The sequence below is a fragment of the Papilio machaon genome, chromosome 22, assembly GCF_912999745.1.
Source record: "Papilio machaon chromosome 22, ilPapMach1.1, whole genome shotgun sequence".
Classification (NCBI taxonomy): Eukaryota; Metazoa; Arthropoda; class Insecta; order Lepidoptera; family Papilionidae; genus Papilio; species Papilio machaon.
This window is the reverse complement of record NC_060007.1, coordinates 3624011-3768189: the sequence shown is the minus strand read 5'-3', so window position 1 is coordinate 3768189 and position 144179 is coordinate 3624011. Positions and strand designations below refer to the sequence as shown.

Genomic DNA, 144179 nt, shown 5'->3' with positions numbered 1-144179 from the left:
TCTTAATTTCGTATTTTACGATAACATAAACTTTTCATTCTTATAGCTTCAGAATTACGTTTAAAGTTTAATGTGTAATCGATATATAGATGTCGTCAATGTGACTGTACGAATATTTCGCAAGCTTTGCTCCGGCAACAGCTGCACTCGGAGTGCATTATGCAAACACGCGCCGACACGAATTCAATTTCCTTCATGCTCTACTTTATCTAAAAGAAAACATCCATAGCTTTTACATGTTTTACTTTTCTATATTCATAAAACACATATTGATATAAGTATACAAATCAGAAGTGGATAAATTAGAGATTTTTTTAGGGGTTTTCAATCAAACAAAATTGAATTTTTAAAAATTCAATATTCCCGAAGTATTCTCTATTGTAGTACTTGTATGGTTATACACTTGACAGTGATGACAGCTTGTCATTTAAACAATTTATTAATTCATCATTATCTCCCTGGCCTTTTCCCATCCACGTGGGGACGACACACAATGTTTTATAAACCTTAATGGCTTCATTTTTACGGCCAGCCTAGCTGTCACCAACGCTACTTGGGAAGAATAAATTAAACTTTAAAATTTTGTTAAATAAATTAAAAAAATGTTTTCTAAAATTACAATTTTTTTTAACAATGTCGAATATGACAGAGCCTAAAGTCTGTCATCATCATCATTAACCTGCCCTTATCCCTATGGAGGGTGAAGCCTGTCATACCAACTTAAATTACAGTTCAAATTCAAAACTAAAATATTTGCAATGAAAATGAGAATGGAAAGGATGTCGATCTCTCTTTATTCAAGCTTTATAACAGAAACACACACATCCTTGACTTAAATATGTGTATAAAATATGCAACAAGGCTGCAGGAAAATGTAATTACGTCGCTATTAATCACGTCTGGTCGGAGTTTAATCAAAGAATACGCGCTTGCATGTAATATGTGGCGATACATGTTTAATTTCCTTGCCATTTATCAAAGGGGACGTTATGCTTTAAAATTATAAGATAAAATATGGTAGAAATTATTCTATTTAAATATAAAATAGGTTTTTCTTTTCCATTTTAGACGACTAAAAAATAACGTACGGTATTTTTATAAGGTGGCAAAAAAGAAAGGGGCCACCTGAAGTCGCCAAAGTAGCGAAGCGACCACTGCCCATAGACATCCGCAATTGGAGGTGCGTTACTTGCCCTTAATAAAAAGAGGAAGGGACGCACAGGAAGAGAATATTACCCCTTTATTTGTATTTCATCAAATTCAGCGAAGTGACCACTGCCCATAGACATCCGCAATTGGAGGTGCGTTACTTGCCCTTAATAAAAAGAGGAAGGGACGCACAGGAAGAGAATATTACCCCTTTGTTTGTATTTCATCAAATTCACATCTCTTTTCCATCCCAGCTTCATAAGAAAACAGTGGGAAGGGAATGAGGACTAAAATTTGGCCTCATAGCACATACACTCATCACCCGTAACGCGGACTTATTTCCAGTTGACGTCTGTCTTTTGTGAGGTTGTGGTTTTGCAGCGGGTGAGCAGGGACATTCGGTGTAACAGATGTTGTTGTTACTGGCGTCTACTACTGTTAATTATACTCATTGATATAACATAGTTAAAACTGCTTGTCTTTGGCTAGAAACTGCTAAAAGCAAGATTTAGGTTTGCGATTATATTATTTCCAAGAATCATCTCCTATAAAATAAAATAAAAACGGAGGAAGTATGTAACATTTGCCTACGGCCCAGTCCGCGCGGAATTAAGAAAAAACTTATTCAGTTACTTATGTGTTCTTCCATACTGTATTCTATATCCATGTCAAACAGCGAGATCCGTTACGTCGTTATGAAGATACCTACTAACAAACATCCATTCATCCACACATCTAATCTTTCGCATTTATAATATTACTAGCTGTCGCCCGCGACTCCGTCCGCGCGCGGTTAAAAAATGGGGGGGGGGTTATGAAAAATAGATGTTGGCCGATTCTCAGACCTACTGAATATGCTCACAAAATTTCATGAGAATCGGTAAAGCCGTTTCGGAGGAGTACGGGAACGAAAACTGTGACTCGAGAATTTTATGTATATAGATTATGACGAGTGTGTAAGTGTCAATTTATTATTGGTAAGTAAATCTAATTGTAACTTTCATTTTTTTCATCACCTTAATCTCGTTTTATACAAAGGTGTTTGTACCGATCACCGTGGAACAAATAGTTTCTCTTAACGACCAGTACATAAATTTCACTAAAGCTCTGAACTAAGCGGAATTCATCGTTTGCACGCCTTGTATACATGGTCTTATATTAATTAGGAAAGTAAAAATACGTGTTGGTCAATTTCATACGAAAGAGATTGGAAATTATAATAAAAATTAGTAATAATTTGTTTAAAAACATACAGAACAACTAATTAAAACACACTGTGTGTAGAAAAGAATCTAATTGTTAAATAAATACATACATATACAGATAAATAAATACTTATGTAGATAAACAAATAAAACTTTAAAGTGCTTCCAGCTAAGACAGTAACGGTGCTCTCAAAAAAGTTTCACCTTTGAAGATGTTTGAGAAAGCGAACAGTGAAATTCAATTCGAAAAAGCAACAAGAAGAAACTTGCTAAGAATTCTGAAAATTTGTTATAAATATATATTTCAAAGAGACAAAAACGTTTACTACTTAATTTAATTTCTAATTTTACAATTTTACATTCTAAAGTAAGTATACATTTTACTGTAATATGTTTTTTAATCAAAATAATTATACATTTTCTAAATTTCTAAAATGTTGACTTTATAATCATTTCACTGTGCGGCGAATTAAGTTAATGTGGTCAATTAGATAGGTTAAGCGGCGACCCATGCGGTGATTTACGAGTATGGGTCGTTTAAGTGCTTATTATGTAACAACATGATTTTTAACACTTAAGCTATCGTACATTTATAAGATATATCTTTAACATTTTAAAACATAATATTATTTTTCTTTTACAAACATATAAAGTAACTCATCTCAAGTAAAACGGATGAACATAAAATTATTCCATATTCTAGTAAAGTATTGCACGAAAAGTCAAAAGTATGCGGTAAGTTGGAAACATTTACTCTCTGAACTTAAAGCGTTTTAAAATTTCATCCGTCTTGACTCTAGGACACTGGGTCAGCTGTTAACAAACACTGTTTAAAATAATATATTTTAATATATTATTTTTCTACTATTTTAATGTAGCCACTTACTTTATGAGTAAATGCATAAATTGTTACGTAATTTATTCAGTCCTAAAAAATAAAGCATTAGGTCGTCAACCCTCAATATATTTTTATATTACCGTTTATAAGTGTTTTATGTTTTCTTTTATACTCACTTATCTTTACAGCCGTTGTTATTTTTATTAAGCAATACATTATATATTTCATTTATCTAGAGCAGTTATTTAAACTTTGATTTAAGCAAATATAAGAAAAGTAAACAGTTATATTTGCTATAGCTACAACAATACCAACAAACTAATTTGTATTTATATTACTTTGCCATAGTCCTGTACCGAAGAAAGTCAGTTAGAGGCTTAATTTTTCAATGTAACATACTATTCCAATCGTTCGTTCTATTCCTTAACCTGTTTAAATAATTTTGAATTTAGTTTTTGTTTCAAATAGCACTTTTTTAAAATGACAAAAGAAACTAGAAAACATAATAAAACCTTCATGATAATTTTTGCTAATAAAGTTAAATGCTTTTGGACAGACGGACACATTTCACTGGACTAAATACGAATGCTAAATAGTAATAAAGTTAAAAGCTTTGAGAGCTACCAAACTGTGTGTACATTCTGGAAAACTAAAACTATTGTGGTTTTATTTTACTTTAGTAACATGATGGTAAAGTTTATAATTATACTAAAGTTAAGTATAAGTCTACAATACATTATATCCAACTAAAGCAAGACAATAATGCAAGAAAATAATTTATACATTGAAAAAACTTTCAGAAAAGCGAATTTTATTTTTAATTTCATTGACTCTCCTCTACATTGAATAGAAACAGTCAAGAACATCGCATACTATCTTGTCATATAAAGAAAAACAAAGTTCTTATTAGCTAAAGTAAAAGTTTCTTAGTCAATGTACGTAATAATAGTAAATTTATTAAACTTGGAAACATTTACAAACTTTTACTTTGAATGTCCAACCTTAATAAACAATTATGTTACTAACTTCTACGTAGTAAAACAAAGTTTTATATTAAGAATTTTTATAAAACTATACCTGTGTACTCACATTTTTTACAGTGAGGCTCTTAATGAAAAGAGAGAAGTACATACAACTTTATTAAGTTTAACTTAAAATTTAATAGATGCGTAACATGTTGGTTTGATTTTTGAAAGGATTGTTTTTCTTTAAAATCACACATTACACTTTAACATATTTATCTGTCGTTTTATTATTTTTTCAAAGATATTTTATGAACGTTGCAACGTTATATAAAAATTAATATAAACGGAAGACATTTCTCGTGAACAAGGTAACGGAGACAACGTAGAAATTGAACATTTTTTTTCTCAAAGTCTGGTTTTTTCCTTTTATTTCTACTGCATTTTAATTACTGAACACAGATTACATTCATTTAAACGTATTTTGCATTTAAAAATTCTTATTAGAAGGCAATACAAGATACAAGACGATAGAATTACAACTTTTTTTTTGAAAAACTTTATAAATAAAAGTCACAATTTTCATTAATTGATGGAATTTTATAGATATACTTTCCAATACCTAGATAGATATGATGTTAAAGCAATCACATTTTTCTCTACTAGACAAGTCCATTAATGCTCCGACATACAGAACTATTGGTGCGTGCTCATGCATAATTTCGGACATTTTTATAAAGCACACTGAAATGTACACAAATATCATTGTTAATATCGACACAAACATCATTTTGACCTTAATATACTCTATTTGGGGTCAACATAACAAGTTTTTGTCTTCCAAATCAATTTCTCATTTATCATTTCAGTTGCCTATCATTTCTCATGTAGGTCAAACTTTACATTATTAGCCTACTTATATTGCTATATCGCCTCTATGTTCATATCTAACACTACAACACGAAATTGTCTATAATTCCTAAAACTGCTAGTTGTTTTTGATAATTATAGTAATAATTAGTCAAGAACACAACGGTGTAACTATGTGTTAACCAAATCGCGACAAATGAATGAAAATACAGCATTTCGAGGCAAGCCCTCGCGTAACATGCGAAGGTGCGGCGCTGTAACTAATCGACTTAATTACGTTTGGTGTTTTAAGTTTCTGAGAAATCGTAACTAATTTTGGAACGAAGCGATAACATTGTTTTGTTTTTACACGAATTTCAATTTACGTTTTTCATTTATTAGTAGTCCTCTACTGGTAGGATGAAGGGTCGCGGGAATGTACGAGTATATTTATAATGGGTCAATGTCTATTCAGTTACGATCTCCTGGAGCCCCAATAGCTTCACCGATTTCGTCAAGCGAGGAGTCATTTTGATTCTTATTTTTATACCCATTTGACGCTATAAGGCAATCAAAAATATATAAGAAATACTAGCTGTCGCCCGCGACTCTGTCCGCGCGCAGTTAAAAAAAAATGGGGGGGCTATGAAAAATAGATGTTGGCCGATTCTCAGACCTACTGAATATGCTCACAAAATTTCATGAGAATCGGTCAAGCCGTTTCGGAGGAGTACGGTGACGAAAACTGTGACACGAGAATTTTATATATTAGATTTTATGTTTTCCTTCTATTCCTTCAAATTTTCGTGACGCACTAATTAAAGATCACGGTTTTACTCACATGTATTTGGGTCTAGGTATCGACTAAATTCAAACCCGTCCTTATTCCTTCGGGATGATTGAATTAATAGCCTATTATTTTAACAATGGCAGAGCCAGCAAAAACAACATCGAAGTCGAAACAATAACCACGAATGGGTCAGCTAACCCGGTGTAATACTACGACCACATAGAGAACAGGCGTGAAGGAAACTTACCTAGGTATAGAAAATGCCATAAAAGAAAATGAAAAAAACACAAACGACGAAAAATTTTTGAAACTTTTTGAAATTGATTGGGTTGGCTCTAGTAAGCTGTCATAATTTAGTTTGACATATGCCCACGAGGTTTGATATACTTGTTGATCTATATTAAACGATGTAACTTTTTTATGCATTTATAAGTAAGTAATATGTCGTGAATGATATTCCATATGTATTTACATCTTACTAATATTATAAATGTGAATGTTTGGATGGATGGTTGTTACAAAGTATCTCCAAGTCGGCGTCATGGATCTGGATGAAATTTGGCATAGATGTAGAACACAGTCTGGAAAAATACTTAGGCTACTAATTAAACTTTTTTTTAATTCCGCGCGGTCGGAGTTGCGGGCGACAGTTAGTATGTAAATACATATGGAGTATAACTCACATTACGTGACATTTTTATCGTTGTTACATTTTGTGTATAATGTATTTTTACGATATAATAAAAACAGTTACGTCCCTCACCGGAGGTGCAAAGTGTCACCCACTGTGACGTAACTTGATATTTTATGACCCGCTAAGAACACTCTAAGGAGATGGAAAGAGAAAAATTTTAGTTATTATACTCTTTTTTATTTTAAAAACAATATAATTAATATGCTATGCTATAATTAATAATAATTTATATGCTAGTAATACTTGAATGTAATACGAACTAATACATCAACTGTTTCACTTTGCATCTTAATATTTTTATATTTTTTCCAACTTTTTTAATAGAAAATATATTATATACTATCATAAATATATTGACATTGACGTTCTTCAAACATTAATTTTTAACAATTAATATGATGATGTCCTAATAAGAACCTATAAAGAAGGGATAAACAGAAATATCGAGAACTGACCGCCAACCTTCGCTAGTCAGAGAGGCACCTCAAGAAGAAGAATAAGAACCTACGCAAATGAGATAGTCATAGTCTATTTCTATGTACCCTAAATAATTGCTCTTCTTGTTATTCAAATGTAACTTGGAAGTATTAAATATCCGCTTAGATTGAACTTAAAGCTGTCGAATGCACCTTGTAGCTTTATATAAACAAAAGCAATACGCTCGATGCATTATGCAAACACGGAGCTGGAGACTCAATTACGTACTTGTCCGAATATAAACAAGACGTTTTGTTACTACAATTATTTTCGTATAATTGTCTGTTTACAGAGGTGACAGCATCTTTCAGTTTCAACCAAATATCGTCGTGAACACAATATCGTTGGAAGCAACTATAACTCTTCTATAATTTCCACGTACCCCATTGGGAAAATGTCGTAAGTGTTTTTTTAGAAATAAAATTTAATGAATCATTCGTTACCTGTTGTCTAATAGCAAGTTTTGACTAAAGACTTTTTATAAATTATCTATGTAGTTATGGTCCTTCGAGTCAGATATTAATAAGTAAACGATTTTCCCTCAATGTAGTCTAGTCTTCATCCTTAAACGAAATTAACGAAGCCGAAATATACTTACAAATTCACAGCGCCTTATCCTTTATAGACCAGTGTAGAAGCTATTTAAAATAATAAAAAGTGAAAAAAAATCATAGTAGGATGAAACCCATTGGAAATGGAGGGGGATATTATAAACATTATGTTTTTGCGGTAAGATTTAAAAGTAAAAAAAATAAACGAGGTTACGCGGTGTAGAAAATTATGAATAAAAAAATTATTTTCGAGCAGACCAGGTGGTACTGTTAGTGAAGGCTCAAAATAAATATCTGCTATAGTCCCAAACATAACCCTTCCAGGTAAATTTATTCACCGCATCTCACAATTTCGTTCGGGTTTCAGACCGGACTCATCTCGTAACGACCGTTGTACATTGAATATTTTAAACAACGCTTATGTTCCGAGGAGAAGTAATTTTGAAAGTGTGAAAGAATTTATGCGATACAAAGGATAGCAAATTTGTGTTATTAGTTGATACTAGCTGTCGCCCGCGACTCCGTCCGCGCAGATTTCAAAAAAGTGTAGCCTATGTTTTCTTCCAGACTATGTTCTGTATCTGTGCCAAATTTCATCAAGATCCGTTGAGTCGTTCAGGAGATACCTTCAAACAAACATCCATCTAAACATTGGTATTTATAATATTAGATAGACTACTTTCATGTTATCGTAAAAGTGTAATAGAATGCTTTCAAATCTATACAATTTAAAATTTTATTTTCTGGATGTAATATCGAATAAAATAATAATTGACATTTCGCGAACATGATGTATAAGCGTTGCTTATAACAATAATGCATTTTTTATTTTTGTCCATCTGTCTGTCCGCACATCCGCGTTTGATCGTAGTAATCTAACCAGACCGATTTTAACAGGACTTTCAATGCAACGTAGCTTTTGTTTCCGGGAGTAACGTCGACTACTTTTTTATTAAATTTCACGCTGACGAAGTGTCCTGATAATTGCTTCTACTTGATGCCTATCTTCTCTATGGTCGTGGTCTTGCACTGTCGGTCCGGCCCCTTCGTGCAACCCACAAATATTGTTGTTGCGAATCTACCACTGTTAATTATTTAACTCGTATCGATTACTTCACAACGCGATGTGTAAACTTAATATCTTTTGTCGGATTACTAATTGAAAAGCGTTAATTATTTTCGATAAAAACCCTTGGAAATCTTGTATTTTTTAAAGATAAGAAAGTAAAACAAGTTACCCTTCAGAAAGATCGGGATTACCAATTAAATTGAGAACCTCCTCCTTTTGCAATTGGTTAAAATAAAGAAAAATAAATTAGGGATGTCATAGATATTATTTTTGGCATAAGATAAGTATCTTTGGTGCTCAATTAACGTTAAAAAATATTGCTATTGTTGAAAGGTATAAGAATAAAACTACATCTTAATTTGTTTACATCAGACACGAAAAGATAAGAAATTTTTTGATTGAGAACGTAATAAAGTTTATTTGGTTAGCATAAATTGGATGGATCAAGTTTTATTGTAAAAGTCTAGAAATAATAAGAAAACTTTCGAGGTTAATTAGGGAACGGATAAATCTATATGAGATAGATTCGCATATAAAGATTATATTAAGATTAGAGTTGTTTTTGACTCTATCACTGATGTAACAAACATGTTTTAATTTTGTAAGTAGAAAAATAAATTATAAATTAACAAAAATAAACTCAGCGTTTGTCTTTTGTCTTCTTTTCTTTGATACATTACAGAATGTCTTATCTCACTAATTATAAAAACTTAAGTTTAGATTAATATATGGATGTGTGATTGAAGGAATTTTGCACATATATAGAACATCGCCTGGAAGAACACATAGGTTACTTATAAAGTTTTTTTTTAATTCCACGCGGACGATGTCGCGTGCAAAAACTAGTCTGATATATTCTTGATATTAATAATGGAAATAGACTTAACGCAACGCAGCTTATTCGATTTAATTAAATTAGGGCAATCAATTCGTCATGGACATATTCAATGTATTAATATTCATTCATGTTAATGTGTGGAATAATTAATTCCTGAACAGATTGATGCTACGCGTAGACATTGTACATTGAATGACCTACATATCTCTACATGTCACCAACAGATATTAAAGTTCGTCATCTTATTATCGGACTAGATAATTATTTGTAAGCAAAATTATGAAAAGTATCAATCACAATTAGAAGTATTGTATCAAAAGTAGCAAAAATATATATTTTTTTTTTCAAAAAGTATAACATAAATCTAACACGGACGTATAGGTAGAATTAGTTTCGGGATCACGACAAACGAAAGTGATTACCTCTGTTTAGCCTTTTAAGATTATAGATACGCTTATTTTTTAAGATCGTTTCATTAGAAGTACACATAAAGAAATATAAAACAAGGTCTCTAATCTAATTAAAGATAACTGAGGGAAATAATTCCAGCCTAATTATGTGGACTTTACATTAAGCCGCTACACATTTTAAATGCGAATGAACGCTGAACTGGGTTCGGACGTAATCTCTTCTTATTTAATTTCCAACATTAAAAGTGCCCATTTTTGTAATATAATGGGCAAACGAAAAATGGTGCAATAAAAAAAATAATCACTATAGACATAAAAATATTCAGATAGGCTTAACGTGACTTTAAAAATTGAAATAGAATTGCTTCTATATTATTTTTTGGTATAACGGCAGAAAGATTTCATCCCTGCCTTCAATTTTATAAACTAAGCCTAGTATATTAAATAAGTAACAATAAATTCCTCTCAATTAAACCAGGCTATAAAATCTAAATAGAATATGCCCGAGAACAAATGGTTATTACGTTTCAGTCTTTTGTTTTTTACTTCTTAAAGTCGTACCAATTTATTATTTTTACTTTTAATATCTATGAGTCACTAATACAATAGGTCACATTTGACATATATCAGTTTTAGCTTCATAATGAGCTGCTTAAAAACATGTATTAAAGCGAATGAATTGATATGAAGTTTTCGTCCGATTTTGTCTTTAAGTGTGGCATCAAACAGTTTCTTGACGTTAAATAATTTAACGGCCAAGGAATAATTAGTCTTGGTCAATGTTATACTTACTTATAAATATTTATGATAATATAATATATATAATAATAAAAATATAAATATAATGTAAAATTTTCATAACACATTTCATTTCATATAAAATCATTTACCCTTTCACACTTTTCATTATCCTGTCAGGCTGTAAGCTCCAAGTGTTTTATGACGTCATAAAAATAAATCGTGTGTGAGAAAAGAAAAAAGGACAATTCCGATTACGATTAGCCAGTACTGAATTCTAAATTTGAATAAGATAATACATTTAAAAGAAAATATTTTATAAACATTATCTTATTACGCTTAGAATATAATTCGAAATTCGAAAAGAAAAAGGTAAAAACATTAAAGGTCGTAGCACATTTAAACGTCTCTGCTCCAACACCGCTCCCACCCAACACCGCCCTAAACTACTGCTCACAGTCCACGCGGTGACAGCTAGCAGGCACCCAGCAGTCCACGCGGCGACAGCTTGCAGACGGCCAGCTATCCACCCGCCGACCGCTCTCGCTTGGACTTTGGATACTGACCGACTGAGCGGCGACGACGCCGACGGCACGGCGCTGCTTGCTGTGAGCGCGCCACCACACCACACCGGCCGCTCATCTACGACGTGCGGCCAGCGAGGCGTCAACTACCGAGCAGTCTGACGGCGGTAAGCTCGCTGACAGCGAGCTGTCTGCTAATTTATGATGCTAATGTAAAATATATCTAAAGAGCAATATTTAAAGCCCATATTTAAATTATACTCTTTTTTCCGGGTGGGAGCAGAGTCGTGTAAGTGTGCTACGACCTTAACTGCTACATTCATAGTTTTATAATAGTCGCTCAGGCAATCTTACTAATATTATAAATGCAAATGTTAAGATGGATGGATGGATTGATGGATGAATGAATGAATGGATGGATGTTTGTTTGATGGTATCTCTGGAACAGCTCCATGGATCTTGATTAGATTTAGCATAGATGTAGAACATAATCTGGAAGAACACATAGGCTACTTATTATGTTCTTTTTTAGTTCCGCACGAACAGAGTCGCGGGCGACAACTCGTAATATTAGTCACTTAGTATTAAATTTTTAAGAAAAATCTATACTTAGTATCTGCTTAATTGAACGGGTCTGAGTGTGACAGTAAATTAAACCAAAATTTAAAACAGTTTGTTCACTTTAAATTACCATAAAAAGCACAAACATTTGAAGCAAATTTGGACATAAATTCCAGTCAGTTACATAATATATTAGCATAATGCAAGCTCATTATGCGAATTGCAGCTGTTGTGTGGAACAACTTGGAGAATGTACGAAATTTAACGGAAACAAGTTCCTGCCATTAACTTCGTATAAATGAAACTTAAATGTCATTTTAATGTAATGAAACAGCATTTATTACTATATTATTATACTACCTGTCACCTTAACTTATAACTTAATGAGCACATGTGTTTTTCCAAACTATGTTCTACATCTGTGGCAAATTTCATCAAGATCCGTTAAGTCGTTACGGAGATACCTTATAACAAGCGTCCATCCATTCATTCATCTAAACATTCGAATTTATAATATTACTAGCTTTTGCCCGCGATACCGTCCGCATGGAATTTAAAAAAAAACTTAATAAGTAGCCTCTGTGTTCTTCCAGACTGTGTTTTACATCTATACCAAATTTCATCGAGACCCATGCAGCCGTTCTGGTGATACCTTGTTAAAAACATCCCTGAAAAATGAAAAAAATTTATAACAATCCAAAAAATTAAGTTTAAGTTTACATTGTACAGTTAAGCTAAAAAACTTTATGGATCCGAAAGGGTTGCTTATAAAACTGTTGATCAGGCCCTCGCACTAGGCGTAGCCTGTATCGCGAGGATCCTGCTCTTATGTTTAATCAAAGATTTGTTAGACGGCTACAATAAACTAAATAAAACACAATCGACCACCATCCATTTAAATTTTCACATTTATAATATTAATAAGAATTAGTAAGATTCACCAGAATAAAAAAAATACAATGACTCAAAAAAGTTGACGAACTATGTGTTCGGACATCACTGGACAATCTGTCGGTGACACTATCAAAAAGTATGAGAGAACAATCAATTGCTAAATATCAGTACGGAAATTGAAATATAAATATAGTATTAATAATTTAAAATATAGCGAACGTTCAGTAAAATGTTAAAAGGATATTAAAGATCTTTAGCGCGATATGAACGGAAATATGCAATGATAGAATCTTTTACAGGAAACATGATCCACCGTTTGTAATAAAATTTACATTCTATGAAATAAACTATATCGATACTTGATTAAAATAATATTACAGTATAAAAGTCATCATCATCAGCTCCCTGGCCTTTTCCCACTCACGTGGAGTGGGCACACAAGGCTTTAAAAACCTTAAAGTTTATACTTAATTTTTTACCTCCGGCCACCTGCCTGTCACTAATCCTACTTGGGTGGAGGTAAAAATCATCATCAAAGTACATTATTAGTGATTTTTTTTATACAGAAAATCTTAAAAGGCCTAAACCATCAACGATAATATTTGGATAGAGACTAATGTCTTTGAAAATATGGCGAAACATTTAAATTCACAACTCCACAAATGGCAGTTAAAGTGGAATATAAAACGTAAAATACTTTAATTACAAGATGTGATGTAAGATTATATATTCAATTTAGATTAATTATATATGAATAGCAGTCACCCGCGACTCTGTCCCCGCGGCATTTAAAAAACTTAATAAGTAGCCTATGTGTTCTTACAGACTATGTTTTACATCTGTGCCAAATTTCATCAAGATCCATTGAGCCGTTCCGGAGATATCTTCAAACAAACATCTATTCATCCAAACATTCGCATTTATGATATTTGTAAGATAATATTACACATATTATTTACGTTTATACTTAGGTAATGTAATATATCAAAGAGGGGTAATAACGAGATGGATAATGGCAACCACTTGTAACTATCCACACGTTATATAAATGGTTTGTATACCTATTTATTATATTTGTCTACAATATATAGCTCGGTGAGTATGTATAATGTGTAAGTATATAATGATATACTACAGTTATAAATATAAATTGGAAAAAATAGCGATATCTAGATGTTACATTAGGAGTAAAACATTAAATTTTGCACTACATAATGTTGTTTTATTCCTATCATGAAATTATTTTCTTTGAATATATGCTATAAGAAGATTTTGAGTGAAACAGCCTAAAATCATTGAAGCCAATTAAATCCCATTGTTCCAAAGTCAAAGGACATCGCAAGACACAAAGTTTGTGAGACAACAAAGGCTGCAGTGACTCCAAAGCTAAGTTCGTTAATTAACATTCTGGATTCTGAAAACGAAAGCATATTGTTTGAAAACTGAACAGCTTTTATTAAAAAAAACAAATCCAAATCCATGAATACAGAGTGTAATTATTTTTTGATAGGATTTATGATAGGGAAGTACGATCATAGCCTGAAAAAAAACTGTGAATTTAAATAACCAATTCCCTTTCCTTATTATTGCACTTCCTGCAAAAATGTCACCTACTAAGTTTAATGGCATGAAAATATATAGCCTAAAGCTTGTCGTAAGTGTAGGGCTTTCTATTACTAAAGAATTATTCAAAAACTAGCTGTCGCCCGCGACTCCGTCCGCGCGGAAATAAAAAAATCTTCATAAGTAGCATATATGTGTTCTTGCAGACTATGTTCTACATCTGTGCGAAATTTCATCAAGATGCGTTGAGCCGTTCCGGAGATACCTTCAAACAGACATCCATCCAAACATTCGCATTTATAATAATAATAAGATAAAAAATATATACCATGAAATGTGTGTTTATGCTTTATTATATTAATATAGATTTAACTCGAGGCGCGAGCAAAAACCACTATTTATTAATAATTTAAAAAACATTTTGCATTCATTTCCCTTTTATAACGTAGACGATCTTATTAACCACCTCGTAAACATTCCTTGAATGAGAAACATTACGGTTTACGTTTACGACCACGTGGAAGATTTATGAGACCTATTTGCGAAATTATATTTTTTATAATTTAAAATTTTATGTTTCATCATCACTACTGCAGCACTGAAATAAAACATACTATCAAACTAATATTATAAATGCGAATGTTTAGATAGATGGATGGATGGATGTTTGTTTGAAGGTATCGCCAGAACGGCTGAACGAATTTTGATGACATTTGGCATACGCTTAGAACATGGTCTGGTCACATAGGCTATTTAAAGTTTTTTTTAATTCCACCAGTTCCATTGAGCCTTACTTGAGATATCTTTTTACGTGCACCAATCCTAAAATCTCAAATTTCGCATTCATCATATTAGATGTTAACAAATGGATAAAGATATACCTTAAAGTACTGCAGAGGTACTGACGAAGTTAAATTATAGCCGCAAGCTGAAACAAGAAGTACCACAGAGTAAGTTATCTCGTTATGTAATCGTTAATTAAGACTTGCCTCTTTAATTATAATAAGAAATGAGATCAAATGTTTATATTATTTAAGAGTTGTTTCGATTTGTACTCCATGTATATCAGGACTGAGTCGTTTCAAAAATTATAACAAAAAATGTTGAAATCCTACTTTGTTATGATTACTTGATGCCTTCTTTTTATCTGTGAGAGCTTACTCATTAATGTAATTATATTATTTGGTTTCACATACACCTCCCTAATTTATCGAAAAACATTTGTTTTATTAAAAAAAAATAAGTATTAAATTCAATTGATTTTTTTTAAGATGAATTAAAGCCGGACACTTTTTAATTGTCTGCATAAATAATCTAAATTCGTTGAAGAAAACAAACTTCGCTTATACTAACATACAGCTTAGTAAATGAAAAAGAGGAAATTTTACGAGAAAAATTAACAAACAAAAGAAAAAATTAAAACATTTTCCTCATCGAGATTGCTCAATTAACACGATCCATTTATGAGTATATCAAACAAAGAACGAGATAAAAACTGTTCATTTTGTATATTTTTAATTAAAATTGAAAATGTATTCTTGCTTTTGTTTTTACAAAAAAAAAATGCTTCATACAATGCAAAATTTAAACATCCGTCAACCTGCCAGATGAAAGTTGTGGTTTTTAATTCTGTACAGTTCTGAGTTCTGACAGTGGTAAATATCAAAATGGAATGTTGATTGCTTTGAAGGAGATTTTTTGAACGAAGTTCCTTATCGCGCGTTGTGAAAGGGGGCTAGACGGAAAAAAATTCTTACGAAAAGTTGTCACGACACTTTTTGCTATAGACGAATGAGCGCTACTTCACCATGGCAACGACGCGACGTGACAATATATAACGAAAATTCATAGAAATAAAATGTACTTCTTGCGAAGACTTAAGTTTTTTATTCATAGAATAAACATTGGTTCCTTCACTAATTAATTGAAAGGAACTTCGTTCCATCCGGGTGTCCCAACACACCTCTCAAGTTTTTTTTTGTTATTATAAAGAAACTGAACTAGAGTTAACTAATGTTTAATGATGACATAAATACTTAGCAACTCTCTCCTTGAGGGCGTAGTTTCATTAGTTGCCGCATGCGTGTTGCAAGAGATTTCCTGTTCACGCATGCAATAGCGCGCGCATGCGAGAACCGTTTTGGTTAGTTGTAAGGGACCGCATGCGTTGTGTGATTGTTGTTACTTTTCCTTATAGCGCATTATACTCATCAACTGAGTCTCTGTATGCCGCTTGCATTATATAAAACGATCACTTTCATCAGTCGTTAGTCCGTATGCGGGTACTTCCCGATTGCTGTCTAACGACCGAGTTATTGACTAATAAAATTGCGCCCTAATTAATAGGAAAACAACAAAATACTATACCTATCAAACAAGTTTTAAATAACAACATAAAATAGTTGAAACACTATACATGAATTTATAAGCTTCATTGATAAAAGCATTAAAACGTTGCATGATATTAAAATGAGCTATTTCCAGAAACAATTGGACATTTTCAAGCCGATTAATTTTCACACCGGCAATGGTCGCGTGTTCCTAGTCATGAATTATATAACATAGTTCAATTAATTACTTAAGTGTATTTCAGTATTATAGATGTTATTTTGAATTAAAATAATTTAAAGTTTGTATTCATAAAATTAACACATTTGTTTCGAAGCTTTAATAAGGTTTCAAAGCGTTCTTTCTTAACTCAGATTCCTTTTTAACATAAGACATAATTTCTTTTTTCTCTACTTATATATGTAAATAATAGGATAAAAGGATTTTACTTAAGCTACCGAATCATTAATGAAGATAGAGTAATTGTAGTCACCTAGGTAACTCGTGTTTAATAACATTTCAGGACACTCCTACACAACTTCGTCTCCCAAAAGTGTAATTAGTGTTCCAAGAGTGTTGAAAACTATGACGTGTTTAATATTCTGCACTTCTATTCTATTTTCATTCCCTAAAAGTAATGCCACACGGGTGTTGCGATAGCGTTACGTGTTAGCATACTGTAGTTTAACCTTTTTTATCTACCACCTTTTTTTACTATACCTTTTCATCTCTATTTTTCCATTATTACAGAAGCAGTAAGCGACATTGATACAGGCGTAGTCGCATATCGACTTGTGACTCTACATTAGCGTATACTTCGGTAACACTTCCTTCTGCGCCAGTTTAATGCTCGTCTGACATAGTACTAACGCTCAATAATTTCTCACGTTCACATGTTCAAGGATCCATTCGTTTGAGACGTGACTAGACATTAGCACGCTTCGGTATGAACGCACTCGATACGTGACACTTGGATTATTGGATATCCAATGATATATTGACTAATGAAAGGGATATATGGTATAGATAGGATATCTAAATTCAAACACACACAATCCAAACACCCACATCTTGACGAGACTTGAAAAAGAATATCAAACAAAATAAAAGAGAAGTTGTATGAATTAGAACCCAGGATGGAGACCGTCCGGGTTTCTGAACTGAAAAAAATGCTAGATTCACATTATAGACATATAAGTCTAGAAATGATAGCTTTTATTAATCAGTAAAACACTATCTCTTAATGTGTAAGACAGTGTCATGTGAAAATACAAACTCTACTTACATACCTCTTACATTTTGGATGGACGTTTGTTAGAAGAATTTAGAATAAATGTTGAACATAGTCTAATAGAATACTAAGGCTACTAATAAAGGTTTATTTTTATTACGTGCAGACGGAGTCACGGGCGACAGCTAGTTTTAACGTAATAAAATTTCATTTAACATAAAAAAATATTTCATTTAACATCAAAACATTTGGTAGTGAAAATACGTTGAAAGCTTACAAACTTGTAAAATAAAAAAATAAAATTTTTCGCTGAAAGTCAACATCGCCCAAACAAATTTATTTTGAGAGATTTTTTAAAGCCTCTCAAATGAAGAGTTATCCATACATTTGATTGGATTTACGCCGGAGGTGGAAATTTTTGTAAATCAAATTTACTTTATACGTCGAAATATTTTCGACTGAGCAATTACGACACTGAACTTTTTATTTAAAAAGGCCAGATTGAAAACATAATCAATTCTAATATGGAATTCAAAAGTCAACATTATATAGGAGCTTAAACTCCCTTCTTCTAAATAAAAATTAATTAAAGTTAGATTTCAAAACGTATTTGCTTTCATGTTTTTCGTCATAGTATATCAACTCCTTTTTCCAAGAAAAACGATCCGGCCTAGCACGAAAATTTGTGGTAATCGCCTTCGTATCAACATCGCCAATTATAACAAAATTAGTATCAGATTTTTGGTGTACTTTACGCATTTAACAAATTTTACTACAAATCTTGTCGATGACGATACATTAGCAATTGTCGCAAATATTCGTACTAGGCCCACAGTTAATTTCAAGTTTACGAAAGTAGGATAAGAAGAGGGCTCCTTTTTGCGGTTAATACTTCAAATGCCTTCGCTCTTCGCAATGCTCGTATCAAATATCAATCCATTAAATCTCTCCTTCCACCTACATTCTTTAAGTTTCTGATAAATTGGTTCGGAATCCTTCTAAATTGCGAGCATTTTAAGCGGTAATGGATGTAAGATAAATATAATGCTGTTACATAAACGATATCTTTAAAGTAGACTTTAAAACAAAATATTTTTTATATTTAAATATTCTTTATAAAAAATAGATTTTTTCTTCATTTTAATTTTACATTTTCAAATTAAATTTTATCGATTGAATCACTCGTTTAAATATATAATTTTCAACTATCTCATTCTCTTTTGAAAAACATAGACGGCTATTTGAATTAATACAAGTGGTGTTGAAGGTGGAATTTCTGGATAATTATTTTAAAATACGGTAGCATTCAAATGGTTAATTGATATAGAAGACTATATGCAAATGTTAATTGTTATTTAATTAACTTCTATTATAAATTAAAATTATATATTCTATTGCCTTACTATGTAAAGTACGTCAAGCGATAGACTTCAATTATTAGTAATTGATGTTATTAAAACTTGAACCTTAATGCTTCAACTACTTTAACTTGTTAGTCTTAAGCAAACAACTGCGGTCTTTCGCAACTTAAGAAGCTTAAGAACGCTTTAACGTTCCATTTAACTATAGTTTCCATTATATTCAGATTATATTAATATTTGTATGCATAAATATAAAGTTTTAGTTTACTTATTCAGAAAAAAATAAGGTTTTACTTTTTACTTATATCGACACAGCATGACATTTATTCTGAGAAAAAGAGTATAGACTCTTAGCTCACTTGTATAGACTTGACAATTTTTATCTTCTTTATCAGCTGACCTAGATATTTGACAAAAAAAACAGTAACTATGGGTTTGTACTGTCCAAACATAGAACATCACATTTTCATCCCTTTACTTTGTTTGAAAAAAGTAATACTCGTACAACACTTTCAATTCATATAAAAAATTACTGTTCATTGTTGTCATCGTTAAAAAATATAGTAAAAAAACTATATAATTTTATTTAGATTGCGAGAAAACTTCAGCAATTCATATAATATCTCATTTGGATTTGTTGATTGTTTGGTATATATCGTACAATAATACCCGGAATTTCATTAAGATTTCCGAGAACGGCCCCTTTTATAGGAAACAAGAAAACTTAATTCAGATCTTTATAATTCAAATGCGAAAAGGTAGAATTGTTTTCAATTAAACGGTAACTTTATTATTATTAGTAAAAGATTTGTATGTATTGTCTTATTTATATAAGTAAAAGTTTATAAATTACATTACATACATTACAGTAACTTTGAACCAAATCATCATTTAACATTAAGTGAGATCGTGGTCATGCGCTCAATCTATACGTCATATAAATAAAATTGGAGTGTCTGTGTGTAATATAGATTAAAAAAAACATATTTTTCATATAAAATAAGGAGAGAAAAGAACAAGGAGGAGGTGATCATCGACGCCCATGGACATCTACAACACCAGAGGATCTGCAGTTGCGTTGCCGGCCTTCGAGAAGGTGCTACGGTCGCTTCTTGAAGCATCCCAGGTCGTAGCGGTTTGTCTGGAAATACCTTCTTGTTCCGGGTAATCTCGAAAATGGTGAGTTAATTTTGACGGGACTTTAACGGGAAGGAAGCTGATGCATGCGAGCATATTATAGGCTTTTTTTCTACGTTGACAAAGTTCCGGGGACTTTCCTTGACAGTAGTTGTTGTTGCTATCATTTGTAAGTCATACAGCCTTTCCTAATTTATACCTCGGATAAGCGCATTTAAAAACTCTTTCTCTCATTTATACTCGTAATTATGCGTTTTTACTAGCTGTGAGTTATAAAACAAGTATAATTTTAAGAAGACTGCTTTAGTTTGTAATTCTGTCGACGGCTATAATTCAACATCCGCTCTAGCATACTTAGTTATCCTTAAGCAGTCATCAGCAATCGGGTCACGCGGCGAGATACTTTCCCATTCAGGGACCATCGTCTAGCCTTAAATGACTTAAATGAAATATATCATTACTACTGTTCAAATGTTCACTAACGATATAAAAAAGTAATTTATTTAAATTCAGTTAAATGGGATATAAATAGTAAAAATATTTTCCGACCTATAAAATATTTGCAAGTCTCATATCTATTCTCAAAGAATGAATGAATGGCGCATTCATTGCAGTTGCTGTAAACTTAAGTCATATAATAAGCAGATACAGAACTTTTTTAAACTTAATTATGCTGGTCAGAAGAGGAGACGAGAAAGACATGGAAAAGAAGTTAATACTTTTTGAAGTACCCTTTTTAGTTTTCCGTATCGAAATAACCTGTGTAAAAATATATTATTAAGTAAGAAATTATTTTAATAATCACTAATCATTTCTATCTCTACATTACTCTTCAAATTCAACAGACATTCATAAGGTAAAGTTGGATCGGTTGCATAGTTAAAGGATTTCTAACATTCCTCAAGTCTGTTGCGGTTCTCAACCTAGTTCGAGTACGAACTTAACTGAATTCAATGGTTAGCTTGTTCCAATATTACTTGCCAAGATAATTGGTTGAGTACAGAAAATAATGGTAGAGTCAATGTTTTTACAGACTACAAATTTTAAGATCGGATTAAAGTATTAAAACTAATGTTATCAAAGCATACTTGTTTGGTTTAGCAAAAGTTCTTACTCACTTGCATGTTAACACACAAAAATAATTATGATGTCAACAAAAAATGTATTTTTTCAATCATAACATCTAAGTAAATTGATGGTAACATTATGGATAATTATATAGCTAATGAACTAAAGTAGTAAACGATAAATAATTTAAATATCCATGCGTATAATAAAAAATTAAGTGGTTGATATCAGGGCAGAAATATATGAGGGAAACAATAGAATTTTTGTCTGTTTATCAGTTAAATAGTATTGATTTAAAACAACGAAAATAGAATGTTTTATGAGTTTTAAACCATTTACTAATTTGTAAAAAACTTATTTGTTTTCATGTCAAAGTTAAAAATTCTTAACGTAATGACGTTGTCTTAAAATTTTCCATTCAGCACTTTAACTTATTCAAAATTGATAAGTTTTACACTTAACTTGGTGTCAAATGAAAATTTTCATTCATAATTAACAAGTTATATTGACTTTACAACAAAACAATCAAACTATTGCATTTTAAATACAAATAAGTAGAAAAAAAAATTAACCCATATTTATTTCCTCACGTAGTCAAGGGAGCTTCAGATACTCTTGGCGATTTTGTAAATTAAATAAAAAATATGTAAAATTTTACATATTTATTTATAAAAAATACTAAGAAATTACATCATAGTTCATAAATTTTCAACATTATTTATGAACAGTATTAAAATACATAATAAATTAAACATGAATAAATATGTTTAAGCTGATGAAATGTAGGTAAATCTAAGTAAACGTCTATTTCGAGTTGTTTAAAACAACATAAGTAATAACACCGCTCAGTATGGTCTTGTTTCGAAAAGAAAGTTTTTGTTTTTTACTCCAAAACACGCAACACGCATTATTAGTGCTTGTTAAAAAAATTTATACCAGTAAAAAAAAAAACAGTGAAATCTTTAAATTTGGAACGTGACTTAAATGAAAATAAGTGAGTTTTAAAAATAAATCGACACCGACATAGTCGTTTTGCTCAATAGTAACTGTCCAATTAAGAAACTAATTCGATCAACTGGAACTTTTGCTCGAGTTGCTTCGCTTAGCGTATAATGAAAAACACATACATTTAAGTCTTTAGAAGGAAAACTGTGCGATGATCGTTCTTTGTTTTCTTTAGAAAAAGTTTTCAGGTCATCTCGAACAAAAGAGAGTTTAAAAAAACAAAACATATTTTTTTAACGTTAGTAAATGGAATTAAAATGTGAGAAGTAATATAGTGGTCACTTACCCGTGGTGACCCTTAGTGTATGTAGATTTTGTATTACACACCCACTTACTAATCAAATGTTTGTGTGTTTATCAAGTGTATTTTCCCTTTAGTTATATTTCGTTCAATTAAATTATCCAGTACATATAAAAGACAGAAGAACGATTTTCTTCTCCAATCGGTATATCTTTATAAAGCTCTTTCACGAGCAAAAAAACAAATTGAAGCCCAATTACATTTTAACGATTGTCTCCGCAAACAAAATTATTTGGTGATAAAATATTCAAGAGATGAATTCGCCAGTAAGGGAAATAATTCTTCTAAAAAGTAATGTCTGTTTTATACTACGTTATAAACCATCGAATTAAGTTGTCAGTCAATTTATTGCTAGGACATAATCCTGTCTAGACATTTTCTAACATTTCCGTCTCTTACTACGAAAAAACTCGTTGAGCTTAAAGTTAATCTTTCTACTTAGATCAAATCTTTTTTTTTTATAAAAGGGAAAAGCAAGTTAACTGTTCCGTTAACTAATGTTTTAATTACGAACCAAGTGGCCCGAAAGATGTCTAAGTAAATTTTACCTAACATCTTTAGATGATTATTATCATTTAACATCTGATAAGATTTTGATGAACTTGATAAAAAATTTACTATGAATGGAAGATTGCAATTAAAGATTTCTAATGATGACTTAGCATTCTACCATCAAGTTTAAGATAATCTTTCAAACCTGTAAGTTAAGTCTAAAGGTAAATAGACCTTTATGTTGATAATTAACACTCGAGCGTCAAATGACACGGCCATCTGATGTAATGAATCCCTCAGGGCACTTTTCACAGTAACGAGTTTCAGTAGCGCAACGCCTTTATTTATCCAAGCTTGCAAGAACTATTTACGGACTTATAACTTGCTCCTAGTTTCTTGAGTGTATTTTATCGAGTTAACGAGATATCAAAGGATATTTAGGACAAAAAACAATTGGTTATGTAAAGAAAGACTTGAAAAATGTCGCCGATAATTTAGAACAAGGTATTAAAATTAATTTTAAAAATGTCGATATGCTCTTTTAATTTGTCTGAATAAACTGGAAACACTTTTTAGTTAAATTTGTAGCGCTTTAATTTTTATAAAAAAGTCACGTGCACAAGTTCGTTGTAAGTTCAGTCTGCAACAGATGTGAAGCTATCATTAGACCAGAATACTAATAGCGCCAGAACTTCATTTGTAGTTCTAAATAATACTCGTAGAGTACTTAATAAAAAAGTGTCCTACTTTTTTTTAATGTTATCGACTATATTCTAAAATCTACTAATGTGTAGAGTTATAATGTGTAAAATATGTAAAGTTGTTATTCACTCCGAATTTATAATTTTTACACAAATAACTAGCTGTCGCCCGCGACTCCATCCGAGCGCAGTTAAATAACTTAGTAGGAGTATGAAAAAAAAGTAGCCGATTCCCAGACCTACTGAATATGAATATAAATTTTCATAAAAATCGGTCAAGATAACAGTATATAGAAAGCTAAATTCATTTTACAAATAGAATTCGGAAGTTTTCGTATCTATTAAACCGATACATGTCCAAATTTAAGTAACGAATAAATAACGAATTTGAGAATCAAAAAGATCTGTTTTTTCAAAATTTATCTTTTTTTGAAAAAGCGCATAAAACAAGAAAATATAGCTTTTTTTTAAAGCTTTCGCTTTAAAATTATAATAAATAATAATTACAACCAATTTCGGAATTGTTTACTTATGTTAATAAAGTTTAATGTGTTTTCTGTTTACTTTTAAAACAATATGAAGTATCCAGTTAAATGGACGTTTCAACGCTGTAATAACTATTCGTGTTTAAATATAGTTTCAATATTAAAACCAACGTAAAAGGCTCTTTCATTGCTCAAATATGGGCCATTATTACTAAAATTATACGTTTAACATGACTATTTCTTTTTGTGTTCATATAACGCTCAGTCAAAATCTTAAATTGTCTTCCTTTAAATAATCATTCATTCTAGGATATAATTTTGTTCAGCTTGTGACAGTTTGACAAATTAAAGAAAGAAGGGACTTAATACTAAGATTGTTCAACACTAGATATGTTTAGATTATTATGCTTATAGTAAAGTACTTGGTACATCTTATTATGCAATTCACTTGTGTTATAACATTATATTAGTTATTGAAATATAAAAACAACTAATCAAACTACAAATACGAGTTAATTATTTGATACAGATTTATGTTACCTGTAAATTGGATCACGTATCCGATATCCGTAACGAGAAATGCAGGTGTCAATTTACGTTTGAAATAAATGGAAATACTGAACATATGGAAGGTTTCTCGACACCATTAATTAATTTTTAATCCATTGTTCATTTTTGTGAAACATGTTTAATAAATTTTATGCGGAGAACGAAATTTATTTATTAATGTGCACGTTATTGTAAGGACAAAAATTTTTTGGAACCCATGAAGATGGAAATGCTCTGTTAATTTTGGTTACTACAACAATAAAACCCGACCTTTATAAAATATGCAAATTATAATTTAAAAGTTTTTATAGCATTCTGAAAAATAAAGTTACAGTAGAAGTACTCGTATAAGCCATTAAAAATTACATCCACACTTTGTACCTGCGGACTAAACTTTTAATACACTTTCAGTTTATTCCCACTCGTTATTTGTTACTACAGCATGTAATTTTGTTTGTAAATAACAAATCTAGGTGTTGAAAAGTTTTTAATGAATCAACGAGTAAAGCTGTTCTATCCGTTTTATTTTTAATAACACATGCATCATGTTGTCCAGATGATTGTTACGATGAGCAGATTTCGTAACCCCTGAAGTACCAAAAATTGCCATACCCTTTAAAAATATAAAGTAGTTAGGACAGTTAATATTCTTCATAAACAACCTAAGCCCTAAGCCTTTGTACAATTTTTATAACCTTTCTGTAATAGACGGACTATCAAAATGATCAAAGTCATGCCCTTGGCCAGTTAGTTACAAAGAGAAGTAAGGAATAAGTAACGATTCATTCAGTTTGAATAACTTAAAATGTACAACATGTTATACAAACCTTTCCTCCGCATCGAAAAGAATATGTAGGCTTTCTTTTTTTAATCATGCTCCGGCTCTAAGGTTATGTAGGTCTGTTTTTGTTTCGTAGTTACTATACGCGTGTTTTATTCTCTTTTCGAATTTTGCAAGATATTTATAAACATAACGAAGCATAAAAAGAGAATATTTTACTAAAATGTAAAGTGTTCTTCAGTAAAATGACTGCACAAATTTCCATTATACGAGTATGGGTAAGTAGTGAAAATTCATTTTAATGTTTACATTCAATATTATCGCTATATATGTGTATACTTGCACCGCTTAATATACATGTTAATATGCTGAATTGATCAAATTCTGTATTAGGAAAGCAAACACAATATCCTATGGTAATGATGAAATGCTACGCCGTAGCATTAGTAGTACGCGTAGCATTTAACATTTAACATAACGGCGTAGCTGGTTTGAGATTACCCAAACGAAGAAGCCAGCACATTTATTTTAAAGACCAGTTGATTATTATTGCCATCTTTGAAATAATAGCAAATAGAATCTTTAAATGATACATATATTAAAAGAGGTTTAACGATTATATGTATCTTTGAAGAACTTCATTAAATAATAAATATAAGACCCTATTAATTAATACACGTACGTATTTTCTAAAAGATCTGAGAAAATTCAACAACATAATGTTGAATTTTACTTTGAAATGTAGGTTTGTTAACTCACAATATCGTCTGGCAAGTATCTTGACAGTATACCGAGAATAGAATTATAAAATACAAAATACGTTTTTCTAAGTATTCAACCTACTTACTAAGTAACTAAGTATTTAAGTTATATTTCATAACGAGCAATTTCTTTAGAATTTTTTTTAATAGAATAATATTTTAGGTTTACAGTGTATTTTTAGGAATAGTCGCATAGGCTATTCCTAAAAATCAAAAATGTCAAGGGAGTTGGCCTTTATTTATGAATTTTATGTAGATTTCTATGTGTAACATTCCTTTAAGACTGCATGTAGTTTGACGTAACTTCAAAGGTGTCATTTTGTCATGCCAGTAGTTTTCTTTCCTAGAATACTGTCGTCGTGATTTTTGGTATTTTAATTCGTTATTTTGTTAAGAAACTGCTTACTTACTTATCAGACGGGTTCATGCATGTGTTAAGCAAAAATTACTTTCTTAACATAATAATTTTATTCAATATTACAACTTCATATGTTATTGTTATATGTTTAAAGACAATTACTTCGTGACTTATGAACACTTCCTTTGTAAAAGTTAGCACGTAGGCAAGTAAACATTTCTACAATGTTAAACCATATTTAAACTTCATAATTACACGGTAGCTTTGTGAAATGAAATAGAAAATTATGTTTCTACTTAAAGTGTTACTTTGTAATAAAAGTTTACATTTATAATTTGTTTCTGTTGTATTTTAAGTTATTCTAGAAAGCTCTAACTTTGAACTTATTTACTGCGATGTTGAATTCGTGTCATATTACTGGAAATAAAAAAAATATATTATACTGCCCAGAACTTAAACATTCTTGTATTGTCATTTTGATAAATACAAATTAAAAATTATATGATATTAAATATAAAATAGCTAGAAAAGTATAGGAATAACCACACACAAAATACGCTCTAGTCATGGGCCTTCAAAAGACTAAGCATCTAAAAGTATTAAACAGATTCTTAAAAAACAATTGCATGTAGAATTTCAATTTACATTCAAAAGGTATCATTGGTAGCCAGTGTGGACTGGGGGTATGCAGATAACGCTTCGAGCTCAGCCATGCGTTTAATACAATTGCACGCCGCTGTTTAATCACAAATAAAGTTATTCACAGGACTTTGCATGCATTCTTGGACACCTCTCACTAAACTGTCCAAATATCAAAGTGAAAATTTGTTGGAGATTATGCAAGATATGTGAATATACTGCTAGAAAATTTGTTTTCATATAAAATAACATTTTAGAAAATTTGTTTTAATGCTCAAGCACGTAAACATAAGAGAAAATTATAAAAAATTAACAACGCAAATTAATTATAACATATGTAACAACAAACAGGCAAAACTATTAGGCCTCAGACTTGAAAATTTGTATAAATTTTTTGTGAGATTTTTTTTTCATAATTCATCCCTTAAAAGTCTCAATTGGATGATTTTTTTTTTTATGGTAAAACATAATGAGTAATCATTTTGAAATAAAAAATACACCCAAGAATAACTCTGTTTCAAAAAACAGAGGTTGTTTGAATTTAACAACACCCGTTTAATCCGATTAAGGAGAAGCGAAAAAATATTTTCTACCTAATTATACAGACCTTGCTCTAATCCCCTACAGTGTTAAACGTGGAGTAAAATTGTAAGGGAATTTATTGAAATAATTAAATTGTAATTCAGCAAATGTAAAGAACAAAACAATTACATAAAAATAAGCATTAAATTAAAGCATCGTTTTAATAGAAGTATCGTGCCGGAGGCCTAATTTAAGTCTCCCATTTTCTCGTAAAGAAAGGCTGGGAAGGGGAAGTGGGCTTGATGGAGGAGGGAGGAAGGAAGACGCATAGGAAGGGGAAATATCTTCTTTCTGTGTGCCTCTCCCCCGTCAATTAGAGAAAGGCAATGCATCTGCAATTGCTGATGTCTGTAGGCAGCTGTCGCTTCGCTATTTCAGCGAATTCAGGGGCCGCTCACTTATTTACCACCTTCTAAAATTAAATAGACCATATTTTACTACATTTCAGAATTAATAAATTACTTTATGAACGTGATATTCCTAGTTATGAGATAGAATTAATAACAAAAGCTAGTTTTGCCCCTGACTTCGTTTGCAAGAAACTAAAAAAAAATCTTGTAATAAGTTTACCTAAAATTCATTGTGTAATAATGTAGCTATCTAATGGCATATGAATTTTCGAAATCGTTCCATAGTTTTTGAGTTTATTAGTTAAATACAAAAATATAAATCTTTTCTCTTTATAACATTAGAACAGATTTCAACTGCGGTATAGTGTGCAATAATGTGAAATAATGCAACGATACATAGTACTCACAAATAGATTATTTCAACATCTTTCAAAATAAATTATTACAAAACGGGTTATATACATTTGCTAGAATAAACTGTCATTAAGGTTATAACAGTCGTTGCTTATTTTAAATTAAAATAACGCTAGAAATGTTTGAAATAATAAAACATTACCGTGTGTCTTCACAAAGATAATTGTCCCCATAACAAAGCAAATAAGGAAACAAAGAAGCGACTAGTTGTTAAACAATAAAATGCTACATGTCAGAGATAGTTTCTAGGACAGTAATTAACATAAAGTGCAAAATGCGAACATATTAGTTCAGAAACGTAGAGTCTATAATTTTGTAGAGTTTTGGAGAATCTTCCTTCCGTTTTCTCTACAGAGGGTCACCAGAGTATGAAATAGTCTACATCTCTATCGGCCGTCATAGATTCACTCGCTCCACACATGTCATCTTTCTTAAAATCTGTCCACTCTACTCTACTTGATAAGCAAAATTATATTTAGCTTCCACAAACGAAATACTTAGGGCGCGGGCACGAAATTAGCGATGTAATCAAAATGATCCGCCGTCGCGTCGCCCCGCTCCTCGCTAATTTCGTACCAGCAGCTTTACTGTCTCACAGAGTGCATATTATGACATACGCGTAACTAATTTTACGGTCAGAAAATATCTTATATTTAAGCGTGATTTTACCACGACGACCTTGCAATATTATCCAACTACATTGCCTTTGCGGATGATAGGGCATTAATATAGAGTGATACTACGAAGGGTCGTTGTGATGAATATTTGAGTGCGACTTCGTGTAATTGAACTATATCTGGTTAAACTAGAATTGTTTAATCTAAGCATCTAAGTTTATTTATCATTTACCGAAATATATAGATACATTATATCGTACTTTAAATTCATAAATCGATAGTCTATAGATAAGAAGTTAAGACATTATAAAATATTTGTAGTGTTTATTTTACAAAGCAATTTTTTATTATATTGGAACTTTCTATATTTATATACATATTATATATTTGTTATGTAATAATATTATTGTATTATACACTTTATACATCAAAAATTTAGCTGTCTTGTAAGCAATAAGAAACAAGCAAGTAACAACTAAATAAATGAAACAACTTTGTGGGACATGTTACTCAACAAACATCGACAGCTCGACATGCTTTAGCTTTCACCCAGTACCCAAACTTTGGGACTCTACGAAGAATCGATTTAAGTTATTATTGAATTTAATAATTAATATCAGAGTTTACTTGTACATTAATTTAAAGTTGAATTGAAACTTTGTATAATAAAATAAAATATCTGTTTATTCTAATTTTTATTTAATTAAGTATTTAGTTTTTGTTACTAAATATTTTTTATTAAATAAGACTGTTTCATTTTTAGGTAATCATGATGTCTTATTTTCTCAAAATTTATTATTAACATCTTACTTCGGAAAAGTTAAAGCAAATAAACAATTTCATTTTAAAAGTTAGTAATTTGATAAAATCTAAATTCGATCAAAATCTTGTGAAACTTGAAAAGACATAAATTCAGAGTATTGGAGTCATGAAAATAAACTTTAGGAAGTTATTATACTCGGCTACAGGAATAAATAAGCTTTGTTTGAGGCCACTTCGATATTTACGATTGTTACCTTTACCCCTTTCAAGTTTACGACAGTTTTATGATACAGTATTAGTTCTTTTGTTGATTAAATTTTGCTACATCTACATATTTCAATGAATCGATATAAAACAAAACAGTGGAAATTTTTATTCGTTTAGGTACTTTTTAATACTGATACGGAAGCATACTCTTGCCTACATAATATCTTTAATCATTACCGTCATATTTAGTCTGTATTTAATTAGTATAAAAAATTTAAAGAAAAAAAGAAAGCCGATTTCATAAAAAAACAATCTCAAACAAAATGTACTAAAAAGTTACAAAATAATGTCATGAAAACCTTCAAAAGTAAGAAAGTTCTCCTCTTTCTTGTAACATGTCTATATTGTATAATTATTGTTATTTCGCAGTCGGTGTCGGCCGAAGTAAATAAGTGACATTTTATATGTGAGATGTCTTAGACATATGTAGTTACGTTTATGTCCCTACTTAGTGTTCTAGTTATTTTAAATAATAACCAAAAAAAATGGGACCCATTTGCAAACACTACCTTTCGATTAAAATATTTTTATCAAAATCGGAGCACTAGGGGCGGAGCTTCGCGGTAACACACATAAAAAAATACAGTCGAATTGATAACCTCCTTTCTTTTTGAAGTCGGCTAAAAAGCAATAAATACTTACCCAAAAGAAGTCTCGTACAATGTCTCCCATGGACTTACCTGTACAAAATTAAATATATATATATATATATATTTAATTTTATATATATATATATATATATATATATATATATATAACAAACTAGCTGTTGCCCGCGACTCCGTCCGCGCGCAGGAAAAAAAAATTAATAGCGGTATGAATTTTTTCTCGCCTTTTAAATCTTCCCTAGACCTCCACGAACATTTCAAGACTAAGATAAGATAAATCCATTCAGCCGTTCTCGAATTTTAGTGAGACTAACGAACAGCAATTCATTTTTATATATATAGATAAAAAGAAAATATTCGAAAAAACTTTGTGTTTATATTTAACAATTTATTAAGAATTATTTATTATAAGTTAATCAGAATAATTACAAAAGTCGGAGGCGCTTTCAAGCATAATTTTCCTTTATTTGCAAAAAATAAGATCACTATTTTCGTTTAAAAAAATTTTAAAAGTTATTTTAGACGACAAATTGTTTAAACGCAGATGGCTTTATTATATGAAATTGTTGTATAATTTACTTTATAAATAGACGTAATAAAGTTATTGCTATTTGTAAAACTCATGCATTTAAATTTAGAAATTTTAAAATGATATTTGCAGTCCATGTGCTATAATAATTCTAGATTACTTCTCTTCAACAGAACAGATATTATGTTATTATAAAAAAAGAAATTATAGTGAGAAATATATTATATATTTTGAATAGTAGCATGAAAAAAAGAGTTAGGAGTAATTTTTTCTAAACACAATGTTAATTTAAAATAAATATTCTCAAAATAGATTTTATTAGATTCTTAATTTTCATTTCTTATCATTTCTCTACGTTTATTTTGTGTACGGTATAAACACTGAACAATACATGTTTTCCCATCGTCAGCTATTTAGTACATTTTATAACACGCGTCACCATTCACACAAACCAGTTCACGTTCGGTCACCATACATACCGCGTGTGCTCATTACCATTAAAAAAACATTTAGCCATAGTTTTAGAGAATAAACCAAATTATCTCCCTAAACTCGGCATTATTAGTTGTATGTATGTACCAACCCGTACAGTTTGTCTCCGGTTCGCTTAAAAAAAGAAAGCTTGAGTGTTAACCAACTTTTGTATAAAATGTTTGATTAAATTAATTTAAAAGTTCACCGCTAGATGTCATACTTCATAACTCGTAATCTCAACATTGTAATGGCTATTTCTAAGTTGGTTAACGACGTTTAATTAAAAGTTTGTTCTTTGCCACGGTTTATACCCGTATTCATTCTAAAATAGCTCTTCGTGTTCACGTCTTTATAAATATGCACATTTTTCAAGAAGCTTTTTAATACAATTGTAAAAATAGTTCAAAATAGTTAATGAAAGAATCAAAAATGTACTAAATGTTAAACATGCAAGATATCAAACAAAGCGACACCTACCGGATGATAATATAAAACGATAAAAGCCAACCAAGTCACACATTTTATTGTAATTAATGGGCTCAGCTTTCTCGAAACAGTTGAAACATATACAGACAGATAGAAAAAAATAAAAGAAAATAACTGTATCTTCGTTAAAACTTTTCAAAAACAAGACGCCGAGGAAATAATCTAATATCTAATCTTAAAGATAGTTTCGATGTTATGAGTTTGCTCCAACTCCAATACAACTCGAAGACACCGCTCTCAACAATATACTTCCGAACAAAATCTATTTGAAGTTTATAAGATTATCTCTGACGAGTTGAACATTGCTTATCTTTGTTGTGTAAAAGAAAATAAACATTATTTTTAAAATCGCTTTTTAGAATTAATAATAAATATACAAAGACTATATACAATAGAATCGTGTGAGTGGATAAAAAAAACAACAAGAAATACGCACAGAGCATTATTTTTCTACCCATTTCGGTGAAATGTAAGTTCAATTGACTTAGTTATTGTTCGCAAAGCAATTAGGTCAAAAACTAATCTTATCAACATTAATTCCTAATAAATTATAGCTCTTATGTTGTCAGTTTGTTTTACGAAATTCGATCCGAAGTGGGAAGCGAATTTAATTCGTTGACTGCACAACTTATAACGAATCATTAATCAGTAGTTTGTGCATTCAGTCGTGAAGTTTGACTTCTGGGTGAAAGCCAAAGCATGTCCGACTGTCACGGCCGTTGGCAAACATATCCGGTCGACACATATACGAGAAATTTATTCGTTCAGAAATACATAGCTTGGGAAAAATGAAAAAATTATATATTTCCAGAGGTTTAATTTTAGTCCCCTTTCCCTTACCTTTTAATATAAAGAAAGGTGGCAGTATAAATGATTTCATGCACGTAAAGGGGAAATATTCTCTTTCGGGGCTTCCCCACCTTCGTCGATTAAAGGTAGGCAACGCATCTGCTATTGAGGATGTCTATGGGCAGCGGTTGCTTCGCTATTTCAGCTGGCCTCTGGCTCGCTTGCCACTTTATGATATTATAAAGATTTCTATATTACAATGCTGTAAATCACTAGAATGAAATTTGTTGTTAGGAGCCCCTCAAGGAGGTTTGGCATTTACTCCGACTCCAGGTCCGCCCTAGAGTCGTTGCGTAGTATCGACTCCCTCCACCCCCTCGTAGGGGAAATAAGGAGAATGGTGAAAGGTTGTGTGGAAGCGGGGAAGGAAGTAAGGTTGAATTGGATAAAAGCGCACGTGGGGGTGGAGGGAAACGAGAGGGCGGACCAACTCGCAAAACAAGCGGCAGTCGGAGTAAAAACCAAACCTCATTACGACAAAGTCCCTGTTTCATTCGTCAAGCGACAACTCCGATTGGACTCGCTTGACGAATGGAACAGGCGCTACAAAGAGGGAGTCACGGCCTCGACAACGAGAGTCTTCTTCCCTGACGCCGTCAGCGCCTACCCAGTGCTCCGCAAGTTAGAGTTGGACCCCGTGCTGGTACAAGTTTTAACAGGTCACGGGGGGTTCGCAGAATACTTACACAGGTTCAAGTGTAAGACGAGCCCCTCGTGCATCTGCGATCCGGCACGGGGCGAATCCGTGCTGCATGCCATAGTAGAGTGTCCGGTGTTTGGTAGGAAGAGAGTAGAATTTGAAACTGCAACAAAAGAGAAAATATCATTAGAAAACATAAACAATTTAATAAGAAACAAGGAGAGTAGAACAAAATTTATAGAATATTGTAAGGAAATAGCAAATAAGATAATAGATAGAAATAGAACACAATAGGAATGCTGTCGACATAAGAAGATAAGTAAGCTAGTTGCCAAAATGTGATATTTATTCTAATTTTACCTTTTACATTTTTAACCTCGACATAAGTTTTAGTAAAGTTTTTAAATTGTAAATCATTTTATTATTGTAATTCTAGCAAATTTATATGTATTCTAAATGAAAATTTTATATGTATATAGATAGTCATTTTATAATGTTAAATTATATGACATAGTATTAAGTTTTAAAGTAGTATTAAGAAATAATGTAATATAAATTAGTAACTAGCTTAAGAAATTTATGATTAATAAATAAAGATAAATAACGTCTCTGGCCCAAAATACGCCAGGGGTAGAACGAGAAGGCGGCAAAGCGCCGCCCAAAAAAAAAAAAAAAAAAAAAAAAAAAAAAAAAAAAAAAAAAAAAAAAAAAAAAATCACTAGAATGGTTATAATAGTAATGGTAATAATAAAAAAATAGAACACGCAATACAAAGTGTGAAATTAATCAAATTTCAAAATTGAAAATTTTATTTTAAAATATGGCAAAATTATAAATTTAATTTGGTGAGAACATTTATTTAACAATTTTAAATATCAACTACATTTAGACGACGTAAATTATATGTAAAATATGAAATAGAGTTTGGTAAATTTATATGCAGAGCGCGGGACGCACGGCGGCAGTTGTAGCCTGAAAAGGCTGTATTATGCAAATTCCAAGCTGAAACGAATCTTCTTCCTTGTTTTACTGGTATATTATAGTTTTGTTCCCATGCACATATGAGAGTCGTTTTGTGGTATTATGTTTAATATTATAAATACGAACGTTAAGATGGATGGATGTTTGTTAAGGTAAATCTGGGACGTTGCAACGGATCGTAATGAAATTTGGCACAGATGTAGAACATATACTAGAAGAACACATACTCATTACGTTTTTTTTTTTTAATTTCGCGCGTACGGAGTTGCAGGCGACAGCTTTTTAACATACATAGAAGCATTTATCATCTATAAATCTTTTGTTTATATTGTCGGAATGAGAAAAGGCTTCACAGAAAAAATTACTACCTCCAAAATGCATTACCCTTCTGTCAGTTTATTACACTATCATAGTGATTAAATAATAAAATAGAATCATAGTTATAATACAGTTAAAAAATAAAGCTGTAAAAAAAGTAATTTATGAATACCTAATTATCATGATTCGCTGCAGCATTTTTCCTTCTTTAATATTCTAGGAAATTAAAACAAGCTCGTATAATTAGACGGAAATTCTCTTTTAGCGTTTCACTTTTATCTAATTATGTGGAAGTTTCATAATTTTTATATCGTTTACTAAAACCTAGGATTATTACTAAAAACATAATATTAAATTTCATTTACTCTAATAACATATAGGTATATAAAACTAGTTTTAAAATAGATGAGATTAAGAATTAAATTTAAATGTTTAAAAATAAATTGAAGTGTTTTTACTTTATTTAGTATTCCAAGAAGAGGTCTAATTGCCCAGTACTTTGTATATATTTCTCGTAAACTCTCGTAAAGTTCTCTACACTAAGGGTCTCGCTCAATGACCGTTAAAACACTGTATGCGGCAGTAAAACATGTATAGCAAAAACCGTAATTTTGTACACTCATAAAGTACTAACAAAGTTAACCACATAAATATACAGCAGGCAGAAACCTCCGAAGTGTGTAGTAATATGAAACGTTGCAATTGAGATGTTTCTAACTCTAATTATTGACTCACACATGTAAAAGAGAATATTAATAAATGCCGTATAAAATAAAAATAAATATATGCATATAAATACTGTTAAGAAAGTAATCGAGTACATACATTGTTGAACCTATGTAAAACAAAAAAAAAATCAAAATTAACTATTTCTCTAAATTTTATAAATGACTACCAATCTCATTTGAATTAGAACTATAGTTTCCTCGACTTAAGTAATAATTAAATAATGTGGTATATTTTAATATCTCTCTTATAGTGTATTTATTTATAAAATAATTTATTACCCAACTTTGTTATTCATCGTAAAGTTTTCTAGTAACACATGAGCGTATCTCGAAGTAGTTAAGGTAAGCAAATAAAGTTTCTGACGTTCAATCAAATATCTCCAATAATTAAGTTATGATTTGACGTCTTAACTAGTTTATCGAGATGGAGTGCTTGTATTAATATATTAAATAAGCTATCGCCCGCGACTACGTCCACACGGCATGTGCAAAAAAACCTTAAGTAATTAGTGGATTATGTATTCTTCCAGATTATGTTCTACATCTATTCCAAATTTAAGCAAGATCCGTTAAACCGTTTTGGAGATACCTTAAAACAAACATCCATCCATCCATCCATCCATCGAAGGATGTGAAGAGGAAGTGGATTTGAGGGATGGTGGTACGCATGAGAAGGGTAAATATTCTAATCCTGTGCGTCCTCTCTTCCGTCGATTAATTGCAGGCAATGCGTTTGCAATTGAAGAGACCGCTATCTTAGACATATGTTTCGCGCTTGTAGCGAATTCAGGTTGGCTGCTTGTTTGTAATATTTAAAAAAATCTGCCGAAGGTAGACATAAGTAAAATATAATGTAACACTACAAATAGACGTGAATATTACTATTTCATTTTGTTAAAATGTTATGTTGAAGTAAAACATAGTTTTACGCTGTGAAAGAGTAAAGAAATTCTTCGGTAAAAGTTAACTACCCTAACATTAGTCATGTTGCAATGTGCCTACTATTACATTGAATATGAATATATTATCTTTGCTCCATTTTAGGTTACCTTCCAAGTTAAAAAAATTAAGCACATAATAATAACAAATGGTTACCGGTAACCTTCGCCAATTCATGGTAGCCAAGGAAAGCGGCGTGACTCATTTGTCCATTGCTACAATATCCTAATACATCCTCCTAAACATAATAATAATTTAATCTAGTCACGAATTAAGCAAAGTATCATCAATCCGAAAGGATTTCCAAAAGCTACAGGTGAAGTTTTTTTTATTTCAGCAAAAACAAACCTTACATCTACACAAAACATTTTATTCAAATTAGAATCTTAATATGTACTAAGAAATCAATTAATATGTATGATAACGATCAAAATATTAGTGTACATTCATGCTTGAGAGTTTGCAAATACATTGCATGAGACATCTCTGATAAAGTTTACTTATTTAGTTTTTTCACCACTTCTTTAGTTAAATTCAACTTTTCACGTATAAGGTCCTACTTGAACGAAATTATTAGATTTTTTCATGCGTAGAGCAAATTAGATCAAGTTGCCAGCGTCAGTGTTACTGTCAAAATATGACGTTGTGGGCCTTTAATAGTGTAATAGGGTGAATAGAACTACTTCGTACGATCTTTCAAACAAATCACCACTAAATAAGATTAAAATTTGACCGTTATTAAAAGCAGAATATTGAGATTAACAGTTTCAGTTTACGTTATATTTGGTTATTATATATAGCAGTATTTTTCTCATTTGCAAAAGTACACTTTATTGCACTCACAGGCAGTTCAATTTCACAAGTGGAACTGATCTCACGTTTCCGAGTTGATGAGAATTAAAAAAAAAAGCAATTACTTTTTAAGCGCATTGAATAAATTAATTGCATGCGATGAAAAAGAATTTAAATTTTAGTCTTAATTTATGAGAGAACTTCATTTTCATTTCTAGGACGGTTAAATATTGTATATTATATATATTAGATTAAATATAATACATAAAAACTAAAATATATCATTAAAAGGTGTCCCTTTAGGCAACGTTCCGAAGATACTGGCAGCGTTCCCCCTTTGAATGGCAAGACTTATTCTTTGTCCGAGGTAGCTGCCAGCTCTTCGGTCTCCTGTGATGTCGACTAACCTTTTTGCTGTTTCCTTAAAAAGACTTTTAGCGCTAGGACCCCACGGACCAAGGGTCTCGACACCGAATGGGACAAATTCATATTCGGAGCCGAGACCCCTGTATTTGTTAGCCTTAGCCTTTTCAGCCGCTTCACAAGCCGCACCAGCTCTGTTGTTGGTTCCATGAAGATGGGATGGGGCCAGCGTGTCTGAACAGGTAGCATCCCATACCAGCACCCGACCCATCTTCCATGGAATCAAACTCATACCGTCCGGCCTCTTGCCATCGTCTCTTGCAATACCAGTTGGTTCTAGTAGACTTGGTACGTTGACGGTGGCAAGAGACCGGCGTATGATATCGTTGAGTGCTGCATGTCTTGAGAAGCGGCCTGCACTTTTTTGGCATGACAGTCCGTGATGTCCTAGAATGTCGACATCACTGCCACAGGGACATTTATGAGAAATGCAGACCGGAACCCCGAGCCGTAGACAGGTTGCGATTCGGAGCGTGTCAGGGTCAAGAAATGTTCCTGTATTTGTTGACGGGTACGCGTGAAGCCAGTAGCCGGCCTCATGCGTACCCACAGCCAAAAGCCTTGTCGGTATTGTTTATAAGGGTAGTTATAAATAAAGTATAAATAAATCAGTACGCATCTGAAAGTCGCAGCTTTATTACGTCTCCCTTGTCGTCATGGCGCAGCCGGTAGGATTATCGATTTAAAGTTTAAAAGTAAAAGTGGACAAAATATTGTGCAGTTATAGTGAGAAATTAGCGACAAATAAAATAAAGGAACATTAAATAACAATCGTGTAACAAAAAAATGGAAGCCGTACTCCCTCCACCGTCGCCATTTTGTTATACTAATAATTTGGACAATTTAACATCAGGAAACTTATCGGAAGAGTGGAAAAAATGGAAAAGTGCATTCCTTATTTATTACGAAGCCTGTGAATTAGCGAAGAAGAGTGAAAAAGTTCAAATTAACATATTTTTGCATTTGGTTGGCGAACAGTGTAGGGAAGTGTACAACCAATTTAACGAGTCTTTTTCAAATTTAGGGAGACTAATAGAAAAATTTGATAACTTTTTCAAGGCCAAAAAGAATATTACAGTGCTCAGACATCAATTTTTTACCCAAGAACAACAAGATAATGAGTCTGTCGAACAATATGCTTTTCAACTAAAGAAAATGGCGGCAAATTGTGAGTTTGCGAACTTGTGCGACGACCTCATAAGGGACCGTATAATTTGTGGGATTACAGATAATTCATTAAGAGAACGTTTGTTAAGAGAACCGGATTTAACTCTTCAAAAAACATTAGATATATGTAATCTTGCCCAAATATCAAAAGTGCAAGCTGGAACAATTAAATGTAAAACCGAAGAAAATAATGCATACGGAGTAAACAAACGTAATGAAAATAAAGACATCTGTTATGAAAACTACGAGTGTGACGCAATGTGGAGATTTCAGCGTGCAGGCGCAGCGGAAGCAGGGCGGGCGCGCGGGCGCGGTGTTCGCGGCGTGCCATGGCGCGGCGGTACATCGCGGCGTTGCCAGCCCGCACGCCTCGGCGGCGCTTCCGGCATGCATTCTGCGTCAAACAATTTTCGTACTACGTCTTCGACGTTTAATAACGAAAATGTAAATTCGAACAATAAGTATGTGAGACGTGATAACAGTTCAAAGTGCATGAAGTGCGGCATAACTCATGGTTATAATCAGTGTCCAGCGTACGGAAGGAGATGCCTTAATTGTAACAATTTAAATCATTTTTCGCGAGTATGCAACAATGTGTACGAGGTGCAGTCGGAGTTCCCACAGGCTGACCAGTCCCCTGACCAGGTAATTTATTATTTTCATGAACCCAATAGTAAATGGTGTGTAGATTTATTAATAAACGGGAATAAAATTCAATTTAAATTAGACACAGGGGCTGATGTGAATGTGCTGCCTAGAAGATATTTACAAAAGATAGGTTTGACAAGTGACAGTCTAATGAAAAGTGCAGTTAAATTACGCGGATATTCCGGCGGGGACATTAAAGTTGTAGGTCGGTGTAACATAAAAGTCAAGTACAAGGATGTTAATTACATCTTAGATTTTATTATAGCCGATGTAGATTCGCCACCAATTTTAGGTTGTCAATCCTGTCAGGAATTAAATTTAATAAAACTGACATTAGCAATAAGTAAACAAAGTAATGATAATTTTAAGGAGAAAATTCTGCACGAATATAAAGACGTATTTGAAGGTTTAGGATGTATGCCAGGTGAATACAAAATAGCTATAGATAAATCCGTCCGTCCGGTTGTTCACGCACCGCGAAAGTTGCCTGTGGCCATTAAAGAAAAGGTAAAAAATAAATTAAATGAGATGGAAATGCAAAAAATTATAAGTAAAGTAGAAGGGCCGAGTAATTGGGTGAGTAGCATGACTGTCGTACGGAAACCAAACGGTGATTTACGTATTTGCTTAGATCCTAAGGATCTTAACAAAGCAATTAAAAGGGAACACTTTCACTTACCCACGCTAGACGAAATCACGACAAATTTGGCAGGTTCAAAATTTTACAGCACATTAGACGCCAAAAATGGGTTCTGGCAATTAAAATTAAATGAAAAAAGCGCTGATTTATGCACGTTCAATACAGCTTTTGGTAGATATAAATTTTTACGTTTACCGTACGGGATTTCGTCAGCGTCAGAAGTATTTCATAAAAAGATGTATGAAAATTTTGATGACATTGAAGGTGTGTGTTTGTTTGTCGATGATTTATTAATATATGGTAAAACCCAGTATGAACACGATGAACGGTTAAAGCGAGTGCTAGATAGATGTAGATTAATTAATTTGAAGTTGAACAAAGAAAAATGTAAATTTGCATTAACGGAAATTAAGTATTTAGGTCATAGAATCACTCAAAATGGGATTCATCCCGACGAGTCACATACTTCCGCGATAAAAAAAATGATGGTTCCAAAAAATAAAAAAGATGTCGAAAGGTTTCTTGGTTTGGTTAATTACGTCGGTAGCTTTATTGCAAACTTGTCAGATAAAACACATTTACTACGACAGTTGTTAAAAAAGGATATAGAATGGCACTGGACGCCAGATCATGCCAGGTCATTTAATGTTCTAAAAGAGTGTCTTACCAAACCACCTGTGTTACAATATTACGATGTCAATAAGCCAGTAGTGTTATCGGTGGACGCGAGTAAAAACGGTCTGGGTGCTTGTTTATTACAAAATAATTTACCGGTTAGTTATGCATCTCGTACGCTTACTAAAGCCGAACAAAATTATGCTCAAATTGAAAAAGAATTGTTAGCCTGTGTGTTTGCATGTGAAAAGTTTTATTCTTACATTTTTGGTAAATGTGACGTTACGATTGAGACAGATCACAAGCCCTTAGTGCACATTATAGTGAAACCCATAGCTGAGGCACCCCCCAGGCTACAAAGAATGTTGTTGCGTCTTCAACGATACACATTTACATTAAAATATAAGCCCGGTAAATATTTGTTCATAGCCGATGCATTGTCGCGCGACGCGGAGCCGGTGAGTCATGCGCAATTGAGTAATTACTTGGACACCGAAGCGCACGTCTCTGCGGTCATAGCTTCGAATCCACTCACAGATTCTCATTTTGTAAAATTACAGTATTGCACACAAAACGATAATGAATTGCAGACATTAATAGAACTTATTAAAAATGGTTGGCCCGAGCATAAACAAAAATTAAATAATATTGTTTCTCCTTACTGGTGTTATAGGGATGAGTTATCAACTGCACACGGTTTAGTTTGGAAAGGCGACAGAGTCGTCATACCAAAAGTCATGAGAGATGAGATGCTAAAAAAAATACACACAGGGCATTTAGGTTTAGAAAAATGTAAATTAATAATGAGAGAGAGCATGTTTTGGCCGAACATAAATAGTCAATTAGAAGATTACATAAGTAAATGTCAAGCGTGTCTTACTTTTAAAAACGAAAATCAAAAAGAAACTTTAATACCGCATGAGGTACCAAATAGGGCTTGGCTGAAGATAGGGGTGGACTCGTTTCATTTTCAGGGCGAAAAATATTTAATCGTCGTTGATTATTATAGTAAATTTGTTGAGGTAGTTCAAGTGGAATCGCTCAGAAGTGATGTTATAGTAAATCATTTAAAAAATATATTTTCTAGGTTTGGAATTCCTGAAACAGTAATGTCAGACAATGGCCCTGAATTCAATTCTAAAGAATTTCGACTTTTCGCACGCGAATGGAACTTTAAGCATATAACATCATCCCCTCGATATCCACAATCGAATGGGCAAGTTGAAAGAACAATTCAAACTATAAAAAACATTATGAAAAAGACCCGTTTAGATAAGACTGATTTTAGACTTGCGTTACTACATTATATAAATACACCTATAAGTACAACATTACCATCTCCGTCTGAGCTTTTATTCAGTAGGAAGTTAAGAACAACAATTCCTTACCAGCCTCGTCTACTTCGCCCTGTCATCTACAGGAACGTAAGAAATAATTTAGTCGATAGACAATTAAAACAAAAATATTATTACGATAAAAGAGCTAAGGACATGTGTGACCTAGTTGTAGGTCAAAAGGTTAAAGTGCGTTTCAATAAGCAATGGGTAAGCGGGGTCGTACAGGCAATCTTAAGTAAGAGGTCTTATCTCATAAAATTGAACAATGGTACGACATTAATTCGCAACCGTAGACATTTAAATCTTAATACAAGTTTAAAAAATTATGAATCATTAAACGACTCAAATAGCGACACTTACGACGACATAACAGTTAACAATAGTTGTCAGCCGGCATATTCACATCAGCCTAACCAAATCACAACTCGTTCTGGCAGGACCGTGAGGCAGCCTGAGCGGTGGGGATACTCCGCGCCCGGCACAGCATCAATGTAATTGGAATATACTCGTACATAAAAATTATTTTGTATTAACTTTATATTATTGTAATTGAAGCCGATATAATAGTTTAATATGGCTAAGAAGGCATATTCACAGTATATAGCTTCTCTGTAGATTATGTATAATTGTTCTCGTTTTCTTTTTCCATTTATTATAATTTTACATCATTAAAGTTTTATAGTTAACTGTTAACAGCTTAAAAACGTAAATTTTTATTTTAATATATATAATTTTTGTAAGTATTAGTTAGTTACTATTAGTGTTATTAGTTAGTTAGTAAGTATTAGATAGTTTATTTCATATTATATCGAAAGTAGTAAAATAAATAATGTTATAACAAAATATTCAATGGAAGTAATGAACAAATAAATAATATACATATAAATGTAAAGAATAGTAGTGTGCACTTTAATACAGTTAAAGTCTAACCGAAACTGCTATTGATTACCTATATAATTTACATGTTACAAACAAAATATTTCTTTGAAAAACAAAGAGGTTTTCATTGTTTTAATTCATACCCCAAGAGTATTGTTACAAAAATTACCTACAATGTTTTATAAGGCATGTGTTAGTCTAATTTAAATAATATATAATGTTTTTTTTTTTTTCCTGTTTTTCTATATTGTTGTACTTTTTTTTTTGTTTTTGTTTAAAAGGGGGTTGTCGGTATTGTTTATAAGGGTAGTTATAAATAAAGTATAAATAAATCAGTACGCATCTGAAAGTCGCAGCTTTATTACGTCTCCCTTGTCGTCAGCCTAGCACGCGCCGAATCTGTACTACAGCTCAAAAGATTGTCGTAAGTCAGTTTGCAGTTTAAGTCGTCCCAGCTCCTCTGTGACTTTGGAGAAACTGGAAAATTTTGACCTGGGCATGCAATTAAAAAAGCGTTTCTAGCTTCTTCCAAGCCAGCAATCTCAAAGTTTGAAGGGGGTGCCCTTAAAATTTTACTTATGAGATTTGCTGAACTATGGACAGAAGATAGAAAGGCTGGTAAAGCGACACTGGAAATTTTGCGAATCCCTAAACCACCAAAACGGATGGGTAGGGATGCTTGGGTCCAAGATTGCTCGTTCAGCTGCATATTAAGGATTGATTCTATACTAATTTTGATTAAGTCGTCTAAATGTGTCAAAAGATCTGGGTGATTCCAAAAAGAGCAGCAACGGAGCACATAAGTAAGTTTCGGCACGAAAAGGCAGAATTTTAAGATGCAAAGTGCATAATGTGGACTAATTTCAAGGAGACGGTCAGCGGCTGTTTTAAATTTGGCAATTGAATTATTAATATATTCAGAAAAAGAATCATCAAAAATTGGAGAACCTAAAAGGTAAAGGGAATCACTGTTAACTATTTTAATATTTGGAGCCAAAATATTAAATTTTTGTTTTACGTCATTTAAATTTAAGTTGGAGTTATTTATAAAAAGTTCGCATTTGCTAAAATTTAGCTCCAAACCAATGGCTTCAAAATTATTTTTGATTAAAAAAATGTCCGAAAACACAGTATCCACATCACCTCCTAGGGTTCCGTCGTCCAAATACCAAACGTTGAATTTAGAATTTAATTTTTTGATTATCGGATTTATAGCCAAACTAAAAATTGCAGGCCCAAGGGGATCACCCTGTTGACAACCTACTTCCGAAGACAGTTCATTAGAACGATATAGCAATTTTGTTGGGTTCGCGTAACTGAGAAGAAGATAATTGTATATTTCCGGTAAATGATGTTTTATTTCCGTCAACAAGGTATCCCTATTTACCGAATTGAAAGCATTTTTGACATCAATTTTGAGCAACACGTCAGGCTGTCCATAAGTTAAGAAAGAGCGTAACGCATGGACGGCTGCCTCACACCCTCCTTTTACACCAAAGCCTAACTGTACAGGCTCAAATTCCGAATTTAATTTTGGTAAAATATGTCGAACAGCAATTTTGGAGGCCAGACGTCGTAGTGTTGATCCAACAGCAATTGGTCTCACCCCTCCGTCCTTTTTGGTGAGGGCAATGAGGTTCGCGCCGAAAAGAATGGGAATATATATTATGTATATATACTAGCTGTCGCACGCGACTCCGTACGCGAGGAATTACAAAAAAAAAAAACTTAATAATTAGCCTTTGTGTAATTCCAGATGACGTTCTACATCTATGCCAAAATTCGTTAAGCTGTTTCGAACACACCTTCTAACATTCATCCATCCATTTAAATTTTCGCATTTTTAATATTAGTAATATACGAGTAATCATGTTGTTAAGCGTTATTTGTTTGACCGCAGTATCACATTTTTTTTATATCGAATAAGCTACCGCTTGACCACGATCCCACCTAATGAAGTGATGATGTGGTCTAAAGATGGTACTTAGCTTACGTACGTACGTACGTACATACTTTGTAAATTTAATGGTAAATCTTCATTTATTTAAATTGGTAGAGCTGAACTGTGAAATTCTTCTCCCGAAATTCATTGCTGTCTCTAGTTTTATTCAAACCTAATGAAAGATTTGATAACACTATTTTATACAAGTTTTTCATTTGTGGAAACCATTAGTAATATTCAACTTAAACAGGTACTAAGGTAGTTAGTCTTCTTGTATATAACACATGTAGTACGAACGTAGAACCTTGTAAACTTAGGCAATAAACTATGCCAAGAATATAACGCGTTTTCGCTATAAATTTTACTCAGGTATTCCGGAGATTTAGTCTTTATTATAGTTTTCGGCCAATACAAATTGTACATACTATGTATTATAACAATTTATGTTATTTGTTATAATATTTATCAAACAACTACGAAATAACGTAGCTCATAAATTTTTAGTGAAATTATATGTATAAAGCTGATTATCATATTTATCCTTACATGGAAAAGGCTTTAACGTACATCACGGCTTATGCTCACAACTTATCCCGATAGTCCCCGAATGAATAATTCAATAGCGATTTTGAAAGGTTAAAGATATCGTATTAATATTAGGATTTAGACATAATATTGTGATTTGTTTTTCTTTCATAATCAAAGAAATGGAAGGATTTATGAGAGACGAATATAAACCATTTGTAATTTAATACGACTATGGATTTTTAATAAATTAATTGATGTCTAATACTTTATCTAATAAAAGATCAATAATCTATAATAACGCGGTATACGGGTGCAATAAGTACCATGACCACACAGAAGAGAGGCGTCAAGTGGAAGCAATTCCGCGTTTCGTCTGACGAGTTTGTGTACCGGAGGCCAAATTTTGGTGCTCTTTCCCTGTCCATCCTCTACTTATAAATTAAGGATGGGAAGGGGAAGTGAAGGGGAAGCATGGGAATGGGAACTATCGTCTTTCTGTGCGTTCACACCTCCGTTGATGGAAGGTAGGCAACGCATATGTAATAGCGGATCTCTATGGGAAGCCGCTGAGTTCGGCTTCCCATAGAGATCCTCACTCTATACAAGTATATCTCTATAAACTGTCATATCAAAATTCACTCCCTATTTTCACATACTATTTTTCACCCACTGTTAATACTTTCTACGTTTTATTTTTTCACCTTTGTTACCACCCAAGTATTATTTCATTTTTTCAATAGCTAAGTATAGAAATATATGTTTAATTTTGGAACGAAGTTCTTTATCACGCGTTGTGAAAGGGGGCTAGACGGAAAAAATTCTTACGAAAAGTTGTCACGATACTTTTTGCTATAGTAACCATGGCAACGACGTGACAATATATAACGAAAATTCATAGAAATAAAATGTAGTTCTTGTGAAGACTTAAGTTTTTTATTCATAGAATAAACATTGGTTCCTTCACTAATTAATTGAAAGGAACTTCGTTCCATCCGGGTGTCCCAACACACCTCTCAAGTATTTTATTAAGAACTAAACAGGTAGTTTACAATTTACGTATTATCTTAAAGACATAATATTTATGGAATTCTCCCTTTAATATACGGCTTCAATGTCGACATCCTTTGAATTGCCGTAGGTTAAATGTAAATTACTGGCAGAAAATAAATTAATGTGAATACAAAGTAGAACGGTGCTCGTATTTTATAATTCTATTCGCGGAAAGCGACAAACATAATTGTTGGCAGCCCTACCTACTACGGCTGTGAAACCGACTGTTAATTTACATTAATACAGAAAGTATACAACAAATAAATAAAGTGTCTTAAATTAAAAATAGTCGAACACATACAGTCGAAACTAGATAAGCTAGAGTCCGAGGGACCGCAATGTTTATCACGCCTTTAGAGGTTCCTCTTTAACCCGAGTGTTGTCTCACTCATGGAGGTCGTCCATCGGGACCGGACAATGACTATCACTTGGAGACGTTTCTCATTAATCCAAGTTTGGTTCTAAATTATTTTTTTACAATTAATGCTTTCGTACCTTTCTATGAAGAAGAAGAAGAATCCCAAATATCCTAAGAAGCCCAATAAGTACACAATGTGTTAAAAAGACTATTCGTCTTTTTTTCTGTAAACTAAGCCAGTGAAATTTGTCAGTACGCCTTTGAAATGAAAATGAGCTCCGTTCAAAAGTTTTGTTGTGATAACTTGAAAAGCCTTTCAAGCGCTTTGTTGACATTAAAATGATTTTCTTTTCACTTAATGTCTTGCTTACTTTCTTAATATAAAAGTTAAAATTATTTTCACACAATCTAAAGTTGGTTTTTCGTCTATGTTGTCACGTATCAGTCTCCATTACTGATTTTACGGCAATGTAACTTCATAGTACAGTCCCACCCTGGTGAAGGCCCGTGATGGGTTTTCATCTAGTCGATGCCGTCATCAGACAAATACGTGAGAATCGCCGTTTATAAATTATAGAGTCCTTCTATCTTATACCGGAACACCATTTTACTCCGAAGCAACAACAATTACTATACAAACTGTACCAATCGTACATTGATATAAAGTTATTAATGGGTCACGTCTGAGCGAGTAATAACCAATGCAGATGTTGAGTCACGTCTCAAATAAATTGACCCTTCAACAAATACACGTGAGACTGCAGTGATGTGAAAATTAAATTATTTGGAATTAAACTCGTTGAATTTGATCTTGTTATCCGAAAAAAAATGGAAATTATTAGAAATCAGATCAACGCTATTAAAATAACATGATGAAAAAAAAAACATTTTATTTATATCGTAACATTATGAAATTAGGATTTTTTTTAAGTAAGGAGATTGAATGTGGATGGGCTACAAAGGTAGAGGAAGATCGAAGAATGTATGGATGGATTGTGTGAAAGAGGGAATGAATATCAATATGACGGCAGATAAAGATGTATGGCAGCGTAGTACATACTGTGCCAATTTGTACAAATTGTATTTCAAATAAATTAAAAGTGTATTGATTTTCCAATCGGCTTTGTTTTCAATATTGTTTTATTCGATGACTGATTGTGATTGTCACAAAACAATTACTGAAATTTGCGGTTTGATAAAGTATTTTCGTAATGAAATAACATTAAATGTTTCAAACTGATAATATAATTGCTAATATACAATTATCTTTTAACATCGAAACATGTATATTAAAATACACACAATTTTAAACATTAAGAAAGGAAATACATATTCTCTTATGTCATTGAACAATATTGTCATTAATCAATATTTTCCAAGTCTTCATAGACCTATCCCGAACTACATACCCACATATATTCCCCGGAAGTAAGTTGACACGTAGAGCAGCACGGAACTCCTTTTCGCAACGTGCCAACTCAAACGCCGGGTACTTTACGAAATTCATTTTTAATATTCTAATTGTTTAATGACAAAAAATTACATTTAAAAAATATAAAAAAATGTCAATATTTTTAAGTAAACATGAAAATATCTTGATAAGTATGACTAAACTTAAATTAACAACAAGTTATAAGTTGGCTGCTAAGGACTTACATGTTAAAGCTGTTTGAATATCGTGGTTCAAGTTTTAATTAATTCATGAGCTGTTAATTGAATTTCGTTGGGTTTTGAAAGCATCCTACAAATGTATATAAAACTCCACTAAACATTTACACGTGCCTATATTGTTTGAACAACTAACCGTTTGTTTCTGAGACCACAGTCACAGTCTATGCATACAATACATCGTCATATCTGTCAATATCTTTGACAAAACAGACATAACTATATGTTTTAAACTCAGAGGTTACTAACTCAGGCATTATGGTCTCAGAAACCGCCGGTAAGCCATATTTCTATGTCTGATGGAAAAATATCCATGATTTATTACCGTATTATTATTTCTACATGTTTCTATAACAACAATAATCTTGTAAAATTATTCCACGAATGCACTTTTTTTATTTGTGCCAGTATTTGAAGAACTTGTGTAACGACGTTTCTTGATGAAAATCTAAAAGACATTGACACAAAAAAAATTATATGCAAAATATAAAAATACTAGAAATACCGTAGTGATAAAAAGGCTAAGAGCTTTTAGCATAAAAAAACATATACTGGAACTTTGTCAGAACAAAGTCATAGGTCGGTAGCTAGCAATGCGCCCTAGTAAATAGAGTTTATAAAATGAAATTGAAAATTCCGCCAGCATTTTTCATTTCAAATTGAAAAAGCGCATGATATACGACGTCATGTTGTGTCCGTTTTTTCCGGTTTTGTCTGATTTAAGTTAAAAAAAAAAACAGAAAGCATACAAATGACGGAAATGTATAACTTGACAGTTGGAAAGTTTTGTTATTGTAGCTTTTTTATATTAAAATGTTAAAATATTGTATACATTTTGTTAATCTGACAGTTTGCAAACAGTATTATTTTACGTTATAATGTTAATTGAAAGTTGTTTTCATTGAAATGATGAATGAAAAGAGATTAAAAAAGGAAATTTATGGCGTGAAAGTGAGCGGCAGTGTCGGTCGGGACCGTTCCAGACGGACTTATACCGTTCAGATTCATGAAATACTCATGAAGAGAGGTATTAAGAGTGTCCGAAATCGACTTACATGTATGCATAGATCTATGAATGTAGAAGACGTGTTAGGACCGTGCCAAACGGAGATATGAGGTCTCTACCTATCCCACTGGTAACAGACGTGACCTATGTGATTGAGTAACATGTTCTACTGTTTTAGAAAAAAAAATTATCAAACCTAATTATGCATACAAAGTATTTGACCAATCCCTATAAAATAAGGGAGAGCTAATTGTAATTACTTGATACTCAAAATTAAAAAAAAAATACATCAAATGTGAACCTATGACCTTATATTTTATAGGTTATTATTTCATATTTTCATGTAAAATCAGATCATCTTTTTGAAATAAAACTCTCATACAATTTGAAAGAACCATTAAACGCTTGTTTTTAGAATTCATTTTAATCTAAAAGCGCTGGGAAACTGTTTTATACGACTTCCAGGTTGTTATTAAGTTCGCATAACTTTTATGACTGAAATAATCTAGTTTCCGCTGGAAGTCACAAGTTATAGCAATACTGTTTCCTATAATTTTAGAATATCTATTTTGTCTGCAATCACTAAACAAATTTTATGATTTTTTACACAACTGAACCCAAGGGATGGCAATATATCCATTCTCTCTTTCTACCCAATTTGATGTAGTCATGTCTCTATCTATCAAACATTATAACCAAAAAAAAATTAATTTGATATTCTATCAATTATCTCTCACCAAAAATTATGATTATTGAAATATGGTTGCATCGGCTTCTAAAATGCGATATTTTCAAATAAATAACTGTTATCGGAAGCAGTTTTGGTTATATACATTTGAAGGTATTACATACTCTTTTATAAGGACGCGACGTTTACGTTGGTAATATTAATCGCTTAGTATCAAAGTGTTGCATCACTACAAAACACGTGTCAGACGCATGTTTTTTATAACTGTATTTTTGGAGTAATGCAGACAGTATAATTAGGCAGTATTTTGGAAAGAGTAACCGTTCGCTTTTCAGATCCGTGATGTCAAGGGTGCAAGTTGCCTTTATTATCGCCGACCTTCGAATGAAGATGGAACTATAAGAAGAAGCACGAATATAGAAATGTGAAAATCACCCTGGCATCATAATCGTCAAAGATGTCAAAATTAATATGACATTTTTGGTATAATTTACGCCCGACAGGCCGCTGCCAAATTTTGATATTAATTTTGTCGATGAAAAAACGATGGCGATAGTCACAAATATTTTTGCTAGGTACAGATGTTGGTATTTGTCTGTAAATTCATTCGCGTTAATCACGGAAACAGTTCAACCGTATTTGATACAGTTTTCATTATTGCAAGGGGTAAGTTTCACTTAGCATTTAGTGTTTATTTTATCTTTATTAGTGAATAAATAAAAAATAATAATCAAACTCTTTTCACTTCACGTGACATAATAAACCCATAATCAGGTATAACTTGTTGTTTATTAATAATGCGAACAATAAATCAAATTAGACCACCGTTACAAAACAGTTTACCAACAAAGTGCGCGATTTGCACGATTTGATTAGTTAATTTAAATGCATGAGATTTGCACAAAGAAGCACAAATATTCGGTTTGTTTTATGAACTCTATTTTGTTATCCTACATTGGTTCATGATTTATTAAGTTGAGAGTTCCTCTAGGAGTTAATAGAAGAGAACGATGTTTTTCTATTCGTTTTTAAATAAAAAAAAAATATATCAAGCCTATTTATTTAAACCACATCTACACATACGAGCAAAATAAAATCTGATTGTAACAATTGGACATAAAACAATAAGAATACTTATAATACCACAAAACTAAGTCAGTGCTAAAATATCATGCATATTGTTTAAAATAGATACAAAACTATCCATCCACAAATCTCCTTACGATACAAGACAGTCAGATGTTAAAATTGTACATGAGGACAGCAAATAGGTTACCCTTTGGACACACCAAGCAACAAGATCCGATTTCTCATGAAAAAAGTCGAATCACCAAAGTAATTGTAGAGATTGTGGTTTGGTAGTGGGCATTCAACGTGTTGTATTGGAGTGTGTCCGCAGCGAACGTTTTAGGCTTAATTAAAAATAGGCTTGTGGGTGTAAAGTCGATCAGATAAACACTATCCTATCCGTCTTCGGACGAGGTCAGGATGGTGTTAGAATTGGTTGACATTTGTCTTAAGAAATAATTAAAATAGTTAGATGTATTATTAACTAGCTGTCGCAGCAATTCCGTCCGCGCGGAATTAAAAAAAACTTAATTAGTAGCCTATGTGTTATTCCAGACTTTGTTCTACATCGATGCTAAATTTCATGCAGCCGTTCTGGAGATCTAGAGATACTTTGTCCAGATAACAAACATCCATCCATCCATCCAAACATTTGAATTTATAATATTAGTAAGATTGACGTAAGGAGCAGTTCGGTTACATTGCGTAAAAGCTCATTTAAAAAATAAATGAAGAACATTTAATTTCATAAAACAAAAGGTACACGAAAATTGTTTGAATTTCGAACACTTAGTAAAAGGTAGAACATACTTACACATATTATTACTTATAATTACGTAAACTGTAATAGTCTACTTTAAAAAAATTATAACCTTAAAAAAGTCTTCTTGTAATCCATGTTTTATGAAGTCTTCAACAGATGATTACATTTCAGAACACGTAATTTCTTTATAGCCCACAATCACAGACCAATTCCAACTCTTGAATGTTTATCGCAAAATTATACTTTCTACGGAGATAATATTTTACGTAATTGTAATAAAGATCGTCTTTCGGTTCATGATTGTCCCTTTTTACAAAACTCTTGGACAAAAGACAAGACATTAAAAATGTTTTTCATGAAATATAAAAAAAGACTAAGAATTAAGTACTTGCGTAGTTTTGTAAGATACTTACCTACAAGTCATTACGCCGACTATTTATCTTAACTACACTTTAAAACACATTTTTTTATAAAACACATAAAGTTGTACACAAACACTATTACACATAAATCTTTTCACTACATAACTAAAACATTGTTATACATAACATCAATTACGTAACGTCTATACCCGCAATTAGCAACTGACAGTTTTAATTTTCTTTTTTTAAAAGTGCATTCATGCAGGTGGCCAGTTCGTTCTTTTTTTAATCGAATCTCTTTGATTACCACCAAAGAGGTTAATATGACAAACTAATTAACAAAAATGATCTCATTAAAAAAATTAAAATTACATAAAATATGTAAATAAAAAGAAATAAGTTTATTTTAAGTTATGAAAAATGTAGTCAGGTAAGTTTTATCTTTTATTAGAAAATATATGAAAGTAAAAATGACAGTTCTTATAAAGTTTGTCGTCTTTTATATCTTGTAATACTATGATATTAAAGATAAAATTGTCGTACAACAAAAATAATATTTTACGTTGGGAATGTCGATGAACGGCAGGCGAGCAATAATTCTTCATGTTACATGGATATTGAACACATTCTGAGGAAGAAACATTTTGCGTATGCTATAAGTCGAATAAAACAGTATGAATATATCCTGTTTTCTTTATTCGAACATTCTGGAATTATTATTAAAAAATAAAACGTAAAACTTACTTATCATATCACATTTCAGTACCGAATTCGCCATGTTCAATTGTAAAATGGAAAACAAAAATCAACTAAGTACGAGATTACTACTGGACAAATTATAAACTGTCGAAGCTTCATCGTTAAATTTTGATATTTTACCTGCCTTACATAAGGTAGAAATTAGAATGGAAGATATTTATAGGTTAGGTACGACTTGACAGTCACATAATGTAAAACTAAAGTACATACGTACTTATATTATGTATTAAAACGGAATACTTATGAATAGTTACGACATCATTAGTTTAAAATGTCATCTGTTTTTATTTCAAAACAGTGTTGTAAACACTGTAGAAAAGGCAAACATTTTTGCTAATGGCAACATAGATTCAGCAGCAAAGTGTAATGTGGTCCCTTATTTAATGTGGTCTGACTTCTGTAGATATTAAACAGGAAGTGGGGAAATGCGGGTCGTTCTGAATTGCGCGTCGTAACAGTTTTTCTTAGCATTCATTGTGGGACATGGGAAAACACTCACGTTTATTAAAGTACCAAAAAACATTCTATCTATACAATAGTATACTTATTCTTACTTCAATTGTTTAATTTCATTATTACATAGTTTAATTTATTATTATTAATTGATTTATGTAAAGGGATTCATTTAATGTTTTATTAAAAACTAGCGACCCGCCCCGGCTTCGCACGGGTGCAATGCAAAATATACCTACTACAGAATAAATGCACAATTTATTTAAGGTACTTAAATGGATAAGGATTAATGCTGTATTGTTTAAAATCACTTCGTAAAAGAATAAAAATGGTTATGCTGGGTTATCCCTAAGAGATAGACATATACCATCGCGGACTTTTTTGTTGAACTTTTTAAGGTGAACAATACTGTACTACATTATTTTGGTCTATCTCGTAGGGTTCAGCCAGCGTTTGCAATATAAGCGCAAAAAAACGTGCTTATTTACGACATCACATTAGAAAACTTTAAATTTATCAGTGTTTCTCTACTATATTATGCATTTATATATATATATATACATACAAACCTTCCTTAAGAATCACTCTATCTATTAAAAAAAACCGCGTCAAAATCCGTTGCGTAGTTTTAAAGATCTAAGCATACATACGGACATACAGCGAAAGCGACTTTGTTTTATACTATGTATTGATGATGTATTAGTTCAAGATGCAAACTAAAATATAATCTTATACATTTTTTTATTTATCCTTATTCCGTCTGTAAATTGTTTACCTCAAAAAGACTACGACATAAATTGCGACATAAACATCTGACGTTATGTCTCTACTGTCTACACTTGTATATACGTATTTTTAAGCAGCAACTGACTCGACACTAATTATAGTGTGGCAATAAATTTTGCAACCAGAGACACTCGTGTTCATACAGAGACATTCAATGTATACACTGAGTGTACCGTGTACAGTATCGAAGTCTATCATTACCTTTAGAATATATTGAAGATAAGTAAAACATAACCATAAAAAACATGGCATATTAAATTTTTAACCTTATAATCTAGTACATGTGTATATCTAAGTAAATACATGTACTAAAAGGCCGCAGTAAAGTGAAACCATTCAACGGATGCAGATATAACTTTATACGTTGGTGCGGAGCCAACTCAATGCAAAAGTTATGTCACATCCGTAAAGTTTACACATAGACAAACTTATATAACAATGATATAGAAATTGAAAATACTAAGGTCTTTACCATAAAAATATAAAATCTCGTTACCTAGCTACCAGAAATTCATGTTAAGATGACCTAGTTATCCGTGTTTAAAGACACGTAAAAATTATAAAAATGTAAACTCTCTATTAGTTTTGCTTCTGTTTGAGTACACTATAATTTAAATAATAAGTAGACAATTTCAATAATCAATAATGTCAAAATCAAATCGCTGGATAACTTACTCTTTAAAATCTGCCAAACCGAAGGTCGTAGTTAGTAGTTCCGTCGTTAGCCGTAGCTAATATCTTGACCTTACAAAAATACTTGAAAGCTGTAGAAATAAAACTGTGAACATAACTTACTAAGCGTGTAACAACCACCGGATAGGTAATGAACGCAGTCACAAACAAACCTCCTAACTGAACTAATGTCTCTCAATTACGTTTACTTATAATGTAATATTGCAATATTAATATAACTTTCGTACTATGATTTCAAAGCTAAAATTTTATTCGTTAATGTTTGTTCGTATCAACGACCATGGCTAGAGCAGAGCCTGCCCATAGTAACGGAAGATTCCACAGCAACGATAAAAATATGTAGAGCATACGTGATATGTAGCAGGAAGTTTAAAAGATTGGGGCGCACGTAACACACACACACACCTATGAAGATCGTGTAAATGCTCATGCTTGGTCAGGCATCTAAGAACGTATATAAGGCGAAATACACATCAAATAAATCTCTTCCGTTACCAGCATTAGGTGGTTTTATTTTCCCCGTGCTCCGCATTGGGGGTGCACCGTCGATTACTGCCGGTGCACCTCCCGTGCGAGTTGTTATGTATATCCGCAGTCATTCCCCTATCCGGGGCCGATTTAGGATGTACAATGTTTAAAAATAAAATTTAGATGTAGAGAAAAACTTTGAATTTTTAATGTTACTAAACAGTTTGATATTTTATATTTTTGATATTTTTATAGAATAGTTTGATATTTCGACTTAAAAAAAATTGAAAACTGTAACAGTAACCTTTCTTGAAGGGACTTGATCGAAATTTATTGCCTCAGTTGGAAACTAAGAAATTCTGCGACGTGTACAAAACTGTCTAAAGAGAAAACTGTTCCTCAATTTTATTACACAGCCCCGACCTTTACGGTCGACATTAACGTTTGTACCAATATTTTATATTGTATTCCAAACACATGAAGAAAAAAAGTAGCATGTACAATATAGAAATTAGTACTTCAAATTTAATAATAATAATAAATCATAAACTTGTTAATATTATGTTTGTATGATGTAAAATTATACTGTAACATTCATACATTATTTTATTTAATTATGTATTATGCTCGAATTTCAACAGACGGGCGAATGGTAATGGTAAATAGTATAGTGCTGTTTCCCCAATGTAAGGTAAGGTATAATTGAATTTCATTAAAATCTACGTTGCCTTTTAATTGATCATTAAAAAATATTTTATTCTTATCTCGAGCATATTTTAAATGCAAATGAAATTCCTAATTAAATTCCGAGTAGGCGGGACAGTCAATAGGATGGTGATAAATTAAATTCCAGAAAACTTGCCTCACCTAAAGGTAGGCCTTTCAAATCTGAACAAATGGGATAGACAATGTAGCATTAATATTCATTTGAGTGGTTTGGAAGCGAAGTAAACTAAAATGAATTCTTTCATTTGTTTTTGCTGACTTCTTTACCAAGTTTATTTAACTCATAGAGTACTTCGATGGATTCGATTTTCAAGATAAGTTTTGTTGTTTGAAAAATTTTTTTTTAGCAACCCTTTATTGTTTTTAGAGATGTCAACTCTACACAAGTTAATCTGTGAAATATGACGTTTGGGTCTTTTTCGAACGGTAAACATTTATTGTAGTGATGCAACGGAAGTGTCTTACCGGAACCAGAAACGGAAACAGATGTCAAAAATAAATTTTAGCAGAAACGGAAACGGAAACGGATGCGGAAACAGAAGTGTAGATAATAATAAAAACATATTTACAAAAATATTTTTTTCGGTAAAAACAGTTTGTATTCGTTTTTAATTTATTAAGGCATTGGATATCGGTGTCCTTTATCCTTCAATGTATGTATTTTTACTGCGCTGCAATAAGTTAAAATACGCGTTTTTTTTAATTTATTTTCCAAACAACTTGTGTTGACAAACGACAAATATATTTCTAACTATATAATGATGATGATATATTACATGGTTATCACTTATTCAAAAGTACATTTAATAACTCGTAAGTATAAAATAGTCACATTTTGCCAGTTGTCAAATTTTATATGGACAACAACTAGACAGTTTACTCCAGCAAGAGAAACTGATTGTTTCAAACAGCAGCAGAAAATATTACGCGCTTAAATTCACAAAATAGTACGTAAACAAACAAATGCGACAAGTGCCGAAAGGCCGCGCACGGACTGCGCGTCTCTCGCCGCGCATTTGGATCTCTCAGTCGTCGTAAAGTTCCGTTTTATTTCCGTTATAAAAGTTGCGGAAATAGAAGCAGAAACGGATGTTGAAAAGCACGTGGAACTTCCGCACTTGCGGAAACGGAAACAGGCATCCGTTGCATCACTAATTTATTGTTGACATTGTAAAGTAAAAGATAAATAAAAAAAACACTACATTCTTATTTTTTACTTTAAAATGTTATTTTTTGTGTGCAATATGATCTACATTTTAAAATAAAATAAGTAACGCGGCTTCTACATTTAGTCTGAAATGACAAGCATTCCGCGACCTCCTTAGACCTCCGTCTAATCCTCTTTGTTACATTTGTTATATTGATATTTATTACATGATCTTGCAATCTTTCTATACTTACATTTCTGTACTTCGTACCGAGTAATATACGATATTATTATTAGTCGGTTCGTATATCCACAGTAAAAACAAACGGTGCGGCTTATTGTCGTAAAATTAAATGAGAATTGAGATCGTTAGCTTCGTTACGTTCGTTAGCATATTTATTGTAACTGCCAAAATGTAACTATATGCTTTTAATTAATTTCTGTTCAGGATTCCAGCAATATAAAACTTCCTACTCTGAGGATAGGTATTTATGCAATGGTTTCCTTCCGAGAGTAGATTTCTTATGAGAAATCTGTAATGACCTGCTTTTTTTAATGGTAACTTAAATAATAAGTATTTAGAGTGTGATTGCGACAGATTAAATGTGTTGGAATCAAAGAGTATAGTAAGTATAGTCTATGGTTGGAAACACCACCATAAACCCAAAGAAGGGCAGACTTGGAATGGATATTTATTTAATAATGCATTTTTTTTACAATTTGTATCTCGGTATATATGTTTTGTGAGGTAAAACTTCAACTTAAGATATTAAAAACATTAATCGTTGGTTTCTAAGACCAAAATCCCTGTATGAAACATTTCGTCATCACTCTGATTATATCTTTGTACAAAAAAGAGGGATTTTGGTATCAGAAACAAACTATAAATACCGCATTAATCATTGAAATTATTTAAACGCTAGGTCATTGTTGTTAAACACACAAACTGAACGTCGACAAATATTTACTGTAGTTGGAAAACTCATTACATACAGCAATATGAGTGAACTTAATTTGTTTAATTGGGTTGTTCCGATCATACATATTGCATTAACAGTATGACTTCGTCAAATATGACATAGTTTTGTAAAGTAAAAAATATTGTAACAACACGCCAATAGATGTCGCCAGTTGTAAGCCTACGTCATCCTCCCACCGCCAATGACACCTGCCATGCCTGGAAGGAGAAGCGTAGCCAGCCTATATAAGCCAATGCGCAGCTCATTTAGATTCACTCCGCTACAGACTGTTGAGGCGAACGGACGTGTTCGCTCGCCGCACATCTGTCGCTCCGCCCGACATTACGTTGAGCAATCCGCACCTGCGCGCGCTATATATATATTGTTCCGCTAAGGAACTATTATTGCTCTGCCATCTGGCAAGCTATCTGGTTTCTTGGGATAGCGACGTCATTGTTTCCGACTTCGGGAACTGCGTGCCGCCCCCCCGAAAGACCGAAGGCCAAACTGCGGGCCCCAAAGACCGCGGCGGTCACTCTCACTCTCGCTCCGGGAGCAGAGGAGAGCGGCGCTACGTATGCCACGGTCTTAGCCGAGGCGAAGAGCCGCATAAACCTCGCGGAACTCGGCATCGCCGCCGTCAAGTTCCGCAGGGCGGCCACGGGCGCCCGAATATTGGAGGTGGGGGGCGAAGCAGCCCCGGAAAAGGCCGACTCTCTGGCCGCTAAGCTCAGGGAGGTACTCGGCCCGGAGAAGGTCAGGATCGGCCGGCCGGTGAAATGCGCTGAAGTGCGCATCACTGGCCTCGACGACTCTGTCACCGCGGCCGAGGTCGTGGAGTCGGTGGCCAGAGAGGGTGGCTGCGCGGCCGAAGCTATAAGGTCGGGCAAGCTCGCCTTCGGCCCGAGGGGGGATGGCTCCCTATGGCTGAGCGTGCCAGTGGCGGCCGCCAAAATGGTGACCGACGCCGGTCGCGTGAGGGTCGGCTGGACCTCAGCCAGAGTGGTGCTGCTCGCCCCGCGGCCGACGCGGTGCTTCCGCTGCCTCGAGACGGGGGCACATGGGTGCCAAGTGCCAGTGTGAGGTCGACCGCAGCAAGCTGTGCTTCCGCTGCGGAAAGCCAGATCACCGGGCACGGGACTGTTTGGCAGACCCGAACTGCCCCGTCTGTGAGGCGGCGGGCAAACCAGCGGGCCACACGATCGGCGGCGACGGCTGCGTCACCGCCGGGCAGAAGCCGGCGAAGAGAAAAGAGAGAGGTGCGCCTAAGCGATGGCCTCGGCGCAAGGCCAAGAAGGCCGGAGTGGAGCGGATGGACACCAGTTCGTAAATGGACACCATCCGAATCCTACAATGTAACATCAACCACTGCGCCCGAGCACAGGACCTGCTGGCCCAAACCATGGCGCAGTGGTTGATAAATGTAGTGGTGGTTGCCGACCCGTACGTCATCCCCCCTCGGGACGACTGGGCGGGTGATGTTGGCAACCTGGTGGCCATCTCCGCTCCGGCCCGCGACGGTTCCCCCCTCTCCGAAAGGTAGCGAGAGGCACGGGAAGCGTGCTCGTGGTCGTCGGGGGAGTGGCCATAGTGGGGGTGTATTTCCCACCCAGCTGGCCCCTCGCCGACTTCGAGCACGCCCTCGCAGAGGTGCAGGCGCTCACGGCGCGGGTCTCCCACCTCCCCGTGATCGTCGCGGGGGACTTCAACGCCAAATCAACGGCTTGGGGATCCCCCGCGACGAGCCCGAGGGGGGAAGAGCTGGAGGACTGGGCGGCCGCGTCGGGGCTGATGCTCCCCAACCGAGGAAGGGAGCTGACCTGCGTGCGCCAACAGGGGTCCATCGTGGACCTCTCCTTTGCGTCCTCGGTCTTGGTGCCCAAAATCTGTGGATGGAAGGTCGAGGTGGATGTGGAGACTTTGTCGGATCATCGTTATATTCGATTCGACCTCTCCACTTCCGCCTCGGTCACGACGAACTCGCCACGCACCACGGCCGGGGACGGCCCGCGCTGGGTGCTGGGGCGCCTGGATCGAGAGATGGCAAAGGAGGCGGCCATAGTCGCAAGCTGGACAGCCGACTCTGATCTCGTCGATTCCGCCGAGAACGTGGACGCGGAAGCGGACCGGCTGGGCGAGTTGCTGGCCAACGTCTGCGACTCGTCTATGCCGAGGGCCCAACCGTTCCGTCCGCGCCGGCGAGTGTACTGGTGGCGCCCAGAGCTGCGCGAGTTACAACGGGCGTGTGTGGCGTCGCGCCGTCGGTACACTCGCTGCCGAAGGCGTCGAGTCCGGGATCAGAGTATGGAGGAGGAGGTGTACCAGGCGTACAGAGCCGACTGCCTCGCTCTCCAGGTCGCCATTGCAAAGGCCAAGCAGGGAGCGTGGGAGGAGTGGCTCCAAACGCTGGAGGAGGACCCGTGGGGCAGACCGTACCGAGCGGTGCGGAAGAAGCTTCGACCCTGGGCTCCACCCATAACAACTACTATGGAGCCACAGTTGGCGGAGGAAGTGGTCGGGGCTCTCTTCCCGCACCGGGTAGGGTCTGCCTTGCCGGCGGAGGAGGAAGGAGAGGCGGTCAACGATGAGGTGGAGCCGGTGTCCGAGCAGGAGGTGATGGACGCCGCTGTAAAGCTCCGCCTCAAGAAGACCGCCCCCGGGATGGACGGTGTGCCTGGCCGGGTACTATACCTGGCGCTTCCCGAGCTCGGGGGGCGGATTAGGGCCCTTTTCACCAGATTCCTGGAGAAGGGCCGGTTCCCCAGCTCGTGGAAAGAAGGTAGGCTCGTAGAAGGACGACCGCCCGCCCGACCAGGCATCGGCATATCGGCCGATTGTGTTGCTCGGCGAGCCGAGTAAACTCTTCGAGCGCGTGCTCGTTGCTCGTCTCGCCGAGCACATAAATCTGAGCGACGCGCAATTCGGATTCCGCTGTGGCCGGTCGACCATCGACGCGGTGTCCCGACTCAAGGGCCTAGCCGAGGAGGTAGTCGCACAGGGCGGCGTGTTGGTGGCTGTGTCGTTGGATATTTCAAACGCCTTCAACACGCTGCCCTGGACGGCGGTGATGGAGGCACTGCAGCACTTCCGTGTTCCGGGCCACCTGCAAAGGCTGATCCGGGACTATTTTATCGGAAGGGCTGTGGTGTACCCTACGAGAGACGGCTGGGCCCGACGGGCCATGTCGTGCGGTGTTCCACAGGGATCGGTCTTAGGACCGTTCCTGTGGAACATCGGTTACGACTGGGTGCTGCGCGGTGACATGTTGCAGGGGGTCGGCCTGATATGCTATGCCGACGACACCCTCGTGACTGCCCGTGGCAGCACACACCGCGAGGCGATGGTTCTCGCCACAGCGGGGGTCGCCCAGGTGGTCCACCGAATTCGGAGGCTGGGGCTCGAGGTGGCGCTCAACAAGTCTGAGGCCCTGGCATTCCATGGGCATCGACGTGGGCCGCCTCGAGGCTCCCAAATAACGGTGGCCGGGACACCCATCATCATCGCAGGTACCATGAAGTACCTAGGACTCATCCTCGATGGTCGATGGGCCTTCCGGGAGCACTTCCGTATCTGTGTGGGGTGGTGAAAAGGGAGCCCACCGCGGACTGCCACCACTGCAGCACCGGAGAGGTGGACACGGCGCAACACTAGCGCGAGGCATGCCCAGCGTGGGCGGAGCAGCGCGTCGCCGTGTCCTCGGTCCTTGGGACGGACCTCTCCCTGCCTGTAATGGCAGCTGCTATGGCAGACAGGGAAGAGGTATGGAAGGCGGTCTCCTCTTTCAGCGTCGAGGTTATGACGCTGAAAGAAGCGGCGGAGCGGGCGCGGGAAGACGCCGTCGACTCGCTCCCGATCCGCCGCAGGAGACCGGGGCGGCGCCGTCGGGCGCACCTTGTGGCGCTAGACAGGGCGCCGCCGTGAGGGACCCGCGGGGGTCCCGTGCTGTAGGACTCCCCACGTGTTCCGGGGAGTCCTCGGCGAAGGTCGACGGCGCCTTCTGATGAAGGCGTCGTCGCGGAAGCAGGGCTCGCCGCATCTCCACGTGGCGGGCAATCCGCAGACGGGGCCGTGGTGGTGTGCTATTGCGTTCCCACGGCCCCATCACAAGCGCAGAAGGTGGAACACCGTTGGGTTTTGGTGAGTATACCCGGCGCCCCTATTGGCGCCGGGGGAGCCTCACATAACCGCCCGCCCCCCCGAAGGGCGGGCGGTATGCTTAACACATTTCCCAACGAAAAAAAAAAAAAAGGTTTATCTTATGGCAAACTCATCTAAGCATTTGCTTAAAGTTATCTCAGATTCGAATTTATAGTCGTTCTGGGCTGAGATTTTGTCAGTGTTGCCCATTTAGCATATTTTATGCAAAATTTGGCAGAATTTTAGGACATTTAGCACATTTTTCTTCATTTAGCATATATCATTATTTTTATTACCATATTAACTTATATAGATATAATTGAAATTTAAAAATGAACATGATGCATTTTAGACGTATTCAAGAAATCACGAGGTAATCATTATATATTTTTTAATATAATTTAGTTCGGCATTCATAACAACGAGTATAGCAGATCGACTTTAATAGGCCACATTTAATACTTGGAGGACTTTCTAAAAAGATAGTATATTTAGACATATTATAACAGGTCTTTAAGCACATTTTGAAGAAGCCGAGGTGGCAACAGTGATTTTGCTAAGCAAGGGAGTTTTACAAAAGTTTCTGGAAGCTTCCCAAGTCACTTAAAGGCGACACGTACTCAACGATGCCGCCATTGTCGCCCCCAAATACAACACCAGCTATGCTGGACGAAGAGAAAGCCGAATGTCTTGCAAACAGCCTCGAGGCCCAGTGCTCCCCCAGTAGCCTACCGGTCGACCCTGACCACTTACGGAGGGTGGACAGCGAGGTCGACCGAAGGAAAAACAAACCCCTTCTCGACTCAATTCCTCCGGTTACTAGCGACGAAGTCGAGAAACTAATTAAAAATCTACATCCACGCAAAGCTCCCGGCTCAGATGGCATCACCAATAGGGTGGCGAAATTATTTCCAGTTGCCATTATACAACTTCTCGTAGCCATTTATAATGCGGCAATGACCAAAGGCGTCTTTCCCAGCGAGTGGAAGGACGCTGAAGTCATAGGGTTCCTCAAACCCTCAAAGCCACCTACCAATCCCACGTCTTATCGCCCCATAAGCCTTCTCAAAACCCTTGGGAAGATTTATGAACGATTAATATTAGCACGCCTTCGCACCTTTATGGACACAAAAGGCATGCCTATTGCAACAGTTTGGCTTTCGCGCCAAACATTCATGCACCAATCAAGTGCACCGCATCACGGAGCACATACTTGTCAAACGCCAACGTGGCCTTAGCACCGGAGCTATCTTCCTCGACGTAGCGAAAGCGTTCGATAAAGTATGGCACAACGGGCTTATTATATACAAGCTATATGAGTACGGGGTACCCGACCGTCTCGTATGCATAATACGAGACTTCCTAAGTAATCGCACGTTCCGCTACCGCGTCGAGGGAGAGTGCTCACAATTGCACCCCGTTCGAGCCGGGGTGCCCCAAGGTTCGGTGTTAGGGCCTGTTCTATTTACTTTATACACAAACGACATTCCCCGCGTACACGGCGTAGAGCTTGCTCTATTCGCCGATGACACCTGCGTATACACATCTGGTCGTTCACACGAAGCTATATGTCGACGTCTCCAAACCGCTGCCAACACGTTAGGTGCCTGGTTTCGGAAATGGAGGATCGAAATTAATCCTAGCAAAAGCACGGCGCTCTACTTTTCACGCCAGAAAGGGGCTGCTCTTCCGTCCATTAAACTCATGGACAGCCCAATACCTTGGGAAGACCAAGTGAAATACTTAGGTGTCATATTAGACTCTAAACTTAACTTCTCCGCTCATGTGACCCGGGTCAGGAACCGCGCGGCTTTCATCCTAGGTCGTCTTTCCGCGTTGATTAATAGAAAGAGTAAAATGTCTCTTCGGAACAAGGTGACACTCTATAAATCAGTAGTTCGTCCCGTCATGACATATACTAGTGCGGTATTCGCGCACATCGCCCCGAAACATATACATCGACTTCAGGTGATTCAGAATAGATTCTTGCGTAGAGCCACGGGAGCCCCGTGGTACATGCGCAACAGCGATCTCCATATAGACTTGGACTTGCCCACCATTGCCCAACACCTGAAGTTGGCGTCGCGTCGTTATTTTGACTCTGCCGTCGGTCATCCTAATCCGCTAGTTGTAGGTGCCGCCACCTACAATCCAATCGCGCTCGGTAAGTTTCGTCGGGATTATCGTAGACCTAGCCACGTTCTTGACTTTCAAGACGATGCAATTACTATCGCCCAGGCTAAACTCAAAAATCACACACAGATTACACGCCGCAGTCGATGTCGGCTGCGGCAATCATTCTCGCGATACGGCCTCATAGCAGGCAGGTTTTCTCCTATTAATAGTAGAAGCGTTGCTGGAGCTTCTTCCGCCACTTCTTCTCCCAGCGCTAACGCTTTCCGAAGTGGTAGTAATGTTAGCTGTATTAATAATAGCAATCAGATAATAGCAACCGATCAAGCCGAGGTTCGGCCTTCTCGGGCACCCTTGAATCGGAATGCTAAACGCGTAATGAGTGACAGCCCAAGCCGAGGTCCCCTCTCGGGGGCCCTTGCGCCCAGTCACTCCATGGAGCGTCCACCGAAGCGACCTAAGAGCTCGGTGACCTCCCAATCCGGTAATAATAACGAAGTAACAGCCCGAGCCGAGGTCCTGAGGGAGCCCTCGAGCCTAGTTACTCTTAAACGAGGTTTAGGCTAAGCGCCATCTGCGCCCGGCCACCTCAAGCCCGGTGAAACTGTAAATGCCTCCTCAAGGCAAACAGTGATTAATCATTTAGATTACGTTTACTGTAAAATTAATTAAGGCGAATTACTGCCCGATTACACGCATAAAGTTACTTTCAGCGTTTTATTTCTCAATTACTGTTTTATAATATATTTTTTTTAGTACATATAAGTTTCGCTAAAATAGCAAAGTGAACAATTCAGAATAATTAAATAGTCACTTAACTTCTTCTCCCTACCGAAACTTATCCCATCATCTTGAACCTACTTCAAACTTAGCATTATTTTCCCAAGTCCAAATACTGTGAAAAAATTCCTTACTAGCCAAAAACCCATACTTTATACAAACTGTTCCCATTGATAGAAACGTTATTCAAATGAACGATCCCTTGGATTTATTCGTGCGTATATAATGGTCACACTTTTTGGAAATTATAGGCTCCGAGTTCGCTGTTTGACGATAGATTTATTAAATTCTTTGACATTTTCGACTTGTTAGCCGCTTTGTTCAGAAATGACTACATTATCTTACTTCTTACTAATATTATAAATGAGAATGTTTAGATGGATGGATGTTTGTTTGAAGGTATCTTCAAAACGACTCAACGGATCTCAATGTAGTTTCGCATAGATGTAGAGCATAATTATGTTTTTTTAAATCCACGTGGATGGAGTCGCGGGCGACAGCTAGTATTCTTATATAACTAATTTATCCTCTAGAAGTCTAAAGAGCAGTACAAGTGTATATATTTTAACAACGGTAAATGAATTCTTCGGAATTTGACATAAACACGAGTCTATACAATTCAATTTTGGGTTAACTAGAAAACACTGAAGAAGTCATAAGTATTATATTTCAAAATTATCAAATGAGTACTAATGTGTATATGTGAACTTTTGGCATGTAGTAGAGAACAGCCGATTGGCCACAAGCTTCGTCGGGATCCTAGTCATATTCCCAAGGAGGCCCTGGAGTGGATCCCGCTAGGAACAAGAAGACGTGGTCGTCCTAAACAAACTTGGCGGTGCTCAGTGGCAGCCGACATAAAGACAATCGGGCTGACATGGTTCGAGACCAAACGCAGAGCCCAAGATAGAGCGAGCTGTAGCACACTGTGGACGCCCTCTGCCCCACTACGGATATAGGACATAGGACATTAAATCAAATAAGTCATCAAATGTACACAAACATTTTATTTTTGTTGTAAAATAAAAACCGCATACTAAAGTCCTTGATCGACATATTCCTATGTCGCCATGTGAGATCGACGCATCAAAAAGATTCATTGCTCTGTAAATATTTATATCGGATAATGTTTACGTCTAATATATTTCAGTTTAATGTTTTTCTTTTATTACTATTATTATAATAGTTCAGTGGCTAAAAGTTTTAATAAAAAGCCTTCCTATTATAATAGGTTTATTATCAATCAAAATGGCAGTGTTACTGTTTTATTGATGGAAAGACCGATAGGTCTATATTCTATGATAACATATTTTTCTAAAGTGATTTTGAATGATGAAATTTGGCACAGATGTAGAACACAAAATGAAAGAACACTTAGGCTACTAATAAAGTTTTTTTTTTTAATCCGAGTCGCGGGCGACAGTTAGTTTTAGATAATTAATTTTTACTGTGTATAATGCCAAAAACTAAATCTATCGAAGTACTTAGTACTTATTAAGGAAACCAGCAAGCAGCGATGCCGTAACACTATGATTTCTACGACGTAATACTCCTAAAGACCATCTAGCTTGTCTATTCCCAAAAGCACTTTACACGATTGCAATTATGTGTGGAACTAATGAACCCTGTCAAGGTAACAAATTGACGGCTTTTCACTTATTTTGTCCCAAATGTTAGATTTATTAAAATATAAAACTATTTTCCTGCGACTCCGTCCGCGCGGAATTAACAAAAACTTAATAATTAGTCTATGTATTCTTCCAGACTATATTCTACATCTGTGCCAAATTTCATCAAGATCCGTTGAGTTGTTCCGGAGATACCTTCAAACAAACATCCATCTATCTAAACATTCGCATTTATAAATATTAATTGAATAGTTAAGTTTACAAAGGTAAAATGCTTGTTACCAAAAAACTGTTGTTGTTGTTGAAAAGCTCTTTTAATAGTTCATTGTACCTTGCATTTGGAGTATTAATTAGAAGTTTTCCTTTACTTATAACTGATTTTCCTTCTAATTTGTCGACGCCGACGACGCGTTTTAGTACAAGACACTCCTAAATCCAATTAATAGCCAGTTTTAATCCCTGATTTTATAACTCAACTAGCGGTCGCCCGCGACTTCGTCAGCGCAGAATTAACAAAAATTATGTCAATATTGGTAATAATACCTATGATATGACAGCGTGCATCAGTTACCTTCCCGTCAAAATCTTTATCAAGTACCCGTAACAAACGCGGCCTTGCAGACAAACATATAGACAAACAAAAATTGGTTTTTCTTTACCACCAACGCAAATACATTACGTGTAAGAAATATGATATTTTTTCTCGATATTACATACAGACACTCCAATTTTATAAATAGTATAAATTTTACATATCTTAGTTTCATTTATACTAGTGATGCAACGGATGTCTGTTTCCGTTTCCGCAAGTGCGGAAGTTCCGCGTGCTTTTCAACATCCGTTTCTGCTTCTGTTTCCGAAACTTTTATAACGGAGATAAAACGGAACTTTACGACACCTGAGAGATCCAAATGCGCGGCGCGAGACGGGCAGTCCGTGCGCGGCCTTTCGGCACTTGTCGCATTTGTTTGTTTACGTTCTATTTTGTGAATTTAAGCGCGTAATATTTTCTGCTGCTGTTTGAAACAATCAGTTTCTCTTGCTGGAGTGAACTGTCTAGTTGTTGTCCATATAAAATTTGACAACTGGCAAAATGTGACTATTTCATACTTACGAGTTATTAAATGTACTTTTGAATAAGTGATAACCATGTAATATATCATCATCATTATTATCATCAGCTCACTATGCATCCCCACTGAGGGGCTCGGAGCCTGCCCCAAATTAGGGGTGACTACGCCATAGTCAACCACGCTGGCCCAGAGCGGGTTGACTTCACACATATCATTGAATTTTTTCTCAGATATGTGCAGGCAGCATCACTACGTTTTCCTTCACCTAAGAACGTCGGATAAATGTACATATGTAAATCGAAAATCGAAAAACACATTGCGGGACACGGCGGGATTCGAACCCAGGCCCTGCAGATTGCAAGTCAAGTGCCACGAGCCACCGACGCCTAATAATTATATCTTTTTCTAATCTAGATTTGGTGTATTTGATACTTAACACATTCACTGTTTACAAAATAAAAAAATGTAACAGCAGGGAGCCAAAACTTTTTATGATGAATTTTTATTTAGTATCTGGGAATGCTGAACATATAGATAAATTAATTATGTTATTATAATTATTTCAATAAAAAACACATTTTTTGCGCTTGAGCGTTAGGGATCATCATCGCCCACTCGGATCCGAGTGGTCAGCAGTGAATGTATTAATAAATAAATATATTTGTCGTTTGTCAACACGAGTGGTTTGGCGAACATTAATTTGTAAATAGTGTAATTTTGTTTCCTGAAAATAAATAAAAAAAACGCGTATTTTAACTTATTGCAGCGCAGTAAAAATACATACATTGAAGGCTAAAGTACACCGATATCCAATGCCTTAATAAATTAAAAACGAATACAAACTGTTTTTACCCAAAAAAATATTTTTGTAAATATGTTTTTTTTATTATTATTTACACTTCTGTTTCCGCATCCGTTTCCGTTTTCGTTTCTGCTAAAATTTATTTTTGACATCTGTTTCCGTTTCTGCTTCCGGTAAGACACTTCCGTTGCATCACTAAATACTACTTTGACTGCCATCTATCGGTTAATTTACTAAAATGTTACTGTATAGATTTAAGATGGCGTTGATTCGAAATTTAAAACTACATTGGATTATTAAATTCTTAGTTCTTAGAGAAAAGACTAATATTAAAAGTAAATAAGCCTTGCTTTGCCTTTTATTGATAATATTCTAACTATTTCTTATTATTTTTATGAAACAAACTTAATTCGTCTGTTTTGTTCAGTAAGCAAACGACATAATCATAAACGTAAATGTCAGTTTTCGCCAAGGCATTGGCGTAGATGGTTGTGTGAAAGGTTATTTTTATCAAAGATTACAGAAAAAGGTAAATAGTAAGTGTGTTCCATACTAAAATTATTATAAGGCTTCTATACAGTGCGACTACATATGCTCAAGGTATACCAAGTGTAATAATCACGGAAATTGGGATTAAATCTGGTAAGAAACATTATATTTAAACCATTACTGTATCTAAATTGATTTAGGCCCTAAAAAGAAGCTCTTAATGAGAAAAGAATAACATTAAGAAAATTAAAATTTACATTCCATCTTTACAATATAAGAGTGCTAAAGTTATTTTAAACGCCTTTGTAATCTGCTTACTTTATCTTTCATTTCAATATGTATTCACAAATAGCTATAAACTGCAACCCAAAAACATTTACATTTTTGTTTGAACAACAAATTGAAAATGCCAAAAATACCCCTTAACTTTTCTATAATTTGTTAATGTATAAACAAATTAATTTTAACATTGATAGAACTGTTTTCTAGGTTCCTAGCGCCATCTGTTCAGCGGTTTAAGAATCTGTTTTCTATTCTATAACTGTGCAAATAGATGTCTCTATAAACGAGCCACATTTAAAAAGAAGTTGTTTGTCGCATTATTTTAAACATCATTTACGGATTATTTTGATAAATGATATTATTAATATCTTTTTTTATTGACTTTAGTAACGTTAAATTTTCGTTAAATACTAATCTATGTTACACATAATAACTGTATAAAAGATGGTTTCCGTAAACAATTTAAAACAATACTGTTTTATTAATAACAAAGGCAATTTTCCCTTACGTTATTTGTGCTACAATCGAAACACTTGGTCCGTCGAGACGCAGAAAATTAATAAGAGTTGTGCAAATTCCCCTTTTGCCTTTGTTCCAACTGATAACGAGACTATGTTGCACAAGAAAATTAATTTTATTCTCAGAGAAATACAGTGTTTTCTTGATTATAACTGTAACATGAAATTGCTTTGTATCTCATATTTTTTTTTTCTTTTTCAGGCAAAAGAGGATTTCAAAATGGTTAGTTTTATACAAATCTATTTTCTAAATACATGAGTGACTTGATTGTTTGTCGTCTGTTCGGCTAGATTATTTTTCTTAGATTTTTTAAATGATTTGTGTTTTATATTTCTCAGTACGGTTTTGTCAACTACGCTTTGGAACTTCTCGTTCTGAAGTCATTTGGCGAGGAAACATGGGAAAAAATTAAGTAAGTTTTTGTTAAATTTTATCCCTATATTGTTACTGTATTTTCATATTGAAGAATTCATACTTAAGAAGAAGCGATCAACTTGAGATTTAAGTCATCGATCAAGTTTTTTGCTTAGCTTGTGCTCTGTTTATATCGTGTTAATATTTTATGTTTAAACTTCGTGCGTAACGTATTATAGCTTACTAGTACTATGAATGCGAATGTTTAGATGGATGGATAGATATTTGTTACAAGGTATCTTTAGAACATGGATGCATGAAAGCATGTATTGCGCTAATATTAGGTTTAGATGTAGAACCTAGTCTTGAAAAACACATAGGGGAGGTCAGTTCAAAGCGGCCACCTTAACTTTGGGTAAAAAAAACCTATCAAACGATTGATTTTCCACAAGAATTTTATACTGATGGCAAAGGAGTTTATGAAATTTACGATTAGTGAAATTTAAAGTCTCCAAAATTGAATTACTAAGCATATAATGACTGAATTACGGCAACTTGTAAAAAAACCGCTTTGCCCGAGGAGCCGCCTAAAGCAGCCAGGGGGCAAGGGCAAATTGGCCAGCTCCAAAGATACTGCGTTTAATTGATTTTTTTTTATTTTCATTTAACATACTTGACGAAATAAAAATGTCCAAAAAGTATAAAGAACATTACATATTTATTAAAGGCAATCTGGCGACATCTTTTTGATTGATTATACGACCCACATATGTTTTCTTGAAAATCGCTACACTACGCTCAAAATATGTCCTTAATGACCCATAAACACATAGCTCTAGTGGTTCATCCTGTGTGTAGTGTGTGGTGCCAGTGATACAAATATGACATGACACTTGGAGGCGAGTTCTAAGGCTGGTAAGTATTTATGCGACTCATGATAATCCATGATAAGCAGTACTTTTTTTTCTGCCGTCGGACGGACTGTATCTATGAAGAAACGAAGCCAGTCCAAGAAAACAGTGCCATTGGTCCACCCATTATCACTTACAGTTGTCTGTGTGCCAGGCGGCGCTCCATCGTCGTCGTGGTCGTTCTTCCTCGCTCAGTACTGGCAATGAAACCCACTTCCTTTTTACCCAGTCTTGTTAAAACTCTAGGTGGTTTGTTGGAAGACGTTTGAATACCCGTCTCGTCCATATTATAGAGGGGCATAGCATCAATTTGGTGCTTCTCAATTTCAGTTTCAAGGAGGTCAAAAAATCTATATACTTGGGATCTGTTAAATCCACGGGCTCTGGCTAAAGACGTAGGTTCAGATCGTCGTAAGGTCAAATTAGGATGACGCTTACTAAATCCTTTGTAAAAATCGTGGCCGGCAGTTCCGTTCTTAAAAGGATTAGGAATATTGTTTGCTTCAGCATACTGGAAAACGAGATGCAAAAACTCCTCCTTTGTTAGTCCAAAGAAAAGATTATCCATACGAAATACGTACTCTAGGAGTTCTTCTTCCTGCTGTGGAGTAAACACGGCTTTATATCTGCCAAGTTTCTTTTTCGCAGATCCTGTCGCAATGTGTCTTCTTAGAGTAGTGCGAGGAATATTATATTTAAGTGCGATAGACTTAACAGATCCACGCTTATCATTTATCTCTTTGATCGCCCGTGCCATAAGATTTTCATCCCATGATGCCTGGCTGGTTTTTCTCTTATAATTGTTCACCATCTAAATAAAATAATTTAGCATTATCTATCTAACCATAATATTTTTAATATGGGCAAAGCGGTCAGTTGGCCGCTTTGCCCACGCCGCTTTACCTTATTCGGCCATTTTGTTTTAAATCTCTCTCACTCATACTTTTATACATTTACGTTTGAGTAAATTTTGCAAAACTCATGCCAAATAGATAAGAAACAATATACCTATCATAAAAGGATTTAAATATAAAGAGGTCTGATCAAAACAGGATGAACTTACCTTGCATTTTTTTAACAAAACATGTAAAAATATTATTTTCGACACCGTGGTCAAGTGATCGCTCCCAACGCTACCGAATGATTGCCTGGCGCGGGGTGGGAGGTTCCTTATGTGACAAAACGGCAACGTCGCGCTCTCATTTCAAATAACCGAAAAATTAATAATGACCGCTTTGCCTCCTGTGACCGCTTTGAGCTGACCTCCCCTACGCTATGTTAAGTTTTTTTAATTCCGCGCGAATGGATTCGTGGGTGACAGCTAGTTATGTTGTATTGGAACTTGATAGTCTCTTCTGCAACTAGATTGGAGCTTATGATTACACATTGAATTTTCGTCTGCGTCATGTAATTAACATCGGGATGAAATTGCAATATTTGTATTTAGTATAATGTCCTTACAGAAAGAAAGCTGCAGTATCGATGGAAGGGAGCTTCCTTGTTCGTCAGATTTACGAGGATGAAATAACTTACAATCTGATAACTGCTGCTGTTGAAATTCTACGTAAGTTAACAAAGCAATAAATTGCTTATATTTACTTCAATCAACGCTAGTTATTGAAAATAATTAACACGGTTATGTATATTTTCAGAGACCCCCGCCGACGCAATCTTGGAGTCATTTGGTAGGACTTTCTTCGAGTTCTGTCAGGACTCTGGATATGATAAAATTTTGCAAGTCCTAGGAGCCAATCCGCGAGATTTCTTACAAGTAAGTAATATTCAAATATCTTGGCGGCCCAAGGTCATCGGTATGATACAAAGAGCCCTTCTGCGTCTCGGTACACCTAAAGTTGTGTTCTAGACATTGTGTCATTGACAGAGTTTGCACGACCAAATATTTTGATGTCGACATTTTGACAAATTACATGATCGACTGTAATGTTGTCAGAATCTGGACGGTTTGCACGACCACCTGGGCACGCTGTACCCGGGCATGCGATCGCCATCATTCCGCTGCACCGAGCGGCCGGAAGATGGCGCCCTCGTGCTGCACTACTACTCCGACAGACCCGGCCTTGAGCATATCGTCATCGGGATTGTTAAAGTAATATCATTCGTTCACAATCAATGTAACAACACATCACATATACGTTTAACGGATTTTTTTTCTGCAGACGGTAGCTAGCAAGCTGCACAATACCGAAGTGAAAGTGGAGATATTGAAAACGAAAGAAGAATGCGACCATGTACAATTCCTGATAACGGAGACTTCGACGCCGGGACGAGTGTCAGTTCCCGAGATTGCCGAGATCGAAACATTGTCTCTTGGTAAAATGAATTACAATAAATAGCTGATCTAATGATTTTTTTTTAATTAATTTTTATTTACCATTCAAAAAATACGTTTTTGACATGTTTGTTTTTATGCTCATATTGTTGTAAATTGTAGAGCCTAAAGTAAGTCCGGCGACGTTCTGCCGCGTGTTCCCATTCCACCTGATGTTCGACCGCGAGCTGAACATCGTGCAAGCGGGCCGCACTGTCTCCCGTCTCTTGCCGCGCGTCACCACACCCGGATGTAAGATCACCGATGTCTTGGATACGGTAAGTCAATCAAACTATGAGTTATTACCGCATCCATACCAACAATATTCATTGTTCTGTGTTTTTATTAGGAAAGTTATTGTTACTATAAGAATTTGTATTTGAATTTAAGGTTCGACCTCATTTGGAGATGACATTCCTGAACGTCCTCGCTCATATTAATACTGTGTACGTGTTGAAGACCAAGCCAGAGGAAATGAACGTCACTGACCCACATGAAGACATCGCTTCCCTTCGTCTCAAGGTACAATTTTTTTTTATTTTATTAGGCGAAGAGGAGTCACAGGGTGAAAGGACAAGCTAGAAATAGTATTTAAACCACGGTTTTGAATGATTTTTCGTTAATAAATCAACTGTACGTGATAATTATTTTACTACACTGATAAAATGAGTGATTTCACCGTCAATCAATCATTTATTGATGCTAGAAATTTGTCTCACAATAGGCTGAGCTTTCTATGTAATGATTTCTTATTCCAGGGTCAAATGCTGTACATTCCAGAAACCGATGTGATTGTATTCCAGTGTTATCCCAGCGTAACTAATCTCGATGATTTGACTCGGTAAGATCTTTCCTTATTATTAGCTATGAATAAAAAAGCCTTCTGTGTACTCACCTGTTTCTAATAAACCAAATAATGTGTTAAGATAATTTTGGCTAATAAAAAAACTTATCTTACATACAAAATACATTTACGAAACCCAATTATTAACTCTGAATTAATCTAGTAGTGACTCCGCAGTCGCGGGCTGTGCATCTCCGACATTCCGCTGCACGACGCGACGCGCGACCTCGTGCTGATGTCGGAGCAGTTCGAGGCAGATTACAAACTGACGCAGAGTCTCGAAGTGCTCACCGACAAGCTGCAGCAGACGTTCCGCGAACTCGACTCCGAGAAGCAGAAGACCGACAGGTGAACGCTGATTCTGGAAAAAAAATAAAAGTTTAAGCTTTTCTATAAAAGAAGGGGCCAAACTAACTACGGGAACACCGAGATGATTATCGACTCCCAGGGACATCTAACAAAATCCATGGGCCTAAGCTTACCCTTCTAAAAATAAAACTTCATTCTGTCGTAATTATTTTGAAAACAAATTTTAAAATATTCAGTAGATTTTTTCAACATTATTTTTACTTTTTTCAGATCCAAAATATTTATTTCTGCTTCCTCTTTCTTAATAACCTTGAGTACTAATTGACCTTTTCAATAGAATATTAACTAGCTGTCGCATGCGACTCTGTCCGTGCACAATTAAAAAACTTATCAAGTAGTCTTTGTGTTCTTCCAGACTATGTTCTACATCTGTATAAAATTCATCATCCGTTCCGGCGATACCTTCAAGCAAACAAACATCCATCCATCCATCCATCCATACATACGGATTTATAATATTATTAAGATGAATACCTTATTTCTTATATAAGAGCGTACAAATAATGATTCGCTTTATGTTAAATTTGTCAGACTCCTGTACTCGGTGCTGCCGATCAGCGTGGCGACGGAGCTGCGTCACCGCCGGCCCGTGCCCGCGCGCCGCTACGACCCCGTCACACTCCTCTTCAGCGGCATCGTGGGGTTCGCCAACTACTGCGCCCGCAACACCGACCACAAGGGCGCCATGAAGATAGTGCGCATGCTCAATGACCTCTACACCGCCTTTGACGTCCTCACAGACCCCAAGAAGAATCCTAACGTTTATAAGGTGAATTGTTCCCTGTTCTCATGTAACTACTGGTTGAGATTGTCAATAGAATACTGAGACCCATTATGAGCGAGAAACTTTATTTGAATGTCAGAATGTTAGAAAAACAACTGTTGAGCTAAAACATGCTTGGAATATATCGCAAGATGGCATATTAGATACAACTCTGTAACGATTACTAAATTTAGTCATGATACTAAATGTAGTCGTTGTTATTCCACGCTGATACTAAATGTAGTCGTTGTTATTCCACGCTGATACTAAATGTAGTCGTTGTTATTCCACGCTGATACTAAATATAGTCGTTATTCCACGTTGATACTAAATGTAGTCGTTATTCCACGCTGATACTATTGTAAATGTAGTCGTTATTCCACGTTGATACTAAATATAGTCGTTATTCCACGTTGATACTAAATGTAGTCGTTATTCCACGCTGATACTAAATGTAGTCGATGCTAGTCCACGCTGTGAGACAGAGGACATTACAATAAATCCCCAAAAATGTATTCAGGTGGAGACAGTGGGAGACAAGTACATGGCGGTGTCGGGCCTGCCCGAGTACCAGGTGTCGCACGCCAAGCACATCTGTCTGCTGGCGCTGGAGATGATGGACCTCTCCAAGACCGTCACTGTCGACAACGAGCCTGTTGTAAGTTTGAATATATTTATTTTTAAATTCATTTTGTTCTAGTAAGAAACATAGGTTACTAACATTTGGTCTCCGGCAAATATAATCAGTCGAAACGCGGAATTACTTCCACTTCACTCGTGTCTACCAAAGTAATACTGCTGCGGTCTCTATTATTGTTAAATCGATAAATGCTAACTTAATCAGGGTATAACAATCGGCATCCACTCCGGGGAAGTGGTGACAGGTGTGATCGGTCACCGCATGCCGCGCTACTGTCTGTTCGGCAACACCGTCAACTTGACCAGCCGCTGTGAGACCACCGGCGTGCCCGGCACCATCAATGTCAGCGAGGACACTTACAGGTTATAAATTAACGCCAACAACTCCGATAAAAACTAGTCCAATCGTTCCTTTAGGTAGTCATTTTGTAATAGAAAAAATAGCTTGTGTGTTCTTCGTGCAGCCGTACAGGAGATACCTTCTAACAAAAATGAATCCAAATATTCCGATTTATAAAATTACTAACTGACGTCCACCACTCCGTCCACGCTGAGTTAAAAAAACGTTATAAATAGCCTATGTGTTCCAGGCTATGTTCTACATCTGTGCCAAATTTCATCAAGATCCATCCATCCATATAAACATTTGCATTTATATATAATATTAGTGAGACATTTATTTAAGTGGTACAATGAAACATTATATGTATAAAATAACATTTTTATTTTTGCACTCCATAAATTATTAGTATAAATTCCATCTTATAACAAAATATTGGTTATAATACGTATAATCATTATTAACTCCAATAAAGAACATTTTTGAATAATGTAACAACTAATTTAACAACTAAATTAAAATAGATCCTTGTAAATATTCAAGGCTTTTGACCACTAAACAATCAACTAGTCATCTAGTAAATCTAAATATTTCTTCAATGGCATCGGTATAGGTAATTTATGTATACCAAAGGGTAGTTCGAAATTTTTCCAAAGCATCTGTCGTATTAGACATCTGCATAAATGTTTTAGTTCTACAGGTTTCAAACCACATCTTGAACAAGGTAATAAATGGTCCTCTAAAATTTCAGTATACTTTTCCAATGCAATTTTCCGATCGTAATTATAATCATCAGGTAATTCTAAATGCTTAAACGCTGTCTTATCGACTGTCAGATGTAACCTAGGAACGGCCCTTAGTGCTAATTTCAAGCAAGTGACTAATTTGTAAGGATATTTTCTATTATATTCCTTCAATCGATCTAAAATAGATTCTATAGGGTTAGTTGAAACATGGTCTGAAGTAATCCTTGCACCAAATCGAAGTAGTATCATTAAAATTTCAGCAGCTCCCATTTGTATGACCACTCTGACTGGTGACGCTTTTCCACAGCTTTCTAAAGGCACATCTATAAAGCGATATGATTTATTACCCTCTTTGAACTCTAAATTTGCATTGGTCGCGTGATCGAGGAAGAATACAAGTGCTGATACGTTCTCTTCTCTATCCATGAAGTCTGATTTCCAACCCGCCAAGAAATACGGGGCTGAAGTACCAAAAATTGCTCCTAGAAAATATAAACATCTATTTATTCAGTTAACAATAAATGAGGTCACTCAACGAGTTTTGAAATAACGTTAATGTAGGCAACATTAACGCTATATCACTACTTTATCCTGGCAAGGTTTTTTCATTTCGTTTATTTTATAGTTATTCGCAAAATTAAGTTATTTCTAGAACATTCATAAATATAATTGTCACTTAAATGCAGTGAAACTTCACAATTAAAATGGATTGAATAATGTTTCAATAATTCCTAAAATGGTAGTACATGTTAGCAGGCTTACCTAAAAAAATTCTTTCAAAAGTTCTTTCGCATGCGTACAGTTCATCCAATAAAGCTGCGACCACACCATTATCCTGTAGACTCCAGTCAAATGATAATTTCATTGCAATGTACAATAAGTTGTGGTACTTCCCCATTAAACATACATCTCCATTTTTAGATTTACAATTATTATGGTAACGTAATGCTGATGTAACGAAATTCTTGCATGTCACATTATCAGACTCATTTTGTCCTAGAAAAAAAAATTATAGCCTATACAGCAAGAAAAAATATGTAAAAACATTAAAAATATATAAAGAATAAGTAAGCTATAAAAATATATAGTTTAGCTGAATTTAGGCATGACCTTTGCGTTCACTGTTAAAAAATAATAAATTAATGAATTCTGGATAATTCGAATTATCGAATAATCGAAATAATATTGATTAAAATACGTGCCTGAATTCAACCAGAATACATAAATATAAACCTTTTGCACATCCTGATATAACGGAATTAAAATATTCAACAAGTTCCCGCCTTTTGTATCGCTCATTTAAACTGTCACGATCCAAATCACTGAACACCTCCTCGAAATAATAATCCATGAACGCGTCCATTTTTACGAAGAATTATTGCTTTTAGTGAAAAAACTCATATATTTACAAAATTAAATAAATAGTAAACACACTATTATGATTTTGGCAAATGACATTTCAACATTATACACAGATTATTCAAACGAGATGTATAAAGCACATATTTAAAACAAAAAATTTAGGAACTAAATGTAGTTGACCCTACGCGTCTCATGGTTCGAATAGTTGTAAACGGAAATCAGTTAATTTTCCCCTCGTTTTTATTCTGAAAACTTGTAAGTGCAGTAAAATCCACTTACCTAAGGTTACGTTGATGGGAAGCCTTTGAATGTTCTATCCATGGTCATTAATACTCGTAGTTCTCAAAGACTTTTAGTAAAATTTTCACATTGTATCGAATTGGCATATGAATAACGTTTTGAGGATCTCAGGAAATGTGTACATCATTTCTGTTGGATTTTTCATGGTTTGGTGCTCAAGATGCTTCTCTCATCATTCAAAAATTATTGTATCATACTTACCGCCCAAATAAATTACGAAAGATAGATCGATCCGAAGGACGATAACCTGTCGCGCCGATCCTTCATGGGTGGGATGAGGACAGGGAGATGATAATCTGTACGCATTCATAAAATTGGAGTGTATGTATGTAATATCGAAAAAAAACATATTTCGTACACATTTCGTATTCGCTGTGTCTTAGAGTCCTTCAAGAAGCGAGCGTATCACCATCTCAAAGGCCGGCAACGCATCTGCGATTCCTCTGGTATTGCAGTTGTTCATGGGCATCGATGAACACCTTGGTGTTCCCGCTGCTCGTTTGCCCCCTTCTTTTATAAAAAAAACATGATGTATTTGCGTAGCTGAAAAACATTTTTTAAAATTCTTGTCTGACTGTCTGTCCGCAATGCTGCATTTGTTCCGGGTAATCTCCGGAACGTCTGGACTTATTTTGACGGTACTTTAACGGGAAGGTAGCTGATGCCCGCGATCATATCGTATGCTACTTTTTTTTTTTTTCTTAATTCTGCGCGTCTTTACACACTTTCCAATCGTAATATAATGTTTGTTAATAACATGAAAAATTATACATTTTAAATGATAATGCGTATTTTCACAGCTGCCTGATGGGAGAAGATAATTACGATGATCAATTCGAGCTGACATATCGCGGTCATGTTTCCATGAAGGGCAAAGCCGAACCGATGCAGACCTGGTTCCTGACTAGAAAGAAGATTTAAACATTTATCTACACTGACATTTCTATCTAACCCGGTGGGGATAACTGACACTAAATTAAAATACCTCATTAGAACCATCGGTCAATGTCAAAGTGCTACAAAATCCTAAGAACTGAAGCTGTCTTGTCTCGTTTGTCATTGTTTTTGAATAAGGACCGACAAGGATATCTGAACCCGGGGGCATTATTATAACTACATTGTGAAAGCTCACTAGCGCCCTCGTCTCAATTTAAAAAAAAGTGTCATTATGTCATTTTCATTGTCAATGTAGGTTTTACATATTTTCTGACAAAACTAAACGCGTAGTAGTCTCACCAGGTCAGAGAAGTGCGTTACACTATAAGAAATTTCATTTTCACTTGATGTTTGATTATACTGCTATATAATGTCAAAATACAATACGTTTCAGATATAAAATAGCGCGAAATTGTGACGTCATAAATATAGTATGTTATAGTAGTTTTTATCCAAAGATGTAAGTCTCTTGTTTATTACACATATAGATCACTATCTTAATGTTATTTCTGTTTTATTGTTACTATTGTTTTAGAGTTTATCTTTACAATTTTAATATGGGTAAACAGCTGAATTTTAAATCAAAAAATTTCCTATCAAATCACTTCAATAACTATACTAACTATTTTACTATTCGTTTTATGCTTTGTAGGATAAAATACTTAATAAATATAAAGAAATGTAGATAGCTATATGTGCTTGATCTCTTAAATACTTCTGACAATTTGTATTTATTTAAAATGGTTATAAATTCTCTCTAACATTACTTGTTAAAAGATCAAAATTTTATTGCTTAATATTTATTTTAATTTTAAGATATTAAATAATAAAATACCTCATCATTGTATTATTTATATTTTATCAGAGTTTTATAATTAATTTTAGTTTGTTAATGAATAAAATAAATATTTATTTTATTTTGTTAGCAAATTGTAAAATAATACAGCATTTTCAAATGTAATACAATAACAATTTTACTTCAAAGAATATTCTAGTCATGACAATGTTTTGTTCAGTATTATTTAGCTTTAATATTTATTATTTGTGTAGCAATTTTCTTTTTAATTCTTGCGCATTTATTAATATAATAAAATAATCAATATAATTAGTATATTAGAAATATTTCTTAGATACTTTAATCCTTATGTCGTGAAATATAAATGTTATAAAATATATAGAAGTTTTATTTTATTTTTAAGCTATGAGACATATTGCATCCCTGTCACTCTGTTTGAAAAAAACTGAGACAACTATATGTATCTGATATCTAAATTCAATTGTTTATTAATATACCAAAATTAACTATTTTTTTTATATTAGTGCCCAGTTTTTATTCCAGTCCAGTAATGGAAATCAGTGTTGCCAGCTAGCCGGACTTAAATTATGCAAGAAAACAAAACCTTTATTATTTTATCATAACTTCTTAAAAGATTATATCCGTAAAATTTAAAGATTATTTAAAGGTGACGGTCAAAAATCAAAATCTTTAACTGTAGAATATAAAATAAGTTTAAAGACGCATTGAAAAAACATTAGCGATTTTCAATTGTACATTTCGACACATTTAAAGGTTAGGTTTCTTTATAAAGTTTGTCAAATGTTAAAAATAATTCGAAAGGAATGTCGACAAGCAACCTCAGTCATCCGGTCACTTGATATTACATGTGTTACGTGTCGATTGTAAATATCGTCATTTTGGAATCGGTCTAGGCATATTATAATGTGAAAGCAAACGGAACACACAATAAATATCTCGCCCATCCTACATATACTATACGTTTTACTGTGAATTTTAAATATATATTATTATCTCTTCCATTCTCTTTGACAAAACTGAGACAGCAATAATTGGCATCAAGTGTCAGGGCAGTGGCATTCTGCGGTTAACGTTATAACATGATTGGACAATTTGAAAAATTACTAAAAATGATACTATCGAATTATTTGGTTCGAATTCCAATATATACGCCTAGTAGGATTATAAACTAAAGGATTACACGATAAGTAAGTAACATATGAATCTTCGTTGATGTGATGCCGAAATCAAACGGAATAACCGGTTTAAAGGACATTATGTTAGCTAATAGCGTTACTTTGCGCTTATATTTAGTTGTGCGGTATTTTTTGCAAAGATTTGTTTCACCGTGTTTCATCTGCGGAAACATTGGTACGAAACAATCTATTTATCTCTGTTTCCTATAAGAGTATGAGCGGGATAACAATATCTTAACCTAAAGATAATATGACACTGGACACTAACAAAAAATATGAAGCAAGCTATACTCATATGTTGAGAGGAAAAGTGGTGGGTATAATGTTGCTTGGCTTGTAAATATTGTCATAGACTAATTTTAATATTTTTTTTTATATAAATGTATAAATAGCGAATAAACTTTTCTCTCAGATGCTTTAGCGACGAGTCATTGGTCTCTGAAGGTAAACCTCTACAGTCTTTCGTATAAAAACGAGTTTTTTTGTCTTTTAAATCGCCTATATGTACACGTTTATATTATATGTCGTATTTTATATGATTGCCTCCGGCCCTTGATCACGGATTTATAAGCATTGTAAGCACTGTGTATTTTTTAATGTAAAAAAATTGCAAAACATGTTTGACCAGGCGTAACAAACTTTAGTCTGAACCAACCTTTATAAAACTTTTAATTTTTACTCTTTGAGTTACAACAGTTGTGTAATAAAAAATAATAATTTTAAAGTATTTAAATTATTATTCCTCTATTATTCCACAATCCCGTATTTCCACACCTTTTTCTTACTTAAAACGTCGCTTTCCAAAACTATTTCCTTAAGTTAAAATACTTTTAGATTTAAATTGTAAATGTAAAGCACTATTTCTGTAGGTTGTTATTAAAAATGTGTTCTCTTTTAGAATAAGAATATAGATTAACGTTATAAATTTATCACTGCCATGATAAATAAAATCAAATTAAAGAGTTTTCTTCGACTTAACAAAAATTAAATAAATAAAATAGAACATGTTACGGCAAAAACTTAACTCGTGCGCATATGAAGGCAACCGAGGTGGCAATGCGTTCTGTTCAATTTCAAAACATCCTAGTCACCATTAAGTACTTAAAAAATTGTAATTTAATCTGTAGGGAATAAAGTTCAAAATTGCTTAATGCAAAAGTATTCTACCTGCAAGCGTGAATGGAGAAGGCTCTTCATTCCAACCACCAGTCAAGCGACCGATTTCAGTCAGTCTGCGTCAAGCATTTGTCAAGAGTAGGCGCATGCGTACTGCCGAGCTATTGGTTGATTTGAATTTCGAACGTTTTGCGACCGGCCAATCGCGTACAATCGATCGTTTGATTTCTTTTTCGCGACCACTTTTAAACGTCAACCTGTGTCCCGTTAAATGTGCTGTGTTTTGTGACATTGAAAACTGACTGGTTTTTTACTTTTAAATGGCAAGCTGATTGTGTTTAATATTTTATGCTCACAAGATTGGATGTTTTCTCACGTGTTCTGGTAAGATTTCTATCTTAATATTATTTTATTATAAGATAAGTGTAAACTTTTGTTAATTTATTCTTGAACAATTTAAGAAATAATACGCCTAACTTGTTTTAATGACCAGTGTTATTAATGCGTTTTAATTCTTTCAGTTAACTAACAACCAATATAATTACGCTGTTTATATATTATTACACTATATTTCTCTGAATAAATTTCTAGAATAATCAATTCCGTGAATAGGGTACTAAAATAATTACAACTGGTTTTTAAATTTTTTATTTACATTTGGCGGTAGTAAGTTGCAGTTAGCTCATTTTCTATTTCCTTTGAAGTCATACGTTTTAATTATTTGCTAATTGTACTTCGTACTAATATTATAAATGCGAATGTTTACGTGGATGGATGTTTGTAGGTATCTCCGGTATGGGTCCAAGGATCTTGATAAAATTTGGCACAGACGTAGAACATAGTCTGGAAGAACACATAGGCTACTAATTAAGTTTTTTAACTCCGCGCGGACGGAATTGCGGGTGACAGCTAGTATATATTATAACTTAAACTTATTAAGCTAATTTATATAAGTGTTATGTTAAGTTACACATATAAATGAAGTTGTATCGCTCGGGTATATGTCATCCGCTATTAATTCACATTGCAAAATATAATATAAAATATACTTTCATATATGATTGCAACAAACATGGCATCTTTATTGTATGAAGTTACAAAATATCGTGAGCTCTGCATTTCTTGAGATTGTCTTAATTTTTTACATTATAAAAGAGAGAAAAAATGCACGTAAGTTACATGTATGAAAATCCCACGAACTAGTTGTAAGCATAATAAGTTTACGCATGACTGTATGGTTAATGCAATTAAGAATTAATTATAAAATTGTTGAACTATATATATGACGTGGATTGGTGTCGGACGCCGTAGGACCGTGGAAGGTAGACATGGGTAACTCAACTCAAATTTACGACCTGCAGATCAGCTCACAGCTCTAATGTGTGAAACAGATCAGTGTAGCTCAGCTCAATTTGTACCTGCATAGTTATGATTTGCGTTTCGAGCTGCGAATTGTTAGTCACCAGACAGCTCGCGGCTTGTCGACACACATAGTTATAGTACATCGCGATGAGCTGCGAGCTGCTAATTTAAATGTGGCACCACAGTTCAACGGTTCAAGTTTATATGACCCGAACTTTTGAACCGGTTCAGAGTTGATTTACACATGGCTAGTAGAAGGCATTAAGGAAGCTCTATGTCCAGCGCTAGGCAGACAAAGGTTGATGATGTTAATCAGTTATTTTAAAATGTTTTATATTAAAAAAAATATATAGGAAAATAGTATTCATAATACGTATCAATCGAGTAAAATCATCATTAAAACAAAACATGTTTATACCGTCTGGATTGGAGTTATACTCAAGATGGGCATGTATGAAGGTGGAAAAGGCGATAGAGTGGTGGCAGAACCGCGCAAAATAAAGACCGCGGTTTCTGCTTACCCCATATAGGTACAATGTAATGTAGGCATAAACCACGTTGTTGTTTATATCACAACACATATGTATTTCAGTTGGTTTAACGTCTAACAGTTGCTGCACATTAGTTATTTGTAAAATCACTTATTTTGTTTAAATGAAAACAAATGCCAGTGAAAAGTTTTGTGAAAAGTTTCTTTCCAAAGTTACATATTTGGCTTTACTTTTTTATAGGTTATCTTTAAATTCCCACAGGAAAAAACTTATCTATAGAATTGAGTGCAATAGATAAAAGATACTGTTCAATTGATTTGTTTGTTTGTACAAAAATCCAAGAATCCATTCTATTTACTTTAGATAATTTCAAATAATATTTTTAGTCCACTTGATATTCCATGTTGAAATACAGTCAAAATCTATTATAACGACATCGAAGGGACTACTCATATTGAGTCGTAAAAACCGATAGTTGTAACAACCGGTGACAGGTATTAATAGGAAAGATATGTATATAACATTCAGCCAGGACCTTTGATTTTGGTCAATTTAACCGGTATGTTGTTCTAAACGATGTCGCCATAAACGGTTTTGACTGTATTAAAAAAAAAAAATTACACCATTTTTATTCATGGTAATATTGTTAGAAATATTGCGTCTCTGTGTTGCCACATTATACATGACACATATTAAAAAAAGAAATATTTAGGTAATAAATTATTATTTCTAAACTAGATGCTGGAATTACGAAAAAATAAAGATGATTCTGGTAATATTATGAAATAAATTTCATGATAGAAATAAATATAAAAGTGACATTTTATATTTAATAGTAAAAGGTTTAATTATTAAGTCTAGACATTTGTGGACACATTTTAAATAGATAATTATTGTTCATTAGATATTGACTAAAATAATAATAAAAACAATAAAATAACTATCTTACTAATATTATAAATGCAAATGATTTTATGGATGGATGTTCGTTTGAATGTATCTGCGGAACGGCTAACGATGAAATTTGGCATATATGTAATAGATCATAGTCTGGAAGAACACATAGGCTACTTATTATGCTTTTTTTAATTGGGCGCGGACGGAGTCACGGAAGACACCTAGTTATTAAGTAATAGATTTATTATTTTTAATTAATCACGGGATAATTATTCAATGAATCGTTAAAAGTAAGTAAAGAAAAATTTTTTTTTAATTATAGAGTGGCATGCGGTCACCTGAATTCGCCTAAATAGCGAAGCGATCGGTGTCCATAGTCATCCGCAATTGCAGATGCATTATCTGCCTTTAATTGACGGAGGAGGGGATGCAGAAAGAGAACATTTCCTATGCGTCCACTCCTTTGTCAAACACACTTCCTTTTCTCATCCTTTCATAATAAAAGGGTGGGAAAGGAAAGAGGACTAATATTAGACATTTTGCACGCATACTCATTAGACGAAACGCGGAGTTACTTCTACTTCACAGCAGTTTTCTGTGTAGTCGTAGTATTTCACCGGGTGAGCCGACCCATTCGTGCAACAGATATTATAACATTAATAGTAACAGTATATAATAATGCCTAAAGTATAATAAAAAAAACAAATAAAAATAGAAAATTACACACTATATGTTACTCTATGAACATCTTATTATGTGCAAATAAATGCACATGTTTAATTAATAGATGAACTTTCCGTCAATCTCATTATGTTACTCAAATAATAAACGTTAAGTTTTCCATTTAAATGTGACCCCACGGGAAAGTGGTATAACGGTGACAATTTGAATAATGTCATGGAAAAAAATATCAATCTAGTTCCACTAAATGTGGGTTGTCGGCTTTTTTACTTTCTTGTCTTGAATGTGTGAGGCATTTAATATGCGTTTTATGAGAGAGAAATTCAGTCTATTTTCTCGTAGGAGATTTGTTATGACGATACATGACTTGTAAATTATAAGGTACGTTTAAACGTTTTGTACTGTTTTATTCTCACTTTGTTTTATTTAAAACATTGTTTAATTGACCATTATCGTTATTATATCTAACCTATAGATTACAAACATCACCAGTTCTGACAATCTCTTGATAGGTTACTTTATCCATTAACTAGCTGTCGCCCGCGACTCCGTCCATTTAAATTTTTTTTTAAAATGGGGGGGGGGTTATGAAAAATAGATGTTGGCCGATTCTCAGACCTACTGAATATCCTCACAAAATTTCATGAGAATCTGTCAAGCCGTTTCGGAGGAGTAGGGGAGGTCAGCTCAAAGCGGCCACCTTAACTTTGGGTAAAAAAAAAACCTATCAAACGATTGATTTTCCACAAGAATTTTATACTGATGGCAAAAGAGTTTATCAAATTTATGATTAGTGAAATTTAAAGTCTCCAAAATTGAATTAATAAGCATATAATGACTAAATTACGGCAACTTGTAAAAAAACCGCTTTGCCCGAGGAGCCGCCTAAAGCGGCCAGGGGGGCAAGGGCAAATTGGCCAGCTCCAAAGATACTGCGTTTAATTGTTTTTTTTTTTATTTTCACTTAACATACTTGACGAAATAAAATGTCCAAAAAATATAAAGAACATTATTTATTAAAGGAAATATTTGACATTAATTTTACCCGTCTTATACTCAGTTGGTAAATCAGTTTATTTTCTAAATAATTATAATTTAATCAGATACAGTTTTGTGTCATTATTCTAACTTAACTGGATATAATTCTTAAAATTAATTTAAATGAACTTATTTAGTTTGAAAATATCAGTTACAAAACTTCAATTAGGCATAAATTTTAAGGAACTTTAACACAGTGCCATTGGTCCACCCATTGTCACAGTTGCCTGTGTGCCAGGCGGCGCTCCATCTAGAAGGTTCATCCCCAAGAAAAATCATTAAGGGTGGTAGGAATGATCCTGCAGCGTTACAGCAACAAATAACTGTGGTCGTTCTTCCTCGCTCAGTACTGGCAGTGAAACCCACTTGCTTTTTACCCAGTCTTGTTAAAACTCTAGGTGGTTTGTTGGAAGACGTTTGAATACCTGTCTCGTCCATATTATAGAGGCGCATAGCATCAATTTGGTGCTTCTCAGTTTCAGTTTTAAGGAGGTCAAAAAATCTATATACTTGGGATCTGTTAAATCCACGGGCTCTGGCTATAGATAATATATATCGCCCGTGCCATAAGATTTTCATCTCATGATGCCTGGCGGGTTTTTCTCTTATAATTGTTCACCATCTAAATAAAATAATTTAGCATTATCTAACCATAATATTTTTAATATGGGCAAAGCGGTCAGTTGGCCGCTTTGCCCTGGCCGCTTTACCTTTTTCGGCCATTTTGTTTTAAAATTCGGCTGCTCATACTTTTATACATTTACGTTTCAGTAAATTTTGCACAACTCAAGCCAAATAGATAAGAAACAATATACATATCATAAAAGGATTTAAATATAAAGAGGTATGATTAAAACAGGATGAACTTACCTTGCATTTTTTTAACAAAACATGTAAAAATATTATTTTCGAAACCGTGGTCAAGTGATCGCTCCCAACGCTACCGAATGATTGCCTGGCGCAGGGTGGGAGGTTCCTTATGTGACAAAACGGTAACGTCGCGCTCTCATTTCAAATAACCGAAAAATTAAAAATGACCGCTTTGCCTCCTGTGGCCGCTTTGAGCTGACCTCCCCTACGGGAACGAAAACTGTGACACGAGAATTTTATATATTAGATTTATTTAAACCATGATCGAATCAATTATTATTTACCTTTGTAAAAGGAAATATGCTCTTATACTTGACAATTGATTTATGAATTAAAATCCTATGGGAACGTCGTAAAATCCAAAGCAGAAACGACCCGTAAAACCTGATCCGCTTTGTTTCTCCCCACATAAGCTTAGGTTTGTAATCTGAGAGTTGGAAAAAAAATAACGCGACACAACGCCCTCAAGTGTTCCCAAGCGAAATGAGGAAAGTACGAAGAGAAAGCAAAAAATTGATGTGGCATTGTTTACAATTTAACTGCGACAACACATTTCGATGTCTACTACGGAAATGTCATAACTCTCAATTTTACAATTTGCACATTTTTTTTTATTTGATGAAAACTGTTATCGGTGTTAATTTCAAAGTTTAATTAAAAATATACAGAGTTTTTTTAAATAGATTTCATTTGTTTATCGAATTTTAGTAACTTTAACAACTCTAGAAATGTTTTGTAGGTTTTTGAATGTAGTAGTAGTTTGAGTGTAGTTTAGTAAACACTTCTTCTATAAATCACTTTAAATTCACACAATAGTCATCATTAAACATGATAATATTTGTTCGCAATAAATTGTGTGGAATCTTCCATTAGTGCTTACGTCATCGTACAGAAACAAGATATATACCTCTCTCATTTAGTTGAATCTAATAAATCACAATTTACACAATGCCATTTCAAGTTTTACTTCCCTATTCATCTTGTGAAATATTAACTTTAATATTCGTCCGCGTGATATTAAAAAAATAATCTAATAATAAACCTCAACCAGTGAAACCATAGAGTAGTGTAGCTTAACAGTGAAAGAATTTTTCAAATTGTCTCAGTTTTTTTTTTTCGGAGTTATTAAAAACAAACAAACGATCAAAACTTACCACTTTATAGATATTAAAACGTAAACCGAAATCATTTTACCATTTTTTTTAAATACTGCGGGAATGGATTAACGTTTAATTTGACAAAGTTCATGTGAAGGTGGATTGCATCAAGCTATTTTAAATCAAAAAAATCTGTAGTTATGAAATATGGTCGAATTTTAACCAATGCACGACCACTAGTTTATTTTATTATATGCAACATTTTTATTTTTCATTTCCTTGAAATCTGATTCACTACAAATAACCAGAGATAATCTATTTGCGGTCAAACATTCCGCAATTATAAATGAGGAATTAAACGGTTGGATTCTACTGTTGAGATTACATATCATATTGTTATTTCATTCTCTTTGTAACAATATTAATCTCAAATTTCTTGTAACTATTCCAATTCAGCTCTAGGCTTATAGGATATGATTCACGGCAATAGTTGAGCGGCAGTCGAACTAAGGATATCTGTGGACCTATTACGAATAATAGCGACAAGAGCCTTCGTATCGTCATGGTCAATTATGTTAAAATTGATATGAGATATTTTTTGTACTTTCCGCCAGATATCGCTGCACAAATTTTAATATGAATTTTATTTATGACGATACGATGGCGCTCTTCACAAATATTCGTGCTAGGCCCACTGTAGTCTTTTTCATTGCACCATGGCTTCAATAAAATCTTATACAGATATTTAAATATGAAAATGATTAAGTCCTGATATAATCCACTATTTGGAAAAGCAATCCTGTCTTTACGACTTTCAATTAACTTAATAACCGTCAAGCAATCATTAGTACTTTAATATTTAAGTTAATATTATAACTTAATAGGATTTTCATTAAAGTATCGGAATTTAATTAACTAATAGAATTTAATGCATCAAATATATTTTGATTTAATCTTATTAATATTAAAAATCTGAATGTTTAGATGGATTGATGTTTGAAGGTATCTCCGGAACGGCTGAACGCATCTTGATGAAATTTAGCACAGATGAAAGAACACAAAGGCTTCTTGTTAAGTTTTTTTAATTCCGCGGACAAAGTCGCAGGCAAGCTAGTTAAAAATAAATTACTTGCATTCTTTATAAGGAATCGGTGATTATAATTAAAATAACAAGCATTTTTCGACAAATATCGCAAATCTTGATAATCTATCGTCAGTAATAAAGATGACCTCATTTTAAATGCAAGTAACAACCGCTGCATGTCGTATCATCAAAATTGTGTAACTGTAAATACCAAATTAATTAACATTACTGATTTATTATTCATTTTTTTATTAAGCACAACTTTTATGATGTTATTTGGAAAAAATTGCTGTATAGTAATTGCTGAGTTTGTCAATAGAATTTTATTACTCACTTTTAGAACAAAAGCAGGAATTTACCTCCTTAGTCAGTCGGGTAAACACATCATATACACTGGAAAAAAAATTACTCTACTTAGTCAGTCGGGTGAAATTAAAACAACTTATCACATCCACAAAGCTTGCAGGATTTATTTATGCATTGAAGGCGTCAGGCGCAAGAGTTATGGCTTTTGAAACCTGTTCGCTGTGTTGCCTGCGCCCTCGCGCCTCGAGCTGAATCAAGGACAACAATTTATTTTTCAGTATTACTTACAACTTGCAAGATTTTATTCATATAAGGAATTTATAGACGCCTTAATTTGTTACAAATTGATGTTATGAATTTACAATATTCTTAAATATAAATTGGTTTCTATCATCATCATCAGCAGCCTTTACCTGCCCACTACTGGGCATAGGCCGTTCCCAATGCCATCCACTGTACGCAATCCTCCACCTTTTGCAAACAACTGGTTGGATGTCAATTGTCAATCGGTTCCTATGCATCTTAATTTTTTTTTTTTTAATTAAAAAAATTAAAAAATTTTTTTAAATGAACGACAATTTAAAATGAAATGTTAAAATATTGTTTAGATAGAAACACATTTCCGTTATAGTTTTTATAGCATCAATATTTTGAATAATTCGGAGTTCTGGTTCTTCAAATTCTTTTTGGGAAATTCTATCGGATTTCGATTTCATTGTATCCTTTTCAGCTGACATTTACAAGCGAATACCGACAAATCAATACATCACGCTCAAAATTCGTCATACTTTAAACAATAATTATGAAATGACACAGTATAATATGTTTAACAATGCAGTAGTTTAACTACAACACAATTTCACTCGTTTCGGCTGATTAGGCGTGCGATTGTTGTTATTTTTTTCCTCTACTCGGTGTAGACCGCACCTGAGACCGTCTATTGTCGTTAGTTTCCCAAACTGCGTGTAACGCAACGAAATGACGTCACCATTGTTAAAGACCTCAGTTGTACCTTTGTTCTGAATTGTTAAACAGTAAACTGATACGATAGTCAGAACGGTTTGTTGACTTCCATGCTGTGCTGATAACATTGTGTCCAAAACTATTATAGGTTCGATTAAGCGAGAAACCTCCATAATCGAAAAAAACTCGGGTTAGAGAAAAACATAAGCGACAAAAATAACACGATTCCTTGGACTACCGTCTATTCAATTTCGACTGTTTTTAGAAAGAAAACTTTTATCTTTTGATACGCAATAAAACGAATTGAAACTGCAAAGTTTTTTTATTTTTATAAATGATGATATTTAATGTAATCGCTACAAGCGAAATGCATTTTGGTGAATACAAACCAGTTTCAGTTGACCGAACCTTTAATTATGAGAGGAGCAGGAAAGTCCTGCAGGTTGGGGTCAATGACCTAACACACTCGGTTACTGCTTTCTGGTATTACAATAAAATTATTTTCATTATAATTTTTTGTGAGGCGGTTTGGAGTCCTTTTTATTTAATTAGTAGCAGCATTTTATAGCAATTTAAAGCAATCGTCCAGACTATTATTTTCGAGTATGTCGTTTGAATTTTTCACTTAATATAAATCATAATCTTACTCAGCTCAGCTTAACTCAAACTATATCTGTCAAAATATATAAAAATATTGGAAATACCCTGCCAAACGTATGCAGATTACTTTTGAAGTTACACAATTAACAAGTTTGGTAAAAAGAAACAGTCATTTTTTGTGGGTAGCGGATGTGTTTTTGTGATGATATGAGTCACTATTACTCATGCACACATAAATCTTATGGACCTTAAAGAATAAAAAGTCCCAGGTTAGTGAAAATAACATAAAAATTCCGCTATCTGATAATAATATAATAGAAAGTAGGCAAGTTATGAAATTTTTTATGAATGACTAGTTGTCGCTTGCAACTCCGTTCGGAATTTAAAAAAAACGTAATAAGTAGCTTGTGTTTTTCCAGACTATGTTCTACATCTATGCCAAATTTCATCAAGATCCGTTCAGCCAGAGATACATTCAAACATCCATCCATCCATCCGAACATTCGCATTTATAATATTAGTAAGATGGATGATTTTAAATAATAAAAAAAACAACATGTGTCAATGACCGGGTCATTTTACAGTTAAATACAAACTGGAGAAGTACCAATAATTTGGTATTAGAGATCATGAAACAATAGATTCGCTTCGTCATTGCACTGCTACAAAAATATTAAAATATAGACCAAACTTTATTTGCTATCATTAAATTGAAAATAATTTTAACTGACACAATATGCAAAGATTGATTTTGCATGATTTTAATATCTTAATTCTTATTAATTCTCTTAATAGTGGTGATAACTTCATTTAACTACTAGGCTAACTCCAAAACGGCTAAATGGAATTGGATGAAAATTGGCACTCTTAGTGTTACTTACAGTTTTTTTTTTAATTCAACACGGTTGTAGTCGCGGGCAAAAGCTACTATGAAATTCAATATTATTCCACAGTAAAAACCAATTTTGAAATTTATTCTTAATACGTAATGTCGTATTTAGCTCGCACCAAAATCAGGATTTTTGTCTATTTTTTTATTTTCACAATCTACCAGAATCACTTATAATTTCTTATATCGTATGGACAATTATCTCCCTGACCTTATGTATGATGACCTGGTGGGCGCACCAGGTTTTCATCTTCCATATCGATCTATCTTCCGTCATATTGGTCGTCACTCCCTTCTTGATCGTGGCACCTTTCCTGTTATCCATCCATCTCTTCCTAGGCCTTCCTGTATCTCGGTACACCGGTGTAAAGGTACACACTCATAAACAAATTTCTCCTTGTCATATGTGATTCTTCCCTCTTTAAAAATGCCCATACCACGCTATCAAGTATTTAATTGTATCTTTCGCCAGTGAAAGTTGATCGTTAGTCATTTTGTTTGTTTACGTTCCCTGTTTAGTGAGCTTAAGTCGTATCAATTTTACATTAGTTTTTTTTTAAATTACTATGTTTGAATAAATAAATTAACTGCTGTTTTTTGTAACAAATATACTATAATACTTTCTGTAAATAAGTATCGTTTAAAGAATTAAATTTCATATGGGAGATAAATTCTAACAATAATTTTACACGAGACAATTTATTTCATACATAACAAATGAAAAGTTAAGTTTGTTACATTCATATATTTTTGTTTAAGAGTGTACAAGACTATCAAAATACATTCCATGCCATTTCATTTCTGCTCAAGAATATTGTATATATCTTTGATAGGCTTTTGATAGGCTTTTGATAGGCAAATCAAAAGCCTATCAAAGCTTAGATGCGACAAACTCAACAGTGATCATTTCAACGCATAGAATATTAAATTTGCTAGTTAGCGACGGCAGATATAGTTTGCGATGACGTGAGCGAGTGAATGACCTGTCGCTGACCTAATGGTGAAGTGTTACCATACTTTGAACTGCTTTTTAAATCAAAATTCAAATTAAAAATACCTCTGACACTAAAGCTACATAAATAGCTTTGACAAAAATATATTCTTACGAATATTAGACAAAAAATATTAGGTTTTTGGAATCGCAGAAAAACACTGAATAGTCTGTATTAAATATGTTAAGAATTTTTTTTACAGCATCAAAATTGGTTGACTTAAATACCATGAAAACAACCTCAAAACGCAAATACACACTTTAACTTTTTTTTTCCATTTATCGCATTTGGTAACACTATCAACTTTCTTAACAGCATAGAAATATTCAGATGCGAATCAAGAGCTTTTATGTTTATTGCGTTGTGCTTCGTTTTTAAATTACGTGCTTGCAACAGTTCATTGGTCGTCGAATGGTTATTACGGTACATGTCTACGGTGGTTTTTACAACATATTTATAACGATACATCCATAATCCCCGTTGCACGTAACGAAGAAGCGAAATTTATACATAATTTTATCGGTTGATTAAAGTTAACAACGTGAAGTTATTCCGATTTCAATTAAGTACTAGACTTAACCCAAATTAACTAGTAAGTTAACCATTAAACAATTGAATTAACAAGTTATTTAAAATTTGGATTATAATATCTATTAATTATTGAATTAAGAATGGAGATTTTAATATGGTTTTACATTTTGTTGTTTTTTTTATATTTTTTACGCATATTATGAAATCAAAATCATATTCTGAATGCAGAAGTTGAATGAGTTCGCTGTTTTATTTTAGCTACTTATAAATCTTAAGTAACATGTAACATAATTTTTAGATTGTTAATTATACAAGTTATAGACATCTGGCTATAGACATGTTACTCAAACCTACGCTCTTGATTAAACATGTTATTTTAAATTCACAATGAACCCCGTAAAACTGTTTATTTACCTTTAGATATTGTAACTTTTGAATTTCGATGTTAAATTAATGACAAATGTTTAAAAAAGATTATTATATATAGGACATAAAATATTAGAGAAAAAAACTACCAAAAAAACAAGTACCTATACTAATGTATCGATTTTATTAATATGATCATGTTCAAGTCGACGTGACCTTGTTGTGGCTATCAGTGACTGGCTTTAAGTCTGACACACTGGTTTGGAATGAGCGACAGGGTGACTTAGTGCTTAAAATTATATTATAAATTGTAGATTAGTTTGTCCAGTTTTGACCTTAGACATGGTTAAAAGTCGTGTAATTAGTATTTTAATAAAAATATCTAATTGTTTTTTTGTAAAATTCTATGAACTATAATTATTGTGAAAATGATCGATATACCTTAGCGTGAATAAGTCTTTAAATTTTGTAATGTAGTATTATTATTATGCCACCTTTTTCTCCCGTGTGGATTTAAAAAAAAACACATTTTCGGAATCATTGGTAGCAAATGTGTTCTTCCACAGCGTGTTCTACATCAATCCAAATCCAAACAATCCAAATATTCGCATTTATAATATTACTAGCTGTTGCCCGCGTCTCCGTCCGCGCGGAATTAAAAAAGGCTTAAATCGTAGCCTATGTGTTTTGTCCGCCTATGTTCTACATTTAGACGTATTCCTAATATCAAATCTAAACTTTCCCATTTATAATATTAGTAAGATTATTATCTCAAGTTCCACTTCTATCGAAGGTTGTACATTACAATTTTTTTTTAAATATTGGTTTGCCTTTTAATTAGTAATGCTTTAAGTTTTTTTTAACATTATAGAAGTTTTATGTAATAACATTAAGTTGCGATAACATAAACCGGACAATTTCGCAAACGCCAGTCTCCGAACATTCGATATTTTTGACAAACAACAAATTCTTGATCACCTTGAATGATAAAATCAATATATTGGAGTGGCCATTCACGCGACTGGAACTCATCACTAATGAAACGCCTAATAAATTACTGATTATATTATTTAAAATTATTTATATTTAGTATTACTATCAAGGAACTGACCAAGGTTTACTTCTGCAATCATAATCTCTCAAAATGTGACGAAATTCCCTTTCTAAAGCCATTATTATAAAAATAAAACTTATTCTAGCTAAAGATGCCAATCACCAAGTTAGTAGTATAGTATCTTATAATGTTATAAATGTATGGAATGTATGGATGCGTGGATAGATGATTGGATGGATGTCTGTTAATAAATATGTACAGAAATTAATTAATTTTAATGAGTCTTTGTGTTTTTTTTATTTAATTTTTTGCTGTAGTAATCAGAAGACTAAGAAATGTCGTAGACATCAGTACGTTTGGTTTAATGGAAGAAACGGGTAAACATGCATTTGTAGACATACAAGAAATTCTCATTAGACGTCCACATTCTGTTAACATCAAGTAAAGTGTGATTTTATAATCTCGTACGACGGAAGTGATTCTTTATTTTGAAGGTTTTTAATATGAACGGCTAAAGTATATAGTTGCTATGCATGTGATTGTAAGATTATAAATATCGTAAGGCATATAGATTGACGAGAAAGTTATGAACTAGTACCCATGTGCGTCGATGACCACCTCGGTTTTCCCGCTGCTCGTTTGCCCCATTTACATAAAAAGTCATCAAATTCTCTAAGTCAGAATATTTGAATGGTCACTGGCAAGCGATTTAAATAAGCCACAACTCAGAGTGTGATTAATTCAAGGCAGTACGTTAAGATTACAAGCCAACCAATGTAGACTAATTGCAAAGAAACGAGCTTTCTCAACTATTAGCCATATGATAGTTGATTAGACGATAGTTATTTATATTTATAAACTTGTCTTACTAAAATTTTCGATCTATCGATAATCATAATACGAGACAGGTTCATACCAGTTTATTAAGAACAGTTGTATAACATCTTTAAAACCTGACTGAACATTGATTTTGTGGTGAAAGTGTCGACATGTGTTACGCGATACTGAACATTCAATGGGATGTGTAATGGAACTGGTAAAGTTTGGCCCGAACTTGTTTTGACAGCAATTCAGTCTAACATATTAAGTACCGTCGAATGTTTAAAAAGATATAGGATCTAGTTATCCTTAATAAAATGTGCGAGACTTAGGATATGTGGTGAAAAATAAAAGCAAAATCATTTAAAGTTATACAAATTATAAATACTCTTCTATTGATGTTTATGGTGAAATTTCAAGTATTGGGTGAAAAAAATGTCTTATAGAAAACTAACCAACCGTACATTAAAAAAGAAAGAGAGAATACTAAGAACTAGAAGGAAAATAAACTTATTCAATAGATGAAATACGAAACCAAGCCTTAACGGGCGCTTTTTTAACGCCGCATTAAAACTCGGCGTTAGCGGCTCTCGACCGAAGAACGCTTTAAATCAATTCTTGTTCTGTTCTTCCAGTGCTCAATACGCAACACTGCGCCAATAAAAAGCTGCGCTTTTTAAAAGCGCTGCAGTATGAACGGATAAGTGGAAATGCATTTGTTCTATTTGACCGTTTTATTAACGCGCAATGATAAAAACGTCCATGCGAATGAGGGCCAACATAATCTATGTCAATATACATTGAGCTGACCCGAACATTTCATGCACTAGTTACTGCAGAATACGACGTTGTCGATATTTAATATTTTCTACATAACATATCTAATACCCAGAGCTGAAGCTCATAGTCTAATTGTTAAGGGCCCGGATATCCGATCACGTAAAGTTCGAATCCCGACATTCGACTATTGTCGTGAACCTTATCCTTGCACAAGCCTCGAGCTTAGCTGGAATTACAAGAAATATTAGTAAATTTCATAATGACATTTTAAAAATAAATGATACTGGCCATACTACTTTTTATGATTCTTTTGAATTGTATATTTATAAAAAAAATACTAGAAACTATGTTGACCGTGAAAACTTGTTCACATACAATGTAAATAACTTTCCAAAACCTGTTTATTTTCTTTTTGTGTACGTTATTTCCTACGTATTTCTAAAAATTTCACTTTTTAATGAAGCTACTTAAATGTAAAAGTAATTTACACAAATCAAAAATATTGATTACTATAGCTCCAGACAAAACAAGTATTTAACAAGAGCTAAGTAATTATGTTTCTTTTCAAATCTGTGTTTAAATATCCAATTTTGATTTTAATTTCGATTGATTTGAATATCCAATTTAGGTTTCGACTGCAGTTATTTTTCTTTTCAAATATCTTGGCGGTCCAAGGTCACCGGTGCGCTGCGCAGTGCCTTCCGCCGGCATCCCGCTACGCCCAACTACACCTAAAATTGTTTTCTAAGAAACGACTCGCGCGTAATTAAGAACCGGCAAGATATCTTAAAACTATGAATACACTTTTATTAATACATATTGATGTCTCTGTTTTGTCAAAGAGAATGAAAGAGACGGCATGTATTAATGCAAGTGCTGTAAAGTAGCTTACGATAACTAACAATTGTTGTCCCAACTCTAAGTATCGATATCGATATTAAAATAATATTCATTTAAATTTTAACTTGTTATATTCAAACAAATACAAGTAGTCGAATCGTGTTCCAGTCGCGCCGGCTATCGTAGGGACGTACAAAAAGTCCACTCCATGAGTGCACAGCTATTATATTTCTACTACCTGACACCATGAGTAATAGACCGGAAACGGCTACCTGCGCCCGAGCATAACAACTAACCTCTCCAAGAGACAGTCGGATTAAATGGAATAATAAATAAAGACATAGGGATGTCTGTTGATTTGGTTATTTGTTTATCGATAAAATAGAAAAAAAGTTTGAAAATCGACCGAAAATTATAGTTTGTAATTAAAGTCTTACTATTAGATTAAATTCTTTAATTCAAGGCGTGAATTGAGTAACTGTAAATAAGAGGTTATTGCATAATTGTTATATTTAATTTTCAACTATTTTTTACTGTATTTATGTTCGTCAAAATTTAGTGTTAAATATTTTACTGACTACTTTTTTGTCTAGGAAATTACACAAGTCTAAATGCTTAAATGTCGACGATTTCACATCGATAAAATTACAATAGTTTTCGTACCCCACCCTAGTAGCAGCACATGAAATTGAAATTAACATTAGTAATATGAGACACCAGTAGATCAATACGTATTGAAATTATTAGACATGCATTTGTTTATTTGTACTTAAACATCTTTACTTTCGTAGATTTTTTTCATGTTAAATTGACATCTTCCTATTTAACTGCTAAGATTTTTCTCAGCCGTTGCAATCTTATCAGACTGATCATGGTCATAGTCACCATCCATGACCGACTTAATTGCCACCATTTTTCCCTGCTAAGATACCATGTATAGTGTCACCAACTCGCCTAGCGAGTTGACTTTCATGTGAAAAAATTGTAATAGTATTAAAGATGTTACTCAGATTATGAGAGACAATGATAGTCACTTGTTTATACCCAAATAATATAAAACAATGTTGTATCCTCTCTTACATGGGAGCACGCCTTCAAAAATCGGTTAAACAATAATGAAAGCGTTTCGTGAGTTGCCTATTAACTTCATAAACTTGACAATGAACATTTACTTTCAAATTCTGACCTCTTGTTGCATTACCTGAATGTCTGACTCATGTTTATACGTTGGAAAAGGAAACAATCGTGATATACTAGTAACTGCATTTGTTTGATATAATAATTTTGTAAGGATCAAGAGATTTAACTGTGAAAAACAATATTCTCACACTCCACTAGAGATCTCGATTTTCATTTGACTTAGTTAAATACATTTATAGTGCTATCCTAACGGACAATGTATATCTTTTCATACTAAGTCTACATTGAGGAACTAATATATCCTTTATAACTAGCTCCGTCCGCTCGGAAATAAAAAAGAAACTTTATTAATAGCCTATGTGTTCTTCCAGATTGTATTCTACATCTGTACCAAATTTCATCGAGATCCATGCAGTTGTTTTGGAGATATCTTGTAACAAACATCCATCCATCTACATATTAAAATTTTATAATATTTGTTAGATAACATTGTAACAAAAAAACTAACTACGATAACATAAAGGATACGTTCAATAATTTAACCTACAATTACAAGCGCCATATTATGTTAAAACAGGGTTCAAATTGAATAAATTTACTTGCACTTTAGTTTCCGTCACAACAACCACGAAATCGTGACTGTCAATGAAGAATCAATTGAATGTTTAATATGCAATCACTTTGTCGATATCATTTTGTTACTTGAATACATTATTTGACTGGAATAATTATATGGTAAGGGGAGAGAAGGTAGATTCGGCAGGGGAAAGAAGTATCAATTGTCTGTCCTCTCTGTTTATTAAGGGTCGCAACGTATCTGCAACCTTTACACTTATTGCAGATTTCTATGAGCAGCGGTCACTTCGTTATTTTGGCGATACCAAATGGCCGCTTGCTCGTTTGTTACTTACTTGTATAAAATTACAATTTTCACTTCTATTTGCAAATGATGTTTCGAATAAAACGTTAGTAATTTGTTTAATTTTTCAGAATGTTTATAAAGTAAACTTCATTTAGAAAGCAAATAGAATATGTACAGACTAACTACACATTTCCACAGACCAATTAAAAAAAATCTTCAGATGATAATTGGTTTTCCCATGACTTTTGTATCAAAATGGTTGATAATAATAAGCCAGCTGGTTATAGGAATATATTATTTCTTGACATTTAAAATATTAAATAAGCAATTTATATTCAAGTCGACTTTGTAAAAATAAAATGAGTCGGAAAAATAACAGAGTAGAGTTAGTTAGAAATGTCTATGATCTGGGTACTTGTGCATTGCAGATGAACTCATATATTTAATATCAAATGAAAACCTGTAGTGATAAAAAATATAAGAGTGACTATTAAAATAAAATGATAAAGTACCTACTTGTGGATCATTTGATCCACAAGTACTTTATCATTTTAAGTAGTTGTCTGTAGTCTCTGACTGTCCCACTGCGATGCTAGCGTAATATTTTTATGAGAGATAACAAAAAGTGGGCACTATAAATCAAAGTGTAAATAAAAAAGCAGCGCATTAGAAACTCGTAAATAATCGCAAATATGGTAGCTTGTCATGCCACACTTAATCCACATTTCCACTAAGACACTAGCCTCGAACATTTGCTGTATATAAACAGTCGCAGGCACACGAACGAAATTGACAGTCAATATTGTTTCAACACCTGTAATACAGTTATATGGTTATCCTTTACTAATATAGGAAACGGCTAAAACACTGACGTACATTTATCCGGTGTTGGCACCGACTAGTTTCGAACCCATCGGGGGCCCTTCATCAGGGTGAGTGGCCCGTCGCTTACTGGTGTAAGGCTCGAAACTAATCAGTGTCGGCACCGGACAAATGTACGTGAGTTTTTTATTCTTTTTCTATATTAGTTAATGGTAATGTCACACGAAAGTTTGAATAATAATATGGTTTTCCCTTTCATTCTTCTTGCAAAAAAAACAGGCACAATTATGTTCGTATATATTTGTCACATTATTTAACTTCACTCTAAGTGGCTTATAGAAATAGTTGTCGGACAGTTTAGTGGAAAAAAGGCGTTAGTCGAGCCATCCATCGCAATGTGATCGCTTGAATGGAAATTTAGATCACACTTGGAAAGCCGATCTTGACTCGAAGGTTGACTAGTGTAATTTACAGATTGAGAATGTAATTCACCATGTATAGAGCATTTGTGTCGAATGTTTAAAAAAAACATTTAGTCAAGTTCTGTTTTAGACTTTTAATGTGGGTAGTTGAAGGTTATGCAGTTGATTTTAAGGACATTATTTATGTTTCCTTTCAGCAAGGACAAACTAATGCTAGACGGATATGACTCAAATTACTCATAATTTTTGATTTTAGTAACAATAACCATTGTTTAGTACAAACTTACGATAAGACATGTTTTATAAATAGTTGAATCAGTCTGTTACTTAGGTATATGACGGAATACGGAATAATCCATTGAATAATATAACAATACCTACAATAATTATGACTTAAACATTGTTTTAGATGTTTTTAACCAATATTTTATTATTAGTTTTGAATCAAATTATACAAATAAATTTTGTTACATCTTTAAATCGCTGTTTGTATTTTATATTCCTTCTCAGAAGTTTGTTTATTTTTTTTCTTAAGTTAAGTTTTTCTTCCCGTTAAAAGGTTTGTAAGTGTGTACGTATAACAACCTCTCTCTATATAATGGTAAGCTGTAAGAGAACTCTTTTAGAGTTAAGCTTTCCAGTACAATACTTCATGTGTATTTACAAAGTTTAAATAAATAAATAAATAAAAACATTGAATAAAATGAGTATGTCCATGTTTTTTTTTTCTCAAAAACAAATGAATATTTTATATTTTAATTTTCAATTTTATTATATCTTGTTTCGAACATTTTATTAATCAAACTTTGAATCGATAGAAATATTAAAAAGGAACATCCTATACGCGGCCTTGACTGCGTGACTCTTGGTAAATGTCGGGATCAAATATAATTTGAAAGGCCATGTATGTGTAATAGTAATTATATATAAGTTATGTATTAATACATAACATTAGTATATAAACTGCGTGTTCGTATTGTGTTCTTGGTAATGTAGAGGTCGATTTCTACATGAGGGATCTAAGTAAACTGGGCAGTTTATTCACAAAAAGAATTATTACATTTAATCAGCATATTGGTCACGTAATTGTATACATTTTGTATGGAATTTCAAGGTTGTTACGCCTTGACAGTTGGACACAACAAGATCTATGTCAATGTCGTACTAGCAATTAGTTGTTTATTTACTAGGATACCTTCCTTTGAGTGTTGAAACATAATACATTATATTATTATGGTATGTCGTATATACAATCATCATAGTAACATTTATAAATCAATTTATACCGAACACTACATATGATCTCACTAACTTAAATATAGAATTTTAATTGATTTAAATGAGCTCGTTTACTCTGTGAAATGTTGCATATATAAAGAAAAATTCTTTGAAACTATATCATTATTATATCTAGTGTCGGAAAAAGTGTTCATAAAACCTACATGATCAACTTATATTACGGTGTTAACGGTGTAACTGGACGCTTAAGTAAAAGCATATCTTAAAATCTCTTTACCCATGCGTTATATCTCCAATAACTGCGTAACTTATTTTTACCTTCTGTTATTTTCCCCGCAATTCATTTATTTACCAATTTACAATGTCTATTATTAACAAGCTTTTATTCGCGACTCCGTCCGCGCGGAATTAAAAAATAGAAAACGGGGTAAAAATTATCCTATGTCCGTTTCCTGGTTCTAAGCTACCTGCCAACCAATTTTCAGTCAAATCAATTCAGCCGTTCTTGAGTTATAAATAGTGTAACTAACACGAGTTTCTTTTATATATATAAGATAACAAATGCATTATGATTGTTTTACATTAAAATGCTACTAAAAAAATAAACAAACAAATTGAGAAACTCATCCTTCAGTTAATAAATGTGAATCATCCCTTTGAATCACCGCAAACGAATTGCATGATTTTCTTTGCAAAACTTTGATGTCACATCTTTGAAAGGTCAGAATATCAACTTTGATTTTATTATAGAAAATTTTATCGTTAACAATTAGACACGGTGTTTTGTCACGCTTGCTTTTAACAGTATCGAATACAAAGTATTGGGGCTATATCAGTGAAAGTGTGCCCATTACTGACAATAAAAGGTTTAAATGGGTCTTGGATAGTTTAATTACTACTAGTTTAAATTCATATAAAATAATTATAAAAGAAAACTTTAACAATCGTTTCTTAGTTTCAATTATCTTCTTTATAGCCAATATCTTACTAATATTATAAATGCGAATGTTTGGATGGATGTTTGTTTGAAGGTATTACCAGAAAGGCTCAACAGATCTTGATGAAATTTGGCAAAGATGTAGATTATTGTCTGGAAGAACACATAGGCTACTTATTATGTTTTTTTAATTCCTCCCGGACGTAGTCGCGGGCGACGGCTAGTGATAATATAAAGACAAAACACGATACGCAACCCTTTTGTAAGTTACTATTCATCTGACATTACGTGAACACTTTAGATATTTTATATTGAATTCTAAAAGAAAACATCTACGAGTACGACACCAGTACAATTTTTATTTAAATTAACAAACACTCTTTGCATTTTAGCGTACAAATATTTTCTATTTCGTGACGTTTAGTAATTATCGGGCTTTGTATACACGGCCTTATTTACATCAATGGACTGGCTGCTGTTTAGCATACTATCTGCATGTTAATGCCCTCGATCTATTGTTGTATGTTGTAACCATTTCACTCATCTCTAAATACAACCTTCAGTTAGTGCAGGTTTCCATTGACAAAACACTTGTATAGAAACATATTGTCAACTCTTTCATTCTATGGTAAAGCAACAGAGATAGCAATATGTTTAAATATTATTTCGCCGGTGGAATATAATGGTGATAATATAATAGTGAAACTAATATAGCAGTTGATAACTAGTTGAGAAATTATAAAAAAAAAAACCTAACTAAAAAAATTACCTTCTTAACGCTTTATTCCCAGTTTTTTTCACAAACAGACAAATGTATAATTAATTTCAACACTAAAATGTTTTAACAAATCGAATCGAGAAGATTTTGGTAAGACGTTGGACAGCAATGTTGAATACTTAACTAGCAAAAAAATACTGTCGCAATGAAATTGTTTAAATGGTTACTATAAGATCAGTTTAATGTAGATTTGTATAAGAAATCTACTCTACGATAATTAAGAAACCGCTAAATCTGTAGTAACAGGCATAAAGAAAACATAATAACTAAGATATACGTTAGAAAAAACGTAAACAACTTTTTTATTCGCACATACAATGTAGTTAATTAATTGCTACGTGAATTACACGAACTAGAAGATGTAAAAAGCGTTTTGTTGCGCGTAAGAATTCATTAGAAAATCAATTCGTCTCGACACTTAAAAGGGGAAAGTGATAGCATCTATTTTGGCGCGGCAATATTTTGTATCAGTCGTTGAATTAACGGCCCATGTTAATATTCGATTCCTGAGATCGATCCGAAAAATAATTATGTTGCTTTTTATGAAATCAAGTATAAAATATTTTTTGAACACCCTTAACAAAACCTCTTTTCGATTGATGTTGCCATCTTTAGTCCGGTTGAATTTAAATTAAAAATAACGCGGATAAGCCAAAAATGATTTGAGATCGAAAATCGATTTCGACAGTGAGACGTCACAGCATATCTAAACCATTTGGTTCCGTAGAATATTAAGCAATGAAAGGATTATGTTGCGTTTATAATTCGCGATCAAAAATGTAACTGAAAATTGTAGTTAGTAGCTGTTGCAATACTCATAATGCTTTGGTAAAGGAATTCTAGGCTAAGTAAGTATGATCTAAGTATCTTATATACTCCTCCGAAACGGCTTGACCGATTTCTATGAAATTTTATATGCATATTCAGAAGGTCGGAGAATCGGCTACTATATATTTTTCATACCCCATTAAGTTTTTTTTTAATTGCGCGCTGACGGAGTCGCGGGCGACAGCTAGTAATACTGGAAATTCTTCTTATTTCACTAAATTCATAATTCTAAACTTTTTATCAGGAATGTATGTACTTTGTTAAGGAATTATTTTGGTTGAATCCTTAATACATAATGTATTAGCAAATAAACATTAATTTTATCTAGACACAGACTGAAAATTTGAAAAAATAATAACAATTTTTTATTGTCTTTCAATTTCAACCGATAATTTGTTGTATAATCCAAGTGCGAATAACAATATTACACGGTTCAAAAATCGAAACGATTGTCGTATTGGGGACATTGCTAAATCAGGTCAAATGCGGTCATATCGTCAATTGTTACGTCCGGAAGAAATTTATTGACTGGTAATCGAATTTAATCAAAAGATAATCGTTTTATATTAAAAAAAAAACAACGCATTATAAACGATTGTAGATTGCGTATTGTTTCTCGACTGGTATAGTATCATAGGGCATAGGGCTAGGAGAACTAGTAATAGTAGGCTACAGTATGTTTTTTATGAAATACAGGATGATTATTTAATAGTGATAGTTTTCAAGTAAAAAACACACACACATACAGACGCCCCGAGCGATTATGTTTTGTATTTAAATTAATACATCTCACTAATATTATAAATGCGAATGTTTAGACGGATGGATGTTTGTTTGAAGGTACCTCCGGAACAGTTCAACGGATCTTGATGACATTTAGCACAGATGTAGAACATAATCTGGAAGAACACATAGGCTAATTATATATTTTTTAATGTCGCGTGGACAGAGTCGCGGGCAACAGATTGTAGCATGAAACTATAATGGAAAAATTATGTTAGGAATATTACTTCAAATACTAATTTATTCGACGTATGAAGTTTTATCACATTATACATAACAATTTGAATAAATTAAAATCCATTCTATTAAGTAAAAATACTTTCTCTTTCACTTCTTTTTTATGTAAATACTAAAGTAAAAGTATTCAAAATAAGTTTTATATTAGACAAGTTTTAGTTGTTTTTTTTTTGTAATAAAATCATTAAGATTTTCAAAAAATCTTAAATAATTTATACCATTTCATATTCTAACTGTGACCATCATAGTATAGCATAGAAAACAATAACAAGACTCAACACGACTCAAGACTAAAGAATTGACAGGATCTAGAGAAATATAGAACTACCAAGTGTTAATTATTTTTATAATTTTAAACATAAACACGTTTTCGAACGTGACTTATTAACGTCAATCATGAAATTGACACATAACCTATACTCCAAAAAATACAGAATTCAATAATAACCGCGTTTGACACAGTTTTTTTTTCTTGCAATTACGCAATTTTTTAACAAATCATGGCTGTTGTTTAAGCAATAGATACCTATTGTACACACTTTGTGCGTACGCGTTTAAAATTTTATGATAAACATGAATGCGGTCGTTTTAAACTGACCTTACGTAACAATGTACTTAGCTATTACGTGCCTAATAACTTGACGTAATATATGTACTCATTGAAATATGTTTTTAACCTATTTAGCTTTTAGAAATATTAGAAATTGTTTGATTTTGTTGGCTAAAGAGTTAACAGAGCTTCACGGCAGAAAATAGACATGTCAAAGTTAATAACTACTGGTTAGCGGTGTAGAAAGACATCGACCCGTGTGATATTATCAAGTACTAAGATTTCATTGAACGTTTAGAATCTTTTACTCATTAGTACCTACTTACTAGAATCTACTCTCATAAGTAAAGTTACAGAAGAAGCTATCGTCCATTTTATAACGACCTCCATTGCATAATGCGATGTTGTACAAAATAACATTCCAATACCTAGTTGAACATATCTAATCTACAAATGCTATTTGCAGGTGTAAACATCGTGAAGAAGCGAACGTGCTCGCTGAGCGGTCTGTTGACCCAGACTCGAACGGTCACCGGAACTATTATGCCTTATAAATCAATCACAATCTGAAGCGGCGGACCTGCCTCGCATCGTAAGCGGAACCACCGTTAACTAATTATGCGGATTTATTAATCGACAAAACATGATGGAAGAGGTGACTACACGCCCTAGTCTCGAATACATCCCCTCTCTGCCCCAAAAAGTGAAACAGAGAGGATCGACAACTTTTACGCAGATAACGAGCGAAGATGCCCCTCTCAGAGTGAACGCGTACAGTGCGAGCGACGGCCGGTCTAACATGGACTCGTTGAGTTCGATGCACTCACTTGTCCTTAATTCTAAGTCCCCATCAGCAACGGTATTCATAGCGGCGACCCAACCAGAGCGACCCGCGAATACGGCCGGCTCAGACGCTCTCTCCGGCGCCGGCCCACACGTGGTCACGATCAGAATCAACACGGACGCCGACAAACCGAAAGCGCCAAAGATTTCTAGCGTGCATCTCAAGAGCGATGTCGACTTTGAAACCTACAAAATCAGTGACAACAAGAAAAATAATAGTTTAGTCAGATTAAACGTCGACGATAATCAACTGAAGATCTTAGATAGTGAAGAACAAACCAAGATGGACAAGGCGCCCTACATTTATTGCAATTCATTCATTAATTCTAACAATACGATAATGTCAAGCGGTCAGTGCTCTCCGAGCGATACCCTAGATTCGGGTACATGCAGCGATCTAGATGGTACACCGCCGCCGCTCCCAAAAAAGAAGACATCGAAATCGTCTTCAAAAAAAGCCGTATCCGTCACAATGATAAGCTCCGCGAGAAACATTAGTGAACTAGATTTTGAAGACAACGATTCGAATATATCGTGCGATTCGCTGAATAGCAGTGAGTTCAATGGAAGCATGCACGCCGATGAAGGCCACGGCGACGATACGGGCAAAAAGGAAAAGAAACAAACCCCCGAGCCGCCTAGCGCGCCGCTCCTACCGACGTTTATAAATAAAGCGAACAACAAAAACGGTAGCTTTCTACCGCAAGGCTTGCTACAAGATATTAGAGACCATTCGGCGAAACTCAATACGGTCGAAACTGAAAGTGACTCGAGCGACCAAACGCAAGAGGAAGCGAGCCGGAATATTAATGAAAATGCTAATGTATCGAAAGAAAGTGCGCAGCTCACGTCGTTCCGATTAGTTTCACAGTTGAACGAGTCGAGGAACAATAGTGGCGCGGAGTCATCACCTGCTCATTTCGAAAATAAGACGCCTTTAATCAAAGAGACGACTTACGAAGATAGAAAGAAAGAGGAAAAAATGAAGCAGGAGCGCATTTGCTACAGTAGTCAATACTTCGATACGGACAAGTTTTACGATTTTCATCTTAACGAGAAGCAATTCGATGATGTGCCGGTCAAGAGTGCTAGTGTCGATAAAAGTGTCAGTGAGGAAACTTCCGAACAGGAATACTTTGCGGGAGTGAAGGATTATAAGAGTGAGGAGCCTACGTCTACTATAAGAAGCTCTAAAGGAACAATACGCGGCGTCAAGAACCGCGTGCGAGCTGGCATCGCGACTTTCCTACAGATGCAGAGCGCAACAAAGGTAATTTGCACTATTTTTTCATTACATCTCAGTAAATTTTCGTGTCAACTTACTCGTTACACACGCGTTGATTTTAGAGGTCATTGTTAAACGTATTTGAAAGTGCTTCGCGCCTGCACGTTGCCCGTTATTACAATTCTCAATTTTAATGTTCGATATACATTGCGCGTGAAAATAATTTTAATTTCATTTTATAGAAGCCTACCGCTTACGAGCCATAGCGGTGCCAACTTACCCCAATAAGAAAACATTGATTAATATTTTTTGTAAAGATAACGTTGTTCGTGTAAATCCATAAGAACTTTCTAGCTGATTCAGAGATTACAAATTTCCATTTGGCAAGTTACACACATTTCTCTTTTAGTAAATTTATTCGTATATGCATACTTGCTTGTTGGTTACGGGATTTCCTTTATAAACGTTTCTTTAGGAAGAAATCTGTTCAATAAACTTTGTTATTGCTTGCAACGTATAGTGTTAAATATTATCCTGTTATGGATAAAATATTTTATATGAAATTGATTAAGCAATATTAAATAAAGTTCAATTAAATGGTTCTAGCCGAGAGCGAACTACCAAGGGTCAAAGAGGAAGGAATAGAAAATGAAAAAAAGTTATTTATTTATACCGCCTTTCTGGTATTCATATACAATAGAAATATTTTACCAAATGCATCTAATATTTAGATATTCGTATTTGCCTTGCATCGTTCGTTCATTGAATGATCAAATATGTAATTTTGTTTTCATCAATTTCTTGTTTTTTTTTTTTAATTTCTAGATACAAAATTATCCACAAATTTGCTTTTAGCTTAATGTTGCAAACGCAAAAAAATAAAAATAAAACATAGAAATGAAATAATTTACTTCAGTACAGTGTAAATTTTAAATGAAGTATTGTTTAGATAAAACTAGTTTTTACCCGCGACTCCGTTGAAAAATTGAAAACGGGGTAAAAATTATCCTATGTCCGTTTGCTGGTTCTAAGCTACCTCCCCACCAATTTTCAGTCAAATCAGTTCGACCGATCTTGAGTTATAAATAGTGTAATTAACACGACTTTCTTTTATATATATATAGATTAGATATACTGTTTGTTGTAGTTATTTGACAATATTCCAACTAATGAAATCGTCAGATGTGAAAATGATCAACGTATAATTATAAAAAGATTGCAGATGTTCCGCTTTTTTTCTTAATCATACGCGATAATTATAGTAAAATTGTCACATCCATTTACGGTGATCTCTCATGCAACACGTTGTCGGAAACGTCAGTTTTCTAAGCATTCAAACAAGAAATCGTAATGTGAAAGTGATGCTTCTTGAAAACAAAACAACAACTATGCGTGAATATTAAAACATCCAATAAAACAATTGAATGGCGGAATCTGTAGTTCTTACGCCACTTAGTAGACATATTAAATTGTTATTGAACAACGCTAATATCAGTTCCTTCTATCACCTATGCTTCCTTTCACTGATCTTGAATTGTAAATTAAATCAATTTATTGCTGACTTTTCAGACAAAAATCAATATATAAAATATATTAGTCAAAGAAACCCACGGTTAATCAGAAATAGGTCGTTAATTTTATTAGATTATATCAAGATTCTGTATTATCTGTTAAATTGTTAACCAGCGATCCCGTTTTGTAAATCACTACCTTTCACATGACCGTGCGTCTCAGTGTTCCATTGAAAGACGACAGACTTGCAACTGTGGTAGAGCCTGCATGAGCATCTGTTGCAGGAATGGCTTGCTCGTCCGGTGAATTACCGAGACCACACACAAGACAGGCGTCAAGTGGAAGTAATTCCACATATCGCCTGATGAGTGTGCATGCGAGAGGTCTAATTTTAGTCCTATTCCTCATCTCACCCTTTTATTATAAGGAAGCGAAAGGAAGGTGAGTGAATTTGGAAGAGGACGGGACGCTTAAAAAGGGAAAAATTATATTTCTGTGCGTCTCCTCTATCGATTAAAGTTAGGCAACTCATTTACAAATGCATATGTCTATGGGTAACGGTCACTTTGCTTTTTTGGCGAATTCAAGCCACTTACTCTTTTGCAATCTTTTACCATAAAAAACTGTTTTTTTTTTTAATACTAAAACGTAAGTGTAATACATTTAATATTGTGTAGAAAAAAATTTGATGGTCGGAATATACGCAAAACGTGTGCTGTTTTATTTATTTTTTTATATTATCTATGCACATTGATGGATAGATAAAAAATACCATATTAAAAACTGATACTGCATTCATATCGTGTAATGAAAACACGAAGACAATTTTTTTTTGTCTAGTTAGTCATTTATAATCACTGATTACATTTTGTTTAATTATAATCGATTTATTGAAGCGTATAACTTTGTTAATGCGACTGCACGCGATTGCAGAGTTTCTACCGCGATTGCAAGCATAACCGTAGTATTCCACTGCCGCGACGCTTGTATTAATACAAATTGTCTTTCGTTCTCTTTGACAAGACAGAGAACACAATATGTACTACTTTAATACAGTCATCTATTATGATTTACATACAATACTAAAGTTTAATTTTTAATTTTAAACGAGACAACTAGTGGGTGGTCGAATGTTAAGTAAATTGAACTTGTTTCTCTTAGGAATATAAACCATTTGATATGATTCTGGCTCACCCTTTTAAGGTTGTCACAACTGTGAAAGACGTGTTTGTTTAAAACTGTTTATATAATAATGCAGTGAAACAATTTAACCGAGGGTTTCCGAGATCAAATCTCTGTTATCGTCATCCCTGTCATTATTTTTAATAAAACAGAGATAACAATATGTTTTAAACGGAGAATTTGGTCTCAGAAGCCCACCGTACCTCGGGCTTTCCATCAACGTCCATACATGTTCTATTTAAGAACGTCCTCTGATCAACATACAAAGAACATTCCACGGTTCGTTGTAAATAAGGCATGGAGAGTGAAACTTGTTGTCAACTCGTCGATCTTCCGTATTCTTTTATAATTCAACCTTGGTTTGAAACCTTCTCTTGGCTAGGACATTCACTTGTTTGTTCAATGTTCAAGATATTTAAGACGACATGTAAGTTACTGTTTTTTTTTTTAAATTATATATTACTAGCTAGTTAAGACAGTCTACCACCACAGTAGATTTCACCTCAAATAAGTAAAATGAAATAACATCTTACTAATATATTATAAACTAGCTTTTACCCGCAACTCCGTCCGCGCGGAATAAAAAAAAATGCACACAAGATAAAAAAGTTCCTATGTCCGTCTCCTAGTTCTAAGCTACCTCCCCATCAATTTTCAGCTAAATCAGTTCGACCGATCTTGAATTATAAATAGTGTAACTAACACGCCTTTCTTTTATATATATAGATGCGAAAGTTTGTATGTATGGATGTTTGTTAGAAGGTTGCATGACAGTTCAACGGATATCGATGAAATTTTGTATAAATCTAGGAAATAGTCGGGAAGAACACATATGATAATAATTAAGTTTTTTTTCCGCGCGGACGGAGCTGCGGGCAAAATCTAGTAATCAATAAAAACACAGTAGAATTTTAAACATAAATACATTGATTACTTTTGCAGAACTTTCAAAATTGTTGCCTTGACTTTTCGCGAATGACTTTTTATTCAACCGCTCTTTAAATATAAAACGTAACTTATTCGCACGAACTAAGTTTATTAACTCTATTTGTTCTGAAACTGTCATGGATGGATGTGTGGTCTTTACATGGATTTTATGATAATTTTCTATTGTAAGTATTTTTTAAATAAATCTGATCACAATATATTTTTGTACAGGTTTTTTGCCATTAGAAACTGACAGCAACATGTAACATAAGAACAACATGTAACATAAGTACATTGTTAACATTTTGAAGATTGATAATCGTAATCTACAATCGAACCGATGATTCGATTGTAGACAATTAGGCATGTTATGAACATATTTTTTGTTGTTAATAGGAAGTCGTTACGTTGTTATGTTGGCCACACTTCCTTAAAAGAACAATTGTCACAACACAAGCTATATAAAGTACAACATATTGACAATAACACTGTAATGGCTTCGGTACGGAAAGAGTTACTTTCACCGTCTTATAATTACGTACCATTTCTTTGCGCTACTCCGTAATAGGAGAGGGTAATTGTAACAATGCTTTGTACTATTGTCGGTTTGATTGTGTTTTAAATGCGTTTTTTGCACATTATGAATAATAAGTTTGCTTTGAAATAATTGCACACCTGTCATACGTGGTAGGTTTGAATATTTTGATACTAACAAAGTATCCCGATAGCAGTGTAGGTAATTATTTTCATTACCTAATTTTTTAAAATAATTTACGTACTTTTATAAAATTAATGTTTGAATTTAGAGGTTGATCCAAACGAGTTTATAAATTTACGTTAACGACTGTTGTAATAAAAAAAATGGCAACGTAATTCGCAACTCATTATAAGAAGAGTATTGGAAGGGAAAGAGGACTTAAATTAGGCCTCCGGAACGCACACTCATCAGACGAAACGGGGAATTGCTTCCAATTCACGCCTGTCTTCTGTGCGGTTGTGGTATTGCACCGTTCGAGACGGCCCATTAGACTCTGCTTATAGTGGATGTAAGATACTCGTAGTTATTCACTACTGTTGTTTTTGCCTTCAAAACTGCTAAGATGTTCAGTAAAATAATCCATTCGTTGATTGTAATAACTTGGTTTTGTTTGATGTAAACAATTGCAGGTCGAATATGGTGAATAGGAGACTAAAATACAATAGCCTCTTTTTAATTCACCTTGCTTGTGTTACGTGACGTTTTGTAATTAGTGCCTTTAACGTACTTGAATATCGTGTTAAGTAAAAGGTAGCGCCTTGACAATGCTGTAATGTATTTGTTAGATACGTATTAGTAGTATTACACTAATAATAGTTATTATTTTATTGATTTAAACGTGTTAATAGACTAATGTAATAGTGGTTTTTCACTACACCAACAACTGTGGATAGTAATAACTATGTTTTTGGTTGATTAAGAAACAACTAGACTATAATGCAATATCTTTAGTATTCCAAGGAATGCAATATAGGACCTGTATAAATTGAAAACATCAGCACGGCAGCCAAAACCATTCCCGCGCCAATCTCTTACTATTTTTAACCTATCTTTTTTAAAATAAAAAAGCAAAGGTGGCCAGTATACCACCTCTAGCAGAATGTTCAATTCTGCACTCAACAAGAACATGTTTTTTTTTAAATATTCAATCGTCTGAGCTGTATTCACTTAACTTTAATAGATAAATGGTGTGTTTAATCTTACTAATATTATAATTGCGAATGTTTGGATGGATGGATGGATAGATGTTTGTTCGAAGGTATCTCCAGAACGGCTGCATGGATCTCGCTGAAATTTGGCAAGGATATAGAACATAGTCTGGAAGAACACATAGGCTACTTCAGACGGAGTCGCCGACGACAGCTAGTGTTTTATAATATTGCAATAAAGAACACGGAATATTCCCAAAAAGGATTTTACATTAAAATAATTAAAATAGGAAATACTACATTTTATTATAATGAATACTAGTATTACATCCTTTTACATACTTATACCTTGGGTTTGAAAATATAAATAGTTTACACATTATTTCTTCCTCTAAATGGACGGTTAAGAAACAAAAGAAACGGAATTTTTTCAATTGTTTTTTATTCTTTTGTTTCCTTCATAATCTTTTAACATTCAAAACCTTAACTAATAAATTAAAAATCAGTGAGTGTTAAAAAATTTTAATTGAAGCCTTTTTTTGCCCGAAAAAAAGATAGTTTTTGCAGTAGGAACCTATTAAGCAAAATACGTTTTTATAGACTTTCATATCTATGCCATCTTGAAGCAATTACTACATCTGCGTTACCTAATCTAACGACTACGGATACGTCGCAACTGTTCCATATATCTCAGTTTTTTTATTAGTAATGCATTTACCCGACGGACTAACGAAAAGTGTATTTTTTAACTTTTGTATTCCAGCTTGAATGTGAATATTTAAAAATTAAATATTTTATAATAATAATAAAGTATGTATTAATTTAACAAATTGATTTAAAAGATAAAAATATCAGTAATTCGTTCAAAATTATAATGGTTATTGATATTGTTGAAAGATAATAGAATACTTTTATCATATGAAATGTCTATCACATGCAAGCTATATAAGCTACAAGAAATACAAACAATAAGCTATATAAGCTATATAAGCTATATAATACAATATCTATAATATTATTTGTTATGTCCATAAAAATGTAGGTGTGACTGGTTGCCAAGGTCAATCATAACAAATCACGCACCACGGAACAAATATTTCGAACTTGAATGAATATTAATCTAGTCATAAGTCATACATAACCTTATAATAATAATTCCTTTTATGTATTTGATTATTGCTCTATTTTTTAATCTTAAAACAAATTAACTGATAACAATATTGTTTTTTTATGTAGTAAAATAGCTGTCGCCCCCGACTCCGTCCGCGCGGAATTAAAATAAAACATAATAAGAACTCTATGTGTTCTTTTAGACTATGATCTAAATCTATGCCAAATTTCATCGAGATCCATTGAGCTGTTTTTGAGATATCTTCAAACAAACATCTATCCATCCATCCATCAAACATTCGCATTTATAATAATATAGTAAGCTTGCAATGCCACGTGCCATGATATTAAGGATTTAAGCTTTTATCTTCCACACTTAAGTACTCAATTATGAGAAGGTTAACGCTAATGTATACTTAGTGTGTGTTAAATAGAGCTAACGATATGTTTTACATTTTGGACTCTGAAACACACGGTTAGTGTTGAAAGATATGGTCACAGAACTATAATACAACATTGTATGTTGCCTATACTTTGAACTCAAAACATTCGATTGTCCGTTTCAGAACGTTTGCACTGTTATTCCTTGTTACTTGGAAGTGTAAACGACATGCTGTTTATAAAACAAAGACCTGTCAATCAATTTAAATTCAGTGTAAAATTAACAATTCTGATTTTTTCTCACAAATTTTTTAATGCTAGGAAATAATTTGCGAAAATAAACTCGTTCTCTATCTTCTCTCCCATTTATAATCTCTTTATGACTCAAAACGGCGTACGGTAAATGTGCATAATTTGTTTTTTTCTATTTTGAAGTTTGCTTACATTTTGTATGTTAACATTTTGTACTTTGTTGAGAAATATAACAAAATATTCTATTAGACGATTTTTGGTTACAATTTCAGTGATAAACAAAATTCAATGTAAAGAAGAGTGATAATAAAAACCATCGAAAACCTCAACCATAGTGTGAAAGTTTGTTTACGCTTCTATCTTTAATATGTGCCAAATACTTTGCGGAAAGGTTTTTTTTTACGAAAAAAATTACGAGATGTTCACCTCATTCTTCACATTAAAAAAATGGAATAACAACTTTTTTTCGGTTGTGGAAAATTTGTTCCTCTATTATTTAATCCATTATAGCGGTTTTATTACAAAAGAAAATTATTTGGCCTATTGCTATAGATTTAGTAAGAGTACTCACTGCCACATAATCGAATCGTGGGTTTCTAAGATTAAAATCCCCGTGTAAAACATATTGTTATCTCTCTTTTGTCAAAAATAATATCGATGACGTTATATTTACAGAGATTTTGTTTTTGTTCTCAGAAACCAAGGGTCAATGCGACAATATCTTAAAGATAGATGTTATAAGAAAGATCAGATTACAAAGCTAAGAAAATCTAATTTCTCTACATTTTATGTTCCAACTATCAAGGTAAGATCGTGTTGTGAAGTTGGAAAACAATGGTAATATCGTCGTGCACATGTTCCGTTTGCTGCGAGAATGCCATTGAACCAAATAACTTGGAACACGCGATCACCTGTTGGAAACGACGAACATTGCGTTGATAGTTGAGACGTCTGCGTTCAATAAATGATTTTACTTTCACTGCAATTGTTTATTTATAGTTCGAAAATTGAAAATTTAAATAGGTATTACTAATAGCAATAAGAGTTCTTCTTACTATATCATTTACTAGTCGGTTTCTGAGAACAAAATCTCTACTATATAAAACATATCGTCATCGCTGATATTTTTAAACGGGGATTTTAGACTCACAAACCCACGGTTGATAGTATAAATGACAATGTTTTCATAGATGGATGTTAGAACGGCTGATGAATCTGGAAGAACACATAGTCTACTTAACAGATTATTTTTTAATCTTTCGCAGTCTTGAACAAAAGCGAGTTAAATATAATAGCTAGTTGATAAACTATTTCTTGTATTTTTGAGAAGATAAAATTTTATAATTAAATACTTCAAAATCATAAAATATCGGCCACTAGTTTAAACATCTTGATCAAAACCCCCATCGCCAGTAGAGTCGTGGGTTGATAACAAGGCGATCCACGTGTTCAGAATAACTACCGTTTGTGCATTAATCAACATGTAAACGCGTTTACACGAAACTATAAATAAGGCTCCGCTACTTACAAGGACAGTTTAAGATCGACTAACGGGCCGATCTAAATGTAAACCAACACAAAGTATCTGTCATATCGAATTAAAACTTATAAAGATCTGACTTCCAATTGATTATTATAAATGCGAAAGTTTGAATGTTTATTATTACTTAACTCTAGAATAAAACGGGATGAAATCTGAAACTGAGATAAATCAGTTTTTTTAACCTCACGGGGACGAAGTGGCGAGCGACAGCTAATTTTATAAAGAGGAAAGATTGTTTGTTTTGGTAGCATTGAATAGTCTCCGAAACTACTGAACCGATAAAAAATATTCTTTTACTTTTGAGAAGATACACTATAACCGGATCGTATAGGCTATATTTATTGCTAGTTTTTTTTTTAATTCCAGGCGCACGAAGTCGCGAACTACAGCTGTTGTATTTGGTAACCTTTTGTTTAGTGTTTCTCTCATAAATATGATTCCATATTCATTTCCAAAGAGCGTATACCTTCCTTAAAGGCCGGCAACGCATCTGCGCTTCCTCTGGCGTTGCGGATGTCCATGGGCGTCGGATCAAATAACTTTCGGTCCGTTACTTGTTTGCCCCCTTCTCCTATAAAAAAATAGTAATATTACGCTACGATGATACGTTATAACTCTATTTCTATAACTGTTTTACAATAATTTAAAAGGTGATTATGTTAGTTTTTGTATTGAGTTTTCCCGCTCATACGTTGTGTTGTAGTCGCTGCTAGAAAGCGATGTGAGTTCTTGGAATTGACAATTTCTCTTTAATAGTCGTATCCGTATCAAAGAGAGTATAGCTTCCGTACATTTTGTTTCATCGTTCAATTAGGAAAAGACGGTGTAGACTTTGAAGTTCCACTACCGAAATCATTTAACAGTTTTTCAAAAAGAATAACTGGTTACTGGTACTGGTTTGAAATACATATTTGCTCGCTAAATCCGCAACGGTTTAACAGATCTCATTGAAATTTGGCACAGACATAGAACATAATCGAGTCGAGAGTCGAATCGAGTAACACATGAGATACTTTCCGCCTTTATTTAAAAACTGCGCAGACGCATTCGCGGGCAAAAGCAACAATGTTTAATTTAACAAACTTTGTTATACCTTTTATGTTTACATAGAATGTAACAATATGTAACAATAAATCACATTTGTAATAAAATGTAACATTAATCTATTAAATTTGTGTTACAATGCGAGTGAAAATTAGTAATTCCGGTAACCTTCGTTAGACTTGAATATTACGTTGATAACATCAATTGCATACCAATTGTATAGCTTGTTTTTTAATTATAAAGTTTGTTAGTTCGCACGTTACATTTTGTTATTACATTCCCAGACGCATAAAGGATATATCAGATGTACATAGTTTAAATTCTTATAGCTTTGAGTAATGTTGAAGGAAGTAATAATTACATAAAAAAATTCGAACATATCATATGTTCTTATATTCGGTTATTAAGTTGTAAAAATACTTATTAAAAATGTTATATCTCCCACTTATCCCATTTTATGTTTGGTCGAATTCGTCTCGTTCGAAGTTTGTCTTCCAAATCTATCTATCGTTCGTCATTTTATTTATCAGTTATTTTTTACATAATTAAACCACCTCTTCTTAGGCTTGGTACTAATGTACCCCTACACAATTATTCAAATCTCTCTTTATCATGATCTTATATATAAAATTCTCGTGTCGCGGTGTTTGTGGTTAAACTCCTCCGAAACGGCTTGACCGATTCTCATGAAATTTGGTGAGCATATTGAGTAGGTCTGAGAATCGGCTAACATCTATTTTTCATACCCCTATTAAGTTTTTTTTAAATGCGCGCGGAGTCGCGGGCGACAGCTAGTTTTTTTATATTATAAGGTGGCAAATGAGCGTGCGTTAACCTGAATTCGCCTAAATATCGAAGCGACCGCTGCCCATTGACATTTACATTTACACACGCGTCTACCTCTAATCGACGGATTAGGGGACGCACAAAAATAAGATATTTACTCTTCCCATGCGTCCCCTCCTCCGTCAAACTTCCCCTTTCCATTATTTCCCGATAAGAAAAGGGTGGGAAGGGAACAAGGACTAAAATTAGGCCTTATATGGAAATTATATGTGTTCAATTATTATCCCTCATAATAAGCCCATGCCATCCTAACTAGACATTTATATAATATGTGAAAAATATGCAATCCTTTGCTATGCAAAAGAAACTTTCTCTTCAATAACACACCAATACATAAGAAGAGTTAACGCAATATTTTGTGTACAATTACGTCACTTATTCCGCACAGTTGACGCCATCTCTAGAACAATAAAAAAACCTTGATTTCATATGGAGTTTTATATAAGATATTTTTACAATTTATTCACATGCCGATGACAATTTTAAGCGATAAAGTCATCTTTATTTATGTTGTTCCATTATGTTTTCAAACTGGCTGTATTTTTATAAAGCCTAGCCGTTAAAAGAACGTGACTTCAAATTTAAAAATTATCGCTTTTTTTAAAACGTAATTTGAATTACAGAATAGATACTTGATAGATTATAATGGTAGGATGAAATTTAATATTAAGCAGTTTAAAGGAATTTTTTGTCTGTGTTTTTATATATGGATGCCTTTACCAGTTAGCAATATAAAATCTGCATCATGCTTCAAGTGACACTCTTAGGTGAGAATTAATACCTATATTTTTAAATTTGCTTTTTATTTACTTTTCAGATTTTATCCGTTACAATAAAAGTTAAATTTAAGTAAAAGTATCGGTAAATGTGTAATACTATTTTTTTTTATATATTAAAAAGCTTTATTACATTATAGAAATAACAATAAAATGACTAATTAAATTCTTAGTACAGCAGCAACATTAAGTAACTTAAAAGCCTTATTAGTGAGCTATAAAATAATTACAAAATAACATTTCGCAACAACAAATTACATTTGTAATGAACGCATTGAAATATTGTGCAATTACATCGATTGTCCTTGTTACTAAATATTTGTGTGGATTAATTGGAATAATATTTATAAGAAATTAGTCACCGAAATTTATTAAATACTAGTTGTTAAATTGTTTAAACTTTCGTGAGACATAATAATTAATTAATTAAGAACGGATTAACTCACATGTGGTCGTCCGGTGACGGCACCGACTTTTTAACCGTTAAGTTGATTGAATTATTGATTGAATTAAAACATTAGAACAACAGAGAGAAGGTTTGAATTCATAACATCGACGTATATGAAACTGACTCCATTATACTTTTGAATTATAAATACATCAATGATAATTGTAGGAAACTATAAACAGAAGCCGTAATTACTCGCTTGTTATTCCTTAACGAGTCACGACTGTTTATGTTAACGTGGGTTTCCACTACTGAAACACCTGTATCTGTTTTCTTAAAACGATTATGAGGGATTGGATTGGCATATGACCGTACACTATATTTCAAACATCTACATACAGTTGTGCATAATTAATATAGCCTTTTATTCTCAAATTATTTTAAATGTACAACTTTACTAGTGTCAGCTATCTAAAAGCTTCCACCGTCTTTGTCGTAGACGACACTGCTCCAATTTGGGCCGGCTGGCATATTTATGTCTCCTCAGAGAATCGATTTTACCGTTGTTTTCTGATACCAAAATCTCTATATAAAACATATCGTAATCCCTGTCATTATATTTGACAAAACAGAGGTAACAATATATTTTAAAAGGAGATTTTCTTGTAAGAAACCCACGATTAGTTATGTATATTGTTAATACATGTTTATTCAGTAAGTTATTACGCTTAAAAGTACAAAACGTGAATACGATTCGAAGAATGCGGCATAAGCAAAAAATCAAACAATTCGTTCTGCTAATTCCGATAAGCGATTGGCCTTTGCTGTTTTGTTTTATTACATTGCATATTTTTGTGCACCTTTTGATATTGAAAAGTAACAACGCATGCAATATGAATCTAAATTTAAATACGTAAATTTATTTACTTGTATAATAATGCTTATTTTAAATGACATTGTAAACAAATACAAGGCTTCTTAACTTAAAAAAATATACATGTGTGTAATCATTGGTCTCATATGACATATAAAAATATCTTTAGTTAGAATTAGATGTTTTTTTTTGCATTAAAAAACTAAAGTCAAGCTGGAATGTACATATAGTACTAAAGGTTTTTATATCCAACCTTGAGTACATATAGTATCTGTTCTTTTAATATAAAAAACGTTCTGTAATGTCAAAAGTCTAGTCGGTTCAGTCCAGTGCCAGCCCTAAATTAGTTGCGACTTAACACTCCAGTGTCCAGTCACGATCTAACTCGACCTTGTAAGGCGAACCAGTCCGTCCCCCGATCCGTGGCCCGCGTGTACCGGTTCCAAAGAAAAGTGGGGAACGGTGAAGTGGGTAATTTAAATATACCTCTATTATTGATGGGTTTGTTAACCCACTTTATCTATTGAGATTCATAGTGAACATTCGATTGTGTTGAAGGAATTTTTTGATAAAATTTTTACCTTTTGATCATCTGTAATTTCTCATTCTCTCTTCAGATTATCTGTTATTTTCTGATGCTTTATCATAGCCTAAACGGTTCCTTGTGATATGGTCTTTATCAAAGTTTAGCTTAGCAAAGAAATCTCATCTAAAATTAGTAGGCATATATCGGTAAAATCTACCATAGATTATTAGTTTCCATGTTAAAAACCTTGTAAAGTTAGCTTTCAAAAATGTATTCGAACTGTTGATAACATTGATTTGAATTTTATTATGTTGTTAACCTTAAATACAACAAGGTTAGAAGACGACAATAAAAAATACGCTCAAAATATACCTGTTTTAGAGATTAGAACCCACACAAATTTCTTTTGAGGAATGCAGTGATTTGAATATAGAGATTTTCTGATATTACCTGGCTCTGTTTTTTAAATATTTAGCTACTAATCTTTCCAAAATAGTCTTAAAACTTACCATACTTATTGCAGCCATTAGAGATTAGGCAGAGGGGTGTTGAGAAGTTGTCTTCTAAAGCCAAAATTTGTGAATGAAAAATTAAAAAAAAATTAAATAAATTGTTCTGTTCTCAATTTTCTAAAAGTTTATGATGTGACTAGTCTAACAGTACCGAAGTTCATGATCATTTGGTGGCGTGCAGTAAATCTTTTACACCCTACGTAATTTTTATAATCAGACCATGACGTATCGTGTCCGATACGTCATGTGTCGTGCGACTTGTAATGATAGTCGATCGGTATGCTGCGTTAATTCGTTTGGAAGTAACTGTAGAAAATGCGACGTTTGGTATGCTAAATAAGTGGTTGAGATCGCACGCATGGCTTCGCATATATCAGTAATCACTACGATGTCTTCATGTTTCTGGAGCAATTAGTGATGTTACTGTACTTTCTTTTTAAATTAAGCAAAAAAAATTTTTTAACATTAAGTGATTTAAAACGGTACAAAAATTTGTATTCAGTCAAATTTTAGTGAATAGTTTACATAATATATATTTTTGATATAAATAAATTATGTTATCTTAATAAAATTACTCTTATGTACTTTATAATGCAAACGTATATGTCACCGTCCGTTTCTTTAAATCTTCAATCAGACTAAATATATAAAATTTCGTCACTTAATTTTGGACGAATAAATAATGCACAGATATTTTTATCCTTTCAAAAATGTTGTCTTTACTTTTTTATATGTAAATCAATAAACAGGATGTATACTTTGGTATGCGACATATATTTAGCTTTAGTATTACACTATTTAAAGATAGTTGGATAGTAAAGCAGTATAATATTACAAATCATTACGGCCAGGTACCGTTGTTGTAAAATCGACTTGCTTTCGAGTGACATCTAGTTTGCAATGTTTTCCACTTAAGCCTTAATGTGTCATATGATGCAACTAACTGTAGTGTACATGCGTTTGTTATATATACTTGATGTTTTTTCTTTTTTAGTAACTAACAAACAAACAAAATCTATGCAGTGATGAATTTAAAACGAACGATTAATATAAGCGTCTATCGGAACATGTACTTTACCTTTATCATTTTTATTTCAATAATACAATCATACTAATATTATAAATGCGAATGTTTAGATGGATGTTTGTTACTACGTACTCCAAAACGGCTTAATGAATCTTGATAAAATGCGACACAGATTTAGAACATAGTATGGAAGAACAGATAGGCTATCTAGAATCCAGAAATTATGTACGATGCCCGTGGACCAACGTTATGTATTTTTTGTGTAAATATTTACTCGATAACACTTTTATATATCCTATTGAAATCTGGTACAGATGTAGAACATAGTCTCGAATAACGCATGGTATTTGTTCTGTTTTTTTTAATTCCGCGCAGTCTGAGTCGCGGGCAAAAGCTAAACCATTCACTACAACTAGAGCCATATTAATATTATTTTAAACTATGTAGTAAAGATTCAGGTAAAATTCGGGGATTCTATTGTTAAAATAATTAATAAACTATAGAAGACTATCCAAGAATCTACTAAGGCTTTGTCACCCTCGCTAACGGTGTGGTCTTAATCGCACACGGTCCCTGGCTAAGTGTGCTGTGCTAAGTGCAGATAGCTCGGCTTTCGTAAGAAGAGTGGACCAAATTAACGCAGAATGTTTACGATACTCTTTTACATTTAGATAAACCATATTTAAAGAAGTGATAGCACACTGGAAGGTTGCTATGGGTATTTTATATTTTGATGTTGGATTCGGCTAATTTTTTTATTAAATTTTTTTTTTGTAGGCAAAAATGTAACTACAAAATAACTACGAAGTTAATGCGACTTCACTTTTAACGCGGAATAAATGTAAGAAAACCTAATATTTATTTCTAGATGTATTTGACGGCGTATCCGCCAAAGTCAAATGACTGGTTGACTTTTTCAGCCAAGCGAAGCGTCACTGTCGATGGTTGTGAGGGCGGCCATTGAACAGTGTTGTTCGAGACGGCGCCCGCGCACCACGCTTGCGACGAATCGCTTAGCATCTAATTAACAATTAAAATCTAGCGCTTAATTAAGTTGGTCTCGCATTGGTTAGACACTACAGTGTTCATTCCACTGTGTATTTTTGGTTACCTAACCCTTATTAAACAACTGCGATTGCAACAAGGACTCGTGATCTGTTCACGCCCACCTGCCGACATACCCGCTTTTATACTCGCACAATATGATTTCTGATGAAGGCCCTCCTGCCCCTTCATCAGAAGTGGGATAGACCTTTCAGCCCACTATCTGCTTTCCAAATTACTTTATAAGAGGGTGAAAAAAAACAGACGGCCGTTAATCAAATCTCTTGCGTTTTTAATTATAATTTGCTCGGGATGCGTAACCGGTTTAGATCGCGTAGCAGGTCGGAAGGTAGTCCACCTCTGCGAACAAACGAGTCTCGCAAGAGGAGGCGTTGTGCCGATCGTAATAGGGATACGTCTACATCTAGTGATAGTGATAGTGAACGATCTTCGGTGCATAGTCGAAAACGTTATCCGAGTCAGAGCCATTTATGTTGGATGACTTGTTCTGGATGCCTTGCAGATTGTGTTAAGACGAATATTGTCGTCCGAGTCAGAGCCATTTATGTTGGATGACTTGTTCTGGATGCCTTGCAGATTGTGTTAAGACGAATATTGTCGTCCGAGTCAGAGCCATTTATGTTGGATGACTTGTTCTGGATGCCTTGCAGATTGTGTTAAGACGAATATTGTCGTCCGGGTTACATCCATCAAAGGATTGACCTGTCCAATAGTACCGATTGTGAAAAGTTAACCTACATGCTGTTTAGTGACAAGGCGGTGTCATCTGACTTAATTGTTACGAGACGCTCGCCTTAAGTCTTAAGTATCATATGAGGATTGTAATGAGTAGTCCGTCAGGATGCCGAACGGAATAGGTACAACTGCAGTTCATTGTTTCAGAGAATCGCCCGAGGACGGTCGAATGTCAGTCCGGCCGTGACGGCGTATCCGCCAAAGTCAAATGACTGGTTGACTTTTTCAGCCAAGCGAAGCGTCACTGTCGATGGTTGTGAGGGCGGCCATTGAACAGTGTTGTTCGAGACGGCGCCCGCGCACCACGCTTGCGACGAATCGCTTAGCATCTAATTAACAATTAAAATCTAGCGCTTAATTAAGTTGGTCTCGCATTGGTTAGACACTACAGTGTTCATTCCACTGTGTATTTTTGGTTACCTAACCCTTATTAAACAACTGCGATTGCAACAAGGACTCGTGATCTGTTCACGCCCACCTGCCGACATACCCGCTTTTATACTCGCACAATATGATTTCTGATGAAGGCCCTCCTGCCCCTTCATATTTATAAAAGTCAAGAGAGTAAATCAAATGTCGGGTATTTATAAATAAAGGTTGACAAAATATAAGTAAGTATAGCCATTTCTTCCAAATTAATGTCACAAGTATTATAAATTTGGTTTCCAGGCTTAAATCTTACTAATATTATAAATGCAAATGTATAGATGGATGGATAGATGTTTGTTTGTTTGAAGGTTTCTGCAGAACGGTTCAATAATTCTTGATGAAATTTGGCATAGATGTAGTGTAGATCATAGTCTGGAAGAACAAATAGGCTATTTATTAAGTTTTTTTATTCCGCGCGACAGCTAGGTTGTGATAAATATTATATAAAATTAATGACAAATTTAAAATTAATTCTTTCTTCATAAATAAGACATCAACGAATGTGGGATTGTTTTTATAGTACTTTTCAAATAATGATAAAATAAAATTTAGGATTTAGGCTAAGATACTAGCTGATAAATAAATTTCCATTAATGATTAAAGTAAATAAAACTTCTTTAATTAAATTAAAAAATATATGTATATATAAATGCGTCCAGATTAATATCATTTAAAACTTTTTTGTTACTTTTTATAAGTAATTTATGGATCTAATAATTATCTAAACATCGTACTAAACAAATAAATCTGACAAAAGACAACACAAACACAAAATGAAGTAACGAGTCACCTTTCTTAGGTAACATAGTGTGCAAATTCATATAAATATATATTTATGCTATGCAACTACACAACAAAAGAGAAAATATATTAGCATATATTACATGTTTGTGTAGAAACGGGCGCTGTCAGACATTTTCACCACTAATTCAATGATAACCTGTCACTATGTCCTACACATGCGGACCAAGTGACAGCTTTCCGAGAGATCTTCACTTTCTACGTCCAGTATAGGCAAGACAGGCTAAAGCTGTTTATAATGTGATAGAGCGTCTATTGAAATTTTCTCCATTTTCTAATATATGATTATTTTGTATTACATTAGTTAAAAGTAAAATAAATTTATGACGTACTAATTTCATGCTTTTAATTATTACTGGTATTGTGACGTTTTAAAATGTTATTCTATTGTATAGGCAATTGTTTTATGTTTCCAAACAAATTTTAGTAATTAATGTAATAGCAATAGTTAAATTATATTTTCATTCTGTATTAAAAAGACATACCAAATATTTTTAACGTATTTTAAAAATAATAAGCAGAATAAACAATGAGAAATATGGAGATATCTAAGATGACGTCATTGACGTCGTCCAAAACTGATATTTAAGAACAGGACAATACTTACAATAAAATACAATGTAATGTTTAAAATTCAAATAAACAATAATACAGTGCAAATCAATCAAGCGCAAACACAATGCCATCTTACGTAATTTTTCTACACTAAAATCTCGAAGATTATATAAGTAATGGTAATGACAACACTGAATCATTTAGCACCGGACGAGATGTATTAATTTACGTCAGACTTTTGCATAAGTTAATTGCATCACTCTGTGTGAATGTTATGACGGGTTAAAAAAATTTGCATTCACTAGAAATATTTTGAATTCATACATTTATGGACAAAATTATTTTCAAGTTTTACCCGTCTTTCAAAGCGTTATATTTTCATTTCATTTGGTAGTGGTAAACGCCAGCAACAACAACTCTGTCGCAAGAATTGGCCGGCTTGCCCGATCAAATACCACGACCACTCTTTCACTCTTTCCCCTTCCACCTTTTTCTTTTAAGGAAAGGATGGACAGTGAAAGCGGATTTGATAGAGGAGTGAATGCATAGGAAAGAAAAATATTCCCTTTCTGTGCGTTCCCTCCTCTGTCGATCTGAGGTGGGCAATGCATTTGAAATTGAGGATGTCTATGGACAGTGGTCGCTTCGTTTGCCACCTTGATATAATAACAAAAAAGCGATGCGAATAATTTGGAAGAGTGAACTATTAAATTCTTCCTCAGTATACTAAATTCAGAATATTTTAGTAGACAGTAGGGGTGTCCACAAAAGTTAATAATGAGAAATCATATTCAAAGTGCAGCGTTTGTATAAAAATGCATGAGTTAATAATGTAGTTTTCACTGTTATTAGCAATGTTAGATTTTTAAAGCCAGATTCTGTTTTATTAGTTCTCAATAAGTCAATAGTAAGTTTGACAGTAGTGGCAACCCTATAACTGTCAGAGGAATAAAGACAGATGTGCTAAAACGACGCCATCGCTATTGTTTATTTGTAACTCAACGAAATTTGCATGCAACTGTTAAATTTGTCTTTTAGTCGATAATAAAATTACTGGTTGGAAATTGTTTGCGTATTTCTAACATAGTATTGATAGATTCGTTAATATGTTATTTACTGTATTTGTTCTTATATCCACTTTAAAAAAACACGGTGATTCTAAAAGTAAGTTTTCGCTGTCGATACATTAACAAAATATTTGTGGTATTTTTTTTTTCGTACAGATAGGCAAACAATATTTTTATATGCCAGTTATTTTTGCAAGTTAATACCCACATTAAAGTCATGAATAGTAAAATAATAGGAATTTTATTTCAGTAAACGTATTCGGAGGAGAATATTTTTTACTCTTAAAAAGATGTAACATAAATAAATACGCCATCTAGCATGATTTTCAACGAAATCTTATATTTTGGTTTGTTATTCAAGCTCTTTTTATCACTAAGCAATAACGTTCAAAAGATGTCGCTACTGTTTTGACACAATAGAAAAAAACATTTTCAGTTCGTTAAAATTGCATAAAGCCTTTATTTTATGTTCTATCACAATTTATGTGTTGACTTTATTTATTTACAATAAAATAAAAAAAAATGTTTTAAGTAAATAATGTAAAATATTTAAAATAGATGGCGCTTATTTTAAATTATATAAATAACAAAGTAAATTGAAGAAAACATAAAAAAAAAAGTTTTTACGGAAAATCATAATTTTGTTTTCCACTGTTTTTTGAATATTTGAGTTGCGACTAATATACGATGATGAGCTTTTCTCCTGTTAAATGTAAGTTGATAGAAAACGTAAAGTAAGTGTATACTTTAATTTTAAGTTTAAAGTATACGTAAAAATATAACGCATCATCTAATGTAGTTGTTACGTATTTTACAGTTCATTTAGTATCGCATACACAAACACTGAATAGAAGAAAACATAAAACATGTTTCCGTTCATAATCCATCAATTTTTATTAAGTATTTAGATTATTTAGAATAGGATTTTTTCATGGATAGCCCGACCTGGAATATAAAAACCCTCGACTTAATGCAATAGAGAGTAATATAAAGGAAGCGATTGATGCAACCCCAAGTCAGGGTTTTCATACTCGTTGTTAGACTATAGCTTCATTATATATCATAGAAAGTAGTTGTATTGTAAAATATTTTATTATATTTTCAGAGTTACAAAGAAAAAGATGCTGGTAAAGTAGTGGTATACACAACCACGATGGGAATCGTAAGGAGTACTTATCAACGCTGTGTGCTGGTGAAGAAGATCCTCAGGAACCTGCTGGTGAAGTATGAAGAAAGAGACGTGTTTATGAGCACAGAGTATCAAGACGAGATCAGAGATAGAATGAAGAGTGACCAGATTTTAGTGCCGCAACTCTTCGTTGATGGACAGCATATTGGGGTGAGTTGAATTTGTTGTTGTAAAATGTTTACGAAATTTTGTACATAACTTTAATCCTGATGACAATGTACAAACCACCCAATATGGGTATCAAATGAAAAGGCTTGACAAGTCTCTACTAGACAACTACTACAATGCACTATGAATCTTATATATAAAATTCTCGTGTCAAAATGTTCGTTCCCGTACTCCTCCGAAACGGCTTGACCGATTCTCATGAAATTTTGTGAGCATATTGAGTAGGTCTGAGAATCGGCCAACATCTATTTTTCATACCACTATTAAGTTTTTTTTAACTGCGCGCGGACGGAGTCGCGGGCGACAGCTAGTAATCTGTGAATCTACAAAATGGCCAGTGACAAATTTTTATTATCCCCTAAATATGAGTAATAAATAACAGGATTTTACTAATAGCACAATTTGGTGAAGTTCATTTCGAAACATTTGCTATAAACTTAAAGGCAATTTCTAAAAGTAGGAATTTATTTTTAAGATTTTTTTATATTATTCATTTTACATAGCAAATGGCTACTATCCTAGATACTAGTATCCTTTCATATAAACACGTAATGATATTTCAAAATCGTATTTAAATGAAAACTTCATCGAATTCATGGTTAATTAAACCCCGGCATGTGCTCAGTGAATCGTGAAATAATTTGGTTAATCGGATTATAATTAAAAATTCCACGTCGCCTTAACTCGCTATTAATTAATGAAATGAAGGAGTACGCTTTAATGTTAGATTTTGGATTCGGATCAAAGATAGAATTTCTATATTATTGGAAGCAGTTACATTTTTAAGAGATTTATTTACGATTTTAATTTTTTTATTTATGAGTATTTAGGCAAAATCATTTTTCACTTAGAGGAAGTAATAAACGTTCATAAGAGGTAAGGAAAATATTAGACCGCATCAGATAAAAATGAAAAGCGGAAAATATTTCTCTTTACAAACTTTTTTATTTATCGTCGGCAAAAGCCATACCGGTTTATCTCGTAAAATTAACGTATGAATGCAAAGCGTCTGTGTTGTTTATCCGAACTCTTCACTCGTAGAATGTGCGAGAGGAAGGGACGATTCACCCGGGTGCATGGTATTGAACCGATATGTATCCCGGATCATTACGGCGGGTGCACCCAATCCCCTGTCGGATGTGGCCTCTCTTTGTGCCCATCCGGGCATGCGTTTGTTTTGTTTTAGTTGCGAATAACTGTCTATAGGAATTATGTCGTGTAAAGTTAAATAGTTCTTTTTGTAGTCGGGAATTCAATAACTGATACTTTTGGAGGTTATTTTGTTATTCTGTATGAATGATCTAGTTACAGATCCAGATGGTTCATATAAAATTACACCATTATTTAGATTATAAGATTTAATTTAGGAAGTATTCGTCGTAATCTCATAGTTATGTTTTGTTTTTTAAAATGTCATTTGTTTTATCACTAAACGCCTCAAAAATTGAACACAGTTTATGACCATTCACAATTTTAGCTATCTTACTAATATTAAAATTGCGTATATTTAGATGACTGGATGGATGTTTGTTTGAAGGTATCTCCGAAATGGCTCAACGGATCTTGATGAAATTTGTCAAAGATGTCATAGTCTGGAAGAACACATAGGCTTCATATTAAGTTTTTTAAGTCCGCGCGGACAGAGTCGCGGGCGACAGCTAGTACGCAATAAACGTCGTGCAATTAAATATTTAAAGTTAAAAACAATTACACGCACAAATATTCACTTACATTCCAGGGGTAACAAATCTTAAATACGATTGAACAATATTTAATTATGGACCCAGCGTGCGAACATGTCTTGTTACGAAAATATTACCATCCGTGACATTTGCTGTAGTCACTTACGAAAGAGTTTTTTCTACACTTATTCATGTAACATTCTGCGACCATGTTACCGAGCGAAGTTAGTACTACCATTACTTTTAATTTATAAGGTGGGAAACGAGATAGCGGTGAAATAAATTCGCCGATATGGCGAAGCGACCACTTCCCATAGATATCCGCAATTGCAGAAGAATTCCCTTCACCTTTAATTGACGGAGGAGGAGATGCACTGAAAGATAATATTTCCCCTTCCTATGCGTACCCTCCTGCATCAAATTCACTGAAAACAGCATCAATTAAAGGAATGGAAAGAGGAGTAAAATTAGGCCTCCGGAACGCACACTCATAATACGAAACACAGATTTACTTCCACTTCACGCCTGTCTTCTGTGTGGTTGTGGTATTGCACTGGGCACGCCGACCCATTCGTGCGAACTAATGTTGCTGACGTTTACCATTGTTAAACTATTAAGCCCTTGAATTACACTGGTACATATGGTTGTCTCTATTTTGTCAAAGATAATGTAAAGGATAACAAAAGTATTAAAATTAATAGATAACAGATGGTAAAATTCGTTCTGTTTTAATCACAAACGGTTTAGGAAAGTATTCGATATGTAATAAAGTTCACCAAATATAGTCAAAGGAATGAAGGAACGTACAGCCACGCAAAATTAATAAAAGTAGCTTTTCTACTTTTTTCATAAACAACTTTCGATTTTTTTTAAACATCTAGTAATGCAATTGAGAAACTTATTCAGGCCGGATATCCGTTACTGACAGAGTTACGCCAAACAAGATCACAGACACCGAAATTTGATAAATTAAATCAATTTAATAAATATTTAATATTATGTTATAAAAGTTATTAATTAATGCAAATTAGTATCATCCAATGATTTTAATGAATCAATCAAGATGATTATAAGTAATTTTCTTAATCGGTAACTTCGAAATAGGCATCGGTTCATTTAATATGCTAACGTCCGTACAGTATAGTCGATTGATCGATCCGAAGATTATTTTAATTATGTTAAAGAGGAATACCAAAAAGGAACAATCACGATAACGTGGAATAATTGGTTGTTACTTGTTACTCACTTTCTATTGAGATCCTTAGATCGGTTAAATTTGAAGCAAGTGGATTAAAAATACTAACCAGAGTTTGATTATTGGTTTCGACCGTAAATTATGGTGATTTAAATCCCTTTAAACTTAAATTAATTCAGTTGCGTTGCAGTTTTATTAAAAACAACACATATTCGCTCTTTTAACGTAACTTAACATAAGACGAACGTTTGCTAATCGATGCTGTGTACATTCTTTCATTAAAACTTGGTAGAAAATATATAGCTAGAAAAGAATTTTCATATATTTTTTATTAAAGCCATTAAGAAACCTCTCAAGCGTAATCATACCTCCGTGACAGAATTACAAATATGGTCTTGATATTTCATTTAATCAAGATGCAACCCTACGTACTTAGAAGTGTTCAGGGACGTTACTGGTCCTTATTACTGTGGAATAAGGTCTGTTTTCTTTGTAATGTCACATTAGTTCAGCAAACTGTACATCCAAGCAGAAGCGAGCACCCGGCAGACATTCCGTCGCACATTGCGCCTTACTTTATTGCAGGCATCTCTATTAGATACTTGACGCACACTAAACAAAGTTTACGATATTTTACAATTTATGTTTTTGAAGGCTAAAACCCCCAAATGAAAACACACTTCTATCAAAACAGACTTAAAAAAATTGCTGATTTTTTAATTTGTAGTCTTATGTGCTAATTTTACCAAATAGCGAAAGAACTATTCCCATGTATTAAAATATTTGAAGAAATATCAAAATTCTTTCTATTGCCGTTTTTGAGACTCTTAATTTGCTTGTAGCTTCACATCCAAATACCCATATCTTAATTCTTATTTAATATTATAATCGAAAGTTTAGATGGATGGCTGTTTGTAAATACATTTCTCCAGAACGGCGAATCGGATATTGCTGAAATTTGGCATATATGTAAAACATAGTCTAGAACAAAGAGACTTAGATTTTAAATTCGCGCGGAGGAAGTCGCGGGGAAAAGGTCTCTTACTAATATAATATTATAAATGCGAATGTTTAGTAGATGGATGGATGTTTGTTTGAAGGTATCTCCAGAACGGCTCAACAAATTTTGATGAAATTTGGCACAGATGTAGAACATAGTCTGGAAGAACATGTTGGCTAGTTATTAAGTATTTTTTTTTTTATATATAAAGTGAATACTTATGTAAAGACGATCTTTCTTTTATTGTTATTAGGCTTTGTTTAGGCCGAAAAAAAGACTATAAAGATGGGAAGATGTTTATCAATGTGATTTTATTAAACATTATATTTTATAAATAGAAACAGGGTTACTGTGCGACGACCCTTACCCATGTATAGCGTCAAATCGATAACCGCACGAGACCTCCACCTGTTGCGATGAGACATGCGCTTATAAAAACACACACAGACTCAGAGCACGGACACATGTACCAGACAGAATAAGGCCTGCGGATACTGGTTGGATATAAAACATTATAGTTTTTATAAGATTTAACGATGCAAATATTTTATAGCTTCTTTACTTCCGTTGGATAAATTATAACTCAAAATCGGTTTTTCTTTTAAAATTAACATTTTATATTTCTTATTCCATATGGGTGAACTTTAATTTCATGTGAGGTGAGAGATTAAATTTTTATAGGATTTCTTATTTTCAAATGAAAACATAATCTTACTAATATTATAAATGCGAATGTTTAGAAGGATGGATTAATGGATGTTTGTTAGAAGGTATCTCCAGAACATAGTCTAGAAAAACATATAGGCTACTTATTAGTTTTTTATTAATCTGACGGACGCAGTCGCGGCTAAAATATAGTTATATATATTGTTGTTGTTATATAAGTTAAGTGCAATCATAATGGACCTTTTTGGACAGCAATACATCTAACAGTCCGTTGCTTCGATAGAAAGAAATAATTGCAGTTGACCGAACACATTTTAATTCCCAGAAACATATTGTTACGAAATCCTATTACCTTAAATGCATCAAAAAATAAATAATTTAGATTTTTTCTAACCAAAAGTATTTTTTTTATTCACAGACAATTGTACGATGTTAAATGACTAGCATTAATTTAAAAAAAGTTTCCCTTTGATCCAAGTGTAAGTACCGCAAAATGATCTCGTGGAATCCTTTAAAGGATGCTACTCTGTGGGAAGCTTGAAGTGTTTCCGTTGCGGATTTCCCTCGAGAACATTTTTTCTATAATCACGAACACGTGTAATTTAACATATTTAATTTATACTCAAATAAAATCAAAGTAGTATATTAAAAGGCAATAAAATAAGCAATAATAATCTCTACCTAAAAAAATCCACGTATGATCTTGCGTCATATAAGGGGCGATACAGTCAAAACAGTCGCAATATTGCTTGCTTACCTTAATGAGTCATCTCTTTTTTTTTCTAAAAATACATTGTTTACCTATACATATAGACTATGTATTCGTTTTTTCTATCCTTCTGGATGTTAAATTTAATTTTTTATTAATTCGTATTTTTTCATACAATTTTAAAATTTTATTTTTCACTGTAGTATAATGATATGATAGTATTTTTCAATGAGATTGATAAAAACATAAATTACCATACTTACCCGTTAATATAAAGCTTTTTTTGATAAAATTTGCTACAATAATTTAATAAACAAAATCAATGATTTAATCTTCATAAACAGGAATATAAAAAAGTAAAAAAAATGTTTATGTAAATTTTATTTCACTAAAGAATATATTCTTTCTCAAATTTATCAAAAGTAATATAAGTAAAATGTTAATTATATACTTCCCTTTGACGACCTCAATTTGGTGCCTGTACAAATATGTGCTACACAAGTTGTTTTCGTGTACATTAATTAGTTCGCTTGGAGCTAATTATGAACAAATATACATCGATATGTTACCTGAAAATCGTGTACTCTTCCCTTTTGTAGTTTGCCTAGCCAATAAATACTTATCAAATGACACATCTATAATGAACTCATTTAAAAATTGTCAATAGTCAGGGATACCTGTCACGTTGAGTGACGCGCTGCTATAGGTTTTAGGACATAGAAAATGGCGTAAAAGATAAAACATGACAAAACAGCTACAATACAAAAAAGGATCTTTGTGTCATTTTATGACGTTGACTGGGGCGCTAGTTAGATGTCATAATGCCTACCAGGTCAGATGTGCTTGTAAGTCTGTATAAAAGTTGACACTTCATTGGCCGACGTGTTCTATTTAGCAAATAAAGAAGCGCTGACTATCAGACACTTGCCGAGATTAACAGTGCAACTGTCAAAGAGTAGTAGAAATGCATTTACAAAATGTCGTAATATAACAAGTCACTTTGTTAATGAACTCATATGATATGTAGTTTAACTATTGACTGTGGGTTTCTGAGACCGAAATTCCCGTTTAAATCATATTGTTATCGCTGTTTTGTCAAAAATAATGACAGAGATGACGATATGTTTTATAGAAAGATTTGCTTAGGCAAAATACAATCTGTCTAATTGCTTTACTCCGTTATAAACCGAATACGTTATGTACATTACAATATCGATAGCATATATCTAAACGTTTACTCATATTAAAAGCATCAATTTGCGATAATTAACAAATTTGCTCTATGAAATTAACTTGTACTTTGGTTTCGCGAAATAATTATCGTAATTAAATGCGGTAATGATGTGAAGATTAATGATTTTAATGATAATGAAACAGTAGTTGATAAAGATTATAATGATAAAAAATAACATACTTACTGCACAATCTTTTTAGATACTCAGTCTTACAAAGATTTTGTAAAAAGAACATTTAAACAAGTGAAGTAAGAAATTCAACTGCAATTTGTACAATGTAATTCAACCTCGAGCGTTAGCTACTAATCAATTTATCGGTTTTCCAACACGAAGACGTAATTGGACTTCCAGTGTATTTACCTAAGGTTTGATTGAATGATTCGCCAGTAACAATGTTTAATGGACTTGATAGAATAATTAGATTGAATTATTAAGTAACGGTTCAATGACGTATGAGGTAACTGAAGTTAAGTCCAATTGAATTGGAATGATTTTAACTTTTGTAAGATACACGTATCCAATGATAGAAATCTTTTTTTTTTTTAAGAGAAGAGAAGGGGGCAAACGAGCAGCGGGATATACATATATATATATCTTATAGAATAATAATAAAAATGATAGAACCCGAGGGGCAGAAGCCAACCTTAGTAAAATATGACTATGCCTTCGGCAACCACGCTAGCCCAGTACAGATTGGTGGTTGACTTCTCATATTTTTGTTTGGTTGGTCAAGGTGCATCATGATGTTTTCTATCAACGTTGTAACGGCGAATAAAAACGTTACCTTCGATAGTCGATAAACACAGTAGTATGGGGTGGGGTCCAATCCCGGATATATAGGTTACAAGTCTGATGCTTAACTACTGCACTAAGAGCACTTTATGTGGGATATAAACTTACACTATACTTACGTTTTAGTCCAGCATCAGTTAGTTTAAAATTACATATTCCTACTTTTGACGACCCTAGATCAGCACGCTTACGTAGGTGCACGTGCTAGGACAACGACCTTGACCGACTCCCGGCTCCCGTGCGTTCCCCTTGGACCTGATCGATACAGCAGTCCCCGTACATTGTGCTCACATTGTCTCAACTTTATTTATTAAACAATGACCACAAACCTTCTTATAACTGCTTTCTACCAACAGACGCAGTCAGTCGAATAGCTCTTGCAAAAAAGCATTACTATGAGTTCCTGGATAAGAATTTTTTTCTTCTCAAACTTTGTCTTGAAAATTAAACAATTAACTTATGATTAAAATTAACAACTGTACATAGAAATGTATTATGGTTCATTAATTTTAAAGTGTAGGAGCAAAGGATATGCGTAAGAAGGGGGTAAATTCAGATATGACGGCTGATAGAGATGTATGGAGGAGTAGTACATACTGTGCCGACCCTCCATAGGGATATGGGCAGGTTGATGATGATGAGGATCAAAGGATAAAAAAATTATTCTAATATGGAGTCACAAGGTCAAGTGATCTGTTCAAGATTACATAAATCTATTTTTAATAACATTTTGTTTTAAATAAGCAAATTGAACTAAAACAATTTAAAAATTCTATTAGAAGCTGAGTACATTTTTTATGTTAATTATTTATTCTGAATTGGAGGGATAAAAGATCTTATATAAAATTAAAAGTAACTCTCATTTATAAAATATATTAAGAGAGAATTAAATAGGTTATTTTAGAACCTTTACCACTACGGCATGTACCTGTACGGCATAATCGAAAACAGAAAGAACTCTAGTATGTTATTCTTGGCGGCACAGAATGTGGGTAGTTTTGCAATAACTATGTTTGTTTCTCGTTACCTACGTGTTTTCCGTCGGCCACGATGTTTGTTTTAAAGTTACGAGCTACGTGTTTTAAATTTGCCGGTTTATTTTCCATATGTAAATAATTTTATGTACACTTTGAGACAAAAAAAACTAGAACTACTTTAAAAATAATAAAACTAGTTTTTCATTTGCATATGAATCGAAATTGACAGATTTGTTGATGTTAGTTGTAATAGCTTTTTTGGGAAAAAGAGTTTATATTCTATTAAATTTATATAGTTCATCTTTTCCATCAAATATATTAGATACTAGCTGTCGCCCGCGACTCCGTCCGCGCTCAGTTAAAAAAAAATGAAAAATAGATGTTAGCCGATTCTCAGACCTACTGAATATGCTCACAAAATTTCATGAGAATCGGTCAAGCCGTTTCGGAGGGGTACGGTGACGAAAACTGTGACACGAGAATTTTATATATTAGATATATTAGATATGTTGAAATAATAATAATTAAATCATTACTTTGTAAAATAAATATCTTTGGTAAAGACACCTTGAGAGATGAAATAATTTTATGCAGACGTGTATGATTACACAAAAGCAAACAAATTCATGTCAGTGACACTTACCAGATAAATATTTCGTTATGAGCCTTCGCGCTTATTAAAGTGACTGGCCACCAAAGGTCATTTGTAATTGGTTACATGATGCGTTAAATAACATTGCAACATATCAAGGGTAACCGATAAAATAGGCATCATTATATACTTGAACGATTAAATATACAGTTACTAGCTGTGCCCGCGACTTCGGTCATATAGTTGGCATTTTTAATGACTTAGATAATTGTTTTACTTAAAATTATAAAGTATTATAAAACACATTTAAAACTTAAAAAAATTCACATAAACCGTGCATACTCGCATACAAAATTTTATCCCCTGTTCTGAATTGTTGTTTTACACCCTTGAGGGTAAGCTTTCACAAATTTTGACTGTTTGAATCAAATTAATTACGTTACTTCCATACAAATTTCCACCCTACTTTCAACCCCTTAAACCACTCACCTATGTCCTTTCTCAGGCTCTAGATTATGTGTTTACAAAATTTCATTTACATCGGTTCAGTAGTGTTGACATGAAAGCGAGACAGACAGAATTACTTTCGCATTTATAATATTGGTAAGGTTTTTAGTACATGCTTCATAACATCTTATTATATGATTAACCGTTATTCCTATTTTTGCAAGTCAGTATAAAGAGTGTGCAAATGTTTTACTTTTACCAAGTTTTATTTGTTCAACTAACTCGACTTGCTTTGTATCAACATACTTTTAGGCTTATTTGCGAATCTAAGTCTATCGGTTTATCTCATTCCGTTATTCAAATTTTTCGTATTTTATATATTATGTTCTGTTAGATTTCTGATTGTATATTTGCAATTTATTTTCAAATAAAATTAAAAGAATAAGAAACTTTTGCTATGTTCTTGGTAATTAAAAAACCTAAAAAAGATAAACGACGATCAAGACGAGTTGATCAAATTTAATTAACAAGATTTGATGACAAACATTGGGACAGGTGATAGTAAATAAAAGCTTGTAATAAACAGTTTTTTTTACTTAAATGTCATTGAACTAAAAGAGCTTTATGTTTACATAGCGGTTCAGTATAGTAATGCGAAATTGTCACCTAATGCAGGATGTTTATATATAAATGTTTGTTAAATAGGCGATGAAATAACTAAATAATCTGAGATTTCTTGTCTCATTGTGAGTTTCTGAGACGAAAATCTCTGTAGAAAACATTTCGTCGTCCTTATCATTTATCTTTGACAAAACAAGGATAATAATATGTTTTAAACAGAGATTTTGGTCTAGCAGACAAGATCAGTGGTAAAGTAATTCCATTCGGAGTCTGGATTGTATCAAAAATTATAAATGTAGTCAAAATACAAAGTAAACTTCTGTATTAAAAAATCGTATCGTATTAAAAATTCTGAAGATTACTAAAATATTTATGAAAGAAAGTTTACCATGTACAAAGATATTCAACATTGCACTAAAAGTAAATTAAAGCACTTTAAAATGCAAAAAGATTGCCGCAATATGAAGTCATCAATCGTCCTTATTCAAACACTTCTTATTATTAATGTTTGCAAAAGAGATTTCAATTCAAAATCAACCTAACTGTACAGACTATTGAGATCAGAATGATAAATAACTATTAGAAAAAGCAAAGCTTAAACAAGTGCATCGCATATTGACCCAGATGAATTGAAACATAGATGCAGGCGAAACAGATTAAGTGTAACACTAAATTGCACTCTAATGCGACCTTATAAAGTTTTAAATTGTTTGGTAGACGGTAGCAATTTTCCGTGACAATTTTCTCTCGCGTTCTCATAACGAACTTTAAAGAAAGCAGGTAAAAGTTTGTAACTAACGTCAAACGTATTGATAAGTTGTAGTCTTTAGAAGATCAACTATCTTATAACTCGACTGGAGTTTAATCGAGGTCTCTTTCACCTTACTATAATTAGTTCTAAAACAAAAAGTAGTCTCCATAGCTATAGTATACTATACTATACGTAATTTGGATGAACTCTTTTCACTTACGATGAGATCGTTGGGTATTAAATTCAATTTTTTCTTACAACGATCATTGATCGATTGGCCTGATAGTAATGGTACACGTCATTTGATTTGGCATGTCGAGAACAGAACTCTTTTGCCCCATATGTTAACTCAAGTTGTCGGTTCGAGAGTTGTATAGGATTCATTGGCTTTTAATAACACATTATTTTTGTCTATTTCAGGATGCAGATACGGTTGAAAAGTTAAATGAGTGCGGTGAGCTGAGGAAAATGCTGAAGCCTTATAAGGTAAAGTCGCACATATTTTGTGTATCAAAGGAACAATTGAAATGAGAGGCCTCAATCATGACCAAGAATTATCCAATTGGATAGTGACATATAGTGATAAGTAGAGACTAGTAATTTCAAACTTGGAATATCAAGTTTGACATTACTAACAATAGTTAATACGCCTCATTCTTTTAACTCTCATTTTCAGTATTAATTTTTTCCTCTTAGTAAAAAGTACTTAAAAGGACACAATTACTAGACGTTCGTTCATTCAATAAAAAACATACTTGATTTTCAAAAGTATAAAAACTATAGAATCCTTCAAAGAATATTCCGCCAATCCCAAAAAAAGGTGATCGTGTTTGTATACTCGATATTTAATAAGGTGAGCGCACATGAGCCCAACCTTCTTCAAACAACTTGTGCTAACAAATGATGTAATTTTGATGGATCGTGTTAAAAATATAAATAATTACGTAAAAAATTGCGTACACGCCATTTAGATAATTTGAAATTAGAATACCAATTTGCTTATATACTTGAAACTTCATGTTATTTACTTTTTACATTTATTAAATAGAATATAAAACATTTGGATTAAATTGTTAATTTTTTTTCTTCTTTTTACGTTTGAAAACTTAGAATCTAATTAAGAGAATGAAGTAGTTATATTAAATTACAATATTTCAGTAATTCCAACGTAATTTTAGTAACACGAAAAAAAGTAAATGACTAAAGGTTTCAAAGTTAACTGACAGAAAATTTGAGTTAGACACCTGAAATGGGTAATTAGCCCGGAGACTTGATAGATAGAAAGTTTTTTAGCGCCTATAAGAAAAATTACACTTTTCATTATGACTTAACATTTGCTCTTTTATTTTTTGACACGATTTTAAACACTTTTAACCTCCTCCGAATAATTTGTTTATACTTATTAAATATTTATACACTATGTAAGATACAATATAACAATTTACATTTTAAAATTGTAAGACTGTTCTTTTTCAGTAAAACATTTTCAATGGACTTGAAAATATTTGACTGAAAATTCTAAAGCTCTTACAAAGTTTCAGCAAAAAGTTTCGTCTTTTGTTCTATTGATACTGAGCTTCGAAGTCGCAGACTACATTGTCCCCATATAGCATTAAGTAAAGTCCCAGCAGGCTTAAAACTTGTAGAGGTTTCTCTTTTAGTTTTCCTACGATTTATTCCCGTTGTATCTTATGAAATTTATAGCTTTGTAATGTTTTAAAGGGATATATTTTTTTGTATTTTAAATTAACTAACTTCCATACTACCGGATTGAATCCGGAGAGCAATCTTTTTCGCTGTTATTTTTATATAAATATGTTGGTTTGAATGAATGTAAATTCTATTTTGATCGCCTGGAACGTGTACGACCGGATTAATTTTCACGAGTCTTTCGATTGGTTTTTTCATAGGACGATTGTCAGTTGTTTTTTTAGTAACACATCATGTTACATGAAAATAATAATTTTATTCGTTTAAGTCATGCTTTAATAGAGTGGTAAATTGACTCTTTGTTTATATTTCCAGAGTCCAGATGCATGCAACACATGCCAGATGTGTGGAGGTTTCCGTCTGTTGCCGTGCCGCATCTGTAATGGGTCCAAGAAAAGTTTGCATCGTAACCATTTCACTGCCGAATTCGTCGCTCTGAAATGCATGAACTGCGACGAAGTCGGTCTTGTCAGATGTGAAGCCTGCTCTTGATTCAAACCTTACGGTGAATATCCACTGCGGCACATACATTAAGAAATTATTGCAATTTCTTTCGTTCTCTTAGAACAACAGAGATAGCAACATTGTTCGTATACAAGTGTAACGCCAGTGGGTTCACAGTTACAACTTAAATTCATTTATTTTATATTAAATTAAATTAAAATTGGCAAAGCTTTGAGAGTCTTTTTTCCTTTTCGGTAGTGCCTGGATGGCATAGTCTTATTAAACTAACGTTGACGGATTACGTCACGGAAGACATCATCGTCAAATGCCAACTAAGCTACTAGGTACTAGCTAGGTAGGTGCTAGCTAAAGTGTTGACAGACTTAAGAGCTTCCTTTTTTAATTTTGAAATAAAACATTGTGTATTTCTTCAATATTCCTTATTATTTTGGGCATTTTATTAAAAATTATTCATTTCAACCGATCATTTACACAAATATTAATTACGTATAATTAATGTATCTAGTTATTATAAAGCATTAAGCTGGTACTAATAAAAAAAAACTAGTATGCCATAATTTAGATGCAATATTTTTCATACTTTATTAATATTACTTTTTAGTTCTTAGACAAATTAAGGTACTATTTTCTGGTTTATTATTTGTACGACAGTCATTTAAATATCTAATGTAAATTCAATTTAATTTTTAGCATACTACCTGTGGGTTTCTAAGACCAAAACCCCCTTTAAAACATATTGATGACCATATCGACACTGGAAAGCATAAACGCTGTAACCCTTGAAATCGCGAATA

General features: G+C 33.7%; 5 protein-coding genes across 5 annotated transcripts; 3 read left to right on the top strand and 2 right to left on the bottom strand.

The window, feature by feature from the left end:
• The first annotated feature begins 33584 nt into the window (after positions 1-33584).
• On the top strand, positions 33585-34181 carry LOC123722254. The gene has a single exon (XM_045683439.1). It carries the CDS (start codon positions 33585-33587, stop codon positions 34179-34181), a length of 597 nt encoding a protein of 198 aa, XP_045539395.1.
• A 36641-nt stretch (positions 34182-70822) lies between these two features.
• On the top strand, positions 70823-80688 carry LOC106718350 (guanylate cyclase soluble subunit beta-1). The gene is made up of 14 exons (XM_045683472.1): positions 70823-70843; positions 70960-71033; positions 73350-73450; positions 73539-73657; positions 73838-73993; positions 74064-74217; positions 74339-74493; positions 74606-74737; positions 74974-75056; positions 75237-75407; positions 75960-76197; positions 76712-76849; positions 77036-77193; positions 80379-80688. The coding sequence occupies exons 1-14, from the start codon at positions 70841-70843 to the stop codon at positions 80497-80499; spliced, it is 1803 nt and encodes a 600-aa protein (XP_045539428.1). The 5' UTR covers positions 70823-70840; the 3' UTR covers positions 80500-80688.
• Positions 71830-73160, bottom strand: LOC123722260. The gene is made up of 2 exons (XM_045683473.1): positions 72950-73160; positions 71830-72697 (listed from the first exon to the last, which is right to left on the bottom strand). The coding sequence occupies exon 2, from the start codon at positions 72695-72697 to the stop codon at positions 72020-72022; it is 678 nt and encodes a 225-aa protein (XP_045539429.1). The 5' UTR covers positions 72950-73160; the 3' UTR covers positions 71830-72019.
• LOC106718351 lies at positions 77702-79410 on the bottom strand. The gene is made up of 3 exons (XM_014512419.2): positions 79150-79410; positions 78679-78912; positions 77702-78398 (listed from the first exon to the last, which is right to left on the bottom strand). Exons 1-3 carry the CDS (start codon positions 79277-79279, stop codon positions 77737-77739), a joined length of 1026 nt encoding a protein of 341 aa, XP_014367905.2. The 5' UTR covers positions 79280-79410; the 3' UTR covers positions 77702-77736.
• A 3058-nt stretch (positions 80689-83746) lies between the features above and the next one.
• LOC106711095 (glutaredoxin domain-containing cysteine-rich protein CG31559) lies at positions 83747-143469 on the top strand. Its single transcript, XM_045683458.1, has 5 exons — positions 83747-84006; positions 108347-109993; positions 130292-130525; positions 141631-141696; positions 143236-143469. The coding sequence occupies exons 2-5, from the start codon at positions 108524-108526 to the stop codon at positions 143410-143412; spliced, it is 1947 nt and encodes a 648-aa protein (XP_045539414.1). The 5' UTR covers positions 83747-84006; positions 108347-108523; the 3' UTR covers positions 143413-143469.
• Positions 143470-144179: the final 710 nt, after the last annotated feature.

What these genes read in the sequence shown, in the direction of transcription:
- LOC123722254 (XM_045683439.1), top strand. Translation starts at nt 33,585, where the DNA reads ATGGTGAAAGGTTGTGTGGAAGCGGGGAAGGAAGTAAGGTTGAATTGG.
- LOC106718350 (XM_045683472.1), top strand. An exon ending in GAAACATGGGAAAAAATTAA is followed by an intron (nt 71,034 to 73,349) that starts GTAAGTTTTTGT and finishes ATGTCCTTACAG; the next exon opens with AAAGAAAGCTGCAGTATCGA. An exon ending in TCACCGATGTCTTGGATACG is followed by an intron (nt 74,494 to 74,605) that starts GTAAGTCAATCA and finishes TTTGAATTTAAG; the next exon opens with GTTCGACCTCATTTGGAGAT.
- LOC123722260 (XM_045683473.1), bottom strand. Translation starts at nt 72,697, where the DNA reads ATGGTGAACAATTATAAGAGAAAAACCAGCCAGGCATCATGGGATGAA.
- LOC106718351 (XM_014512419.2), bottom strand. Translation starts at nt 79,279, where the DNA reads ATGGACGCGTTCATGGATTATTATTTCGAGGAGGTGTTCAGTGATTTG. An exon ending in TATATCAGGATGTGCAAAAG is followed by an intron (nt 78,913 to 79,149) that starts GTTTATATTTAT and finishes TTTTTTTTCTAG; the next exon opens with GACAAAATGAGTCTGATAAT. An exon ending in TTTTGAAAGAATTTTTTTAG is followed by an intron (nt 78,399 to 78,678) that starts GTAAGCCTGCTA and finishes TATATTTTCTAG; the next exon opens with GAGCAATTTTTGGTACTTCA.
- LOC106711095 (XM_045683458.1), top strand. Translation starts at nt 108,524, where the DNA reads ATGATGGAAGAGGTGACTACACGCCCTAGTCTCGAATACATCCCCTCT. An exon ending in TTGATGGACAGCATATTGGG is followed by an intron (nt 130,526 to 141,630) that starts GTGAGTTGAATT and finishes TGTCTATTTCAG; the next exon opens with GATGCAGATACGGTTGAAAA. An exon ending in AAATGCTGAAGCCTTATAAG is followed by an intron (nt 141,697 to 143,235) that starts GTAAAGTCGCAC and finishes TTATATTTCCAG; the next exon opens with AGTCCAGATGCATGCAACAC.